This window comes from Paramormyrops kingsleyae, chromosome 13, assembly GCF_048594095.1.
Source record: "Paramormyrops kingsleyae isolate MSU_618 chromosome 13, PKINGS_0.4, whole genome shotgun sequence".
In the NCBI taxonomy this organism is placed as follows: Eukaryota; Metazoa; Chordata; class Actinopteri; order Osteoglossiformes; family Mormyridae; genus Paramormyrops; species Paramormyrops kingsleyae.
In genome coordinates this window covers 22,988,370-23,132,548 of record NC_132809.1, presented here as the reverse complement: position 1 = coordinate 23,132,548, position 144,179 = coordinate 22,988,370, and the positions used below count along the sequence as shown (strand labels likewise).

Genomic DNA, 144,179 nt, shown 5'->3' with positions numbered 1-144,179 from the left:
CTCTGAAGCTGATATATGTGTGGTTCTGGATGCAACTTGGAAATCCTTGTACTGAAATAGCTTTGCTTTCTTCTGTGATGGTGTAGTGGGATCCTTATAAATTAAGGAGATCTTGTTTATCATTATCTCCTTAACATTGTCTCTTTCTCTATCCATGCACCAGTCAAATTTGACCTCCAAATCTTCTAACCTACCCAGCTGTTTTTTTTTCCAAATGATGACTTCATTTTTGTGACAATTTTGCTTAGTCACATGGTTTTCACAGCATAGCCAAGATCTCAAACACATATCACAACCACAGCTTTATCATCCTACATCAATCTCTTCCTTCCTCAAAATGCTCCAGTGTCTCACTGCGTTCTTTGACTAGCTTGATCTCATTTGCTGTGAGTTGAATGGGGACTTGAAACCCTGCAGAACATGTGAGAGTATCCACAGATTCACATTATCACAGTGAAATTATTATCTGTTTTACAAATAACTTAATATTACATGTATAATATTTAGCAAATCAAGGCAACCTCTTTTTTTGTAATTTAGTGGAATTCAGTTATGTGTCCTGTATTTCCATTGCAGTTCCAATTCTGCTTCCCAAGGACAGTGAGCATTACCAATTTTAATTCCAACTCCAGGAAGTGAATTGAAATGCATTCACAACATGCAATGCATGGCTTTTACTTGGGGAACATCTGTCTATGATATGTTTTTATTATACTTATGATTAATAAGAGTAGTAATAATTGTTACTGTCACCTGAACAACCAAACATATGTGGTTAGCAGCCTGTCTGGTCCTAGTCGCAGCCCTTCCCAAGTGCTGATGAATGTTTTGTTTCACTGTGTATGTTTCCCTTGAGCTGGAGCTAAAGCAGCTGAAATGATGAAGGAGCCAGTTATGTTAAGAAAAAATATGTCCCCTTTCATTCCCATCACCACCTCAAATGTTTCTGTTCACCATCTCAACCAGAGAACGTCTTACCAACACTCTTGTTTAAAGGTAAAGTTTAGGCACTGGAGGTGTGCCGCCCACGGACTGCCCACTGCCCCCCTCTCTATTCAGGAAGAACCCCCTGAGATCAATAAACTTCCAATAAACGTTCTCTTATCTCTTACCATAATTAGACTTTTAAAATAATCAATGATCCTGCAACCCTGACAAGGACATAAAAGAAAATGGATGAAAGATGGATGGAAATAATGAATGGATGAAAGTGGCATTCCGTTTCAGCTAACAGGAACCTGGCTATTGTGTTGAGGATATAGCCAGTTAGAAAATACAGCCATAACATTAAAACTACAGGGTTGCCAACTTTGGTCAGCTAGCTGGCGCGAGAATTTCAATTTGAGACGAGTCTGCATGTGCATTTACATGTATGTAACAGTTTTATTACCCTGTAAACTTACCCTGTCTGCAGGGTAAGTAACCCAGTGCTTTTGATGTAGCTAAATCTAGTTTTAAAATGGAATAAGACAGATTTCCTGAATGATTTCTTGTGTGAGCGTGAGAGTCTGAATGCATGAGTGTCACACCAAATGCCTGAGAGCTGGCAACCCTGTTGACAGGTGAAGCGAATAACATTGATTGTCCCGTTACAATGGCACCTTTCAACACTGATGCAGACCAGGTATGGTAACGGTCTTCCCTGATGGCAGTGGCCTCTTTCAGCAGGATAATTGCACAAATTCTCCATAAATGGTTTGAGGGACATGAAAAAGGTGTCGACTTGGCCTCCAAATTACCCAGAGCTCAATCCGGTCGAGCATCTGTGGGATGCACTGGACAAACATGCAGGCCCCACCTCACAATTTACTGGAGTTTAAGGATCTAGATCTCTGCAGACCATGCCTCAATAGGTCGCAGCTGTTCTGGCAGCACGAGGGGGAGCTGCACAGTATTTGGGAGGTGGTTTTAGTATTATGGTTGATCGTGTGCTTTTGTAGGATCGCCACCAGATGGCAGTGCTGTTTAAAATTTGATTGGTGTTGGAAGGCTCTAATGTTTAACGTATCGGCTGACATTACCTGAAGTGGTTACGATAAAGTTAAAATCATTAAGTAAATGTTTTATTCCCCCAATAACTTTAACTGCAGGTTTGCAATTAAATTTCATTCTGTTCCGCTGGAAAAATCTCCACTCAAATGAGGTTGCTTTGCATGTATGTTGCTTTGAACAAAAGCATCTGCCAAATAAATAAATGTAAATGTCAAATATCTTACTAGAGTCATAGCCTTGGTTTAAAATGTTATTCTGTTGTATGTGTCAACAAACACATGAATCTGAATGTTACAGCAGTGAGCAGTGTGTGTGTGTGTGTGTGTGTGTGTGTATATATATACATACACACACACTGACCTCTCACTGTCACTTTATAAGAACAGACAGCAAATATTCAGGCATCTAATTGTTGCTGAGTCTCGCCTTACTCCATGTCTATGGACAAATCTCCCAGCTTTCCCATCACAAATGAAAGTATCTTCTGGCCTTTGAATTCACAAGCCAGTGTATATTCTGTTCTGAAAAGATTCCTATTGTTGCGGGGGCTGTTCCAGAAGATGTTTTGCAGGTGCTGCTTGTGTTTTTGTTTTCCTTTTGCCTTGCGATCACATCAGCGAGGCCTCACGTCATTCAGATTGAATATCGTGCGTAAAACTCGAAAAACCACGCCACGCAGGCTTTGGGACTTACCCAGCAGAACCCCCGAACAGGCCGCGAATTTATGGAGCGAAAAAAGAAAAACAGAATAGCTGCAGTTGCAGGAACCAGCGGCTGGAGCTCTCTCTCGATGGGAGACCTCTGTCTCTCAAGTGGGTTTAAGGCAACAGCCCCTGCTCTGATCCACAGCCAGACCCCACAGCCTTGGCGCCTTGCCAGCCCCCAGTCCCCACTGAGAGCCACATCCCCCACTGCTAGACAAGTGCTTCCCCAGCCCCAATCAATGGAAACCCCTCCCCCTCTTCATTTCAGTGAAGCGGCATTTCACCTTTCTGATTAAGCCGCTGTCACCTTCACTGCCACACTGCTCTTTAGTTAGTACTTTCCTTTGTTGGATTTTACCATTTACTTTTTTTTTTATAGCTGTCGAACAAAAGCTTTTATTGACTCCTGGGCCGAGTGAAATCATTCAGCAGGTTGTTTCTTCTCTGGCCAAATGGGGGCCATCTCTCTCAGTCAGCGAAAGAGTCGTAACAAGCCCAGCTGTCCTGGGGCTGATAACTTCTTTGCAGAAATACAAACAGCAAATAAGCGGTTAAAGCTTTCGAAAGCGGCATCTGCATGGGAAACGTTAGCATTTGCATACAGTGAGTTTCCTCACATTTAGGCATTTTAACAACGTTTGAGATTGAAAGGTTTTTAAAAAAGCAAACGTTACCTCTCAGATGCAAGGCTTGGCATTATACTTGCTGAATTTCAAAGGCTGCAATGGCAATAATTTTTAACCACAATGATTATGAAAAAAGTATATGAGTATAAAAAGTTAAAATCGTTATGTTCTTAAATCAAATGCAGGATAACAGTGCATCAGCAATCAGTGCAATCAGTATTAAACGACTTTTTAAAATGTCGATCATTATACTCAATTGTTCACTGTACTAAAAATCCAGAAACCAGCTATCTTTCTGTTATATGATTGCAAGAATAATGCCTTTTTTATAGGTTATTTGATTGTTAGTTTCTCTGTTTCAGTATTTTGATTTGTCTCCTGGTGATGTTAACTAAAATGGTGGAATCTGGACTTGTAAAAATTCAGAGGCCGATTGCAGATTTAGTTTAATTAAATATTTTGTTTATTGATTGGCACCTTGTTGTACATATGCTAGACTAAATCCAGTTTTACTTTGGACCCGAAGGAACACCTTAATGGCTCTGTTTTCTCCTCCAAACCCCTGCATCCTTAACACTAAATAAATACAGGCTCTGTCTGTACTGTTTGTGCAGCCTAAAGAAAAGGAATTTGTGTGTCTAGAATGTACTATGGCTTTAAGAAGCACACATTTGCACAACTGGCAGCTGGCCACTGAAACAACCTTAATCCTTTTTCCAAGGGTCTTTCAGCACTCATCTTCTTGGCACATTCGCTGGTGAGTCACACACAATGCTGCTGCCAATCTCCCAAGGCTATGCAGAATGACCACCAGGGGGCAGAGTGCCTCATAGAACTTTCTCCAGTGTCCAGCAGGAGATTCTCTTCTATTGTTCGCATATATTTAGTGAGTCGTGCTTTTTTTGTACAGCTGGTAATGCACACCCCAGGTGAAGTGCAACTGGATCCTCTATAGGGTGTATTTATGTATCTAATCGCAAAAGCAAAAAACCGTGTATGCAAATACCTGTGTTAGTTCTTTGCATGCTTAACTAATTAGCTGAACACAAACAGCTCCCAACTCGAGTAAAGGTCAAGTCCCAATCTCACCATTGTTTTTATTTTTCGCCTTACAAACCCCACACTTCACAATTTGCTGTATTAAAAAGAGACAATAAGCTAAGACACAAAGAATTAAGTGCAGCAGTCTCCGCAGACTCACAGTGAAAGAATGAGACTGAGGTCTAACACAACTTGGGGGGAGGGGTAGGGGTCATGTTTCTGTAGCTCTTTGATGGGGGTGGAGGTCGGGTGGGATAATGGGGGGGTAAAGGACACAGAACAATTTGTAATGAAATTTCCAGGAGGAAGAGTTCTGCAGGTGGCTGGGAGGTTGGGCGTAACAAGAGAACAAGGAAGGCAATTAGCTGCCTGAAACCCATGAACAGATCCAGCCTGGCTTCAGTTGGGGCCAAACTGGGCAGATCCAACCTGGCTCTGAACCGGGCAGATCCAACCTGGCTCTTGTGGGGGCTAAACTGCACAGATTGAACCTGGTTCCAGTTGGGCTAAGCTGTGCAGATCCAGCCTGGCTCTAACCTGGACAGATCTGGCCTTGCTCCAGCGGGGGCTAAACCTTTACCGTAATTAACCCAACAAAAGAGAAGACTTTTGCCATTTTTAGTTTTTTGATTGCAGTCACACATTTAAAAAAAATAAAAGTTATAAAAGAACATTGTTATTAGAACTTTAAATTATTTGAAGCAAATTCCCATGAAGCAAGCAAAGAGTTTTTTTTGTTTTTTTGTTTTTTGTTTTTTTATTGTCACATGTTGGTTTCAGCCCAATATTTACTCTAATTCACTCTGAATCTATGTTGTCCATAGCAGTAGCCAGGGATGGGAACAAGTCACAGCTTGGCAAGTCCGAGGCAAGTCTCAAGTCAAAACATTGCAAGTCCGACATCTTTCCAACAAACTATCCCAGAAGAACTTGCATACAGCTAAATGAAAATGCAGACAGCAGAGAATTAATATGCACTGAAATTATAAAATTGACATTATGGTATCCAGAGGGGGGATTATAACCTCAAATCTTCTCGAGTCATAGGGTTCAATTCAGGTCTAAGTCTCGAGTCATCTTCACTCTAGGCCAAGTCAAGTCTAAGTCCTTCAATCAGTTTTGCAAATTTGCGACTTAAATCCAAGTCAAGTTCTGAGTCAGTGACCCGAGTCCTCACCTCTGGCAGTAGCACCATGCTGACTTCATTGGTCAGTACTGTTACGCATTATTCTCTGTGAAATTTGAATTTTTTATCTTTTCTCTGTATTTGTTCAATATGTCACTTTATATTAAGCAATTTAGATTTATGAACTACCAGATCATCCTTGTTAAAAACAATAACATTAACATATTGAAACTGATTAATATTATCTGGAATTAACAGTACAGCTGCCATTGTGGTTTCTTTGTGCTGCCTGCATGCTGCCTTTTTCTCCAGTCACGTCTCTGAGCAGCTGTGCGTTTTCAGATCTCATTTACTTTGTAAGGAGTCCTTATTTCTCAGTCATTGTTTTATTCCAGGAACATGGAAAGAAACACAAACACCCACAATACGGACCTTTCAGCTGCAAGTTATCCAGACCTCTTCTTTCACCTTCTGTTTTCCACCGACATCAAAAGAAGGGACATAAACTGGCTGTTTAGAAACCACTTTTTCTGTTTATCCTCAATAGAAATTCATTTAAAGACAAAAGGACATGTAGGTTGACTAAGGTAATTTTTTTTTAATCTGGCCTCTAATTAATTTCCAATGATTACAATATAATAATAATAATAATGTTTTATTTATATGGCACCTTTCTCACACTCAAAGATGCTCTTCAAAACATACAATCCAACACACACACGTTTTTACCCATATTCATGTGGGGACCGTTCATTCATTTCTATAGGCATAACAATGACAACCCCTACCCAGCCATAATTTTAACCATAAGTAACCAAATGAAATACAAGACTTTTGGCATTTTTAAGTTTTTGATGAGTCACAGATTTTTATAAAATTGAGTTTCCCCTTTTTTCAGTCCCCACAAAGTCAAAATAACAGGTTTTTATCCCCACAATATACAGGTATACACCCCCCCCCCCCCCCCCACACACACACGCACAAAATTAACAGACAAAACAAAAGTCAACCTTACAAACTGGATGATGTAATATAAATTCCTGAAATAGATACGTTTTTACCTGAAGCATAAAACCCGAATTAGCTCAAACACCTTGTAGACACTGTGTTCCTAGTATTTATATACAAGTTCAATTAGAACTGACAGCTTCCCGATTATTAACATTGTTAACTGATTAATAATATTGTAAGTGCCTTTTGATAAGAATATGAATTCACTTAGACTAGCAGGGTTTTTGAATACACTTCTCTGCTAAGGTTTATCTTATTGAAGGTTTAATAGTTAAGGGAATTATGTCAGTCATTCGCTAGGTTGCTTGCACTGTCAAGGCCATTAGAACAGCATGTCTTTGGATTGCGGCATGAAAGCCACATGGACTTTGGGAGAATTCGCAACCTCAGCACTGGGTGAAACTCAAAACTCTCAGCCTGTTGCACCTATATCAAGACAAGTCAAGTAAAGCTTTATTGTCATCCCTGCCATGTACAATACGAAATAACATTCCTCCTGAACCCACAGTGTAACATTTATGACAGGACAGATATTTCAGTCCTAAAGACAATTTACGTAGCACGAAAAAAAAAATCATAATACATTCTTTCGGACAATGCTATCCAGAGACAGCTTATTATCCTCTCAGATTTTCCGAAATCTGCAGGATCTAGGACTCAGTAATGCAATGTGTGACTCATTAGTCTGGAATTACAAGAGCTTTATAAAATGTAGCAAATGAAGCAAAGATATTGCATAATTACCTCACTGTGGCACAATAGCAAAAGACAGTTACATATTTGTGGTTCAAAATGAAAGAAAAACAAAATCTTGATGACAAACAGATGAATAATGTTACGTAGGCCAAACAAGCTTCTGTAAGGTGATTAAATGTAAAAGCGCAGTTTTGGTTCCCATACCAATCTCCTAGATTTCGGTATACATTCAAACAGTATCTCAGATTTCATGTATGTGCCAAGAATTTAGTGACATGCACCTATGAGCTAAGCCTGCACGACGTGCAATGCTAATATCACGTCTGTGCGGTTCAGATCCCATGTTCACCATTGTTAAACGGACTTCCCGCTGCATGTCATGCGTGGCTATTGGAAAACCTGACGCAATCAAGGATCAAGTCTCAGCAACCCCAAGTTTAGCTGAATTAAACATGATGTAATCAAAATATTACCATGGCAATGTTAAGTTTTATAACATAGCTGTTATATGAATCTTTCCCTTCAAAAGAATTCTGTGATGAGTGCTATCTAGGACCAGGGGCACCTGCAGGATTTTATCACAGGGTTTCCCCCCGTATCTTTGCCTCTTATGATATAACTGCATTACGTCGCGTGACCAGAAGATGGGATAGAAAAACAGGTGCTATAATAAAGAGCAGATGAGGTTTCATTTTATGTTTAGCATTTCTTGGGAATATTTTGTTTATTTAAAGCCAGGTGTGCAGGTTCCCTTTCCGTTCTGCACAGTTGGTGTGACAGTCCCATTTCAGTAACTATCATATCGTTAGAGGTGCACTGATGCGTACATTTTGACTGATACTGATGTATTTTAGTATCATATCGGTGAAACTTGGCTTGCTTGGCGGCACAGATTAGCGGAATGACATTCCATCATGGATGTTTTTTATTCTGTGGAAAATGAAACATAAATCTGCGGGCCAGACTTAAATAATGACTTATAAACATGTCGCAGGTCGGTACTTGAGACCTCTTATACGTGGTTTGTGAGCCGATGAAATCCTGTGCTCTCCACTATGGAAAATGACTGATCATCCAATTCTTTCATCTCCATTTTTAAAACGGCAGAATATTTAGCTCCCGTGCTGCTAACTTTGAACACTGGCAACGCACTGCTCATGTCGGTTTGTTAACTGATATATCGTGCATCTCTACATATTGTTTGTTCCACCTTCGTAAAGACAATATATCATGCAAAATAATAAAGATAAATATATTGCTTAAGAATCTTGAGTGATAATTTTGATTCTAAGCAAAAAAATTTTTTTAATTCATGTCTTACCCAGAATCATGCAGATGTAATTGTATATATTTTTTTTACTGTGTAATTAAAGATGGTCGATCGGAATAAAAAGTTTTATTTGGCTCCGAAATATAATGAAGTAAAAGTAAAAGTTGCGACAACAAAGACTTTGGAGGTCAAACGTGCTTGTGCACGATATGGGGCAGCTAGTGTAAGAACACCTTTAAAAGACTCAAGTAAAGTGCAAATATAGAAAAAAAAAATGTGTTTAAGTACATTTACAAAGTATTTGGAGTCCAGGAACACTGAACACTACACCGCACAGGGCTACACTGCCTCATGATGAAGGGCAACTTTAAATCTTCCATTTCTGACTGGAAACCCACTGCCAAACTCCTTAGAAGAATATGTATAAGGTACCTAACAGCAGATATAAGAAGGCAAAAACAAAACATGTAGCGTTACCAATAATTGTAAGTGTATTGTAAATGCCCAGGGTAAGCAGAGTGTCTCTAGGACCATTTTATAGACAGTTAGTGAATGACCTTGTATCATTATTCAGCAGCTACCTACCATTCAAAAAAAATATTGTACCTTTTTATCCATTAGTTTAATTAAATTTTGATTGACTGTTGTGTGGTTGCAGTTGTCATTGGGACCAAATGTGATTAGCCAGAGCTCGACTAGCCACCTGCTATACCTGGCATTTTCCAGGTGGCTCGATGGGTATGTGGGTTGGCAAAATTTATCATGGGGAGCCCCAAAGTCTAGGGCCAAATTTTTATCCCAATCCAGCCCTGTAATCAACTGTCCGTTTGGGTCCCCAGTACAAGAATAAATAACTGCGACTTATGGACCCTCTTGATTCTGGTAGATATATTCCTTGCAATAGCAACCTCTGTCCAGTGTCTGCTCCCAGTTGTGTCCAGCTTGACATGTCCTCGACAAACCCTACTGAGACGGCTGAACATGAATCAATTCACATCCTTGTGAACTCATCTCCTGGGCTCAGCTTTGCAAACAATCAGGCTGCAAGACCTAACTTGATGCAACAGAGGTGCGATGCCTTTTTCTGGAAAAATGCAGTGCCTGTACCTGCAAGTCACATTTTGAGGCCTGTCAGCCGTCTCAGGAGTCACTAGCCAAGGGCAGCTCTGAACCTTTTATTGACATAGACTTTGGTTTGGTTTGCAGCTCTGAACCTTTTATTGACATAGACTTTGGTTTGGTTTGCTCTCATATTCTCCCTGCTCCCTAACAAAATGTCACCTTGTGCCCCTCGCTAGGGTTCCCCCTATAAAGTTCCAGGCCCCCTGAATCTACCAGGGTCTGTTTGTTCCTACTGTGCCCCTGTATATACTGTATTTTAGTGGAAAACTAAGCTTCAGGGAGGTAAAGGGGTCACAGAAAGCAAGAGAATGCTGAATTATAACCTCAGGTTGTGCTTGCTTACTGCATAGTTACAGAATAAGTGACCATCTTGGGTTTAGCATGGTTAGCTACCCAAAACTTCATAACTCATTTATGGATTATTTGGATTTCCTTCTTTTCTAAATCCAAGTCTTAAGAAACTTGCACATTTTGGATCACAGCTACAGCATTTTGAGTATTTCTACATTTTGCGGTTCTGCTTCAGTGCGCAGGTAACTACATTTGCAGAAACACCTGGTAATGTTCTCGGGTTCATTTTGTTTCGGGGGGGGGGGGGGGGTGGGGGGATGGGGGTTGATGTACGGACCTTGATTTCCCCTGTGAGATTAAAGTCAAGAATTCTGTCTCTGTCATTGTGAAAAAGCCTTTTTCGTCCTGTCACAAAGTTCTGTGCAGTGCTTGTTGTAGGCCTTGCTCCTTGTGGCTCCTTCCACTTTTACCATCATGTACAACTGATCTAAGGAACAAGAAGAAGACCTCAAGCATGGCCTAGTAGACTGAGTAAAGTGTTTGCCATTGAGTAGTTTGTGATATTACTGGCCCTGGTGCAGATGTGACAGATGGCTCACATAATGAAAGCACAAGGTCTGTCATTATCAATACTAGTGGGTTTCATTTCAATTCAAGTACTTTGTAAGTTTGTGTATTTAATATGCAGAGAACTAAATCAGGACTACTCGTTAGTCAGTTATAATTCTATTCAGCTGTAAGACTACTCAGCTATACATATTGTGATATCTAATTATGCTATTAATTGGTCTGCTGTTTGTCGGAGTAACAAGTGATTTGCGTCTGCAGCTGTTTTTCTTGGATCAGTTCAGACATGCTTGTTTTTGCTTGTCTCCTATAGTTCGTCTTGCATTTTGTAGCTATTAGCAAGCTGGGAGGGAGCAAAAACATGGACTGTCTGAGGGTCCACGAGAGCCGGGTTGGGGATACAATTACGGAATCCACGTTTGTGCAGGGAGGCCTGGGGCCATTAAAAGGAAAAGGAAAATAGTGCTTAGACTCTGTAAGATTTAGATTTTATGATAAGCATCTGTATGATGCATTAGAGAGGAACCTTGGTATGATATGATGCAATACAATTTTTTCAGAGTTTTCAATGGATGAGCAGATGATTCGGTTGGGTAGGCCACGCCCACCCCAGCCCACCTGTAGCCACGCCCACCCCAGCCCACCTGTAGCCATGCCCCTGACCGCCAACCATGCTGGATGTGAGTAGTTTATTATTCTGCATTACTTCTCACACTCCTCTGGGTGTTGAGATTTCTTCCTTCAGAAGACGTGTGATTATATGTCTCAAAGTTGCCCTTATTATGCAAATGTGTATATGCCCTGAGATGAACTGGCATCCTAGCTGGGGTGTCACCCTGTATTAGACAAGCAATTATGAAAATTTTATAGACACGCCTTAAGCACTGATGCGACCTAGACAATATTCCCCACACTGTTAATGTAAATATTCTCCTCATTGTTTCAGAAAAGCAGCAAACAGCTGAAAATGAGCTGGACTTTGCCAAAAGGAATTTCAGATGGATAAAAGTTTTTTTTTTTTATTGCAATCATGATTATAATTAGACAGTTTGTCAGAATAGGAAATGGTCAAAGTTTCCACTTTATTGTTTGGCAGTGAAGAATGTGGCAGTAAGCAGAGCGTTTGTCTTCGTCTTTGCTGTTCCACAGCCAGCTGTGCCGCTCAGGTGCCCTCAGATAATCTGCCCACTCACAGTCAGAATTCCTCCAGGATCTCTTTGAGCTGCCAGCCGACTCCAGATGAAATCAATTAATTCCAGGCTGCTTTCGCAACGGCAATTCTCGCTTAAAAAATTCATCTGAATATTCTCTACATGCGCATCTTGTGTGGTATTAATCAGGCGTGTTAGAGAAAGGGAGGGTTGTTTGTATTGTAACATCGAGCACCTTTGCCCTAAATTAGGACAAAACTGCTTATTTTAAATATTGTGTGCTGTAAATCACCAAGAAAAGCAGCGTGCAGAATAGTCGTCCTGGCTTTTCCACCTCCTTGCATTTTTCTGTGTTCCATTATAACGTTTTGCCAGAGTTTATTACAAAAACATAAACCTCTGATTCGGAATAAAGCAGCAGTTTTGATGCATGAAAAGTGACATCTGGTAAATATGTATTGGAACTACCTCTGCAGCGATAGAACTCCTCTGATCCAGGCCATGTGACTGTGTTTATATAGGAGATGCGTGTCTACATCCTAAATACACTTTAATGGCTCCATTTAGGCCCTGTCCTCTTTTTCCAGCTTTGTGGGATAGGGCTGTGAGAGTGTATATCATTCTCTTTGAGGGCCAGTTTACAAAAAAAAATGAGAAAGTAAACTATAAAGGCGTAGGTTTATAGATATAGAGAACACTTGAATTAGGTTTTATGACTTACTCTGTCTCTCCTTCTCTCTTTCCAAAGAAAGCAGAACTGTAGAGGTAGGAATTATGATTGTTGGGGGGGGGGGGCAGTCAGATAAATGGATCATGATCAGATGCAGAAGGTCCGCTCCACGCCCTCCAACTCCCAGGGAGGGGTGCCCCAGCTGTGGGACTGGGGCAGCAATTTGTTAGGAAGATGACACCAGAAATGAGAACCACTTGCTGCCGGCCTGCGCCAGTTCCAGCATGGTGGGGGCGGGGGGTGCGGGGTCAGAGCCCTGAGTCGATTCGCTGAAGCGCACGAAAAACATTCTGTGGACGTCAAGTAAGCAGATGCTGACGTCCCAGCTGTGCCAGATGTAGTCCTGTGAAGCTGTGCAGCAAATGTTGCCGAAAAGCGCAGGGGAAAAAAACTTGTTTGTGTTCAGCCGTCGGGTGTCCAGGTCTGACTCAGCACCACGCAGGCATATTAATCTGAGCAGTTAGCAAGGCCTCCTTCAGGTCCTCCTCAGCACACATATACAGGCTGTGTTACTAGATTCTGCCAAGGCTGTCCGCTGACCAATCAGGACAGATTACAGTTTGAGTCCTTCTGATAGTGAACAGAAACCTCTGACAAATGCTTCCAATAGTGTGTTTATCCAAGACAAGTATGTGCATTTAAAAAAAAGGAAAAAAATACAATTGAATAAAAATAATTGAAATAAAATAGAAAAAGAACAGTAGTGCTCATACAATGAGCAAAATTGTATTTTTATTTATATCTGAGGAATTATTACTGGAAGAACTAACAATTGAACAATATTACTTGTTTTCTGTTTTTGATTTTGAACCTCTTGTTTCATTGTTCAGTATCTCTACGTTACTCTGTTATAATATTTTCAGAATTTGTATTAAACATATATTTTGTGAATCCAGTGCATTATCTCTGTTTCCTTTCCCCATGTGGTGACATGCAACTGCAGTTTGAGATTATAGCAAATTTATATAATGGAAAAAATCGCAGAAATACACTCAGCAAGGAAAAGATAATAGAGTTTGCGGGTGTGATAGATTGGCTAGGACTGTGTTCTGATTGGACAGGAGGTCGGGCTGCTCAGCTGCCTGTTGAGTTACTGCCCCTTTGGGAACAAATTGCTCAGCGACTGGACCTTCATCTGGTTTTCAGCCAGCTTTAGACCTGTAGAGGTCTTCAAGTTGGTTTGTTTGTGGAGAGTCACATTTTCATGGCTCAGTGACTGCTGATCAGGGAGCAGATTACACTGGGATAGCACATTTATCTAGTACCATGTCTGTAGCCTATATCAGACCTGTAGAGCTCTTTGGCTTGTGTTGTTTGTCACTGGTCACTTTTTCATGGGTGACTGACTTCTGATCCAAGAACAGATTACTGAGTGGCGGCTCCTTGACCCAGTTCAAACAGTTCCTCACCTCACGTAACACACAGGCAGCCAAGTCGTCTCAGCTGAGGCTGATCCAGCGATGGATGGATGGATCTGTGACCGGTCCCGGGGGACATGTCTGTGTGATGCGTCCCCATTCTGTCAGGGAACTGTCTAGAAAGAGAATTATCTCTGAGTGCCCAGAGCATTTGTAATAGTCCTTTGGGACGTCATCTCCCCCCCCCCCCCCCCCCCAAAAAAAAAGAATCATTGCAGTCTCAAAGTTGTTGTTCCTATTGAAATTTATAAAACACATTCTTACAGAGGTGTGACTTCCTTTGATGGGATGAGTAAAAGTACACAGGGAGATTACAGTGATGTTACACATGCCATCCTTACGCATAAATATTATTACAACAACCAAACGACAGAGACATCCTGGTGTACATCTTGGCTTCCAAGCTGTCCTTAAACTGCAGGCTACCTTCATGCTGAGAGATGAAGGTGAATGAGTTCAATTAGGGACACAATTAATTTAATTTAGAGATGAGTTTATACCATTTTGCCAGAACTAGCACTGTAGACTGTGTTGATATGAACAAGGAGCCTTGGACAATGTGGGCCATTTCAAAAGGAGGTCATGTGATTCATCAGCTGAGACAGTTTGTCAAGAAATTCAAACATGGGCCCAGCCTGCAGAAGGCTACCACAGTGCTGCTGAATTCTTGAATCTGATTGGTCAGAAGGGTGTTAATAAAAATAACAAAGAACACCATTTAATATTTACGCAAACTATAAAAGCAAAGACATTGCTACAGCTCACTTAGACATTGCTTCAGGCTGAGGTCAGTGATTTAATACCAAAATGATTTACAATGTAATGCACCTGTAGATCAGTCAAACTTTATAGTCCTTTATTACCTGTGTAAGTGGGACGGCACGACAGTCTGGTTTTAATAACTGGTAAACAGTAAAAAAAAACTGGGTAACCAGGTTTTACCCATATTGCATCTGAATACCGAGAATTACATAATACTAAATTAATAGAATAATATCTATGCCTCTGCAAAGGTTTTAAAAACCTATAATGCACGAGAACATTAACTTGGCTTCCACATTTATAGCAAAAGACCAGCCTTTGCGATTAGCAAGGGGTAATTTCAAACTAAAGTCTAATTTATGGGGTTAGCGTGGGATGACTTTTTAATTAATGATGGTGGCTATTAATGATAAAGGCAAAATGCTTAATTGCTGCCAAAAGCAAGTTTTACTTTTGGTTCATAAATGTGATGATAATGTCTTTAGGAACAAACGTGTAAGCCAAATGTGCAGTGACCGTAGCTTTAATGGGTTACTGCTATAACATGGTCGTGTATTTAAAAAACGTATGACGCACAGTGTGTCGTAAATTAGACGAGCACTTCTGCTGAGGTGTCTGCTTCGCCCGGCCGGGAGAGCGGCAGTGATACAGGGGACGTTAAAGCTTGTTAATGCTGTCTGCCTGCATTCTGGCACTACTGTCACACACGGGTCCTCTGACCACTCAGGCCGGCCTGCTGGAGTTTAGCTACATGCAGTCACTGTCAGTGTCAAGGAGACTGAGAAGAGGAGATGGACAAAAGGAGAGCAGAGGGTGATGATGAAGGAGGAGCGGGGGGAGTGGTTGGAGGACCGGCTGGAGGTGATGATGGAGAGCAGGGACCTGGGGAGGTTGCATCAGCAACCACTATCGTCTATACACCATTTTCCCTTCAATGACTCACACTCTGAAAAATGGCGATAATTAGCATTTTCTGATGCTGTAAACCAAACAGACAACAATCCTGCTTATATTTTTGTCATTTAGGATTGCCAGTCACCATTTGGGAAATGTAAGGTAAACTTTTGCTCCATCTTGGTGTTCATAGATGTAGGTTATTTGCTGGTAAATCCCTGTTCTATAGGCTCTTCACTAAAGATTTGGGCCTTTATTGCAGTGTTACCTCCCCCCCCCCCCCCCGGCACAGGTTCTGAGCCCATCGGCAGGCCTACCTGCCAGCTCCCTCCTGCCCCCCCCGGTCTCTTACGCACTGCTGTTTATCCAGGACACCTGTCACATTACTCTGAGTTTCGCTGACCCCCGTCAGTGTCCTCAGCTGTTGTCAAACGTGACACCTGCGTTTGAGACGCACGGGGGAGGGCAGAGAGGAAAAGGAGAGCGAAGGACAAAGCTCTGCTGTCACATGCAGCCTCTGCTCACACCCTCCCCCCACGAGCCAATGCGCTTGCTTGGCAGGGCAGCCATCCAATCACGCCACGCAGCGGCCCGTGAGATTAGCTGAGAAGTCTGCTAAGGCCCCGACGCACCCATTGGTCTGCTGGCACTCTAACATCAGATCATTGCGACAGTGTGCCAGATGGGGGCACTGTAGAGCTCTCCCTTCAGGCACTCAGACGTGCTCAATGGGCCCCGCCCCCATACCAGAGACCTCATTTTCTGCCTTAACGAGACAAATTGTTGTCTTCCTGCTAGACTGGGCCGTGGAGTTATGTCAATACTGGCTGGGGCAGCTGGGCCTGAAATTGCTTTGCTTAGACATGTCAGATCTTAGGTAGGATTTGAAAATGGTTTCATCCTGAGGCAGTGAGCGAGCAGATGCCGTCGAAAGAAACACAAACCTCTAGCGGGGCCTGTTTCTAACGCCAGTGGGAAAATCATATTATTTCTCTCTGCCTGCCAATAAATAAATGGTGTTTCTGAACTTTATTTGGGCTTGACAAATTCCCATTTTTTGTTGTACTCATTTTTATTAAGGCATATTCACCTTCTTTTATACCTTTAAAGAAAGATGAAAGTGGTCAACAAAACAATATGAACTTCTTAATGCTTTGGTTTCATAAGACCAGCCCCCACTGTAGAATTTGCATGTTCTCCTGGGAATGTGTGTTTGTTTCTTGTATTCTGGTGTCATCCTGCAAGTCCAGAAACATGCAGTTAGCTTGGCATTGCTGACTTGCCCATAGTGACACTGAGCGTCCTGTGTGACACTGGTGTCCTGTTCAGAGTGTTCCCCTTCCTTCTGGCCGGTCTCCTAGAAAGTGCTGTAGGCCCATCCTGACCCTGCATTGGATATGCAGATGAAAGCTACAGAGATACAGAGTTTCACAACAGTAAGATGAACTGATTCCTGGCCACAGGGTGACATTGTATTTCCTCCAGTAACCATTGCAGTGACGTCGACACCCTGTCCTTCTGTGGACCATCTGAGATCCGAATGGTCTCATTCAGTTGAAGTGCGATATTTACTTTGCTCCACGATTTTGCCCGGTCAGGATGCAGAACCTCATGGCTGTGTCTCTGGCTTAAATTGGTTCTCTGGAAAGCCTTACGCCAGAAACACTCTGGCCCTGGTCTCTCCGCTGGTTTCACTTGAATTCCGAAATTTAGAATGCAAGAATCCTGTCTGCGGCTGGTAATTGTGTATGACTGAAAAGGAATCCATTGTCTATCAGATTCAGATTCACAAGTCCAATAATTATTCCCATCTCGTCTCTTGGAAAGAAAGACTGCCTTTGGAACAAATTTACATTAAGTTCCATCAGACACTAGACTCCTAAAAGATAAACTACTCATAATAATCTGCATCTGGTTTCAATATGCAACTCTAAACAAGCTCCATATTGCTGCATTTTACTTTGACAGGGCGAAATTCACCTTGATGTATGACACCAGAGCCAGCGAGCTTAAAATGTATGGGAATCCATCGCGCCTTGGTTTTCTGCTTTTTGCATGTAATGCAAGTTGTGCGTGTTAGGAAAAAAGAACAGAGACAGAAATCCAGGCAGACGGAGAGGGAGACAGAGCAAAAACCTCCAGAATATGTGAACAGATCCCAGCCAGGTATTCAGCCTGGGGATGTTTTGCAGAGTTTTGATGAGGTTGCTATTGTATAAAGGGCTTCTCTCACGTTCACTTTCCCCGTTTGATGGGGGAGCTGGTTCTCCCTCCCATACCTTTGCACCAGTGGCACCGCCCTGGGATAGAATTTGGGGCTTTCTGTGGGAGCCAGAGTTAGCTTGTGTGATGTGTTTTCACTGTCCTCATGTTCTACCCCAAACACCCAGTTTTGAAGGAGGTTCAACAAAAGTTAAATGAATGTTAATATTGTTTTGTACATGCTTATTTTGACACCAAGGAATACTTGTAAATATTATACAAAAACAATGCAGGAAAAGCTAAATAAGAATGCCTGGTTGCATACTTCCTTTTTTCCACACAATTCTTAGGTAAATATGAAAATCCCCTACTAATGAGGTGACTCTTTCAAAGGGTTCCCCTGCTACACACATCCTAAAAGGAACAGCCCAGACCTCCCCTTCTCATCAGTCCTTGGAATATAAAGCTGGATATTTCTTTTTGACACTGATCGCTGGTCTGGACTTTCCTTCGCCGACCAAAGTGCGACGTCCAGGCCAAAGTGTTCGCGGTGGTGACCGCAATACACCATCAGTCACACCCAGCTCCAGGTAGAACTGTTAAAGACATTTGAAAAGAGAATTAGGACAGCTTATGCTTTCTACTTGCTGTACGTTAATCTTTTATTTTTGCTCGGTTAAACTGACATTTCCTGTGTATACCAGAGCAGAAATACTTGAGGGGTCAAGTAATCCAGATGGATAAATCTGGTTAAAAAGAGCTAGTCACAGCACTCTGTGAGGTAGTCTCCCAGTCCAAGCCCTTAAACCACAAAATTATAGTATCTACACTTGTGGCTAGGGTAATGTCAGTGGCACTGCTTAAATGAGGGCCTTGACTGTATGCATGCTGTGACAGCCACAAAGCCAGCAGAGTCTGCAACCACCAGAGGGCGCTGCAGTCCCTAAAGGATGCTCCAAGGCCACTCCGCTGAGTTGAAAGGTCTGACATAGTCTTATCGTAATTCCTGCTCCTGAAAAATGCTTTATTTAGCTGCTTAAATTTAGCTGTGGTTTCCTCATCAGAAACCTTAGTCTTTTAAGTTTTTCTTTATTGCTGGTCCTAGTTTTTAAGACCAAGATATTGATATAGGTACATGCATTGTTTCCAGAGGTTGAGAATCAGCACGTACCTATTAACATTTTAATTTGCCTAACTGACCATTGATCAATATCAGACGTGATTCTGGTGATTGGACTGGGAGTCACAGCCAGGCTGTAAAAACATTCTAGCGCCCTCCAGAGGCCTTGCTGGGAAATGCCACAGCTGTGCCTGATGTCCTGATAGTTTCCTTGGAGAGAAACTGCCACTAGCTCAAATAAAAGCCAACTGTTTCCTGTGTATATTTCCACTTTTAAATCTCTCTGTGCTACAGACGTTTAATCTGCGGTTGTGTGTAATTTTAGGTTCACTTTGTGCACATATGCGTGTTGCATGATGCAAGCTGCATTGCATGCGTTGCATGTTGTAGCTGAAGTGCATTGCTGCTACAGGCGACGCATTGGGCACCAGTGTTGTTACTGGGCACTGCTTGCAGGCTGTGTGTGTTCCCAGGGAGGTCTCCTTTAAGGCTGAGCGACAGGCAGTCTGAACACTCACATCCACTCGCCATTAAATTATACTCCGTTTATGACATCACCAGCAAGGCGCCCCAGTTTATTAACCCTGGGCCGGGGCGATTCCAAAGGTGAAGAAACAGCCTTGGGTGAGAAGGGATCGTATCGCAGAGGGCAAGGCCAAGCCACACTGGGGATCTTCCTAAACATGCCAGTGTGTCTCTGTCAGTGTGTCTCAAAAGCGACAAAGTCAAGCTGCTGCCTTTCATCATATCTAAGCCGATAGTTTATGTCTGTTACTTTTAATGCCTGAAGGACTAGATTTTGCACAGTTCATAGGCATAACAGTGGAAATGCCACTTATATGCAGAGAAGAACGTTCTCTGTGAAAGGCCCACATATGATTCTTCCATTTTTTTCAATTCACTTGTTCTATCATGGAGTCATACTGCGCTATATCAAGGTAAACCACAAGGGTTTGTGTTTCCCTTACAATCATATATGTAAAGGACAAGAACGGACCACGAAGACCCAGCTCGAAATGCCAGGAGCAGGGATGGTCATTAACACAGCCATTCTGATGGCTCGCTAAGAGGAGCGCCGCCCTGCAGGTCGGGAAGTTTCGCCACCTCTGTATTAGTTTTTCACCACACTATCTAGAAAACGTCTTTGTTGAGCCAGGGGTTTCCACTAAATCTTGTGGCAAGAAAATAATACAGAGTTATTACGTTTAGTCATTTATTTCAGTTTCAACTGAGAGTCCCTAGAGGGAATCTGAGTCATTAATATTCCATACCTTTGTAACTAGGTATATAATTTGCAAATTAAAAACCCAATGCTTTACTGATGGCAGCGAGCCGGGACGAGGCCAATCATGCTGCTTGAAATCTAGCCACTACTTCTAAATTTAGATGTTTGTGCATTTTTTGTAGAAGATTTATTGCTCTTTTTATCTGATAGAAACTAGATATTGTGTTGTGGGATTAGTTGGTGCTACAGAACCTAGCTATTTTATCTAGGCTGTCCGTGTGACCGTGGCTTGTTTTTTACACCGTCAACAGCTTGGACACCCTATCAAATTCAGTCTAATTGCATTAGAGATAGATGCAGCCTCATTCATTGTTGATAGTGCTGAATGGCACATTCATAAGCTATCCACTCAAGACATGATGCGCTGTCTTATAAAACTCTAATAGCGCACCCCTAGCTCCACAGAGCAATCTCTGGTTGTTGAGATAAACATTTATGTGTGGTTTTTGAATGCAAAAAGTGCTTTCAAAACTATAAAGATCTTATGTAAGGCCAAAGCACTGAGTATGTCCGATGTCTATACAGTACTTGCCCCATGTTTCTCTTAAGAAGGTCTTGCAAAGGCTCCAAGTGTGAAGGTTGAAGGTGCTGGTAATGTGTGTTGACCTTGCAGGGAGAAGGTTAAATCAAACATGTATAATTCATGGCTATTACCTTTGAAAAGAAAGGAAATAGCATTCATGACTCGAAAGGTCACACACACTCATCTCAGTTGAATAATCATAAAAATCATTATTATTATTATTATTTTTAAGCACCACCTGCAGCTCAAAGCTGATTTACGCGAGAATCCACTGAAAAACATACAGCCCGGCAGAGTATTGTAATGCTGTCCTTGTAATGCTGCAATTTTCTATTATTTATAGCTCTGGTGACATTCAGCTCCACAGCAATTATTTTCCAGAACATTCTCCATGTAATTACTTAAGTGACACTGCAGCAATAACATCTGGGTTCACAAATTTATAGCATGGGCCAGATCTGGCCAGTGGTTTGCATATTGAGAACCTCGTGTCAGACTGTCTGATCCTTTGTTATAACTGTACTGTGCTGATCCACGTGTCTTTGGAAGGAACAGGAGCATCGGTGAGCGAATAGCCTGTTTTATATATCAGACTGAATTTCTGGCAATTTTACTCCCAACACTGAACACTAACACTCCCAACACTAAAGAAATAATTCTAAATGTCGAGTAAGCGACATATTAAAACATGATATCCTTTTATATGACCATCATATTAGACTTAATACTTAACATTCCAGAGCTTAACATTTAAAGCTGTAGTGTGTTACTGTAGTATTGGTTCATAAAAGGCAAATTTCTGTTCCACAAAATATGAGTACAGGCCACATGTAGGGGCACAGGCACCGAGACCACCCCCCCTCCCTGGGAGACGTCATCAGCTCGGATATCTGTTGTTCGTAATTATCATGGCGATTTATCTCTCCTTTCCGTCACCCCCTTGCATATCTAAAATATATCAATTGTGCCGTTGCACTGACCAGGATGCTGCTAACCCTTCTGGATTCCAGAAGCACTGGGGTTGAACTGGGAGCTTCCAGAGATTTACAGTTTTCCATGGGGACATCAGGCATCAGTCACCATGCATCTCGACTGGATCCAAGTGCATTTTCTGAACGAGCCGTTAGCTGCGTGGAAGGGACTCGCTGGCTGAAGGGAAAAACAGCAGCGGTGCCGTCTAGCGAAATGTGACTGTGGACGGCCGGCTTTAAGATTAGTCAGAAATTTCGGGATCCCTGGTAAATTCAGCCTGGCCATATGTCAGTCTCAGGGGGCCGGAGATAGCTGACAAAACTCTGGGAACCAGAGAACCTGTTGCAGAAATTGCTGGAGGGAAACATTTAGTGTAACATACTCCCTTTTCTGCCCCTTTCATTTTTTTTTTTGTTGCAGTGCGACAGTATAATTTGACACCTGTAACTTCACAATGTGCTGTGTATGTTCAGCGGCACAGTACAGGAATATTCAGGAGGGAAAAAAATATCCTGAAATAAATATGTGCAAATTAATCCTTTTAAAAGCCGTTTGTATTATGTTCCTCTTTAATGTGGGAGGAGTATTTGAAGGAAAAGAACAGGAACTTTCTCACACAAACGAGAAAAAAGGAGTAATGAGCCTCCCAAGCTGGACAATGATCACTTTATAAACAATGACATTTGCGATTAAGCTGTCAGGTCTGGGTCATTCTCCGCTCAGAGTGAAGGGCGGAGCCTTGCACGGGGATGTGTGTTGCACGTTAGTTTGGGCAACTGCTTGAGGGGTGAGGGGGGCAGGGCGGGGGGAAGGGGATCTCCTTATGCTGTGGGTGTCCACCTGAGATACAAGGTAAGAGAATCTCTGGATGCCCCCCCCCTCGCCCACTTACATCTAGAAACCAAGCCTTGATTAAGTAATTGAGGAGGATTATGGGATATTTGTTTTCTGGGGGTCACTTCCACAGATTCCAAATACCAGCCCCAATCCTTTCTTTATATAGAATCATTCCCAAAGAAGGAAAAAATACTCAGGAATGCATTACCTTACTGTAAGGAATTCTTCCACACTGTGTGCACACATGTTGACACATGGATGCATGTTTGAATGCATTTGTGTGTCCAGAACATTCTGTTTTAGAACAGGAACTTTCTCATACAACCGAGAAAAAAGGAGTAACGTGCTTTCCAATCTGGACAACGATCACTTTATAAACAATGACATTTGCGATTAAGCTGTCAGGTCTGGGTCATTCTCCGCTCAGAGTGAAGGGCGGAGCCCTGCACAGGGATATTTTCTAATTACAAATGCATATGTTCCTTAGATGGAGGGGATTGAGTGGCTGTGCTTCTGGCCGGCTGGAAATGTAAGTATAATCCGCCTGGTCCCTCAGTGGGGAGGCGAGTGTGGGGGCTGGGCTCTGAGTAATTTGTTGGCTCTAACAGAAGCTCAGGAGTGGTCTACTTCTTTGCAGATAGCTCAGGGATAATCGTGTTCTTGTCACAAGGGATTTCTCACACATAAATGTGTCAGGATCGGTGCCCGCTTGGCCCTTAGCCATGTGTCTTGTCGCTGTCTGGCCAGCAGGTGTCACTGGCCATCCTGTTCCCTCCTTTGTTTTTGTAGCCCCTTAGTCCCTAGTGTGCTTACCTGCTCCCTGGGTCACCATGTGGCCCTTTTGTTGCGGGTTCAAGGCTAGTTTTTTATTTGTATAATATTTGTTATTTTATGTTCTCTTGGTTTATTTGAATACGTATTGCAGCTTCAGTCCCTGTATTATGGTCTGTTTCCCTTGTTTTGTTTCCTTTGGTGTTTGAACCTACTGTACCATACCTGTTAATTGACCTCCGTTGCTCCTCGTTGCCCCTAGTTCTGTATGGCCACACCTGCCACTTGTTAGTCGTCGTGATCAGTATATTTACAGTAAGTGCCTGTCTTTGTTCGTCTCTTCAGTCAGTCATTGTAGTTGCTATTCTGTGTGTGTAGCTGTGGTTTCTCCTAGGCAAGCTCCTAGTTTTACTCTATGTCCTAGTTGTGTTACTTTGTGCTACTTTTAGTTCTTGTTTTCCACTTTGGTTTTTGACCCTCCGTGGTCCCTTTTCTTCTGTGGTTTCCCCTTTGTGTTCTGTTTTGTCAGTAAAGTCCTGTTTGCTGTGAGCCACTCCGTAGACCTTTCCTCTTTTTCCTCCTTCGCCCTGCCATAACATAAACATTCCTGTGCCCTAAAGGGACACCCCTCTACAAATCCCATACCTGCCTTTATCAGCAAAATACAGGGCCAAATGTAATATTGGTTTATGCTCAACTAGTTGATTGGTAGATAGGTTGGTTTTGGGTCCATTATCGACTGCAGCTGTGTTTCGTATGTAAGATGCATTTCTGCATAGCACACAGAACATCTTCATCCTCATCTACTCATCCATCCTACGCCTATATAATGAGATGTGTATATATAATGATGACAAATATGCAGTATATAATGATGATAAAGAGACATAGGCTTATACTATATGACCAAAAGTATGTGGACGCCACAATTAATCAGAGGAATTTCCTACTTAATCCACACCCACTGCTGACAGCTCAAAGTTATGCAAATCTTCTGCAACAAATATCATCAGCAGAATGGGTGGTTGCTGTACAGGGGAGGTTAGTGACTTTACACTTGGCAACATCATAGGACACCATCTTTCCAACCAGTCAGTTTGCCACATTTCTGCCCTGCTAGAGACGTTTGTCTCAAACACAAATGAAGTGATTGCGAAGGGAAAAACATCTGGGAGAAAGTTCACTAAGTTTTATGCCGCACATTCTCACAGATAGGGACCTGATCACCCAACATCAATAGTCAACATGAATGGGAACAAATCCAACAATGTTCCAACATCAATGGAAAGCTTTGCCAGAAAAGTAGGGCCTAATAAAGCAACAGTGAACTGACCGATTTCATATTAATACCTTTGGTTTCGTAACGAGATGAGTGGAAGCTGGTGTCCACATACTTTTGCCTATATAGTGTAGTAGAGACATAAAGAGTACTGTATTTGTTAATGACCAAATATTTATAAAGACCTTTAGTAGCCCATAATTCCTGTTCTATGGAGGGCCGGTGCAGGTTTTTGGGATGACCTCTCTATCAGCCAATAATAAAACAGTGGCTCTCAATTTCAGTCCTGGGGACCCACTGTGATTGGCTGATTGAGAGGCCATCCCAAAAACTTGCACCCACAGTGGCCCTCCATGGAATAGGTTCCCCACCCCTGCTCAATTCCATCCCTTCATCTTTCAACCACAGGAAGCAGAGGGGAAACAAGGCTGGGCTGGAAGGGATATCAGGCTGTCGTTTGGCACATTTACCCATGATCACACCCTATGAGCAGATTTGAGATGATCATCTGCCAAAGTTCACGCCTTGGGAATGCAGGAAGAAACTGGAGTACCTGTAGAACGTGGTAAGAACATACAGCGGTCTGCTACGTCGGCCTGTCGGTCATATCCAGCATGCGGGACCGGCACCCCCACCCCCAGCCCCCATTCTGAGATCATTGTGTGGATCGGGACCAATCAGGCTCATCTGAACTCCAACGGGATTATCTTGCAGCGTCCAGAGTGAAATATGCCCCATAGTGTGAAACGCGAGCAGCGATGAGCTCGATCTATTTATAGGCAGATAGTTTCCACCTGCTGCCCTCTTGATGGAGCTGAGGACACGTCGTCTGAAAGATGGATCATGCACGATACCAAAGAGGGCATCTTAAATGTACGAATTAGGAAGGCGAACTTTAATATGCCGGTAAATGGCACGAGATCTTTGCTTTGAATGGCCCTGAAGCAGAGCCGGGTAAAAATGAGTACAGCTCAGGCAGCTTCCAGTGTTAGGGTGTCACATTAATTACCTCATCAAATGCCTGCAGTGTAAAATAGACTCATCACTGGGGATTTCATTGACTAAAAACCCTTGTGTGAGACAACCTCTGCTCCTCCTTGAGCTGGGGGATAAAGGGAAATGCCGCCGCATTGGGGCCCGACCCGACCCGCCGCCGTTCTCCTGGCATCGCCTGCTTTCCGGGGATACCGTCAATATCTGTTTAAACTGGGTGCATTCCTTACGTGCGCTGACAGGTCCGGAACGGGGCAGACCTGGTGCCGATCTCGGAAAGGCACAGGCTAGGGGATAGATTACATGCGATGCAATTGCCCCACAGAATGAGCCTTTATTGGTTTCCAACACTTCAGTCACGTTTCTCTATACCGTGCAGAAGCTAGATTTTTTTTTTATTTCCTGGAGAGATGGCTGTTGGAACAATAACAACCCCTCCCTGGAAATGCAGTGCACCTCGCTGAGAACCCCCCACCCCCCGGTGATGCGCACTGATGCTCGAATGGCTGCTGATCCCACCCCCCAGCACCATGGGATCCCTGTCTGGGGTCGCTCGACTTCATCATCTTACACGGTGGAAGAGAGCCAGGTAGCACAAACTGCCTTGCTGAGTTGTGACCCCACCACAGTGGCTCCATATTGATCCAAATTTGCTGCCCGACGCTTAGTCTGGATAAAGCACGTGATTGGCTGATATAAAAGGTGGTTTGTGAAGCAGCGCAGCTGCAGGTAGGACGGCCTGGGCTTCTGGGGGCCTTGGGTCTCACTCCCTTCCTTCACATATGAGATCTCGCTCTGCATTACAGCCGAGTGGAAACGAACAAATTACTTTGCCAGCCCCTAGTTAAAAGGGATTTATCTATGCAATAGAACAAAAATGATCTGATTTCACTGCTATATCTCTGTTAAAGCCGTCTGCCTTCAGATTTTCTGTGATCAGTCTGTACAGGAAAATCTCAGGTCCCGTTTGGTCTTATGAGTCCAGCAGCTCCTCAAAATGCAACCAAATCCCATTTGATTATATGATTGAACAGTTCCAGGAATGTAGATTTCGACTGTGCTGCCATTGATTGGACTAGTTTGGCAGTCCCAATTCTGCCTATCTGCATGATTTACTTTATAAGGTACTACTCCATTAGGATAAAATCAGGCTGGTAATATTTGGTTGTGGTTTTCCAGTGCAATTTCCCTTTAACACTGCAGAGTATTGCAGTCGGATACTCCATATGCGGTTACAGTATCTGTCATTTGCTCGTAGCCTTTCGTCATTCTCGCAGCCCTCAGCGCACAGACGGCTGCTCCCCTTTGGCGTGACGCTAGCGGCAGAAAGCGGAGAGCCTGGCTGCTCCGACCTGCTGCTGGGTGGTCGGGCACGGAGGCGCTGACAGGGGCAGCCGATGCCGGCGGAGACGCCGCTCCTCGGAGACACAAACAATAGCGGCTCCCACGCACGCAGCCTGGAGACGAGCCAGCGGCTTTTCCTTTCTGCAGCGCAGAATAAGAAGCAGTGCTGACCTCTTTTTTTAAAGGTGTAAGGATCGTGCTGTAGGTTTACAGTAATAATTATTTTCTTTAAGTCCGATGATATGACGCTCCCTTTTAGTTTAGCTATTAGCATATGTTCACCCCTTTGCAGTCTCCATCCGCCTTTGGTACCACCTGTCCATTACTGGCCATGCACACATTTTTGTGTTAACTGCGTCAAACAAATTGGTAACACTTTACTTGAGGGCACAAATAATATACTATTTTGTTCTTAATTGATCATGAATCAACTCTTAATGCATGAATTGCTTAATGTATTAATTAACCCCAAAGTAAGTCATAGTTTCAAGCAAATTACTGATTTTGTACTTAGCATCCAGTCGTTGAGCTCAGTGTTAACGTGAAATTTAGTTAACCATCACTATATAGTGTATAAAATAATTATGATTCTAATAAACAAATAAGTAGGTTTGCTCAAGTAAAAAGGAGACATGGCAACATCCCAGTATTTACAGTATCTATCAGTTCTAATAACTAATGTACTTATATATTGATGTCATCATTAATGAATCGTAACGGATGATTTTTTTTCAGACAGTTACTATATTTATTATCTATTAATTCTATAAACCCACAAAATCTATAAAACTACTGAAGGAACAAGTGACGAATAACACAAGTGAAATACTGATGTGATGTTTGTTCATCATTAGTGAATCATCAAATTTTTATAATTTAGAGACTTTACTGCACCTTAGCTCATGTCTGTGAGGGGACCCCAGAGGAAAAGGGGGAGGGGGGAGGTTACGTCATGTCGCCTCCGTGCAAAGCGAGACGTTCAGCCTCATTTCATAGCGATACATACACGCTGCACAGTGGCTTGCAGCGTAATTTTGTTCTCTGCCTTTACACAAAGTTGATGATCCTGCCCAGGTCTGGTTTGTTGTTTGCAGGCTGAAATTTGGCCGCCGGCCCACAGGGCTTCCAGTGGTGCGGGAACCAGTCTGGATTCTGTACGGATACATTTAGGAACTTTTTAGCCAGCTGCGATTATGCTGTGCTGGGGGGTGGGGGGGGGGGCAGCCCTGGTATAGGAACCCCCCCCCCTCCCAGAGCAGTCAGAAGGAGCAAACAAGGCTTGGGAACAGCTCCTCCGGCACCCCAGGAGGACCTATGTGACTCAAAGAAAGAAGGCCAGTGACTCAAAGAAATCGCCAGCTTCAGCTGTCTGGGAAGAGGTCAGGTGACACAGAATCACCAGCTTCAGCTGTTTGGGAATAGGTCAGACGGCACAGAATCACCAGCTTCAGTTTTTTGGGAATGGGTCAGACGGCGCAGAATCAACCGCTTCAGCTTTTTAGGAAGAGGTCAGACGGCGCAGAATCACCAGCTTCAGCTATCTGGGAAGAGGTCAGACGGCGCAGAATCACCAGCTTCAGCTTTTTGGGAATAGGTCAGACGGCGCAGAATCACCAGCTTCAGCTGTCTGGGAAGAGGTCAGACGGCACAGAATCACCAGCTTCAGCTGTCTGGGAAGAGGTCAGACGGCACAGAATCACCAGCTTCAGTTTTTTGGGAATAAGTCAGACGGCGCAGAATCAACCGCTTCAGCTTTTTAGGAATAGGTCAGACGGCGCAGAATCACCAGCTTCAGCTTTTTGGGAATAGGTCAGGCGGCGCAGAATCACCAGCTTCTGCTGTCTGGGAAGAGGTCAGACGGCACAGAATCACCAGCTTCAGCTGTCTGGGAAGAGGTCAGATGGCACAGAATCACCAGCTTCAGCTGTCTGGGAATAGGTCAGACGGCGCAGAATCACCAGCTTCATCTTTCCAGAATCAAATCCTGAATAACATACAGCAAAAATCCACCTTGAGATTTTATGTTAATTAAATGATATAATTAAACAAGACAAAAACTTCAAGATATAGAAAGGCCACCTATTATTCTTTTCATAGTATGTAGGCCTGAAATATAAAAGGCATGTAGAAGGACAGGACACGCGTGCGCGCGCACGCACACACATACTGTAGACACACACGGTACACACATGCCATGCAGAGACACACATCAGTCACACATGTTTAAATGTAAAAATCCACTTCAGTTCCCTGCCACTCATCTATTGCTACACTGTTTTCAAATCTCATTCGGAGATTTAATGTTGGTTGATTTAAATGATCTAGATTGAGTCCCCCTTTGAAAAATTCTCATTTTATGCAGAAAAACATCTTAGTTTTGAGCTGCTCTTCCGTTCAAGCATCTGGCAGAGTGAAACGCAAGTGTGGGTAGTTACATCATGGTGATCAATGTGATTTACTGCATTGCCTTTTTATCTCTTGGCACGCAACTTGTGTTCCCCATGAAATTGGGAGCTGTGCCAGTTTCAGGCACCATAAACCCTTTGCGTATTGAGTGCCTCCTAATGCAGAAACACCCAAGCGGCATTCATACCTCCATGACTTACAGTACATGTTGCACTTTCTCTGAATAAGTGTCTTTAACAAGGCCAGAGCAACATGCGAGTAGCAAAGCATAGTGTATTGTGCCTTAGTATCCTAAAGCTTGATTTGAAGACATCAGGAAATTACTCCATTGGTTCAGGGGACCTGTATCCATGGAAACTGGCTTTCGCACAACAGAGGGCGCTTAAATGAGAAGATTTCTCCATCATAACTGCAACAGCTCTTACCACAGTTTGCAGTGACCCATCTCGTCGTCTGCACCACAAGATTAAGGATTAATTGACTTTATTAGGAGTTATCTGACAGTCAAAATACCATGTACCATACTTGTAGCCATGACCTATTTGAGTATTGGGTGTGATTTGAGGTTTTTCCTCTGAATTCATCCACATTCATCTAATTACCACTAAAGTTTATTGCAAATATGACTTAAACACAAAAAGCCACCCATTAAAACTGAATTTCTGTATGTCTCCTCCAATTTGAACTGTGATTTTCAGTGTAGCTGCAATAAGAAGGAATTAATTTTGCTTCCGTTCAAGAGATGATTAAAAGCCTAAAAGGGTTTGTTGCCATGACACCGGTCCCCATGGACACCAAAGGAGACTGTGCGCATTGAACTGAGCTGAGGACTGACTTGCCTTTAGCACTGATACAACTTTACACCTGACACTGTGAAGCAGGTAAATTACGGTATCACAGTCGAGCGAAGCAAAATGTATTAAAATGGCGTCATGGTGGAAATGGAACAGACTCAGTCTCAGTGACAGAATGCCATAGCTGACAGTATATTTTGAGTATTACCCTCTTTTGTGTTGTACAAACTATTCACTTCCCATGACTGTTATAGTGGAAGCGTCAATAGTTCAGCAGTGGCTGGGTGGTTAGCGGCGTGGCTTGGGCTGCGGGTTTGATCCCTGCCCCCCCCCCCACTCGGTGTGTTTGCAGTTTGCATGTTCTCCCCGTGATTGTGTGGGTTCCCCCCCCACCCCCGCCATCCAGCAACATGCGGTTTAAGTGAAACAGAGTCCCAAAAATGCTGGCAGCGTTGTGAAGGACTGGTATCCCTGCCCTGTGCTTCGTGGGATTGGCTCTGAGCTCACCACCTTCCCCACGAGGACGTATGGTTATGCAGAATGGATATATGGATGTTAGTATACTAGAATAAAAATGCATATTACTTAAAGGTCACATGACAGCTATGTTTGAGTCGTATTTAAACACGGAAGTGTCTTCCGCTCCCGTGGCCACATTAGACAGAGAAGCATGTTTCCTGGCCTTTGCCTTTGCTGTCGTTTCGCCCTGATGCAAGCCGCTGGCTCGCTCGCCGTAAACTGCGATGAACTGAGATCAAAGGAGAGGGTGGCTGTGAGCATAACGTCCTTTGCCACCCGTGTCGGAGTTCGGGTCGCCCCAAAACCGCATCCCACAGCTCTGGTGCGGCAGCGCTTGGCCGAGGGCCCCCTCCAACATGTGTGTTGCATTTAGGACTCCGCTCAGACTAGACGGTGTCTCCTGATTTCCACAGTGTGATTTAGGGACTGTGACAGCGGGTTTTTAAGTTTGTCCAACACTCTTTCTTGTTGTTTCCATAGTTACTCGGCCCTCCTAGTTAAGCTTTGTATGCCAAATGTCCTATCACCCTTCGGCTTTCTAATTGTTCTCCAGCTCAAAATAATACCCTTTCAGAAATTGGGGGGGTCGCCATCTATGAGAAGCAGTTGCATTTTATTGATGGTTTTGTGTTCCAACTTTAATTTACCCCATGGTATTGATAAATTCTTTTTTGATGTGTTGCTGGTATTTACAGCCTGGGCCATCAGTATGGAATAATTATTTTCTCATAAAGCATAAATGCTCAAAATCCAAATAAGCAGTTTTTTTTTTTACTTTTGGCTTCTACTATTTGAAAATAGATGTCAGCATCTTTCCAAACCCCCGAGCGAGGGACCATGGAAACATGCTTTAAATTCGCTTTGCCCTTCTCACCTGGACAGACCGCCTCTCAGCCTGGAAGGAGCCTGTCTTGGTGACAGAGATGTGGCACATCAGAGGATTCAGGTCACTCAGGACGCTGTCGACACAAGTGCTGAACCTGCTAAAAGTGATACATTACAGTTGAAGATGCAATTTAAAAAAAATAGTATATTTACAACTGGAGTGGGGAAACTAAATGGAAAATATCTCAAGCTGTCACCATTATTCGACACTCCCCGTTATATTATTTGTCCAGAAGAATTTCTACTGGTGGTCCAGCAGGACCACATGTGCCGCCAGAATCTGTACTCCGCAGTACAGACTCTTGGCCCAGGCTGAAGAGACTGCAGAGTCCCCCTAGAGTCGAGGTTTCTGTAGGACTCAACTGCTGGAGCACAATTTATAAACACACCATCACAGAAGCCCTTGGGAGGTCATGTTTCTGTACAGGCCTACATGCAGCTCCTCACATCAGACCTTAAGGTACAGCGTGCTCATGCAATGTGTACACAAGCCTGGCAGGAAAACACTGGTGATAAATTGGAGGGCCTCTGTGTCATTTTGAACGTTTTATGTATACACAGATTGTTTGAATAGGGCATGTGTAATGTTCAGTTATATAACATGTTTTTATTACCTTTCATTATGTCCTCTTTCTAAAGACTTTGTGTGCCGTTTGAGTTTTATTGTTTTGATTGCAGATTGCATTGGCCATGAAATTGCAAATTGTACTCTGGTCGGTGTTGAATTCTGCCGCTCAACCTCTATTCATCCTTGGCTTTCAGGAGGGTAACTGATAAAGCTATCTTGATGTCCCCTGGGGCCACAGTGATGCATATCTCCCACTCCCTCCTAATGTATCACAAACATTCGTGCAACACTGTCGTTTTTCAAAGCGACAGTCTAAGGCCTCGGTCACTGCCAACAACTCAAACCATTTATTTTTGGTTATAGTCCCAGACTTGCCAGGAGAAATCGGGCACGGGAACGAAATTGCAAAATAATGTGTGTGTCAGTGTGAAGGTGCCTTTTTCTTCCCAGATTAATATGGTTCTGCTTTTTCTCGGCACTGTGCCCTTCGGTTTTCTTCAAAGTCACCTGCAATAGCGATACCATTGAGTAATAGGTGGGACAGGCCTTTCGCTGGGCCCAGAAGACACGGGTGTCACAAAGCAGCCAGGGAACAGGAAGAAACCACCTGAACTTCCAGTATAAGGGTATATACCATTAAGTGTCTTTGGAAACTGCAAGGAGTTGTAGATTATATAAGGCACAAAACTGTTTTAAAACTGAATGTTTTTTCTTCATATTTCAGTGTAATGACTTGTACACATTGTCCTGAAGAAACTTGTATATTCCATGACTTCAAAGCTAACTGTTTTTTAAATGCGACTAAATGAGCTGGCATTTGTAGATGAAACGAGTGATTATTGTTCTGATTGTAATTAACACAGCGAATACTTAAGAATCCATTAATCTTCCTGGAAAAGATTGGGGGGGGGGGGGTTGGAGAGGATCCCAAGTAGCACAGGGAACAGAGCAGGGATTGTCCTGAAGTCCTCAGGGAGATGCTCGCCCCTCACAGGGCACACGTGCAGAAATTCACACGCTGTGGGTCATTAACAGAAACCAGTTCACCTAACTGCATATCCTCTGTTTGTGGAAGGAAGTCAACACAACACAAGGCGAGCAGGAGAGGGATTCAGCTCCCTCCTAACCCCATGGAAGCCGCTTTCAGGAACCAGGGAGTCTTTCTTAGAAACTGAACAAAAATGACACTAGAAACAAAGGATGATCAAAACAAAGATGGGAACTCTAAATGAGAAATAGCAATAATTAACCTAAACAAAGGCAAGTGCTGAAGGAAACACAAGCAAGAACCACATAAAACAACTACACATTAAGATGACACGTGAGAGACTAGCACACAATGACCGACAGCAACAGGCCACAGACCGGCACATATATACATGGGTAATGAAGACTAAACGAATGACAGGTGTGGACTATGAACAATTAAAAGGCACAAAATATACAAACACTACGAGACAAGGAACAGGACGTAACTACGAAACTAGACATTGGCAAGAATAACTAAGAACAAAGGTGCAAAACTAGAATTGATACAGAAATACAAACACACAACAAATGTGATAAACATAGAATCAAAATATAAAGTGTTGGGGCACAACATCTCAAAATATCCACTACAATGGTACAAACTTCATTACAGGGATGCTCGCTGAGCCCATTCAACGATGTGGCAGCCTGGGGAGCTGGGGAAAATACTACAAATAGTGAAGGTGCTAAACACAGAGGAACGAACGGAATGGCCAGCGACACCTGCTGGCCGCATGGGGAAATGAACAGGATGGGATGAGGCAGGGACAGATCCTGACAATAACAGTGCTACTGACTTAAACACCATGCTGCCCTACTGAAGAAGCCACTCCGTGTACAAAAAATCTTATATATGCAACAGAACAAGGAGAAAGTCAACAAATTTTATAAAAAAGCTCAAGTCTAGCAACACTCAAAAAGAGAAGTAATATGACCCCTTTTCCAAAGTAGGTCGAATTACATCTTTTAAAAGATAAATAATGTGTAGTTCTTTATGTATAATTATGTGTACTAGGTTTGTCAGCGTGGATCAAACCTACACCTGTCCTTCTTAAAGAACTTCTGCGTCTTTTAAATTCAAAACCCAGATGAATATCAATTTAATAATGCATACTGCCAGCAGGCAGGGCAGAAGCTGAGAAGTACAATGAAGTGGTAGCGTTTTATTTTTGGTCATGACCTGACCTTACCCAGCCTGAGGCGCTGAGAAGCTTCCTTCTCCAAAGAGGCTCACCATCTGTGCTCAGTGTGCACTCATGCAGTTGCGGCGGTTGTTTTCGTGCTAAACCCCCTGCCCTTTCGCCTCACCCCCCCCCCCCCCCCCCCACCCACCCCGCCCCACCTCTCTGTCCCTTAAAAGGGGAACAGCAAAAATACGGCTCTGCTCCTCTGAGAATTCCCCGTGTAACGTCGGTCTGTTCCCAGACCAAAAGAGGCTTTTCTCAAACTAACAAAAGTAAGAAACGTACTTGCTTTTACCAATTACTTCCAGCGGACTGTAAACCACGGCATTATAAAACAGATAGCTGTATCAAAATAATGTGATGCTCATATACAGACTTGTGTTTTTTCATATTTTGTTAACCTGTTAGAAGGCTTCATTTTAAAAAGGGGGAGGGGGTTAGAATGGCGGCTCTACAACCTGTGAAAAGATGAAATTATGGTTACCTGCCTATACAATGAGGGTGCTCATTAAATATCTACAGTGTTTAAAATAATTTTCTTTTCCTAAGCAATGGCTTGCATTTCCCTGTTTATATCCATTGTTGTTTTATTAGTGCCCATATATGGGCTCGTCCCTGATACATGAGCGCTCCGAGTGGAAGCCACCTGCTCAAGGTAATAAGAATCTTTGAGAAAATGTCTGAGCGCTAACATGAGAAGAAAGCATACATACATGTTCTTGATTGTTCGTCTATTGTCATGTTCGCTTTTGTGTTTCTGGTATTTTTCACTTTAAGTACCTGCAAGGAAACTAGTTAGTGCTACAGCAAAATAAAGCCGCAGGTGACACAGTAGCTGTGGCTGGGCCTTTGTGTGCCCTGATTCATGCGCTCCCTCACCTGTTAGCGGCCTCACTAATTGCTCAATCAGTAAGATAATTGCCGTTGCCATACTGAGCCGGTTCACGCCTAATGTACAGGCAGCGGGCCAAAGAGATGGTTTTAGAGATACATTTTTGGTAGCTGTTTTACCATAAAAAGCTTCATGACTGGAAAAGCTCTAATGCAGCAAAGCGCAATCAACGTGAAAACATAACATGAAGTAACTTGAAATAAATGACCTGGTCCAGAGATGCCATGATGGACAGGCCTCTCTCTCTCTCTCTCTCTCTCTCTATCGCTGACATTGTTTTAATGGAGAGTTAGGGTCACCTGAGTATGAAGTATTTATAGCAAAATAGTTAAGTACATTTATGCTATGTCCTAGTGAATTATATCACGTTACAGTCAAGAAGCAATATTACACATGCATCCATCCTTTTTCTGAAACCGCTTTTCCTATTCTGGCAACATTGCACATGAAAACAGTAATGAAAAAAAATGACATTATGAATCTGCATAATGTTAATGTTGAGTGTTTAGATTTCAGTTAAGTCTCTTTAAATGGCACTTTCAGTCCAGTGGAATGCATGTGATTAGAGTGAAATGTGCCTGACTTGGCGTGACACACATTTGGCCATGAGTGAATGGCTGGAAATGGCAGGATTCTGGGCCCAAACATACTTCAGTCACTCATAACCTGGCGTTTGCCCTCCTGCCTGTCGCCTGGGGCAAACCCCCCCGGGGGGCAGTGCCTGTGATCCCTGATTAATCACTGGCTCAGAGGAGGCCAGCGAGCCGCTTTCCTTCACAGCCCCAGGCCTGTTTTTCCTCCCTTGATCGACTGGCTGTACCGTATCATTACCTATAATTACTCTGACTTGTTTTGCATTTACATTATAAATACACACATCCCAGTTTTAAGGTCATTGCTTGCTATGTATTACATGACAGGCAAGACAGATAAATAGATAGACAGATGGACAGATGCATTTGCTTTATGTTTATGTTCCATTACATCACATAGCTGGCCGAACGGCCATATTTGCTCATAAAATCTATTCAGGCATAAGTATTTATAGCAAAATGTGTGATAATTTGAAAGATATGACACGTCAAGTCCCTCCAAATTAAACTAAGAAAAGACTAAGATGTTTCTTTTATATTTTAAGCTTTTATCTAGATTAATATTCTTGTTCCTTTTGCGTTTTCTCTTTTAAATTTTTCCATATTCTTAGCTCCATTTTTTAGGCTCTTTAGCCAACTTTTATCGCCCCGACCTACCCTACAAGGCACAGGCGGGCAATGCAGAGCGATATCTCTGAGAACTATACTGTTCTGTCCATACTATACTGTCAGTGGTTATTCTCCCAGGGTTTGTTGGTGTCATACTCCAGGATCTCACTACATCTCCAAGTGTCTCAGATCTTATTGAGGGCTATCTGCCTGTGGGCCGCACTATTCCCAGCCGTCGGAGCCTCTTCACTGACTCTCAGACTCTGAACACCGCTGTGGCAGTCTGATGAAATTAAAGAAAGAAAAATAAAAGAATCTAAAAAATGTTTCACAGATCAAAGATCTTGGAACAAGGCTGTCTCATCGCTCGCCGGTCTGTAGAAATCAATATCTTCTTCAAGATAAGAGGTCATCATGCGGAGGTTTTCAGGTCTTCTGCCAGTCGGTGAGATGCTTCACAGGAACGCGCACAGAAAACTGCCCTGTTGCTGCCATGCACTGTATTGTGGTGCTTCATCCACCAGAGTATCTAGGCGGTAAGGTGTTTAAATGCATTGCCACGGTCCTTTCAGCTGCTGTGTTGCTCTCATTGATTATCTGCTGCACTCAGCTTAAGAAATTGAAGTGAAGAAAGTGATGGTGAAAGAAGCCGTTCATGCATTAGAAAGCCAAACTCACATGCTTCTGCTGGAGAGCTTTTCTTCCATTTGTAAAATGAAACTTAGACATGGAACAGTATGTACAACAGTCAAAGGTTATTATGGGATGCAGGTCAGCACTGACTGTTCTTTGCTCATAAAATGTAACGTTGCCCCTTCTGACGGAAATGAGGAGAGGGAAGTATGCTGCACCTTGGCAGAAAATCAATATCACCACATGGATTGTTGTCAAGATTAAGACATCTTTCAAATGTATTAAATAGATATCTAATAAATATTTTAAGCCTATCTCTTTCAAAGGGGCTCTGCAGACTCTGAAGTTCAAGATCGTGGGTGTATTTGCACGTGTGTGGTGGTGAGTGTGTGTGTGTCTTTCTGTCTGTGAGCATGTGTGTGGGTGGATTAGGTTTATGTTACATTGTGGGGACCAAATGTCCCCCACAATTAAATAAAAACCTGTTTTTGACATTGTGGGGACCATTTTCTGGTCCCCACAAATATCTGTGAATGCAATCAAAGAAGTAAAAATGCCAACAGTCTTGTATTTTGTTTGGATACTTATGGTTAAGGTCGGGGCTGGGTAGGGGTTATGGTCATCATGTTGTTATTGGAGTTTTCCCCATAGAAATGAATGGAGAGTCCCCACAAAGATATAATTACAAACCTGTGTATGTGTGTGTGTATGTGTATGTGTATGTAGTCCAGGTACACATTACATTTACATTGTGGGGACATTTGGTCCATTACCAAGAATTACCATTACCAACATTTAACACATCTGTTTACCATTACCAACAATTACCATTACCAACATTTACCATTACCAACAATTACTATTATCGACATTTACCATTTCCAACGTTTCCCATTACCAACCTTTATCACTACCAGTGTTTACCATTACCAACAATCACCATCACCAGTGCCATATGCAGTCTGACTACAAGCCATGCAGTTACATTTTCTTTTGGTAAGTTATGGAGCATATATATATACATTATTGCAACACCGAGAGGTTACTGAGGGATTTTTTGTTTGGTTAATTACAATAGTGATTCAAAACAGCAATACCATTTGATATTATTTGTATAGAGATCATAAAGGAAACTGGGCGTTCAGGCTGATTTCTGTTGTTCAAGTCTTTTATTATGCAAAGGTAATGGGAAAAGTGGACGACTGAAGGAGTGTGAATCAGTGTAACCCGGAGGATAATCCATGTGGTTTAGTTCCTGTTATGTGCTGCACTTTCTATATATAAATGTGACCTTATACTAAACCCTAACCTCCTGGGACCCAAGGAAAAAAGTGTCCTTCAATTTTAGGTTATTTGACTTTGGAGGAAATAAGACATCTTACAATTTAGATTTTGTCAAATTTATTTTTATTTTTAATTTCACAGCATGTCCTCTTTAGTGCACAACAGGAATAAATATGTTTCCTTACATCAGTGAAAAGATAGATGCAAAAACAAAATGTCCACTACAATGGACATAAATGAATGGGTGGGGTCTCAGGAGGCTATAATCTGTATGCATGCATAAGCCAGCCTGTGTCGTCCTGCATGACTCTCCTTGGGACAGGCTGACAGAGGACAGTAATGAATGTGTTCCCAGAGTCTCCTTGGCACGTCACAGTAATCACTCCCATCGCTGAGAATACTCAGGGAAAATTTCTTGACAGGATTAGACTTACCTCCAAATAGCTGTCAACAAAACAATTAAACAGGAATTTCTTATTGCCGTACTGAAGCATACTGCATTCATTTTCCTTACCGTCATTTGGGACGTGAGACTGTAAGGAGACAGTTAACAGTCATTTAAGGTTGAGGCAGAGTCGTTTTTACAAAGTTAAAAATGTGTCTTTTGTGCGAATCTTATCGAAAGGAGGACTTGCATGCTGCTGAGATCTGAGAGCGGGCATGTAGCCATTAGCCTCTATCAAATCCGGCAATTCCAGCCACACAACAAAAGACAGCTTTTACAGAAGGGGATGCGGATGCTGTGTTGCTGCACCTCAGTGCCACACAAGGCCACACTCGGGATTATTCTGGGCTGTCCAAATCCAGGGAAGCCTGGCAATCTGGATATAAGTGTCCTTTTCCTGCTGGGGACGTCCCCGGTGCTGGTGCAGACCATATGACCGCAAGCGCCTCGCGTCACCCGCTAGCCGACTAGCATGTGCGCAAATGGTCACGCGGGATTCCTCAGTGAAAGGGGAGAAGCAGCCTGAGACCATCCCTCTAGCAGCACCTGGGGATCTGCTCTCTGGAGCACCAACCAGCTCCATCTACAGCAGGTTCTGTATCCTCCCCCCCCCCCATCAACTATGTTCACTATGCACTGGAGGACTGTGTGGGGAGAGGCCTGTCAGGATTTGGAGGAGAAGCAAACTGATTTAGATGCACACAGTATATACTCCCCCCTCCTCCCAACCCCCCCACGCTCCAGTGGAGAATGATGGCCAGGGTGCACAGCTGTGCTACCATCAGCAACGTGGATCTGAGGTCACACACGGCTGTAAGCCTGCCCCTCATCCAGCGTCTCCAAGGATCACAACAGAATTGCCTTCGCCTGAAAATGTTGCCCAAATTTCTTAGGGCAGACGGGAAGGATGCAGAATCTGACACCCATTAGTTTAATCTTGTAATAACTATTTATTGTGCAGGACTGTAAGATCATGTTTCCCCATAAATTGGCCTCTTGGAGATTATTCGACCCTGATACAAATAGAAAGCATTTACTGTCAGTCTCTGTTATGTGCTGTGCAAAAGTGAAATACAATTAACTCTTCTCTGTTTTCATTCTTGTTCTGCTGGGGGGCGGGGAGGGACATGGGAGAGGCATTGAGGAAGCAAGAGCATGGATATTTTTCCTTTTTTAAAATCTAACCATGATTTGGCCAGATTGTAATCTATACCCAGTAACACCTTTACCGACTTCCTGGCGGGATTGTTAGCTGCAGATGCATTTTGGGTAAAATCTACTGTTGTGCACTTATCCAGTTAGTCGCCTTTTCAGATTACGTTTAAACGTAATTATGTATTTTCAATTTACATTTAAGAAACATAGACAGCCAGGCTAGCAATGTGTATTATATATTAGTGTTTGTGATGTCATGCTATAAAAACACTCAAATAAAATTTTAATCTGCAAAGAAACATGAAGATGTTTTTTTTGTCCCCTTTTCCTTTGATTTTTACAACAACAGATGAGCTTATATTAGGCTTTGACATCATTTATTCTTTTCTTTCTTAGTACCATGGTTTTCAAGCTCCATCACTAATTTATCACAGAGTGAAAAAATGTGTGTTGGTGAGGAAGATCGACACGAAGGACATGCAAACAAGCAGCCTTCTTTCAATTGAAGGAGAGGTCTAAGATTCACAAGGACAGTTTGAATTACACATGGGTTTGGGGGCAATTCAATAGGAAGTGGAACAATCTGAGCATTAATTGTTGCACCACATCCTGAGCAGACACCCAATCCAGCCACTGGGACTCTGCTGTAATGGAGCAGAAACACGCATGACGTAAGAGGCTTAACCCTTCTGGGGTCAGTTCACACCTGCTGCTGCTGCACAGCCACAATTAGGGAGTGTGAGTGTGTGTGTGTGTGTGGGGGGGGGGGGGGGGGCAATAAAAATTCAGTTTTACCTTTATGACATGTAAGATATACAATAGTGTTCTGTGTGCCAACAGACCAACCCAATTCAATCAGTTAAACTACGGTCACAATTCACCAGGAAAAATTTTCACTAAAGCCGTGATGTTCTCGTTATTGATCGTCTCCCCAGCATTCACGGATTCAGAAGCTTTACTGCCATTTGTACAAGTACAAAAATTCTTGCCTGTGTATCTTCCTCCACAACGTCAAATTAGTCTTTGGGTCATTCACACTGTTAGATGTTCGTATTGCATGCACACAAAGTTGCTGTCTTTACCAATTAATTCGTGTTCAGGTTCATCTTTTTTTTCTTTTTAGAAGTGCTATTCTGGCTTAAAATGACCTGCCTTAAATAAAATAGCTTAATCAGGTGCCGAAGTCCCGTCTTTGAAGGCTAGAGTTTTACAGTGAAACACCACCCTGATCCGCAGATTGTTTCTGACCGGCTCTGTTCATACTATTAGTAACCGATGCTTCACCTGCAAGTTCCTCCCCCCCCATCTCACAGCACAATTTAAGACAAAACCAGATGATAGCAGAAGCGAGCGGCACAGGGTCCCTGGGGACATTCCCAAGTGACCGTGTCCCTTTCGCCTATTGTTCAGCCTTGTTTCCAGTCGTCCTGTTTACAGGGAGGGGCTGGACTTTGACACCTTCCACACAAAGGCGGACCGCCACACGCGTTCTGCACTTTTCACGCTCAGCATTCTGGATGGTGGTGCTACACACACAGTCAACAATGCTTCTCTGCCAACCGTAATAGCAGATATCTCTCTACTGATCTGATTAACACTGTGGTCATCAATCAATGTCAGAAATAACAGCCCGCCCATTAAATACCATTATTATGCAGGCCATTCAGTCAAATGTTTCTAATAATAATCTTTGTAATATACTGAAGCATAATTTCAACAGCAATTTATCTTATTATGTGATCCATCACTGGTTGAGTCAACTAGTTTAACTTAACTACAGGTGGCAGCATATACAGATTAGACCCGGTATGTCCATGTATGCTTTTCTTATCGACGCTGGTTTCCCGGTACTGATTTCACTATTATCTGGACTAACACTTTCATAGCACCAAGGGTTCATGGGAAAGAGGGACTTTAATGTGGGAATACATATGAAAGGTGTTGGGATAGCCTGCAGTTTCCATGAAATTTAAGCATGGGAACCAAATGGAACATTATTATTATTTAAACAGGAATGTGTGTGTATCTGGGGGGGGGGGGGACAGCCACTGGAATGTAGAGCAAAGTGACTGCCTTTGTCAGTATTCATTGGGTCCCCTGTAACCTGGACTGAAATATGGAGACCCGTCCCAAAACTCGTAAACATGTTCACAGACCTATTTGTATATATATTGGTTTACTTCCTCAATCCAAGACCCGACTGTGATTTCTTTCTGCCCCCCCCCCCCCCCCCCGACCCCCTCTGCCAAAGCCCCTTTATTTTTCTGACATGTACTTTTGTTTTGTGCCGGCCTTGTCCCTGCCTGAAAGGGAGGGGGGGGTCCCTTTGAACGCTGCCAAGTCCCTCTGTCACGTGGTTCCGTCCACCATCCGGACCCAAGGTTCTGTCACGGTCCGATTTTTCAGAAAACAGAGTCGCAGCTTTGAGGGTCAAGGCCCGTGTATTACACATTCAATTTTGTCTGGAGGTAAAAATATAAAAAGCAATTAAGGAAAAAAACAAGACAAAACGGAATCCCTCTTTAATCTAAGCTATGAAGTTTCCCCTTGGATGCGGAAAATGATTTCATCAGGCGCACCTGCTGTTTTCTGCAGGCCTCATTTCACGACCGATTCTTCAGTAAGGCTCTTGAAAGAAATAAATGAAAATTGATTTTGTTAACTAGACAACAGCAAAGTTGATTCTGCATTGCATGTAAAGTATTAGAATCGGCCAGCTTCTGTATTTGGGAAGATCGCATGTTTTAAAAATATTAAATGAAAATTTAAATTTAATCATAGTTATGGGCTTATATTTTATAGACTGTACTGATCTATTCATCATGTGATGAATCTGCTCTTAATATTTCTGAAGCATAATCTTCTGCAGTGTAATTACCTTTTCTGTATATTCCTGGGAATGGGCATCAGTTTCTCCTCTGATTCCATGTTTCCTCCCTATTTGCAGACCTCCTCCCATGGTCCGTGAACATGCTGATAAATGACTGCGTGTCTCCGAATTGCCCATATTGTGTGCGTGAGGTTGTGCGCCTGCGTCGTGAACTCCCTAGGATAGGCTCCAAGCTGGCCATAAACGTGCATGAACCATCTCTGCTGCTGATCTGCTGCAAAACGCTGTAGGTTAAACCCAGTATGTGAAAGCGTCAGCCTCGGAGAAAGCAGAACGAAAGGCCACGGCGTACACATTCTCAGCCTCCCGCGGCCGCCATTCCCAATCGCATCATAAACAAATTTTCATTCCATCTCACATGAAAGAAATGCGTTCTTAGGGTTAAAGGGATCGCGCATGTGTAACTACTTTGCCTTCCAGAATATTTGGCCGAAACTCAATCATTTTCATATGCTCTCGCTTAGCGTGATAGATGTGCTCAACGCATCTGTGTTGAGCAAACAAAGCCTGAGCATTGTTCAGCGGGACTGTTCGTTTCGGCTCTGCACATTTTCTCTGCGCTGTGGGGAGTGGGTGATATTTAGCAACCTGTAATTGCTGCATATTAGAAGTGCTACAGACAAGCTAGCTGGGATAAAAACATGCGCAATGACCGCAGTCTGGTCCTGAACCGTCAGCTCCAATTATCCAATCTGGCTATACGGTCCACAGAGGAACCCGAAATATATTTAAAAAGAGAAAACAGCAGCAGAAGGCACTCGTGCCGAGGGGCTGTATGTAGTGTAATTATGCTTCGTGTCTTCCCCCCCCCTCCCCCTCCCCCGTTCTTGGGCAAAATGACAACTCATTGAGTTACAAACTGAGTACAAGCAACGTATCCTTAGGAAAATTAGCCGATGCTGGTTTTGGAGAAGTTGAAAGAGCAGCATTAAAAGAGCCCTGGTCGGCTAGCAAAAGCGAACGCCAAGCATTTTCATCAGAGTCCTCTCCCGGCTCTGCTGAAAAGAGTGATGAAAGACAGGCTTAAAAACAAAAAGGATCCAGGCTGATTTAGTGTTGTGTTGACACATTGGTCTCCTGCTGGAGAGCGTATCAAAGAAAGGCTGTACCCTCTGGGAGCATTAAAAGAGCGTCCCTGAGCCATCCGGACCTGCTATAAAGGTATATATGGTGTCATTTGTCATTGAGTTTCCAGAAGAGTTCTTCTGGGAAAAAGAAGAAAAACAGATTGGGGTTTGGTTGGTGAGAACATTCAGCTTCAAAGTGATTATCCCCTTCACACATGGTACAGGTCTTAAAGACCACAGGGATAGACTGACAGATACTTATTAAAGATGGTGAACGAATGAGAAGTTCATTAATGTTTGACTAATGTTGTAAAGCATGTTAACTGCCACTGTGTAGATATGACATGTAGACAACCTGCAGCGTCTGAATGACACTTGCTTATAAGTCATTATAAGAAAATATGTACACAGAAAAATATTGTTTTTTTATTGTTTTTTGTTCATGGTTATTAACCTATTGCTGAATTACAATACTGACACTCACTAGCTAGGTGACTGTAATTTTAAGTATCTGGTAAAACAACAAATTTGCTAACTTTTGAATGCAAAATAGAATATATAATGTATAATTTAGTTAGTCTGCTGAAATCACCAATGAGTGTTTCACGATTAATCAGAGTAGTGCTTGTTGTACTACAGAGTTTCATTTCATTATGTTTTTGTTTGGTGATACTTTAAGCCAAAGCAATATTTATCATCACAGTCTAACTTCTCCCATGTGATGATGTAATATTTTGTCACAGCCTGATAATTGTTTACAAATTCGACAAAACAAGTCATAACAGACTGAGTAGTAAAGGCTAGCTCGCGAGCTCTTGGAAAGTAACTAAAAGTCCTCTACCTAAGTGGCTGTCTTCCATGCTAACTGGTCCAAACACACGGTTGCCATCTTGATGGTCGAACAGGCTGCATAAGCATCAGTGCTCCCTAACTGAGAGCTACTCGCTAACACAGAGTTCCCTGCTAACTCAGAGCTACTCGCTAACACAGTGCTCCCAGCTAACTCAGAGCTACTCGCTAACACAGTGCTCCCAGCTAACTCAGAGCTACTCGCTAACACAGTTCCCTGCTAACTCAGTTCCCTGCTAACTCAGTTCCCTGCTAACTCAGAGCTACTCGCTAACACAGAGTTCCCTGCTAACTAAGAGCTACTCGCTAACACAGAGTTCCCTGCTAACTAAGAGCTACTCGCTAAGACAGTGCTCCCAGCTAACTCAGAGCTACTCGCTAACACAGTGCTCCCAGCTAACTCAGAGCTACTCGCTAACACAGAGTTCCCTGCTAACTCAGAGCTACTCGCTAACACAGTGCTCCCAGCTAAATCAGAGCTACTCGATAACACAGAGTTCCCCATTAACTTTAAACTGCCGACTAACTCGGAGCTGCCTGCTAACTCAGAGCTGCCTGTTTAGGCTCCTTGCGGTTATTTGCTCACTCCTTGGGGTGCCTTACATTTTTCACCAATTAAGAAAAGGAGGGGGGGAAATGACCCCGTTGATGTCATATTAACTATCCCTGCATTCCATTTGGCCAGCGAGTAAATGGCCACATGGCCATATGAGGAAAAACACAGGGTCCCTGGTGAAACCTTTGTACTATCGACAGTTAAACAGCCCAGAGCCGTGTATTGTAACATTGTACCCAAGCATACAGGAAATGCCTGCAAAGGCAAATCATTCTCTGTGTCCTAAGTGCAGCGCTTACTGCTCTAACTCGTAGTCTGCCTGCATAGATGTAATTCACTGTGGCTATTCATTCTCTCATTGCTACCCATTAATCTGGAGATAATTCATTTTGCATTAAACCTCTTTAATGTCCTGTTTTCATTCGTCCCCAAGGACAATACTATATCCTAATGGAAAATCACTTTCCAATATGAAAACCTCAGATATTAATAGCTAACCACAAGAACGTCCCAAGATAAATATTAGCTTTCTGCAGTTAATAAATTAATTACTGCTTTGATATTTTATAAACCAACAGAAAATTGGTGGAAATGAACTATAGGCTTTACAATGGGATTGTGGAACCTTTGTAGGGCTTGGGCCAAGTTTTCCCTCTGTGAGCTATTTTTAAAAACCGACTTTAAAATACCTTATAAAATCCTCATGAAACAGAATCTCACTGAAAAGTAAATATTTTTCAATATAAAAAAAAACCTGAAATAAATAAATGTGTGTTAATTTCAAAAGCATGGCATACATGCTTCTATAGCACCCTGTATCTAGTCAAATAACTTTGTTTCTCCTGCCTTGGCATATAAATGAAAAGTAATATTATAAAACATAACGTACTGCAGTTATAATGGTGGTAGCAGTCTTTGTTGTCCTTTTTAATTCAAAGTACTTGCCGAGCCATTTTACGAGTTTTCAAAATTGTAAGAAAAGGTGGAAATTCTGGACATGGTTTTATTGAATAAATATAGCTGTTGAATCAACATAAACCTCGTGTGGTTTTAAAATAAATCAGTGACAACCCACTACAGGAGTAGTGTACCATTGCGTGGAGTACAAATAGACAGTCACAAACACAGTCATGGTGCAGGCCTGAGACGTAGCACGGGAGCCACTGTATAGCTTTTCTGATGAGAGCTTTTAAGCGGTGTTTGTCTAGCTCTTCTCCCCAGCAACTAACCTGCAATAGTTTCTGGCCAAATCACTGAAAGTGCAGGCTAACAGCACTCGTGCCTAATTTGGCTTCATGACCGTATGCTTGTTTTGAATTATCTGATTGCTATTGACAAATGCGTTTGTCAAATAAATAAAGGTAATGTAATTACCCAGAATTCTAAGCTTGCAGTGCCAATGAACATATCATGCCTTCGTAAAGAAAACTAAGTTTCCCTACTAACCGATATTTTGGAATTCCCTGCTGATCATGTTGCAGTTTCATTCTTAAATAATTCAACCTGGATAAATCCACTTCAATGATATACACTGAAGAATTCATCTGTACAGCTCTCTTTGATTCTTTGATTTTTTTTTTAAAAAAAAGGTATTATTTATGTATTGTATTTTTATCACTATGGGTTACTGCGGAAAGGAATGGCTTGCTGACCCTGAAAATTGCCTCCGCTTGGTCTCTGAATATTTTATGACATCTTACATACATCCGTTGCCACAGCTTAGAAAAAAATCAATTACACAAGAAATAATATTTGTTGTGGGCCTGTCTCCCTTTGTAGAGATTTGTTCCACGATGAAATCTCTTCCAGAATCCCTAGTCAGGGCTCCTGGCTGGACATAGTCACTCGTCCAGCAAGTTATTGATACATCTTACACATATTTCACAGACGAAGGCTTCAAAACAACATTCTGTTTCACTTCAGGGGATTAATATCTGACTATCACCCCTACTTTGTGATTAAGCACATATAGCTGGCTTCTTTCAATCACAAAATACATCAAAAATGGCTTTGAATAAAACATCTTCTCAGTATTAAATTGTGCACTTTCCTACTATGATATTGGATCATGTAAAATTAAAGAGGATGAACCAATGTTCTAGAATACAACTGCCAGATGGATGTATAGAGTCTCAAGAATGTTGGAAAGAAGGCAATATAATTGCTGTTTGCCGCTGTTGCATTTTTTTTGTTGGAAACATCTGTACTGCAAAAGAGATTTATGTGGGAGTTGGGGCATTGTCATACTCCAAGTCTTTAAAAGCTTCCACCGCGCTCCCTTTCATTTTCTCAGCAGGTTTGAGTGATTTTAATATTCCATCTGTGAGACAAGACTGGGCGTCGCAGGGTTTTTTTTAGCTTTGTAGAAAGAATGAGGCCATGACCTTGTCCTTAAGGTGTGCTCCTTCCTGTGGTGTGACTTTCAGCTGAAGACCAACAAGCACAATTAGGTTTCAAATGGACTCCCAGAGTCGGGTGTCACACTTATCATGCTTATATTCCTCTACGGCAGTGTTTCCCAACCCCGTCCTCGGGGGTAGTCTATGTTTTTGCTCCCTCCCAACTCCCAGTAGGAGCAAAAACGTGGGCCATCAGCAGGTCCCCAAGGACCAGATAGAGAGCCACTGCCCTACAGAAATGTTGATATACTGTGGGTCTCCCAGCCAACATTTGGGTCCGATGCTTGCAATTAGACAGCTCAACATGTGGGGGTGCTGGTAAGGCCAGTTGGACAGAACTTGTACTGAAAGTCTTAATTTATTTATAAGGGTAACTGGGGGATAGCCCTCTGGGGCAGAGGTCTCGCTTTCAGCAGAGTCAGGGAATCACTTAGTGCTGAAAAGGCCATCCCTGTCCGGCACAGATCCCCAGGGCTTGCTATTGTGCTGCTGAGTGTGTGGGTGTGAAACTGTGTGCATCGAAAAGATTTCAAAGAAACACGGGAAAAATGCACATAAGAACATAAGAACTATACATGAGCTTAGCTACGCTGTTGCGTTTATTTACTGTGCTATTTCTTATTCCGTATACAGCAAGAAAGGCGAAAAATATTTTTTAAAAGGTAGATGAAAATACAGCAAAACAGCATGTAGATCATGTGACAAACGGCATCAGCATCAGTTTTGCAGTTTGTATATTTTTTTATTACCTCATTGCAGGGAGAAGTTCTTCTGTGATTATAAATCATAAGCACAACTGTGACTGTCTTAATAATAATAATTATAATAATAATAATAATAATAATAAACCATTTTAATTAAAAGGCACATTTCTAGCACCCAAGGACACTGTACAATAAAGCATAGTCTTGACTAATTGAAATATAAATGAATAATCAAACAATAAATGATTGGACAGCTCGTATTACAGATGTCATTTAAACCCACGTGTTCATTCAAAACAGCTGATATTTTTGTTTGCTTTTATCTGCCTAATCGGGTTATTGGGTATGATTGAACTGAATCATAATCTGTCCGTCTGAGAAATTGTCACTTATTACCTTGTTACTCTCCAGTAATGGTATATGGTTATTTAATTATGAATGATCATTGATTTGGATGGAGACGACTTGTTTCAATTTTTTTAAAAAAGGCCGAGAGACAAATAAAATGTATCTCAAAGGACATGCATAAAGCAAGATGACAGGTATTTATTGGTCGGGGAAAACACATTTTTTTCCAAATTGCAACTGCGACTATGAATTATAGTCATTTTTAAACTGCTTGGAACACAAAATGAAAGTTGAAGGACAGAAATAATAAAACACCTTCATATGATTTTCAACTGGGTTTCAGATTGAGAACCTTCCTCTTGCATTTTATCTTTCTGTGAAATTATTTTTTCCATTTTCTTATTCAGTTGGTTTTTTCATTTTACATCTCCTTTTCCTTTAACGGTTTGAATTTCATTTCAATAAATTAATAAAAATAATAATTCTGCAATAATACATTATCCCTTTTTATTTTGGCTTAAATATTTAAGATTGTACTGTTCTTCGATGCATGTCGCCAAAACACATACAAAGAAACCTTTACTTCCTTTCTTCCAGAAGGAAAAGATCATTCTGTAAGAGGACATATAGCAGACATTCTCACAATTCATCTCAGGCAACAAGGTACTATTTTCTGGAATTATGGCTCTTTCCCAACAAAGAGAAGATACGTAATGGTCTGAAGGAGACCAGCGCTTTATCTATTTCTACTCATCCAGTGTGATATAGAATACCTCAATGCCTATCGTTACTTTGCTATTGAAAGAGAAATCCCACTTATTCTCCAACCTGCTCTTACCTCCTTCCTTGACATGGTGTATATACACACTTTGGAAATTCAAGCCCCTGGAAATTATGCAAAGCTACTCAGGCACATCCTACATATATTTTACCAGCGATGATCAAAGAGAGCAGCCCAAACGCTGCGGGTCTAGCCCCATGCAGGAGGCTATGGCCTGATCCTTCGCTTTTCGTTCATGATTCATTTCCTTCGGTATGACTGTGTCACCTTGGAAACTGTCTGGGCAGTGTCTGGGTCCCTGTAGCTGCCTTGCTTTAGCGCTGGGCGGGGACTCGCACAGCCAGTAGAGTGTAGGCATATTGCTCATTATTACAAGGCAAATATACTGTGTCTGAGTGTTTCACATGAAATATTCCTTTTGGACAGCATCAAAATGAAGATTATCTTAAATGAGCTGAAGAGTGGAACTTCTGTGCTTAAGCCACAACCTGTCCAGTCAGGAGAAATGAGGCCATTTTAACCTGCAGACAGATCATTACTTATTTTCGAACCATTGAATGTGCTTTGAATATTATATCAGCCTCATAGCTCTGTGCTTGTTACTGCCACACCAGCTGCATAGAGTTTAAAACTCTTTTTTTCCATTTAATTGTGCTTGAACCACTTAAAATGGAATTTTTATTTGAAAATAAATTGTATCACTGCAATCGTTATTTTGTAGTTTAATTATTGAAAGTGGTTCTACAATATTATTGAATTCAATCCAGGCAACTGTTTGGCTTACCAAAAAAATAGCATTTGTATATTTCTTGTAGCTCTTAAGAACATTAGGTGCGAATTAAGATATGAGAACAGTAAAGAAAAATCAGAAAGAATGATGTCCAGTGTACGAATTCAGAGCTGGCACGCATGGTTAATAACAGATGCTATAAAAGATGCAACATTCAAAAAGAACTAGAGAGCAGGATAGAGATTTTAATTAGGGGCTTTGCAAGATGGTCTGTTGCTGCTTTTGGCTGCCAGTAACCCAGTAACTTCAGACGGGACCGTGCATGGTGCACATTTCGATTTGCTCATCCAAGCATTGTGACTTGTAAATAGCGTCACTGAATTTTTATGCTCTTTTTCACAAGAAACCCAGGTTTTTATTAATTTATTAAGTACCAGGAGTTGTGATGCCAGGATTTGGAATATGGAAACATTAAATATTATGTGTGCTTATCTCATCGCAATAAACAAACCCATGGCACACCTGCTCTTGGTATCGAGACATTCCCTGATCCTAGATGCGATTTTGGATCTCACGGGGAGTAAGCGCAAAGCACTCCTTAAATTTAACTCACGTTTTACCTCATAGGTTATGACAGGTGTGGTCATTGTGTTGATAAGAATAATTCAGTTCTGATCCTTTGATTTATGGATGCAGACCAGACTCAGAAGCTCAGAAGTAAGCATAGAGTTTAAGCTCAAAATCCTGGTCGTAGTGCCTCATAATTAGGATTTTAATTAGCATTTGTGACTCATGACTTGGACATCCTATTTAAACCCATTGACTCTAATGAATCAGACTTGAATTGTATTCAAGATTAGCTAGCACAAGTGCAACACTGGTAGTAAAATACAGTAATTTGGCCATGAAAATAGCACCGGGGTTGCATTTACATGCACGTAGCACACATTTATTATCCATGTGTGGTGGATGATCATTATCTGTACTGAGCTGGATGGAGACATGAGGACTGAGAGCCTCATTCTCACCAATAAGCTGCACCTGCCATCCTCCCCTATATGAATGAATATATGAATGTCACGTTTACAAAGCGCTTCTTAAGACACCCAAAGCACTTTACAGAAGCAGAGGGAAGCCACCTCAACCCCCCCCACTGCGCAGCACCTACTGTACATGGAGGATGCAATGGCAGCCATTTTGCAAAAGTACTATATATGTTTTTCCAGTAAGCTGTTCGTAAATCAACTGTTGAATTTCTTTTTCTACCACGATTTTCCTCTGTTTAGTTTTCTCCTAGCCAAAGACCAAACCCAATTTTGGGCCTAAGTAAAGGTTTGAATAAAATTCTCTGACCTCTGTGTGGTTATGTTACCATATGTGAGACATTCTGCCGCAACACACTACTCTGGACTCAAGCTGACACGTACGACGTGACAGCCCATTTGGAATGAGGGCACTATATATATATATTTGCATGTATGTGTGTGTGCATGCGAACAGAGAATTTACAGCTGACCACTGTGTGCAGTGGATTTGCAGTGTGGGAGGGAGACGGCAGTGTGGGGGAAGGAGGCTGTGGCCTCCCAAAAGCCTCATTCCAGGGCTTCTCCAGTTTGTTCTGCTTTCACAGTGATGGAAAGCATGGCATTCTCTCCAGATTGTGTCACAAATGCTCTGTGGAGTTCAGTGATTGGCCTTGCTGTGAGATACGGGCCTTTTCACAGTTACGCTCCTCCAACCCCCTGCAGACAGCGTGTCAGCATTGCGTCTTGCCGTTTCCGTTCCTCCAGATGCTCAGTTGTGAACACATCTCATAGCTTTTCCACCACCGTCTGTCTATGCCATGTTACCGTCCTGATGGGTTCCCGTTCTGATGTCTGGCATGAAAATTTCAGCTGAAAAACAAACTCGGCCATAAAGATCTAACAGCCACCACCAGCCATTGGGCCTAATTCTACTCATTTCTGAGGTGGTGTCACTTTGAATTAGCTAAAGAAACAAACACAGGGGAAAAGTTTGGAAATATATACATATATTTTGGTTATATGTGATTTATCATATTTGACGTTAAGTTTCTTCATTTTCGTTTAAAGTGCACTAGATCTATGGACATCGGAAGACTTTTTGAAGAAAAACTACCATCAAAAGACCGAAACGTTCATGCTGCCATCAACACTAACGCACATGAACACATCCATTTGATGGCAAGAACATGGAGTCCATGAGAGAGTGTTAACCTTGTGAAGTGAAGAGATCAGATGGCGTTATAGCAGATCTGTAAAAAACAAGGCTTCTGTGTAGAATGATAAGCCCTACTGATGCATGTACAATGTCTGTCTCTCCGTTGTTAATTTTGTCTGCACCATGTTAACTAGCTCATTGAGAGTCACAGCCAATGTCCGTGTTAAAATAACTATTTGTCAGTCCTTTTAGACACATTAGACTTGGCATGTAATCTAGCAAGCTTGAAATAGGGATCATATTCTACAGGCTCTGCAGGCTAAACACCTCTAGGATGTAACTGAACAACTAGATTGATGGATGGATGGATGGATGGATGGATAGAGTGAATCTTCACTGAAGCAACCAAGATGTGAACATGCAAATTAGGTGCTGAGCTTGTCCATTCCTTCTAAATAACCAGTCACCCAAATGGGATTGGCTTGTTCCAGGGCCTGTGTTAGAAATCTTTCTCAATTTCATAATGGATAATGCGTAGTACAAACAATCTGTTACATTTGTTAGTCAGCATTTCAAGACGTAATGCGATACATTGACAGAAACAAGAAAATCCCTACTTATAAGACCTCTACTTAGTCAAGCTATTTCGAATTGTGTCGCTACTCTATCATCTACAAAATGTGACAATAACCCTTTCATGCAAGGTGATTAAAAGGAAACAAAAATATATAGCAAGATATAAATACAGTGGTACCTCAGTTCTCGAACTCATTAGAACTCGAATTTCTTAAAAGTCGAACCAACCAGTTCGAAAAAAAAAATACCTAGAGCTCGATCTGAATCTCAGAAGTCAAACCGTGAACACCGACCTAAGATAACTTGCACGCCGGGAAATGAGTCACGGAAAAAAAGGGTAAAGTTTCAGTCTCAGCCTCGCATTCGCTGTGACAGCACCGTGCATGTTTTCACTAGCTGAATACATATATTTAGACAGTAAAAAAACATTAAGACAATGATAGACAGTAACAGTGAATATTATTATATAATAAAATACATTTAAAAATAAAGATTTCTTATTCATTATTTTAATATTAATAATAAACCATTAATACATTTAATTATAATAATATTGTTGTGCGGAGTGGGGACGGAACGGAGACAAAGGTGCAGACGTCATGGTAGCGGGGAATACGGGGTTTAATTACAGGTAAGGCAGGTAAAACGCAGACGGACAATACAATGACCGGACTGGGGAAACAAACTGAAACGCGGACAAAATACAGAGGACTAATGACAACAACCAGAAACAGCTGATCACACGGGAATTCCACACGGGGTTAACGAGGGGGCGTGACACACGGAAGGAGCGGACGATCCGGGCAGGACACATTGTTTTTTTTTACTTTACACATTGTTTGGATACATTTATTTTCTTACTTTACAAATTACTGTTTTGATAAATGTGCTTAGATGTGTTTAGTACAGTATATGCTCTTTTTGTTTTATCCGGTTCATTTTGTGTTTAAATGCTAAAAAAAAACATATTTAGCTGTAATTTTTTTGGGGCCGGGAACCAATTAATTGGTTTTCCATTATTTCTTATGGGGAAAATTTGATCAGATCTCGAACTTTTTAGGATTCGATCCGGAGTTCTGAATGGATTAACTTCGAGTTCACAGGTACCACTGTACTTTAATGCATGTGTTTCTATTTAAGAATGCCAAGTTGCCTACATAAGCAGACAATGAATACAGATTTTGAGAATAAGGCAATAATTACTTATTAATAATTGCATCTAATTTTTTTTATGTTGTATTATTACTGTGGGATGACAGTGCCATTTGCTTGAGGTTTCCAGTTATCGTCTACAACAGGGCTGTTCAAATCACGGACCTCAAGGACCGAGCCCTGCTGATTTTCCAGCCTTCCTTTACCTGGGAACCAAGTGTGAAGCCTCTGGCCAATCAGAATCAATAATTATTAACCTAATTTTCTGGGAGAACTGAAAACAAGGCCTGGATTTGGAATTGAGGGCCAGATTTGAATAGGGGAGGTCTACAGAAACATAAACATGTAATACCCTGCATCTTTAGGCTGAGAACGGTAATGTAGGCCTTATTTATGTTGACAAATCTGATCCTTGATAAGTGAGCACTGCCAAAAATGCGATATAGCCAAGCAAGTGTTCTGACTTGTTTAAATGTTACCTTATAGCGTGTGATGGTTTGGCCTTGATTTTTCAGCTGGCTGAATAATACTGAGCCTGATACATATCTGCTCCCACTGCTTGTACTCATTTTTCATCTGGTTGTTGTTGTTGTGTGCAGACTGAATGAATGAAATCACATTGAGCCCGATGCATTTCCACTCATGTCCAATGGGATTATTTTACCTGTAATGAGGAAAAAAATAGTCCTCCCTAAAAGGAATGAATGACTGAAATTCATCATTGCAAAGAATAAATGATTAGAATGTTGATTTAAAAATTACAAAAATGATAAAGGCATGTTTGCTAATAAAATAATTATTGTCTTGAATATCTGTGAATGAAATACAAAGGCAGAAACAGCATTCAGCTACAGTTTAAATCAGTCATGTTGTCAAAGCGGTGTCTTTATCTGTAAAAGAATAATTTGCGTAGAAAGGCAGAAATGCAACTGGAAATGAGATGTAGTTCTAAACAACTAGACAGAGCAAGTTGGTGTTTATGTGCAGAATGGATGTGCACTGATGCCAGTTAGTGTGTGAAACAGGCAGCCCCCCAAGACCTCACAAACATGGATGTGTGGCTAACCTCGCATCCAATAATCGCAGTCATTCCATCAAAACTGGTCTAAAAATCACATCTGCAGCTGTCCAGAAGCTTTAGACTGAGCACAAGACACAGTACAGAAACATTGCAAATGTTTTCTTAAATTAACACGAAAAAACAATGTTATGAATACAATCAGACAGTGTGCTTGTAATTCTTAAGGTTACAAGCCTGACTGACAACTGTCTTTTAAAATCTAATTTAAGTGCTAGACTAAAGTCAATACAATTGGTATCTGGTATCCCAGGTCTGACCTGGGATACCAGATACCAATTTTGTAGCCTCAAAACAAGCTCACATTTGCCTCAAAAAGCAATGATGTTACATTAAATGCCTTAATTCCATGGTCGAAACACACTGCCAAATTGAGATGTGAGTCCAATAATGAGTGTGATTAGACTTGTATTATGGAAAGATAAAAGTTTTGAAGATGGATATAAAATCTATAGGATGATTATTAAAATCCCCAGTAATTTAATCTTCTGTAATTAAATGAATGATAGAGAGGAAATCCAAAAGCTCATCACTCGCTGAAAGTTAACCTGTTCACTGTGGACTGGGTTATCAGGAACTGGATGTTCTAAGGGGCAGGACAATATTTTAACTTATTATTTTCATATAAAGCTGCATAAACATTTCATGTGGTTTTATTATTACTCTGCAACTCTGAATTTTTAACATGTGCTAATCGCAATAAATACACTGTCAAGCATTGGTTAAAGTCTACAGAGGCTAAAAATCTGAATTACACTTTCTATGAATGCCATGTCTTAAGTATTTATGAATACATTCATAACACATTATAATGCATTCATAAAGCATTATAAACATGGCTATAAATATTTAAAGGCATAACACATTATAGTCATTTTATTATTCCCTATGAATGCTTTATGAAAGTATCTATAATGCATTATAGATGATGGCTTTATTGGAGCTTATGAAATATTATAATCAACACTTTAATGCCTTATGCCTGTCATATTTTTTATTTTTTTGGGGGGCCTGGCCAGTACCTGGATGGGAGACTAACTGGGAAAGCTGGGCTGCAGCTGGAAGAGGTGGCAGTGTGGGTGACAGGTCGGCCCATCCTGTGGTCTGTGTGGATCCCAGTGCCTCAGTGCAGTGAAGGGGACACTGTGCTGTAAAAATGGTGCCACCCTTCGGATGAAGCGTAAAACCGAGGTCCTGACTCTCTGAGGTCATAAAAGGTCCCTGGGCATCCTTTGAAAGAGTAGGTGTGGTAGCCCGATGTCCTGGCTAAAATTGCCCGCTGTGGCCCTTTCAAATCTGGCCTCATAATCATCCCCTATATCTAACTGGTGAATCCTCTCCTGTCCCTTCAGCACCTTAGCTACAGTGTGGTGAACGTACTGGTGCAGAATGGCTTCTGTCACATTATCAAGGGGGGTGTGACACAGTGCTGGCGGTCGAAGTGACTCCCCACTGGTTCTGTAATGCGGTTTTTGTGTCTTGAAATATATATATATATATTGAAGTATATATATATATATATATATATATATATATATATATATATTCATTCAATAGAAGATGCTGTAATGCTTTATTAAATTTTACACCGATCATTATTATGCATTGTGAAGGTATCTATACTACATTATAGATGAGAGCTTTAAGTAAAGTGTTACCAAAATCTCTTCAAGCAAAGTGCCGTTTAAAGACAGCTGAAGATGTTTTGTCCTGTTTTTAAATAAGCGTTCTGCAGAAGGTTAGTCGACTCAGTGGGACATACAACAACATTTCAGAGCATCGTGCTAATTTAGCGCATTTAGTAATTTAGTTCCATGTGACAGAAATGGCGACTTTATGTCCCTCAAACACAATTTGATAAAAAAAATGAAAAAGTAAAGGATTATGGGATGCGCATGTGCACAGCCACCACGGTAAAACTACAACGCTAGCATTCCGTGCATTTCCACGCCGCCTTTCCACAGAAGAGCATGTGTGGAACCAGCTGCTTTGCCCGACCAGAAGACCCTGGATTTACATTTTCATTCAGTCCAATTTCAGAGGATGAAATTGGATTTTCTCGTCTTCCGACAGCTGTCAGTGGTAAGCAAATATCCATGGACTTGCTCCGAGTGGCAATCTACAGAGGAGCCCTTTTTAATTTTAGACGCAGCCTTGTTTTTATTGCTGGCGCGGCGTCCACATGGAGCGCGAGGCGAGAGCCGCCCGCCGACGGGTACGGCCTGTCTCCCATGGCCACGGCCAGCACACAGCTGACTCCGGCATGTTTACCAAAAACAATCGTGAAAATGGGAGACTGGGCGAATGTCTGCTAGTCCGAAAGGCCCACGGCCTGGGGGGCCAATTTGTCACTGCTGGCCCCTCCCCCGGAAAGACAGATGCTGGGAAATGTTACCAGGGCCGTTCTGCTCCCTGGATAAACGGCTCATTGGTTAATAGGCCCCCTGTAATTCATTCGAGCATCATTTACCCTCCCCCTGTGGGTACTACCACCACTGATGAATACAAATTGCCAAATTAAAAGCAGAACTACCCAAACAACAGCAGGAATTATTGAGGACATGAAAAATGCTCCCATTTCACTCGATTTATCTCTAACTGCAGTGGAAAGGAGCCCTATTTTAACCAAAACCTCCAGGCTTGCAACAGCCGGTGAGAAATGCATCTGTTTCTATTGTAGCTGATGGTGTTACAACGTGTCAAAAGCTTATAAAGCCGCTTCACTCGCGTCAGAAGAGCTGCAGCTCGAAGATGAAATTCAGCATCACGCCTTTCTTGGTACCTGATGATTGGTCATTTAACTAATTTGATTATGTAATCATCTGAACAAAGAGGCAGTCATTTATTTTACAGAACACTGCATTGGTATTATGATTCAATTAAAAAGTCATTCAAAAGAAATAATTAAACTCTGGGATTTTGTTTGATTTAAATAAACGGAGGCATCACATTTATTCAAATTTCGCCAAATAAGTACCCACAGAAAAGTATCAAAAATGAATTACTGTGTTTAATTACATTATGAATCAATTATGGAGTATAGTCCCATATATTTCAATATAATTCTGTCTTGAAAGATACTGAATATACCATAGCATCTATGAGTTTAGCTGAAATGAAATATTTGTGTTTCTGCATGTCATTGTGAAATGTGATACTTACCCAAAACACAAAACAATTAACAGCAATAATGATGCTGTTTTGCATATTCAAATGTAGGTCCGGAACGTGGAGCCAGCTAACAGCCAGCAGTTTAATATATTGTTATATTCTGATATGGTCATAAAATATTGATAAAATATGGATTTTTAAAATAGCTAATTATTATAAGATACGTATTTGATAAATTATGTAATTGTTATGCACTTATTACTTTCTAATATATTTGGTGCCTTAGAAAATAATAGCTTGATTTACTCATGCAAAATGCAGATTTTAATGAGGGAAAATCCTTTTTTTTAGTAGATCTGACAGAAAACCACCTTGAATTTTACGCTGTCAGATAAAAAAATAACTAAATGTCTTGAATATAAAAATGAATATGTACCAGAAGGATGCTGTCCTTGTGTATTCTGCAGCGTCCAGGAACGTTTCACGTCACATTTACATCGAGATAAAGAGTCTGATTAAAATATGTATTGTAAAGGCACGCCTGGGATTTGGCTCAAATTGAGCACGACCCATCTGCCTATTTTATTTTTATTATTAAGTAGCGTCCTTCAACATTGCATTCCCATTTTCTCTTTTCAATAAGAGATTAAGATTCATAGTCACATCTAATCTCAGGGTCATATGTAATTTATTCTTTTTTTAAAGAACACTGTCTGGCCGTACGTGAATTTTTTCTCTGGTCACTCGCAGATAAAAAAAAAAACAACTATAAAAACCGCCCTGTCTGTAATGGTGAACATTGTCCTTTTGAATAGTAAATAGAGAAAATGGAGCACATAATGGAGATTAAAAAAAATCAGCATAAAGTCTCTTCACAGCCCAAAAAGATGGTGGGGGGGTAACAGGATGACCTAGTCCACAGATGTTCTGACCCTGTTCCAGAGGTTCTCCGACAGAATTGTAACAATAACAGCTTGGCCCAGGAACCTGAATATGCAGAGTTTCCTGAGGGCTGCTGCCCCTGAACCTGAATGGCGATGACAGTTAGCAGCAGTGCTGAGAATGTAAAGACATTTCAAGGAGGGCGGTGGGGGGTCAAATCATTCGCTGAGGCGTGGGGGGGTCCCGGATGTTAAAATTTGCCGAGCAGATTGCGTACAATAAAATTTTGTCGGGGTGGGTGGGAGTAGGTTGCTTTGTGCGGTCTGGATTAAATTTAGTTTCGGACCACCAGTTGTGTCAATCTGCGCCGGTAGATTTATCTTTATGTGAGTGAGATTACTCAGAACAATTTAGGGGGGTGGGGAGAGGGAGTGGTATATTTTCAAAGGAGATGGTTTTTGTCATTTTTTCCCACGGCATCAACATGCATCCCATTACAGCTGGAGCACTGGTTAGCGGTTCTCTTTGTCCGCGAGCACTCGCATGAGAGTGCTCCAGATGTCTGCTTGGAGAGACATGAAGAATCTGCAGAATCCGGCACTTGGAAGACAGAGCTGCCCGCAGCAGGGGAGCCATCACACATGGGCCACCGCCTGCACTCTGTGCATCTCCAGTGCCTCACGCAGCCTCTGCTGTAAAGCTAATGCACGCTGCTCGTTGCATTTCCCTCAGATTCCTATATAACACTGTAAAATTGCACATCTGGTTTTGGAGGAACAATCGGCAGAGAATTGACTGCTACAGTCATGTGACCCCCATTAATAGGCCCTCGTTGGAAGCGGCGCTCCAGTCACCCTTGTGAAACGGGCATGTTTGGATGGCGGCCAATCAGTCCTCCTGATACAAGGCCACTCACTTCTTAATGTAAATGTCTGAGCACCAATACAAGGAGGCTGATTAAATTGCCCCCGGTTGACGACGGGGTTAATTTCACTGTGGAAATGGAACACGGCTTTGTTTCACATCATTAAACTCATCTCCCTATCGGTACACTACACTGAGCTTTAATTTACATTCATAAGCTTCTCATGAAGAGCGGAGCCAGAATCGCCAGGCTTTTAAGAGGCTTAGCGTTCAATAAGCAAAACCATCCTCTGCCAAAAAATTTTAAATTTTGTTTCTGGAAACTTTGTGACCACATTTTACCCCCCAGTGTTGGTTCGAGGGCATAAATGTCACCCGAACGTAGGCATTCCCAATGGCCCCATGACTGCAGACTGGCATACATTGTTCCAAAATTACCACTGACTGGTAAAATTTGCCACCGGGGGGGCGATCAATCAGCAGGCTAGATTTAATAAGTGTAGCCTTTTTTTTGAGATGCAGTCACAATATGAGAATGTCAGGTGCTGTTGAAAATGATTGGCTTGAAAATAAACAGTTTATTTTTGGAACTTGACCCTCCCCACACCTCAGCGTTCCGCGCCCCAGGAGAGCACTGCCTTGCCCTAGAGCCACAAGTTTCCATGTGGGTCTCAAAAGTTGACACCCAGTCATGGTACAATGACTCAGTGAAGAGTTAGGGCGCTCGCTCCTCAGCGGGACATGCAGTGGTGCCTTCCTGTTGGAGGTGTCCTGCTCCAAAATCTGATGAAGAAAAAAAACCTATATGTTATTTCTGTGTGTGGCCCTGTGGCTTAAAAGGTTGTTGGTACAAATCCCATGGCTCTCAAGATCTAAAAGTGTCTACTAAGTAAACTTATGTAATGATTTTCATTTTATTTTAGAAAGATAAGTTATCACAAGAATTTTTAATATGACGTGCTTTTTACTGGGTTCACTTTTTAAAGAAAGACCTGTTTAGGCTTAAATATGACAGAGCACTGCATTACATTTAAATTATATCACAGACTATGTTTGTGCTGTTTGCAGTATACTCACTGCATTACAGCATTTAAATCTGCATAATTCACAAGAACACTAAACTTAAGTAATTAATAATTCATTATGTCTGTTTTACATTTGATATCTCATCATCTCCGTAACATACTCTGCAAGCAATTATGTTGGTAACTGTAGGCAATTGATTGTAATCACTGTGCTCAGCAATTAAATGAGATTTTAACCAGACATAAAGTCTAATGTTTGTGTGTAATGTTTGATAATAGTGCCTGATCTCTACATTTAATCATAAACTGTTTGATGAAATTGAGTCAGTTTCACATCTGAAGTGATTGCCAAACCTATTGGCTATTCTTAAATTACCAGGTATGTTTTGTATATGTGGTACTTTGTAGAATATTAAAACGCTTCAGTCCATAGCTAAATGAAAACCTTGGCTGTGTTCAAACTGCTGAATTCAGTAGCTGTATTTCATCCTTTGTTCAGCTGATAAAATGAAAAAAGAAAATCATGTCAATTTCTGACATGATTTCTGTTGAAACAAGATTTCATCATAGCGAAAACGCTCCCCTTAATCTCCCGAGCAGCCTGTCACACGCAGCTGACCAGCTGTTTAGCATCGATAAGTCAGCGCTAGTAAACTGGACCCGCTGCCTCTGCTGTGGCTCCACCAATTTCCAGAGGATTCTGGGAGAAAGGCTTCCCTGAGTAATGGATCCCCTTGCCTCAGCCAATTTACACCACTGTATAATCTAACCATAATTTTGCTGGATGTTTTTGCTCATTATTACTACCCTCAAGGAAAATAAAAACTCAAGTGCCCCATTTTAATATTACCCAGAAGTCTCTTTTGTTAGCCGCTGCCCAGCCTGATCTCAGCCGGGTCCCTGAATCATTTTAACCACTGATATAATTGCCAGATAGTAAGATACGTACAGTAATTCAGCCAGGGAAATCTAATGATGACTAACAGGAGATCTCCATTAAGCAATAAAATATCAATACTAAAACTCTCTTTCCTCTTAATGTATTTTATAAGCTTTTCTGCATGAACACAAGGTGGAAAAGGATGACTGACCCCTGCTCACTGCCCTTTATCTCACCAATCATCACACATACACAGCTTGTTCTGTGTCCCTCAAAGGTCACTGGGGTCGATGCTGCCTTCCCTACCAGGCGCGCCCCCTCTCAGTCTGAATTTTGGTTTATGGCAGTGTGTCCCAACCGCGTCCTAGGGGACCCAAGACAGCCCACGTTTTTGCTCCCTTCCAGCTCCCTTAGCTGGATGGGAGCAAAAACATGGGCTGTCTTCAGGTCCCCAAGGACCGGATTGGGAAACACTGGTTTATGGGGTATTTTCTTTTTCAAATGTTTCTCTCTGGTGCTGACCTTGGCGAACCACCAGCAGATTACATATTTAAACAGTAGGCAGCTGGCACCAGTGAGATACTGCAGTCCAGTGCCAACGCATCAAGGACACTGGATTTCTCCTGGGAGTCTATTGTACACTCAGCTCAGGCACTGCCCACATCCCCACATCTCCGTGGCTCTGCCCTTACTCATTTTGATTCATTCATTTGAAGGACACCAATTGTGATCTGAACTCAAGAAGAATGCAAAGTATGTGTACGAAGGCTGTAGATGGGTAATAACCTTCCTGGCCTGTTATATTGGGATCACGTATTATCTAGCTGGAATCAAGTCCTCAAGTGCTCAGGAATTAAGCATTGGGACACACCTAATGAGCTCCACTGCAATTCAGCTATGAGCATAAGCACATGAGAGTTGACTCTGAATAACTATAATCCTCAAACAGTGGTTTAGCTTCATATATAGGGCTGGCATTTAAACGAGTCAGGAAAATGGAACAGTATTTTATGCAGGAAGTATCATATGTAATAGTAACTGCTAAGGGTATGTTGTTTTCAAAAAACCTATAATTTAACACTGACAGCTTCATCCCAAGCGTAGCTGTTTTCAGGTATTTTTCTGTTAGCTTTATCTAGCTGATGCTAATGTGTGGATAAAAGCGCCAAAGTAATACATTGAATTTAGCAATATTAGCTGCTAATATTAGCTGCTGAACGTTTTGTTATTCATTTAAATGATATGTTTTAAAGTCATTAATCTGTGTGTGTGTGTGTATTCATGTTAAGCAGCTCCGCCTTCACAGGATGGTAAATCACGGGCCACATGGCCGAGCCTGAATGCTGTGCTGGGATCGGGTTTCCTTTAGGCATTCATAGCTACCTGAAGGACCGTTACTGTAAAACGCTGTGGTACCGAGTTCCTGTTCATGCCGTTTGGTCTCGTGTTAAAGGCATGGCATGTGGAACCAGATCTTCTTCATTGTTCTGGGGCTGTAGGGAATTGTGATTTTTTTAAAATAACTCTCTAGCTCAGCAGATGATGTGTAAGAGAATTACTGGAAAAGACCAGTAAACTGAGCACATCACTTGAGTGTAGCACTGCCAGTTCCAGCTGATATGCCTTGACTATAGCAACAAAGCCTCCTGGACCTCCCTCCGAAATCCCTGCCCTGCCTCCCTCTCCCTGGACATCCTTCCAAAATCCTTCCCCAGCCTCCCTCTCCCCCGATGCTCTGTCACCTCAGTCACACTGAGCATTAAACATTACATAGGACAAAGGACAGAGAGACACAGCCATAAACGCACCAGATTGAGCATGTAGTGTATAACATACTTTTACAATGACAGGCATATCTGTTTTCAATCTACTTAAGGTTTAATTTTAATTTATGGTTATTAATCTCAAACTGAAAACAGATCTCTGAAACAAGATGTGTTTCTGGTCTCTTACCTCGGCCATTTCTCTCTCATCACCGCAAGAATTCAAAACCGAGACTCATCTTCACACCTATCAGTGGGAGGGACTGGAGTTTGACACTTGTATAATGGAGAAAACACACCTGAAAGTGGGTAGTTGTGGGATGTGCGATGAATGCCACAATGAACGTAGAAGGAAGGGAGGAAACAGCCTACTGTATCAAGGGGACGACACAGGAGTCTATGAATGCAGACATGAGGAAACCATGAAATGCATAGCAAGGTCTTGGTCGTCATTACTAAAATCTGTCCATCCATCCATTTTCCGACATTTGTCGGGGCTTGAAGCCTCTCTCGCGTATCACAAGGCACATGGTAGCTACATCAGAGCAAGATCAGACAAACCAGTCTTAGTTACCTGATAACCACAAACCAGTCTTAGTTACCTGATAACCAATGCAGGACTGACACCTGCCTTGTGCTCCGGGCTGCTTGGAATAAGCTGGCTTGTGCTTGTGGTGGTGAAAGAGAAATGTCGATTTGAAAGGACACAAGAGAGACAGTCCTTCCTGCATCGTGGGTCAGTTATTTCAGTCATTTCGTCTATTCTCAGGCCTAATAAATGGGATTAGCCTTGAACCTCAGACTATGGTCACATAGTCTATATGGGGGGGTGGGGGATTGTTTAGCCCGGAATCGATAGATGTGCTGTATTCCATTCCAAGCTGCACAGTGCTGTTTATACCGATACATGTGATCTGAAATGATAAATGGGAGATGGTATATATCCAGTGTGCCGAACACTGTCACATGCGGCGCAGGGCCCACTGAGCAGTTTGAGGCAGGGGAGGGGTGTCGCTGGGTAAGTCATCGCCTTGCTGTTAGTAGCCCGCGGCCGCGTGGCATAGTAGCTCTGTTAGGACACATTGAGGCCTAGTTTCGCAGGTCAGTGTTGCCACCAACAGAAGATTCATTATTAGGGCCGGTCGCCATGCAGTGCGGTAATTAAAAGAGGTCCGGAGGCTGTCTCCCAGTTATGCCAGCAAAGGCCCTCTCCGCGCTGGTTTGTTCACACCATGGGTAAGCTGGCTGCTTTCATTTTGGCCTGATTTTCACCCCCCTCCCCAATTATCTCTGTGTTGCTGAGGGAGGTTGTGGCTAATTAGTGAGATCGTTGTTTTTTGTAATTAGCTGTTTTAACTGAGGTATAGATCAGTGTTTTAGCCAGAGTGTCATGCTCCGTTTGGGGTGTAGCGATGCTAACGTGCACTCCGTCTTTCGTCATTTACCTCGTTAGCACTGCGAGGCACCGTCACCGCTGGTAGAGAGCAGTAATTAGCAGCTTTTCCTTCTCACCCTACATAAGCTCAGTGAGGAATCAGCATTTTCTTATCCATTTTGACAGTAGCAATAACATAAACATGAAGTAAAAGTATTGTGCAGCCTATTGTCACACCTGTCCTGCACTGGCGATTGGGTGACTGAGACTGGTTTGTGCGATTTTGCGCTTGGCTAGTGACCGTTAGCTGTGATTCTTATTTAATCAATGAGCTCACTTCTCAGTCATCATCATTGCTCATAGAGTGTTGGCCTCAAAGCTCTGACTGCTTCAGAGTGTAGTTTATGGCACAGGATTTAGTTTAGTTTCTGTTATTCCTGGATTTGTGTCAGAACTGCTGGCTTTGGCACCAGCTTTGTGATTTTGTGCACAGGTATCTTGTGTCCATAGGTCTTGTGTTCCTCGATTCATGGTCCTGTTGATAGCTGGTGTGCTTGTCAAATGGTGCCCTCTTATTAGGTTAGTTTTCATTATTCTGTTTTTTTCAGCCCCACTTCCTGTTTCCTGAGTCCTTCTTCCTGTTTCCTGGGTCCTTCTTCCTGTTCCTGGTCCTCCAGTCATCTACATTTGAGTCTGTATTTTGGTACCACGTCCTGGAGCCGGCCATCCATCAGAGGTTCCTTTTGGATGCCTGTTTCCTGCAGTTTAATGTCTTAGGGTCTCAGGGCTCTGTTTTGGGCTCTGGCTGTGAAAACCAAAAGATGTGTTTTTTCCCGGTCCCGGTTATTACGGCAGCCCTAGACCTGTGAGGTAACAGTGCCTCCCACTGAACCTTCATGTGTCCCTAGGAAGCTTCTCACCAGAAAAGACAAAGTTAGATGGATAGATATAACAAAAAGTATTTTAAATTATCCTTCCATCTTCTATACCTGCTTGTCCTATGCAGGGTCACGGGGGTCCAGAACTCATCCCATAATCAATGAGCAGAAGGTTGGGAACAAGCCAGGATGGGGTGCCAACCCATTGCACAGCGCACTCGCACACCATTCACACGCACTTTCACAATTTGGTAACTCCAATTCACTCAAGGAAACCCCACAATGGCACAGGGAGAACATGCAAACTCCACACACATGAAGCCATGGCGGAGGCTCGAACCCTGGTCCTCATCAGGACTTTATACTGGATGGATGGATGTATGGATGGGTGATCAGGCTGCTCTTTCCTCTACCCATCCGCGAGGTTGTGTGCAGCATCTGACGCAGCTGGGATTCCCGCAGGCTGGAATATCTCTCCCCATGGTGGAGAGCCTGAACTGAAGCGAGACAGGGAGGATCTCGCCCCTAGGCCGGCCTTTCCCGGCAGAGTGATGCCCCAGAGCAGCCAGTGACAGGGAGGATCTCGCCCCGAGGCCGGCCTTTCCCGGCAGAGTGATGCCCCAGAGCAGCCAGTGACAGGGAGGATCTCGCCCCGAGGCCGGCCTTTCCCGGCAGAGTGATGCCCCAGAGCAGCCAGTGACAGGGAGGATCTCGCCCCGAGGCCGGCCTTTCCCGGCAGAGTGATGTCCCAGAGCAGCCAGTGACAGGGAGGATCTCGCCCCGAGGCCGGCCTTTCCCGGCAGAGTGATGCCCCAGAGCAGCCTACCCACCTGCCCTCCACAGGCACACGCTTGTGTATTAATAGCAATGAGGCTGCAGTGTGAGTTATGCTAATGTGCCCAGTGGCCTTAATCCCCTGCTTCACCACAGGGGCCCTGCACAAAGCCTCATAACAGGCGAGTTAGAGCCCTGGCCTCTCCCTGGGCAGATTAACCACACTACGGGTCAGAACCAGGAGACGTGCGGCACGGCCCAACTCGATACGAGCCCACCTCCCCCTGAGCAGCGGCCTTGCACGCTAACGAATGCAACTGTGACCCCCCACCAGTGCCAGCCACACATTCATACCCTGAAGAGTACTTAAGTCCTGGCAGTTACCATGGAGACGAGGAGAAAGCAGGCCAGCACTGGATGGACAGTGGAGGGGGGGGGGGGCTCATAGATGCCTGTGTACCTGACTAACATGTGGAACACATATAGAAACATACATGCAGTGGGGCAGAGTATTTCCCATATGAATATACAGTATAACATATACCTTAGTGCCTGCGTGTGTCTGTGTGTGTGTGTGTGTGTGTGTGGGGGGGGGAGGGGGTTTGCATAGATCACATTTGAGGACCAAATTGTCCCCAAAGTGTAGTAAAACCTGAAATTTCCCTACTTTTGGGGACATCTTTTGAGGTCCCTATTTGGATAACCTCAGTTTTATAAAAATCTGTGAATGCAATCAAAAAAGTATAAATGCCAAAAGTCTTGTATTTGGGTTGGTTACTTATGGTTAAGGTTATGGCTGGGTAGGGGTTAAGGGTGTCGTGACTGGGATTAGGGTTTTTCCCATAGAAATGGATGGACTGTCCACATTTACATAGGAAGACCAACTTGTGTGTGTGTGTCTTGTACCACACCACGGTATCAGTGGCTAATACCCTAGCTAACTTGCACCCCCCCCAACCCAGCAGCCAGCATAATCCCGACACGTCGCACAGTGCGACACGTTGCCCCCGGTAAGGATGAGGTGGGGGAGAGACACGCGACCGTGGGGCAGCCCAGAGCGCCGCTCTGCTGTCTCCACAGCAATTATTCTCCTTATGGGGAGCAATGAGATTAAGTGACCTTCTGCTTACAGTTTGGAAGTCGCTGCTCTTAATGGGATTAAGGAATTAAGCAGCGATGTGAACTGAGAGCCCCCCCTGCTGTGTGCTAAACCCGATCGCTGGGTCGCCCTTTCTTCAGAACAGAAACATCCCATAATTACAGTTCCCGGGACGGGGAGCGTGCCAGGCGACCCACACCGGCCTGAATCAGAACCAGAGCAAAGTGCCCTGTCATCAGTTTCCCCGGTACCTGCTAATACAACTTTTGTTTTTTATTTGTAACTCATAAGAAATTTAAGTTCTGTCTTAAACCAAAGTGCACGATCCACCCATCTATAATAAGCATTTTTCCAGCACAGGGGCTCTCTGAGCCTGGAGCTCGTCCCCTTTCCCAGAGGGTACGAGAGACACCCTGTGTCGCATGGCAGCGGAAAGCATGATGTGAACAAAATCTGAGTGGCATAATCACATGAGCAGAGCTTGAAATGTGGCTTCTCAAAATGATTAGGAGCTGATGCTCTGAGGCCACCACCAACAGTGGGTCATGACCTTGTGGTCAAGTAGGCATGTCAGATGACTTAATTGGGGTTAGGGTTCAGGTTGAAATGATAAGATATGAAGAACTCAACATTTATTTGCATTTCTCCCCCAGGATTATTATAGAAAAATGATTCATGTGCCTTTTACATTAATGTAAAAATACAGTTTACTTTCCTTTTAATATGTGTCCGGTGATACAGTGTTGGCTGGCTGGCGATGGATCTGAATGCCGCAACACAGAATTAACTTCTGAAAACTGCGGGTCGGATGAATATCTCTCTGATGCAGAGCATATGGGGTGAGGGAGGGAGCGAAGCCAGGAGTCACACTGACACGGGTTCATGTCCTTGTCATCGGGCTGTGGGGGGAACAAGGAAGCTTCTGCAGATGCCTACACAAGCAAAGGAGGGAACTCCAGCTGTCAGAGGCAGTCAGACTGTAGAGCAGGGGCAGGCAGCCCTGATCCTGGGGATTTTATATCATACCTGATGAGTTACTATCTGCCTGACATCAGGTGTGGTTCATCAGACCAGGTAGGCTGGAAAACCTGCTGGATACCAGCATTCCAGGATCAGGACTGCCTACCCCTGATGTGGAGGCAACAGGGCCATTTATGCATCTGTAAAAAATCATAAACTTTAATTTAGTAAGAATCCATTTCAGTTTTTGACATTGCTTTGATAATTAAGCACAAAGCATCTGGTTCCTGTGACATGGCTGGGGATTTAGTCATTGGAGGATGGATGGATGAATGGATGGATGGATGATGGGAAAAGCAATGTATATTCTGTATAGTCTGACACATTTGTGCATGTGTCCTTCCACAAAACCATTTGTGTCTCCATTTGCTTGCCCCCCTCCCACCGCCACACACTCACACAGTCATGCTTACATGGTCTTACGCACCAGCCCTCAGAGCCGTCCATCACCGTGCCGCTCTTAGGGCCGTGGATGGAGGCCTGTCATCCTGAGTTGCGGAAAGGCGATCGCTGACCGTGGAAAATAATATCTGCTATCGATCAGCCTGTCAGGATCTGACTTCAGTCAGCGAAACCGAAGATGGACAAGCCTGCTATTAACCCTTCTCCTTCTCAGGCGAGCGGGTCATGAGTTCCTGGTCCTGTATGAACCAGAAACAGTCCATATTTTGCCTTTGAAAAAGCTCTTCAGACATGAGACAACTGATATAAATAGAACCTTCTAGTCTAGGTGTTTAATCCACTTAACGATCTTGATGTAACTTCCAGCACTGCAAGCTTACTGCGGTTGTGGCCTGGTTGCCAATGGTGACGGCTCTGCTTTTCTGAGATCATAGGCCACACCCTCAGGCTGCCTCTGGCTCCCGCTTTGGATTATGGGAAAAAATAAATAAATGAGAAGGTGGAGTTCTGCCCCCTTTGGCAATCAGACACCATGAGACTGATATTCCCAACAAGCTCTAGTATTGGGAAGTGATTCCTCAGCCGTGGCACCCCCCAAAGACATGGAATAGAACACCCCGTAATGTGAGCGTCATGACGGGCTGACACCCCCCCACATGCCATACTTAACGAGACAGTCTGCAAACCCCTATCCACCAGGTGATATACGCAGCATGAGTTTCCCGGGATGCGTGTGTCCTGACGGGGCTCAATCAAGGATTTAATTAATAGCTGAGAATCAAATATCGCAAAGCTCTCCCAGAGGGCCGAGGCAGAGGGCAGGAGGCAGGGGGCCGCCCTGTGAGATTACATGCTGAATGCAGCCCTAGCACCCCACTCTGTGTCCGCGCCTGGGGCCTCGTTTGCTGCTCCAGCTGCTTTTATGTTTTCGTGCGTCTCTCTCTCTCTGATGTGACTCTGCTTCAGAGGCATGCAGATGAATTTCTTCTTCCAGACCCCACACCACAGGTCCGACTGGAAACGGCCCCGACACACAGGGGATTGATTTCTGCAAGAACATTAGCGCTTCTCGATCTGGATATTAAACTCTGATCTCTGTACTCTGTTGTTTGCTATGTCCTATTGATTACATCCTCGGTTTCACTGGCAACCATGATAGAGCTCCCCCCCCCCCCCCCAAAGAAGAGGGACACCCGCAAAGATCGCACTTTACCTTCCATGAAGAAATAAATCGCTCAGTCCTTTGGCAGTGCAACAAGCTGATTTCATTGATGCAAAACTCTCGTGTTATTTTCTCGCTGTTATGGCTCCGGGGGTGTTACTGAAGTTTAAGCTTTAATAGAGTGAGTAGTGCCTCATTCTTCATACCCTGTAACCATGTGGTGTTGGTAGGAAGGCTGCAGTTTCAGCAGGCTGCTTATTCATGCACTCTGGGGAGCTGTACAGTCAGGCAGCTCATATCCTACCTGATTTTCTCTTCTGTCGCTTTGATCGAAACAACCTCCAGCTCGGAAAGGAATTCGCTGACGACAGACGGCTTGAGGAAGAGTGAGCTTGTGTGAGGCTGTGCCATGCGGTAACCGGCCCTGTGCCCATCAGGTGGCGGGCAGTGCGCTGCGGAGGCTGTCTGTCCCCATTTAGACGCCCGGAGCGGCCGGTCGATGGTTCAGCAGCTTCCGAATAGACAGATCGCCATCCTGTAAAAGCGAAGATTCCCCAGGGTCTCATAGTCTAGGCTGTCACAGGGGCACGGATACTCTGGCAGATTCCGGGGGGCCAGCACTTAACAGGGGCCCTTCAATACATAAAATTATATGTAAAATTGAGTGGGGAAGGGGGTTTCAAGGTGACATTTTGTGGAGGGGGGGGGGGGGGAATTTCTAGCCACCCCATTATTCAGCAATATCAAACAGGGGTTAATTTGGACATTTCGGTGCTGTCTTCCTGGGAGAAATGACCTTTGATTGTTTATCGATGAATATTACAAAAAGCCATTTAACAAGCAATAAGAAATATGAATCGGGCTGCAGGGCAGACAGCTCAGCTAATGTTCGCGGGCTGGTGTCACGCTCCATCTCTCTCTGCCTGCTTTTAAATCCACAAACTCTCATTCCTCGCTAAATCTAAGGCTTACTCTTCGCAGCGCTTTGATTTCACTCTGGCTTTTGTGCAAATGTGCCGGCGAATTTCCGTGCCACGTTCCTGTGTCGCCGGAGCACTGGCGCCGAGCTGCTGTCACAAATCAGTGCATTTTAATTACAGGCAAATTAAGCGCGGCTGCTGACGAAGACAATATGGGGAACCTCTGGAGGCAGGAGATAAAGTGAGGTGCCAGCTGTCAGATACAGTGATGGCTGCCCATTATTACGGAACGGTCTGCCCATTATTTGTCTGCTGTATTCTTCTGGAATCTTAGACCATACAGGAGGAGAATCCATGCTTTATGCTTCATACTGGGTCTGGGCTTTCTGTTCAGACAGTAAAGTCATGCAGCAGTAGCTGACTGTTTTATTGCTGCCCCATCGATTTATAATATGATATTCTGAAATTTCCAGAGCTTGTCACCCCTACGGTCTGCAGTCTCCTGAATCTAATACAAGCTCAGGGTTGAATCAATCTTAACCCAGTAGGTTTAGCTGTTGGATTGATGTAATAGATGTTGACAGCAGGGAAAAATGGGTTTTGTTGTTTTTTTATTCATTTCATGTTGTATCTTGCTTTTTGACAATAGAGTGATGGCACCATGTAGACTACACGTGCTTTCGGATGCTTAAACAGCACACAGCTTACATAGAGTAAACTTCCTGTAGCTGATCTTGCTCTTGCAATCAGCCTTTCTGAGAGACTAGACCCCTGAGATTGTCCACTTATGGTGTGTTTGTTGAGTGGGAGTGTGTGAAACTGGGCGCTTTGAGGTCTTCTGGACCAGTTCCCTCCACCGCCTCTTTTTTGCAATGCCTTCTTGTTCCTAGTTCTGCATCATTCTCAGCAGCAGAGAGACTCACACCTGCCACTTCAGTTCACCTCTTACTGCCCCACCCTCTCATTTTCCTCAGCCAATCACATCAGTGCGATGCCGATGATCTCAGCACCTGCGGAGGAGAAGGGTGACCTCAGCAAACTTCTATAAAACCCCCAACAATGTCAATCCTGCCGCGTTTCCACCACCAGGGGGCTCTCAGCTTCAAACACTAACCTCAGGACAAGGGCCCAGCAATGCCCCAAACAAACCCCCCTTAAGTGGCCCTATTCCACTGTTTTGATTCAATAGCACGTTTGTCCTGGCAGCCCCCGCTCCCCTGAATGGCGGCAGTGGGGGTTGCTCCGTACTCACCTCTCCCAGTCCCCTGCGTGGATCTTCCAGGGAGCTAATGGGCATGCCATGCCTGTCAGAGTGTGAAGGCGGCCCTCCTTTGTGCCGTGCCCCACCCCCCGCCGTCAATGCAATGCTGCAAATGTCAGAGGCTATTGATTGGGAGCCGGGTGATAAAGACGGAACTCAGAGAGGCCGCCTTTGTACTGTCACGCCGAGGAGCCGGAATTCCAGCGCGGACTGAGTCCGGACCGCAGATACCACACTGCTCCGCTTTGTGCTGGATGCTTTTAATAAACTGTCAGTCAGAGTGGACAGGGAGCACCGTGAATCCTGGCCGTGCGTCATGCAGATACACGTTTCAGGACCATAAGTACAATGTAAAGAAAACAGGACGTCATCTTTTAATATTACAAAATGATATAGCAATTTTAATATCTGAACAGGTATTTCAGATTAAGTTTTTAAATGGAACATCAAACTTAAAATGATTTTAAAAATCTGTGATTAACTAAAGCTGTTGTATGAGTTGAATCTGGAGGTCAGTGTGCATGTGTGGGTCCTTCTCATAAACTCATTAACATCATCACTCTAATTTTAATTAGTCTGAACCTACAGAAGTACAACTTCATTGTCTAAACTGCCGATTTGGCAGGTTAATCAGACGTATTATATACTACCAGCTATATCTGTAAGCAACAAAAGCATTTAATCAAATACAGAGCTACAGAGATAAGGAAAAATTGCAAAACCAACAAAAACTGAGCTCTATATATATACAATATATATATATATAATTCAAATTAATTGTTTATTATGGGTTATATGCAAAAAAGTAGCAAGATTTAAAAATATAATTGGCTTCAGATGCAGGGTGCATCAGCCTCACGCCCTGTGCTGCCTGGGATGGGCTCCAGCCCCCCCCCCCCCACAATCCTGACCAAAATACGAGGTCAGGAGATGGATGAATGGATCAACTTAGACTGTAGAAAACAGCAAACTAAAGCAATAAAAGGAAAAACTGTAGTGCAAAGTGAGGAAAAACTGTGACATGTGCATGCTGGTCACATGTCTTCATCCTGTCATGAGGATTGATGCTGTGATGTTCGGTTATCAGCCAGACATTATTATTCTGGCAAAGTCTCCTTTGTTGCGATTGATTTTCATGACAGATACCTTTAAGTGATATATGGGAATATATAAATGGAATGAAACATTCACGATTACTTGAGCTCGATTGAACTTGAATTTTATTTATAGCCAAATTGTATTTGTCTGACGTCGAAACATCACAAGCACAGATGGTGATGTTTCCTCCAGTAATGATCAAATGCAGAAAACCTGGAAAGAGCTTAGGAAGGGATTTTACATTGTACTATAGGCTATAGACCATTACCACAAAAATGTAACATTTTCATTTCTTTGCCTTGACATCATTGCTTTGATTTCATGCAAAAGTCCTTCATTCTCTCGCTTAATGGAGCTCTCTGTTGTACATCGTGGACCATGTTCTCTCTCCCTCACACTTCTCACTTGGGAATGTCTCTGCCTAAGCATCAAACCTACACACTGAGCTTCTGGATCAAGCCTAGCCTGGACTCAATAATGCAACAAAGTCACCGACCAATCCCTGTTACAGGTCACCGGCCAGCAACGTGGAAAGCCAATCAGAAGCCAACAGTCAGCGCTCCTGCTTTGACACATGAGGTATGCCTGGCTATACTGGATGATCAGCCCCAGAGCAGGACCAAAGAATATTGGAATTATTTGTTTTCTTCCTCTAGTTCCCATGTGGCTCCTTTACCCTTTTAAAAATGTTAAAATCCTGCTTGTTTTTAGCCTGCCAGTAATCTGTTACACTCTCATTAATGTCAGCTGCCACTGTAGCCCATCTGTAACTCTGATGTTGCATCCCGAGTAAAACCACGTTGGAAAGAACCTAAAGGAAACACTGAAATGAACCGAACTGAACTGTAACCTTCAGAAGAGAATACATGGTGCGTCGGTCAATATGGCTGCTGTTTGAAAGAGAGCGGAGTGAAGCGAATGAGCATGACTGGGGGAACAGCGAGGTCCTCTGGGCTGTAGACGGCCATGGCTCTAGGATGGCAGGCATGGAGGTTTCATTAGAGAAAACGGAATATGAAAGACAGCGGAGCGATAAAACCACGCGGCTTTCCATGTGCTTTGCCTGACTGCGATCCAATTAGCTGGCTGTTTGAAACTAGCAGAAAACCCATTAGGAGTCAATTAAGCGGAAACGTGGCACAGAAAATTAATAGGTGGGCCATTGTTACATTTATCGGTTGACCTTTACAAAAAAAGCAATGTTTCTCTTTAATTCCAGCTCTGCTAGCAATCCTCCCTTTAAAGGGACTTTAGCTGCTGTTTTGATGATTTTGGTTTCGAGTTGTAACATTCAGACCCGAGTGACACAATATCATCTTCAAATAGCCACATGGAAAGTCTTTTACAGCAATCTGAGGGGTTTATTACAGAGTGTTTCAGGACCATTGTTCAAATAGGTGGACTCGTTTTATAGCTCTCATCTTAATAGGATTTCCAGAGCTTTTGATATAGAAATGCATGTCCTGTTTTAAATGAATTTTTTGAGCTTTAGTATTAAATGAAATACCACAAGCTTTCAGCATGCAAAAAAATATACAGTCCCTGCTCTGAGTGAATTCTTAGATTTGATGTTGGAGTGAAGACATAAAACACACTAAGACGGAGAAGATGGGTGGAGCAGTTTGAGCTGGAGTCTGGAATGAGCAGAAGAGCAGGAGGACAACACAAGGTGCGGCCAGGCCTGGCCCGGTCTGGGTGTCAGGCCGGCTCTCGTGTCGCGCCATCTGCCGCCAAAGGAGCAGGAGTGGCTGGCTGAGGAAGAGTGTCGATCGCTAAGCCTGCAGAATCTTCTGGATGATTCAGAGAGGCTGGAGAGCATAGGGGTAGGTCTGTGTCCTTGCAAAACTCAGTATTTCATCACAGCATCACGGAAGGCAAACTAACCAGGGGCGGAAATGTAAAAAATGAAACAAAATATGATATAAACAATATTTATATGCAGGATGGTCAGCTCAGCCCGGACACAGAACCACATGGCCCAAGGGAATCTCAAAAAAGGGCCTCTATTTGTGATCTTTCCCCAGCATCCCGCGGATCAAGGAGCTGGGGTTTGATATAAACCTCAGCGCTGCGACTCACGTTGCCGGTCCCGGTGGCGCAGCCTCGAGAAGGACGAGTGCGCGTCTCCGATTAGGGTCTCGCGGCTCTGTTTCCAGCTCACGCCGCCGCCAGCGCCGCTCAGCCAGCAGCCCCAAAGGCTCGGGCGAGCTGAAGCGGGTCATTGTGCACGACAGCTGGCCGCCTTTTCCTGCTGCCAGCTGCCTGTAACGTTAGCTGTACCAGCTGTGTCCCAGCCAGCAATCAGAGCAGCCGTGAGGACCCCATTTGGCTGCCCGCCTCAGTGCCTGCTGCTTATGTTGCAAAAAATATGCATAAATATAATATACTAAATAGATTTTTTTTTTAAATCTATATGTAGCTTTTTTTCCAGGAGCATAACTGTATCTTCTGTGATGAGATTCAGTTGTATGCTTTATGCACTTCTTTTTATTTATTCAAAACTTAAATTCCAGTTTCTTTGGTTTTTAATATGAAGCTATTCACCAGGGGTGAGTCTATCCAGGATTTTACCCTAAGTAGGGGCTCAACCCCCTGAGGAAATATGGGACCAAACAGGGTCCCATTCACTCCAAACAGAATAAAAGTTACCAAACAGAATTAATGTTTTTTTTAATAAATTAGCAAGGCAGACCAGCACCTTAAACTAAGACAGCTTGCCTTCACACAAAGACGGGCACAGTGATCCATATACGAGTACTTTTGAAATAATCTGATGTAAATTCGGTTGGAAGTAATTAGCATAAAATACATTATTTTAACAATTATCATTGTATTAGCATATCATTTAACTGCTGAAATCCATATGACTCCCCTGGGAATGTTACTTTTCAATACTCCTCACCTGAAGCCCGGGCCGTCAACTGCTACGGTAATTTAAATTCCGTTAATGACTGATTTACAAAACACTTTTTTTTTCCCCACAGTAATTTGCTCCTGCCTGAGAAGCACAGAAGATTCTAATCAACATTAAATACGTTAAATGTATCAAGCTGTACTAAAAACACGGGCCGCTTTGTGTCTGTTGAATGAAGAAGCCATTTTCCCGTGCGTGAGTATGGTCTACGCCTCCACGCCGCTCTCCAGCCGCTCATCTCCTTTTCTGCTGTTTGCAGGTTGCCTCTAAGGAGTTTCAAATCAATTTCTGACTACAGATTTGCGGCATATTTAATAATGGATGCTGGGGGGGGGGCGTCTGGACTTGCTTGCAGGGAAGCTGAGACATATCACTGAATTATGTCTGGTTACATCACATTTAAATAGGTCATAAGGTGTCAGGTGGGTTGCCATGGTGTCTTTTGCCTTCAGAATTTTTTTCCCCTCAGTAGCCAATCACAACCCAGCAGGTAATTATTCTTCAGTGCTCGCACCACCAAAAGTAAACATAGACTTGTGACAGGTACAGCGTTGCATGTAAACATTCCCTCCGTGTTACTAAATCGGCATGTTTTTCTCACCGACGCATTATTATAACAAGCATAGCTGTCAGTCCTTTGTGTCACGGTGTGATTGATGGCCAGTGAGAGTTGGGACGATGACCGTCGTCATGGCCGCACGGCCTGCTGGGAAGTGCCAAAGTGGCCATTTGACGGTAATTAGTGGTGAGAAAAAGGGGCGGGGGGGGGGGGGGGGGGGCAGGGGGAGGGGAGTTTGTCTCTACTTCAGCCCCCCTCCCAGGGCAGCTCTGAGAGGACCGTGGGGATCAATAGCCTGATATTCTGCCTACCCCAAAACCCTGCCGGTCTCTGGGGGAGGGGGGGGCACACAGAGACAGCAGCTGTCCATCATTAATCTATTATTCATCCTCAATTCATTTGAAGATCGAAAAAAATGGATTGTATTTTCCTTTTTTACTGTGGGGGGGAGGGCGCTGCAGTGACTCCATGTTTATTCTCGTAAAAAGATGAACCCCCAAAGACTGATGTGATTAATCAAAGGCTTCCCAGCCTCAAAGAAACCTGTCTGAGATATTTTAATACTAGCATGCCAAAGGATAATGCATTCATCAATTCCTTAAGAACTGTATTCCCAAATGATAATAACGTTATTTTTTCTACCTCTGAGACATACACATCCAAAATGTTTTAGACGTTGGAAATTCTAAATGTCGTTTTTTTTTTTTCCGCTGTTACTATGTTTATTAAGTTCCAGACACGTCATGATGAGACTTTGAAATGATCACAAGCCAGTGTAGAGACTTGCCTACTTTAAACAGCTGGTAGAGTGATCTGCAGGTTTTGATGCCATTGGAGTGAAAAGCGCAGCACGTGAGATGAATCATTCGCTGCACAAATATCTTTTTTTCACTCTACTTCTGTTGAGGTCTCAGCTAAGCCTGAGCACTGAGCAAGTGTATGTCTGAGGGAATATCGGAATGTCTTTTTGAAATATTCTTGCCGTGGGAGGCAAGGTGGGGTCACTCAGACTGATCCCAGGCCTGCCGTGGCCGCTCGCCGGACGCCTGAGTGTGTCACACCTGCTGGGGGGTCGGATCAGCGCGGCGTGTCTACCTGGCGGCCCCGCAGAGCGAGCAGGAGCAAAGGAGGCAGACGGACCGGGAGTGACGACGGAATGCTATCGCTGCTAATTGCCAGGATTTACTGGACCTAACGATCAGTCATGGTGCCCCAGAAGCGGAGGCTGATTAATGGACCGTTCACCTCGCCGCCACCTTTCCCAGCATCAGAGCCCAGCAATTTCCTGGAAAAGCGTCAGCCTGTCACACTGCACTTTCTCTGTTCCACCCGCCCACCCAGACACATTCACCCTCACACTGACTGGATGAACCCCCACCTTTGCAATCAACTCTACATTCTGACTAGAGGTAGAATTAACCCCTTCACACAACATCTAAAGGTAATGATACACTGGGCAACACAATGTTGCTGCCAACCAGGTGAGACAAAGGACATCTGGATGACCGCGAAAAGTTGCCCATTGGCCACTTAAAGTTTTTCAAATAGAAATTTGTTGCCCAATATCAATGGGAAAGTGCCTGAGCAACATTAGTCAGCAACGCTGCTCAAAATGTTGCCCTCTGAATCATCACCTTTACTCACAATAACCTTTATCAAGCTGGTGACCTGCATAGAACTAAGAAATAATCACATTTTTTCATGCCACCTGCATTCTGGTATCGCCTGAGACAGAACAACACGGTGAATAAAATGAGCGAATCCGGTGACTCCCCGATGAGCCCCGAGGGATAAGCAGGCACAGGGATTTGCCGGGAATACCGAATGTATTTTGCATGCTGAAATAACACAGGCTGGTCCAACACAGCCTGAACGCTTGGGAACAAATGTGTGCTTGATTTCGACATGTACTGTATTATAGTGGTCAGGTACTAAGCAGAACAGGCAGACAGATATCGCCAGACAGGTCACGTGCCTAGCGGGGGGGGGGGGGGGGGGGGGGCAACAGCAGGCGGTTCTGCATCACACTTCAAGCCCCTTAAGCTCATATGCTCAAATAAAGGAAGCAGTTTTGCTTCATCTGAAGCTACTTTCAAATTCCACGTATTGCACAGCTGGGTATTTTACTTGAGAAATCCTTTCAAACGTATCACTGAATGCTGCGGCAGAACCCATTGTGGGACTTCAACAAGCACACTTCAGGTGATGGGTTCCTTAAAGGCTATAAGAATCTGTTGGCTAACATTTTAGCTATTTTATTAATAATGAGAAATTGATTCAAAGATCATACACATGGATTAGTTAGCATGAGATTAGCATTGATAGCATAACAACATGAGTTCATGCTGCTGTAGTGATTTTACAGTTAGCTGAGGAAACTTCAGTTACATCCAGAATCCATATGTTTATAGCTCAATAACTTTCACGCATGTAACCTTAAAACAGTCACCAGTTTATCTGAACATCTGGGGAAATCGGAGCCCAGAGTAGCCGGTGGAAACTCGCATGAGTGAAGGTAGGGCAGATTCAGACATGTGAGGCAACAGTGATATACCCAGTGAGTCATCGCATTGCCCAAAATGCAGACGTGCTGAGGATTGATTTGGAAATGTAAACAGAATTCAAGCTGGGATAGCGAGGCAGCAGTTATCCCGGCGGAGCGATCGATAACGCGATGACCCACGGCATCAAACGTGAGGATGAGAGGCCATCCAAGATCACCAGAACCTGTTCAACTTCTGAATGAGTGTCAGACGCTAAAATGAATGCTATGTTGGCTACACTTTTACATTCGAGCAGGGGGCGTAGAGACTTGGGGGATGTTTAATTTGGATTCATTCATTCAACCCGCCCAATAAATAGCCCGTTGTACAGTATTTAAATATTAAGTTCTGTCCAGAGATGAAGATTTCTAGCCCAGAAAGTACAAATCCAGACTAAGATTTTGTTTCCACCAGCCAGTTGAGTATAAAGCATCTCAGTACTCAGCTGGTTGGGTGAAAAAAAATCTTGGTCTGGATTTGTACTGTTGGGATCTAATCTTTCCACCTCTGGTTATTTCCTCCTGCCAAAATCAAACTCTCTCCTACGCTGCAGCATTTGGGTACTTCTTGAATTTTATAGGTATTCTATTCACATTATTCAGGAACATTTTTTACATTGGGCAGATACATTTATCCAAAGGGATTTACATTTTTGGGAAAGCAGGGTGCAGATGGTCCCTGGGTTTTGCCCAAGGATGACATCACTCTACCAGCCCAGGACTGGAAATAGCAACCTTCCAATTAGCGGCACAGCATGCAAACAGGTGAGACACCCACTGGCCAAGGAGCACAGCCTCTCATATATTATGTAACACTGTAATTGATTATGAATCAGCTGCCAGTTATTAATTCTACTCATTTGCATATTTTATATTTGCTGTTTTACCAGGCTTTGAATAAAAAGCTGCCTCTCGCTTGGAATGCCCGTGAAGAGCTTGTTTCCTTTTCAGCAGAACCCAACAAAGCGTTCCAGTTCCACGGTGTTTCTATTATCAAACCGTAATATTATCCTCCATAGTGCCTAATTGTTTGAGTAATTGTTGGCTAAATGACATGAAGTCACATAATCCTGCGGCAGGAGCGGGAGCACGGCCAGTGCTGCGAGCCCTGTGTCAGGTAGCACCTCCCCGACCTTATTATGGTGTGCTCACCTGCCCTGTGCTAACGCAGTCGGGACCCTGTACCATCATTCGCAGAAAGCTCTCCTTTTGCAAACCGGATGATGGAAGAGTCCTTTATCCCGACTGTAACTGCCAAACTCTCTCGTCGACCTGCAAAGGCCCCAGCCGGGAAACAAGTGGTACTTTTTCCCACAATCCCCTGCTGTGGGCGCTTCCTCCAGTTGTCCGCTTTCCCCTGGTTACTCTGACAGCCTTTCTGTGCCCAGGGCCGGTGGGTGGGTGGGTGGGGGGGTAGGAGTTCTGCTGTGACTTTGCCTCTTTTTAAACTCCGCCGCCTCTGAGTGACAGGCCTGCACTCTCGCTGAGCCGCAAAGGCAGCCAGAGCTTTGGCTCATGCTGTGCTCCACGCATTAATTAAGCCACACAGCTGTGACACATTCCTTTGAATGCACATTGTTTTGCATTTAGACCCAAAATGAAGGAATCTGCCTTTTTTCCCATAATGGTTACAATACGCATTGCTCAGTAATGCAGCCTTCCATAGCGAGAGAAACGGCAGCTTCAGGAACTGTGTGCATGGTTTAGATTAATTACACCCTTACATGTGACTAGGACTCACATTTTAATAATGACATCATTTATACTTCAGACATGCATCTATCAATCCTCCCCATATCTAGGACAGGATGATTAGGGGCTTGGAGTCTGTTTCAGGTACCACCGGGTAACGAGGCAGGGGACAGCCGGGGTAGGATGCCAGTCCGTCACAGGGCAGACACATGTACTATCGTGTTACGGTTCACTGAACATGTGGGAGGAAACCAGGGGATTCACCGAAAACACACACAGCATGGGGAGGGCAAATACACCCCACAGCACGTGGGGGTGGGCAGTGGTGTGCCTGGACACTCTGGGCCCCCTATCAAAATGTCTCTTCCCCCCTCTCCCCCACCCCATCCAGTTTTATGTATAACTTTACATATTCATGGGTCCCTATCAAGCGCTGGGCCCCCTGAATCTGCCCGGGAATCCACGCCCCTCTGGCGCTGCTGGGGATGGGTATGAACACCCCCCCTCCTCATGTCCTTATGGTGAAGCCGGGGAGTCACACGTACAACCACTGCAGTGTTATAATAATGACAAACTACAGCTTCCATGGAACCGCTGAGGTGCAGTAGGGGCGGGGAGGCTGTCCCACCATGAGGAGCACAGGGCTACATGCAGACCTCCAGCTGAGATCAGGATGAAGAACATAATGATGTGCTGGCAGTGAATAGGAACAGAAATGTTCTTTACAGGTACATGCATTGTTAATGGCAGTGAGATCAAGGCTATGGCAAGTCAATATCTTACCCATGAATTGTGATTAAAAACGGCGGCCCAGCGGCAAGCAGTGCCGCCTCACGCCTAGCTCTCTGTGGGCTGGTCTCTGCCCTGCTGTTTCACTGGAATTTGCATGTAATCCTTCTTGTGCAGGTCTTCTCCAGGTGCCTTGCTTTCCCCACACAGACCAAAGACAAGTTTCTAGGTGATCCCATGTCACTAACTTGCCCATAGGCTGTGAGTGTGCTTTGTGATAGACTGGCATCCCTTCCAGAGTGTCTCCTGCCCTGCGCCCTGTGTTGTGTGGAACAGACTTCAGGTACTGGAAACAGGGCCATGAAATATGAGCAAAGTGGTTTATTCATACATACAGACGCTCCTCTACTTACGAACCTTCGACTTACGAACTTTCAGACATACGAACGAAGAGGACTGAACGTCCAAGATGTGTTCATTGGGTTCCCGTTTCCTGTCCGCAACATCAATTTTTTTTCCTGCGCGCCAATTCCGCCAAGCGGCGCAGCGTGCGTACTCCCAGCATCCTAGTTCTTTGTACTTGCGTATACCCTTAAAATGATGTTGAACTTACGAACATTTCAAATTATGAACGGCCGTTCGGAACATTTCTCGTTCGCAAGTAGAGAAGCGTCTGCATATGCATGGTATTAAGGTATAATCATTACTCCATTTTATAGATGAAAGTATGAGTAAATAGATATATAGACTACCATTTAAAAAGGACATAGCTTTATTACTGTTCTCTTATTTTATCTGCTGCTCTTTTTTCATTCTTATCGTATTCACTTTGCAGCAATGTGAACTGATCGTTGCTAATGCTTGTTGTCTATCATTCTTAGATTAACAACAAAATTTAATGATGCTTCAGCAAGTCCAATGCATCAAGCTGCTACTCACCTAGCTACTCAAATTATCTCCACATGGCACTTTGGATAAAAGTGCTTCAATCCAGACAAAACAAAATGCCCATTTATTCTAAGTACGTAAAGAGAGTCCTGTTACTCCTCTTCAGAGGTTGATAGTTCAGGTGCCGAAGGTAAAAATCCAGACCAAGATTTTGTTTTAACCAACCAATTGAGTATGAGTAGTCATGTTCACCAAGTACTAAACTGGTTGGTTGAAACAAAATCTTGGTCTGGATTTTCTACTTTTTGGACCTGAACCTGCCACTGCTGCTCTTCTTCATAAAGTGTCTGGAGAAGCAAGGGGCCACATCACAATGATCCTAATGATGTGACGGCATCTAGTGGGTCCCAGGACTCAAAACTCCCCCGAAAGACTGAACGTCCAGCCTCCCTTTGAGCATAGAGATCTCATCTCCGGGTACACCGCCGCACGCCCGTCTGTTAATATCCGCAGTTACCCTATAACTGCACCATCCTGCAGGTCCCCAGAGAGCAGATTACCATCTGAAGAGCGTCATGTGCCCAGCGGCGGATGAATCACCCGTCGGCGCTGTCTCGCGGCCAGGGGCGTGCTCAGTGCCGTATTGTCGATTCTCTTTATTGGAAACATTGATACTCAGGCAGCATATATATCACTGTACATATATAGCACTCTGACCTGCCAAACGGGGACATTAGCTAAGCCTATAAGCCAAGCCTTGGGGTGGCAATGAGAGCAGCCATTTCCATCCAACGGCATCACATTGAAAACAAATCAAACAATACAGGAGGGAATTCTGTTTTATTCTGTTTTTCACATTACATGACACCTTCCGATGACATACATTCTGGGACCTTTTGATCCTCGATCAGCTTTCTCCATCATTTATATTCTCTGTCCTTCGTAGCGGAGCTGTAAATAAAAATATTTTATATCCCTGCTGTAACTACAGCGAGGATTTCTGGGCACTGCAAGCTGAGCTAGCAAATGTAATCCTGCATTTTTTTATGAATATAAACTACAAATCTTTCATGGACCTACTCCCCAAAACAGCAATAAAAAGCAGATATTATGCATAAATCTGTGACGAGTGTCAGAATCCAAGAGAATAGAAGTATGTATTGTAATCAAAATAAATTCTTTACATGTCGCTGTTTATACATGCAATGGCAATTTTTAAATATTCTATCTGCAATAATATGTCTGGGAATAGAAACCATTATAATCGTGGGTTGGGTGGGAAAACGGCTTGATATTAAGACTAAAAAGTTTGTTGAGAGGTTCAGACTCCAGTCGTTTTGAGGTAGGGAGATGCTTCACTGAAGCACTTTCTTTTGCCTGGAACCGTGAGAGTGAAGCATAAAATAATTCAGCTGAAGAATCTCCAGCGATGAGGTGGGGCAGGGCAGATAAAGACTGTACCATGTTCCATCTCTGACACATATTAAATGATCCATAAAAGTCCATTTTTGGAACCAGCTGTGCAGTGCAAAGTAATCCTGCACCATCCTGAGCCAGTAAACCAAGAGAGAAAAGGCAGAATAATAATTATTGGGTTTTTAATTGCCAGTAGAATCATCCACCAGTCCGTCTTCCATATTGCACATTCAACACAGCCAGTATGGTGCTTACTGGTGTGCAATGCCCAATATAATTACATCAATTTGCATCTGCTAAGCTGATGGGCAATAACATAATAGTATCACATAAAAACCCAAAATACATCGTTTAAGACCAAAATAAACCATTTCATTAGAGACATTTTCCTCCAGTAGTAGCACTATAATTATCGCTGAACTTCATTGCTCATAAAATGACCGGGGAAGTCGATGTCATATTTCACTGAATAAATGCTCCCTGCATTTCCATGAGCACTTTCGCGGTGCAGGATCGTGGCAGAGGGAATAAGGCGGGGTCCACGGGCTGCACTGGGCTGACACACGTATATTATGGGCAATTTGGGGACTCATTCGGCTAATTGCAACTAATTCAGCTAATTGCATGTTTTTGGATTGTAGGGGGAAAGTGGATTACCCAGAGAAAGCAGACAAACAGCGGGAGGACATGCAGAGTGCACAGACACACAGGTGCGAAGCAGCCCTGCAGTTGTGAGGCCACAGTGCCCCCCCCCCCACACCCAAAAGCCAGCAGTAATACAGCCCTTTGCTCCTGGTTGATGTGCTACTGGTGCAGATCTCCACACTGAGCATGTGCCTCGCCCCCCTGTGCTGGGGAGTTCCGGATCACCTTGGCCCCCGCTCCCCTCGCTTTTGAAAGCCAGGAGAATAGCGGGAATCCCTCTTTTCAACCCAAATGCAGAAGCAGCCAGTGCAAAAGCGCCATTCTCATGGTGGTCCCTCCCCAGTGAAACCAGGGGGGGCTTCACAGCGGTTGGACCAGCTCCTCATTAACCCGGCCCAGACCGAGGACCAAAAGCCTGTTTGACCTTCTTCAGCAAGGCCAGAAAATGCATATTAATGCGGTAATTACCTCTCTCCCCCTCCCCTGCGCCTCCCCCTGACCGTGCCCCGCTTTGTAGAGCTGTGAGGAACCTCCCCCACTCTCTGAAGGTCCTCCTTTTTCAAGTGGGACGCCTCATTGTGCTACGTTTGCGTGTCGCTTTTGTGTGTCGCCAAGAAGGAGCTGCCGGACCCAGAATAATGAGTGGGTAATGAATGCGTCTATGGCCGGCTTTGTGGCTGTTTTCTGCTGTGGGATTAACACTCCCATTCCTCTGGGTCCAGGAAGGCCATGCAATTCCTTTTTTCCTTTTATTTTTTAACATTCTTTCACTGTGCTGTGAGCTATTCCTAATTTGAAAAAAAAAAAACCTTAACCAAAGGCAAAGTGTACAGCTGACCTGCTGAATGTACAAAACCTGTAGCAAACCAACTACATCACACACTGCATTACATTCACAGACATTTAATAATGGTTAGTTTGTTACAAATAAGATATTTGTGCTTGTCATCCAGTCACACTCCATATTGGTTAGTTCTTGTGATTATATCTTTAAAATATTACTTTTTATTCAGTACAATTACCTATCATTTTCTGTGGTAAAAATGAAAATATCTACAAAAACATTTTATAACCTTCAACACTGGAATTGAAAAGCAGCTTATACAAAAATGAATGAATGAATGAATGAATCAAGGTCCTTCTGTGATCATCTACACATTTTTTAGGATTTAATTCCTATAAAATATAAAAGTTTAAATGTTATTAGTACGGTCCCCTCGCACCTCTGGGACCAGGGTTCGAGTCTCCAACATGGCTCCATGTGTGTGGGGTTTGCATGTTCTCCCCGTGTCATTCAGGGGTTTCCTGCAGGTTCTCCAGTCTCCCCCCCCCCTGCCCCCACAGTCCAAAAACATGCTGAGTTGAACTGGAGTTGGCAAATTGCCGGTAGGTGTGAGTGTGCCCTGCGATGGGTTGGTGCCTCATCCTGGGTTATTCCCTGCTTCGCGGCCATAGCTTCCGGAATAGGCTCCGGACCCCCACAACTCTGCATACATCAGGCAGGTATGGAAACAGGGGAATGAATGAATAGTTTGTAATGACGGGTTTTAAGCTTCAGGTTTGCTGAAGGCCGTGAGGAAGGACGGCTTGCAGTGACCGTGTGTTAACATTCGATCAGAAGAGGGCCGCTCACTGTGCACCATTATATAAGCCAATAAGCACAAAACCGTAACTGCGTTTAAAGCCAGAAAGTGCAGGACAGAGCCAGTGTGACACCAACATGACGGACTGGACCATGTTCCTCTGCAGAAATAACTCAAAGATTAACAAATATACAAAAGATGTAAAATATAACTCATCCATGTAACATCCTGTATGGGATACCAGTCAAATGATCATATATGCAAAGATTTCACTCTCATTTCGTGATAGGGAACCAGTTGCAAATCCAGTCTTTTAATGGCTAAGATAACCTACCAGAATACTGGTCTCAATGGTGTCATACTAAAAAAGTTATTGACATTATTAGTTCTAAAGTTAATCCAGAAAAAATGCAAAAATCCAAACTTTTCCCTAAAAATCCCAAACGAAATGAAGCAGCAAAGCTGTTTTTCTCCAGTACACCGACCCCCCCCCCCCGCCATTTCAGCCAGCGATTCATCACGTGCCACGAAAGCAGGTTCTGTAGGTGACCCGCGCTGACCTGCTCTGACCCACGCTCAAGTGACCCCTGCTGACTGTTTGTCCCGCAATTTGTTCTGCAGAGTCTGGAGCTGCTGTGAGGCACTAATGCAGCCCTGAGTGTGTGACTGACACGCAGCCCGAGACCAGTGAAGTGGGACTTCACCCTGGGAATCACTGCTTCACCCCTGATTTTGGTTGTACAGTATTTTACATCTAGCTGTACAATTACACTGCAAATCTTTCCTATCAATCATTAACTGTCTTGTATTTAGCAATTATAAAATCTGGTTAGGAAAGATTAACTTTTCCCGTGTCACTTACATTTCTAAGACTTGTTTACCTGTTTCTGTCACTGTCTTTTCAGATTCTCTAACCCTGCAACCTTGTACGTGTTTCTGTGCCTTTAATGGAACCTCCAAGCACTATTTTATGTACCGTATCTACTTATAAGTCTCGCTTACAGAGGTTAGCATTCAAAATAGCGTGTAACCATAAGTGGCATTCTTATACCCACAGAGGAAGTTCTTAAACTTATAATTAAAAGTCTTTTTAAATTCTTAAATTTCTTCATGTGCAGTAATGTCTGAAAGTGTGTTAAAAAAATAGTTAAAAAGTAATTAAAAATATATTTTAAAATGTATTTTATAAAGATGATACGTTGTATATTACTGAAATTTAGTGTGACATATTATTGTAATATTGAATTTAATGCTGACCTGTTATATTAACTGATGAATGAAAAATGCCCTTTAAAACAGCAAACAGTCCTTTGATTTTTTTAAGGTCACACTAATTAATTGTATTGCTATATTCTCTGAGGATTCTGTGTCGTTCTGATGTGATTAAGCTACACGGATGATAGGAGGGAAATGAACATGCAGTGGTTTGCTGCCTCCACCCAGCTGAACGGCCAGCTTCCCTGTCCATCTCTACACGCGTGTGACCTTGTGTGTGACCTTGTGTGTGACCTTTCACCCGCTCAACACTATAAATGAAGAACAGGGTCATTCCCAGGCCCAGAGCGTTTAACTGGAGGTCACATGACTGGCCGCGGGAAGCTCACAGATGTTGCGAAGTGAACAGAGGCCTGGTTGAACACCCTCCACCCCCCCCCCCCCCCACCACCCACTTCCTGTGAAAGGAGTCCCAGCAGCTGGTGGACAGATACATCTGTGCAGACAGCAGACATCTTCTCCCCTTTAGGGTGAGGTCATGCACGTTGCCATGCTCCAGATTCTTCTTGATTAGGTCCTTATTTTTCATAATCATAATCACAACAGATCGCTATGCAGCTTGGATCAGCGATAGGATTTCCATTGATTTATAGGCGCGCATTTATTTGAAGCTGCAAATTTATCAGTGTGAATGACCTTTTATTATTATAACCAATATTAGCTTTCATCCTCCTTCTGCAATGACCTTCAGCTGGGAGTCTTTTGTCTTCTGGGCCAGTGATTCAGAGCTGTACAGCTTCCAAGGTATCACCGGTTATACGTTCTAGTCCTTCGCATGAGTGAGTAAACAGGAACAGATTCAGCTCACACAAAGGACTCCCTGACCCAGCAATCTCGCAAAACGTGTCTTCCTTTCTCTAGTGCTACAATCATGCTATTTTAACTCACCATGTAAGGACGCTGATCTTATGTACGGGCTTACAGCAGAGGGGGGACTGCCCTGAACAGGAAGGGCACTTAGCAGTGAGCCTCTGAGTGAGCTATTCTTCTCGGGCTGCAGATTAACTCCTGACCAATTGAGCAACCGCAGCCCAGTTCCTTCCAGTGAATATACATAGTTTAAAACACAAGTGAGGAGGGCTGAGATCAAACATGGGGTGAGGAGGGAACAATGGCTGACGGGGAGGTGCTGGGGTTAATTTAGCAGATCTGACAGGTTTTTTCCTGTGCTTGCTTTTGGCGGCGTGAGGTTTGGAGCGGAAGGAGCCGGCCTGCGGGGCCGAGGGTCACACCTGCTCTTTAGGCCACAGTGTTTATCGACCTGCCGGAAACGGACAGAGGGCGGCCTCGTCTATTAGCCACGTGGCCGGCACCAGAACAAACAGGGCAGGTGTGAAGCACAGGCGATGTGGGTTCTGGCCGATTGTATGTGTGTGTGCTGTCTGACAGCCCAGCGTGCCGCTTTATCCGCTTTCCTCACTGCCATTGTTGGGCTCCAGCTAGTGACATCATGCCAGCATGGTCAATACAGGCTGTTGTTCTCTTTCCTAGGGATATCGCTCCCTGGACACCAGCCCCGCCTCCCCCCCCCCCCCCCCTTCATGTGCAGTTTAGAGTTTCAGACCGAAGGTCGAGCGAATCTGACTGTGGCGAGAATGACTTAGTTAATATCCACAGAGGGCCACAGCATGCAGTAAATGTAAACAGAGACTGGCGTGAGGCGTGGAGTAGGGCGACCTGTACTGTGAGTATCACAGCAGAGGTAAACACACCTCTTTCCTTACACTTCTTCTTATTTCATGCGAAGACACCTAAAACCAGGACGTCACCATCTTGGTTTCCTTTTAACCGAATCTGAGGCAAGTTAAATTTCAACCATACTCAGCTACCTGTCTCAGAAGTGACCTTCCAGAATGTTCTTTTCTTTTCTTATCTTCCATAGCAGTGTGCTTATTGCACGGCACGTTTATTAAGCTGAGATGCTCTTCAGAACGCTCACAGAGCTAACCCCGTTACCAGTGTTCAGTTCACTACGTTCAGTGATGCCTTATTTAAGGTCTCAGCTGAAAGGACAATGGCCTCACAGCCAGAGAGGAGTCCCAGGGACGTGGCTGAGAGCCAGTGCCCTGCTCAGTGTGAGCATTCCTGCCTGGCACTGCACACAGTTACAGCGTCACGCAAGAAAATCCCAATGCAGTCATTCTCAAAACAGGGAAACTTCAAAAAGACCACCAACATCTTTTTGCCTTGTTTATCCACAAAATCTCCTCTTTTAAAGAGATATCGTGGCTGCTGAGCTGTTCCTTTCTTCACCGCCACTTCAGTGCAAATCACACTAAAGTATACCAAACATAGTATACCAAAACAGCATGATGTGGTTTGCTCCGCTAACCAAATTTAATAAAGATTACTAAGTTTTGGGTGTTACAAAATGCAACTCGTAAATAATCTGTGGGCGTAAATAAATGTCCGAATAGTACTGAAAAGCTGGCGTCGGGCCAAATGTTTCGCTTGTCATCTGAAGCCCTGGTGATTATTGTGTATGTGTGATATAATGTCAGTATGATATCCAACCCTACCTGTGTTTTGTGTCCAGCCAAACTTTCAGTTAAATATGAAGGGGAAACAGCGATGGAAAATCATGCAAAGCAAATAATCACCAGAAATTTGTATTAAGCAAACAAAAACATCTACCCGTTGCAACTTTTGGTGAAACCAGAACCTCAAGTTAGATAATACTTTAAATGATCATGCTTGGAGACTAAAGCTTTCATTGCGGGACAGCAGGGACTTCTGCAGGCAGCAAAAAGGGATGAAAAATGAGGAAAACAGGTGAGAAATGTCAGTGTTAGGTTGTCCAGATTCATTAAGTTGAAAAGTTGTTTATAGTTTATTGTGATACATCGAATTATGTTTTCATTGCTTTGGAAATAAAGGGATTAGGTTTTATAATAGATTATAATTAGACAGCATATGTTTACCCCGATCTACTGTTGCTGCTATGACCACATATTTTGTATAATATAAATATCATTAAATAATCATTAAAATTGCAAAACCTGCTCAGTTTTTTTTTCCTATATAAAAATGTTTTAGCAAAAATGATATGAGACATTATATATCATTCACCAGTTCCTCTCATGCATATTGACCATGTTGCATGAGGATATTTTCAGAGCTTCTGCACAGATTATGTAATGATCAAAGTCATAAGGCATTAAATGCAACATCCTGCTTTGAGGAAAACAAAGTGCAGTGAAATAAACTGAACTGTTTTAAAACAGCAAGAGAACAAGTTCAAATCGAAGGGCAGGCAGTAACACATTTCTCAGCATCTTGCTGCATCTGGAGGTGGGAGAGAGGGAGAAGATCAGCGATCTGCTGAATGTGAATCCAAATGCCTGTTCATTTGCAGCCAATGTGCTCTCCCATCTGTGCCCCTGACACGCCAACTCAAGGCATTCTGCAAATTCTAATCAGCAACCTCAGCTCATTCCTATCCAAGCCTGTGAACAGGCAGGGTCTGGGTCTTAGCCAGCCCTGAAAACAGGCAGGGTCTAAGCCAGCCATGAAAACAGGCAGGGTCTTAGCCAGCCCTGAAAACAGGCAAGGTTTTAGACCATCCTGAAAACAGGCAGGGTCTTAGCCAGCCCTGAAAACAGCAGGATTTTAGACCGTCCTGAAAACAGGCAGGGTCTTAGCCAGCCCTGAAAACAGCAGGATTTTAGACCGTCCTGAAAACAGGCAGGGTCTTAGCCAGCCCTGAAAACAGGCAAGGTTTTAGACCATCCTGAAAACAGGCAGGGTCTTAGCCAGCCCTGAAAACAGCAGGATTTTAGACCGTCCTGAAAACAGGCAGGGTCTTAGCCAGCCCTGAAAACAGGCAGGGTTTTAGACCGTCCTGAAAACAGCAGGATTTTAGACCGTCCTGAAAACAGGCAGGGTTTTAGACCGTCCTGAAAACAGGCAGGGTCTTAGCCAGCCCTGAAAACAGCAGGATTTTAGACCGTCCTGAAAACAGGCAGGGTCTTAGCCAGCCCTGAAAACAGGCAGGGTTTTAGACCGTCCTGAAAACAGCAGGATTTTAGACCGTCCTGAAAACAGGCAGGGTTTTAGCCAGCCCTGAAAACAGGCAGGGTTTTAGACCGTCCTGAAAACAGGCAGGGTCTTAGCCAGCCCTGAAAACAGGCAGGGTTTTAGACCGTCCTGAAAACAGCAGGATTTTAGACCGTCCTGAAAACAGCAGGGTTTTAGACCGTCCTGAAAACAGGCAGGGTCTTAGCCAGCCCTGAAAACAGGCAGGGTTTTAGACCGTCCTGAAACAGCAGGGTTTAGACCGTCCTGAAAACAGGCAGGGTCTTAGCCAGACCTGAAACAGGCAGGGTTTTAGGGCCAGAGCCAGCTGCCTCATCTTCGCTCGTAGCTGGATCCCATGTATGTGTTGTGTGCACATCAGTGCGCTTTCTCCCAGCAGAGCTCATCCTAACGACGTGATTAATGCAGGTGAGGGAGGCCAGGAGGGCGCTGTCTCACGGGGGAGCTCTAATTTCATTTGTCATTTCATTAGGACGAGTTACACATGAGTCACACCGTTCATTACCGGGCGGTACACAGCTGGCCGCGAGAGACGCCATGACTTGGCCTGTAAGATGAAGAATCTTCAACCCCCCCCCCCACCGCCCCCGCTCCCCCCCACCACAGGCACATGTTCACACGTGCATTTTCGCTCCATCTCCTTTCAAGGTAATTTTGACATTTTGTCAGCTCCAAATGTGAGATTTACCTTTGACCCCATGACAAACTAGAGGGGGGGGGGGGAGTCTTGGGGGCTGGGCTGTGAGGGACCCATTCTTGCCTCTCAGTGAACCCAGGCAGCCATTTACACCTGAGACCCCCCCTCCCGTTTCACCCAGCAGCCCTACCCAGCAAACTGACAGCAGACGGAGTCGACCACCCTCCTTCTGCAGGAGCTTCCAGTGTTCGCTGCCGCTGCCGCTCCTGTCCGCTTAGCTCTTATTGTCTTTGACATTTCAATCTGTATCAGCTCTTTAAGTGTGTGGGACAAATGCAGCAACAGATCAACAAACCCACATTCATTTCTCCGGTGGCGAAGGATAAGGGTGCGTTTCAGAAGAATGGGGGGGGGAGGCATTTGTGAAAGAGGAGTATCTGAGCCACCTGGGGTGTCGCTATGTGAAAAACACAAGAGCTTCCTTACCCTAGGGCTCCTGTGAGCACTCATGTTTCCTACAAAGATCTGCCTTAAACTGCGTGAGCCATTTCCCCAACCTCCAGCTGGGTGCGGCGTTTAAACTTCCTTTTAAGGCTATGATTCGTTTTGCCGTGTTCCAGATTTTTGGAATTAAATTCTGGATTTCATATCTGAGTATATAAATTACATGTATATGTATACATGTCTAGATTGTTCCATTCTTCATAAAAATATGGAAAAAAAAACATTGATATGCTCACCTACAGAATGCAAGATAGGGGAGGCGTAAAGAGAATTTACCCATGAGGATCAATAAAGTATCCATAATAATAATAATAATAATAATAATAATAAAGAAGTTTTCATGATCCTAGGCTGCTGTAAACACTATCTACAGTCCATTCAGAAAATATTATACTCTTTCATTTTTCACATTATGTTGCAGCCTTATGCTGAAATTGTTTAATGGATTGCACCATGGCCTATTGCATGGGGGGGGCATTCCTTCCCTCTTTGGAATAATTACCTTATAACTTCAGATATAAAAGTCACAGACACATGCCTGATATCTAAAATCAAAGCTGACCCCTTTACAATCAATTGTTGGAAGCTCAATAACCAAAATGAATAACTGTGTATAATTTATGGACATGCGAATATAACAAAAGCAGCTGGAAAAATACAATTATATATTTTTCCCTCATCAATCTACTCTCAATACTCCAATTTTTGTAAATTTATTAAAATTAATAACTGAAACATCAAATTGACATAAGTATTCAGATCCTTTGCTGTGACACGTGAAATTTAGTCATCGCATTTCTATTGCTCAAATCTGAGATGTGATAGAACTTTCTTGGAGTCTACATATGGTTAATTTAATTGATCAGGCCTGACTTAGAAAGGCAAACAATTTTCTATACAATGAGTGAATGTCATAGTGTGGCCCGGCCAACAGAGAGACTTGAACCCAATGGAACATCTGCAGCGAGTCCTGAGAGTAGCTATGCATTGACAGTCACCCAACCTGATAGAGCGTGAGAGGGTCTGCAGAGCTGAATGGGAGAAAGTCCCCAAATCCAGGTCTGCCATCATACCCGAGAAGACAGGAGGCTGTAATCGCCGCCACTTCAACTAATTACTGAGCGAAGAGTCTGAATACATGATACTACGTGATATTTTCTATTTATAATATTTTTGCAAAAACAAAAATCGTGTTTTTGCCTCATCATTATGGAGTATTGACTACAGACTGATGAGAGCAAACATAATTTAAACGCTTTTAGCATAAGGCTACAACATAAAGTATGAAAACAGTGAAGGATTCTGAATGCTTCTTGAATGTAGTGTATCGTCTGAGCACGAAGCAGAAAGCAATTGTTGCTCTGTGGGCCTGTCAGGAAGGTCAGGGGTTTGAATTCTATGGCTGGCACAGTAATCATATCTACACTGTATGCTGGCTTACATGGCTCTCTGAGTTGTACATGAGTTGTATCTGAGTTACTAATTTGCTTGTGTCCCCTCAAGTAAAGTGTTACCAGCATGTCTTTTATTCAAGTAACTGTTGAGATATTGCTTACAACCAAGTGTTGTACATGCCATAATGCTTTATTCCAGCTGTCACCAGTTTTAATGATTAGCCTTGGTTGATTGTAATAAGTGACCAAGCACTGAACTTTATTACCGACTTGTAACAAAAAGATGGCTTAGTTACATAATAATGATAGCTGGTTATTATGGAACTGCAGTATTAATTATACCAATGTACAAAAAAGAGTGAACGTCTTGTGTGTTAACCCACATATACATAGAGAACAACAAATGACATCATACCATGGCGCTGCCAAATTATCAAATTGATTGGTCACAAGAGTGTTGATTAATTTTCTGTAACCACACATGTGTCAGCTAGGTGAAACAGTAAATCAATGTGAGGTTATAACCTGTAATTCTAACTATTCTATCACACGATATAAAATAACAGAAATTATAAAAACAAAGAAATCGCTACAAATCACTTAGAAAGTAAGTGTGTCAGATGTCAGTGATTTAATACCGAAATGATTTACCAGCGTAAAACACCTGTAGCCCAATCATACAGTCCTGTAGTACCTGCCGAAATGGGATGGCGTGCAAGTCCTGTTTTAAAAACTGGTAAACCTTAAAAAAATTCAGGTTTTACCCATAATGTAGCTGAATACCAAGAGGTACTCATAGCCAAATTAATAAAAGAAATATATTACATATTTGCACAGTTTTACTTCCACAGACTGCTTTTAAAAATGTATAATGCATGACTTGGAGTGCATTTCCCCTTAGATAAATAACAACAGCACGGTGGCCGATGGACAGTAAAAGGACAATCTGACAGCATGCGCATTAAAACATGAGGGGGAGATAAAATGGGGAGTGACTGCAGCAGTAGGTGGATTATGCGACTCTGACAGAGTAGTAGTATTAGTGTTAAAGTGCAGTGTAAATGAGAGCCAGCTGAGCAGCCTTATGACCTCCTTATGCCAGAGGGAGGAGAGCATGCAGGCCGCATGGCTGGAGTCCTTCAGGGTGCGACATACCTGTCAGAGGCAGCATGTCCCATAGATGTTATGGGCAGCTTAGCTCCTCATTACTGTCACCTGCTTTAGCTCACAGTTGTTGAGTTAGATTACAGTAATGAATAAGATGGCATGGGGGCTTCTTTTGGGAATCGACCCTGGAACCATCAGGTGCCCAGGCTGGGCTCTGGCCTGTTCTGCTGCCTACAGCTCTGCTGGGAAGCTGAGCTGCTGTTTTGTGAGCAGGCCGGGGGGGGGAGGGGGGGTCGACGGGGGAGTTGCTGCCTCTGAGAGCACAATGGAAAGGCCGCCGCCATCTTGGGCCCCGCCCCCCGGGGCCTTCCGCTCCCTTTGTGCTCTGTGTCGCTGGCTGCCCAGCGGCCGCATATTCCTGGCGTCCATTACAGCGCGTTCCCCTCGCCTCTGCTTCCTTTCATTATCCGTGAGAGGATGGGGGTCCTTTCATCTGAGCCCCAGTCGTTCCAGAGGCCTCCCCCGAAGGTGCAGGTGCTCCCACTCCAGAGGCCTCTCCCCGGGCCCCCACATCAAAGTCCCCCCCTCTTCGTTCCACGCGCTCTCTCTGGCACGTATCTCATCCTTAGATTGCGCATGACTAAGCGCATCCACGCAGACGTCAGCAGGTGATGCGCAGACTGACTGCATAAACACCACCTTCTCTGCTGGCTTTACCTAGAAGCAGGAGACGCAGACTGCGTCCTCCAAACAAAGGCGTGAATGATGTCATCTTTAACCCCCCCCCCCGCCATACAAAAAAGTACAATTTGAAATAGAAACAGGGAAAGGGACCCTGAGAAAGGGCCCAGAGAGAGAACAAGACCTGAAAAGGGGGTCGCACAGACACAGGGAGGGGGGGGCTTCAAAGGAGGGGGGGGGGGGGGTCCTGACCTTTCGCCCCCCCCACCCCCACCCAGGAGAGCTGTTGAAGTGATGAACAGCGATGTGCCTGACAAAGGCCTTTCAGCAGAATGCCGCCCCCACATTGCTGCTGCTGCAGCTTGGACCATTAACCTCACACAAAACCGCTCAAGAACCATCTCCAACTGCCATTTTCCCGGGTAAAATCCCAAAGTGTGGGTGCTTTTTTGATTAATCGCCATCCGTTTCGCATAAATATGTGATGCGCATGCCGATTAAATCCAGCCGTGGGTATAATTACCCTCCGCGCCGCTGCTGTGTATTCCTGCGGCCCTCGTCTGATGGATGCCGGTGCTCCCTGAAGCTTAATGACCGTGATTTTGCCGTTATTCACACTTATCTAACAATAACTGTTTTTATTAACCTCAGAAATATACAGGAGAAGTGTGACATTTAGCCAGGCAATGGCAGAACAATAGAGCAGCGAAAGCTATTAAAGTACATCTGTATTCATCATCCTGCGAAATGGAATTGTGTGTTTGAGCCTCAGGAAGCTGATAACATATGGTATTTATTTAGTGAAAGCACTGGGAGTTCTGTGCATATATTACTGGGAAGGCAGATTACATCTCAGTACCACACTGGTGGCTTTTCAGACGCCTGTGAGGCTGTGTGCTGATCGTCATTCTGGATAATGGTAGATAAAAATTAACAATATTGAAACCATCTTGACAGTAGGAGTTTCTCCTGGATGTATTTATTATTACATTCACTTGTCCGTTGGCTGGCTCAGCCGTGCTTTTGTTGGCTGCTTTTTGCCTGGGTTAAGATAAACTCATGGTCTGTGTCCTGGGTTAAGATAAACTCGCGGACTGTGTCCTGGGTTAAGATAAACTCGCGGTCTGTGTACTGGGTTAAGATAAACTCACGGTCTGTGTCCTGGGTTAAGATAAACTCGCGGTCTGTGTCCTGGGTTAAGATAAACTCACGGTCTGTGTCCTGGGTGTCGCTTTCAAACCATCAGGTTTAAGTTTGTAAAAATCATCCCGGTAGCTTGAGCTGAATCTGGGTATGAAAATGAACTGACACAAACACGCCTGTGCACTTAGGTACAGAAACGATCAGGCAACAGTCACACTTATCATGTATTTACCACCTCAAATCTCTAAAAACACTCTTTTTAATGTATAAGGAATGTTGAAGTAAAACTTTTCAGGCTTCACCTGGTGCTGGCACAGTGACGTAGTTTCAGGGTGTGAAAATGCTCACTCTCAAACCGTGATATTTATAGACAACAAAGCCAAGTCGTTTGCAGATGAAGGGAGGGGTGTTTCAGCCAAACACAGTGTGACTGCACGCTGCCTATTCGGCTCTTATCAGTGCACAGGGCTAATTAGTTATCAGCGTTTCAGGTGCATACAGGCCGCTAGTCCGTGATGGGCTTCTGAGACGCTGGAGTCGAAGCTCACCTTCCAATCGTGTCCCAGCATCTTGGTGGGTTCCGGGGCGGGGGGGGCACTCTCAGACTGGTCCTCGTGGCTGGTTCTTCCTGAATCGGTAAGGCCAATTCACAATCAGTGCCATTTTGAGATTTGTGGTGCCTCTGTTTATCCTTCTTGGCACGCCTGATGGGTTTCCGCCGTGCCAAACGTCACGCCTCATGATGCCTTTATCCTGATATGCTGAAGAATAACGGGAGCAGGGAGGGCGGGTGGGGCGCGATAAGCACTAGCGTGGCCAAACGCTGCCTCTGTTTTCTACGCACTGGTGCGTCTACGGGATTGATAAGCATCTGGCAAGGCGTTTCTGCAAAGCGCAGCTCAGCTTCAACTGTTATCCCTCTGCTCCATTTCAGACGCAGAAAGGGGCCGCGGCGGGCCGGGGGGGCGATGCGGGCGGCCCACCTCGAGCATGGGGGTGGTGCAGCATCATGAGCCTGCTAACGGCTAAGGTGTATCTCTGTTCAATGTCCCCCCCTGCCCCCAATACAGCCCATGAGGAGCTGGTACCCCAAAAGGGGGATTTCTTTGACCTGGAAGCAGGTCAACAGTTGAATGCCCCCCCCCTCCCACTCTGCCGAATGACAAACTTTGTTTTTGGCCAATCATGACCAAGATCCTCACCCCCAGGCTGCCAGTAGCCGCACCCCTTTCTTTCCCCGTCTTGAGACTTGCATTCCCCCCACTTTCGCCCCCTGTGCCATCCGGCCCCCCCACCCTCCTAGCCATGGAGCTGTCCAGAGCCAGGAAGTGACCGCAGGGAGGACCAGCAGTGGGAGGCGGGGGGGGGGGGGGGGGCAGATGTTTTTCTCCATGGCAGTGTGGCTGCTTAGCTACGGGGGTTTGGAAGCAAGGCTGGCAAATGCCACTTGCACAATAAGCAGCTCCATTTGGTCACATGACCCTATCCACCAATGACCTGAGATATAGACTGGAAAAGGGACAGAGAAAAAGAGACACCTGTATAAAGACTGTGTGATAATGAGCATTGCCTTGGGGCTCAGTGGGTTAGGACCCTGTGTCTGCGATTGGAACCTTGCCAGTTTAAATACCGAGGAAAGAAGAGTGGTTTTATCGTTGGGTCCTTGACCGAGGCCCTTCACCCCCAACGCTTCAGGGACTGACCGCCCGGCCTTCTCCCTTTGGATAAGAACATCTGCTAAAATGAATAATTTACATTTTCAAATTTTATCCAAGAAGAAATCCAAGAGGAATTCTCAGCCGTTGGCACTGTAGTTCCGTTGCATCTAGTACTGGGGGCTGCAATCCCTCCCCTGCTGTCTATGTCTGGTGTTCGCATGTTCTCCCTGTGTTGGCTGCCGTTCCTTCAGGGGTGTCCTCTCCTCTGTGCTTCCACCATGGCCCTGAATCGGTGTTTATGGGAGGCAGATGATTGTCTAGCACAGGGCTCTTCAAATCCAGGCCTTGTTTTCAGTCTCCCAAGTAGTTAGTTTAATAATTATTGATTCTGATTGGCCACAGCGGCTTCACACATGGTTCACAGGTAAATGAAGGCTTGGAAATCAGCAGGACTCAGACCTTGAGGGCCGTGATTTGAATAGTCCTGCTCTAACAGATGCTTTTTTCCAAATTGACAAGTGTAGAAATACAAAGTACATACTGTATACCAGGAAATGTGGCAGCAATGTGTTGCCTGTTCAGGAAGACATGCCACCATTCAGGAAGTAACGAGGTGTGTCATATTCACCTTTCCGCAGTGTAAACAATATACTGTCAGAGCAATTCCTCAGCTTCCCACTTCGGTATCTGCGGTTGGGCTGCGTCCGTCACCATGGCAATGTCCAAACAGAGATGGTTCTCGAGTCCTGATAGAAGTGCTAATGGAAAACCAAAGGTGACGTGGCACCTGAAATACGATGCAGGACGGAGGCCATCAAACATGAAGTCATGCCTGTAATTAAGAGTCCATCGGCGGAGCAAATGAGTCCTTTGATAAAACAGGAGAGAACATGAGGCTGGGTTTTATGACACGAAGGTACACTTTATGGCGTTGAAAACGGCCCTCGGTTACGGGGCTGCCCTCAGCCAGCTCTCCCAGGTTTACGACATCCGTCCCCTGGCTATCAAATATCTCCTGTTTATTTCCAGCGTTCCGCCTTGGTGTGCCGGTAAATCAGTACGCGTGAGGGTGCTGATGTATTAATGACAAGATGAGGGGGGGGCATTTTTAATAGGCTCAAGGAATTCACCTGGGCTGCTGGTGATTCCGTGAGGTGGGGGGTGTCCAGCCATTGCAAATGAGACAATAAATAGGAAGCTGACCGCCGCCCACCCCCTCCCCCGCCAAGTTGGGATGGGAAGCCAAAATCAGACGCCTCTTTCATCTCATCAGAAATGTGAAGAGCGTCACTGCCGGGCCGAGACAACCCCGGGTATAAATCACAGGAGATAAAGGATCTGCCCGTCTCCAAGCAGCTTCCAGCAGAGTGCCACCCTGTGATCACAAATTTAATTAATCAAGATGCCAGCTCTGAATATCTTCCCGATTTTCTCTCAGATACCTTACAGGCAGGATCAAGAAACAGGCTGTAAGAGACCAAAGCAGACACATCAAGTGTAATGTGAAGAGACTCTGCACCAGGCACTACTGTCGCTGTCTGTGGTTGAAATAGGTCACTGATGATTAGTAGCAAGGTGGCGACGTTTTCCTCCCTCATCTTACAGGTTTGCTGATTGGCTGTTGATCTCCAGAGCCAGGCCACCTTCTCCAGCCCATTCTGGAGTTCAGGTCCACCAAAAGAGGAGTAGCGCAAGCCGTAAGGGTCGGTAAGAGCCATACGCCCGTCTGTTACAGTCTAATTGCTGACTTGAGTGATGCACGCACACCTGGCTGGTACTCCATAAAGGTCATGCACTCCCAATATGCCCCCCCCCAGCACTTCCCAGTACAGCCTGTGGGGGGAGCAGTACGGTGCTGCTGGGATCAGCGATTACTGAAACAGATGCATGGGCAAACGCAGCTGCTGCAGATTTGCAGCATACTTAAGCGTAAGATTAAGTGGGAAATGAATTCACAGGGTAAATGCATCACATGGAGATTTAAACAGCCCTAGGGTTGCGTATTCGGAACGGCGTCTCTCTGAGGACAAAAGGAGTATTTTATTACATCGATCAATCAGTTTTTGCTATAATTTGAATTGATGCAATCAGTGTACTGTAACTGATATTTTGCCATAATGACAACATTATGAGTATTACAGTATCAGGACATACATTTTTATATGAATCCAATCTCGTTAAAATAGTTATTTCCTATTTTTATTCGTTTACGGATAGCTGAATGGATTTACTCAATTTGTTTCTGTCTGACAGTCAGGCCTATATATAGAATGAAAAAACTTAAATTCATATTTTAACATGTTTGATCTCAACTCTCCTACCAGAAAAACTAAAGATCAATGTATTTTTCTTAAGGCAACCAGAAAGCCAACTCGACCAGCATAAACCAGGAGCTTTGCTCTTCCAAACATCTGCTCGCTTTTTGACTTTTAATATTATTCGGCAATTTGGCTGCTAGCAGGAAGTGACACGGTAAATCCAGGAGTGCCGGCCAAGGTGCAGAATAAGGGCAGCTGTGCACCGCCACGGCCTCTCTGGCAGCATCTGGCCACCCGCTGCAGGCCAGCGCGCATAGCTAGGCGAGCCAAATAAGCCGGACTCATCCCAGATCGGTGCTCACACCTGATACCGCACGTCTGGGTGGTTGCCATGGCAATGGAGCACTTCAACACAGAGCCTCAAACTGGGTCTGCAGCCCAACATGGAGATAAACACACATCAGGGGTTCCTGCAGCTCCTCCGTTACACTGAGTTCCCCGTAACTGACCATGAAAAGCATTCTTTGGCAAACCCTTGATGGGAATGAACAAAACGTGACAGGAAGTGAACAAAAAACTTCAGCCTACAGCTAGAGCCACACCTAAATTTACTTTGTTAGGAAATGCTGTTTTCAGTGGGAGAACAGGACCTGTATCAGGGTTTGACCTGTAGCAGTAATTTGGTGGGACGCTGCACAGTGGAAGGAAGGTTCTGGAAAGGCTACAGAGGGCCACAGCTCGTAGCGGATCTGGTGTGAGTTGTTATTTGCTGCCTGTGGCGTAATGAATATTCCTCCTTTCGGCTGGGGGGGTTTGCATCAGCCAGGCTGCTCCTCCGCAGGGCTACTGGGCTCTCGCCAGCTGCTGGCCGTCAGCCTTCTGCCTCTCCGTCGGCCGGACGGCGGTCCCTCGCACGGAGCCGCGTGATTCCCAGCGTGCGTCCGGAAAGCGGCCTGCTAGGCCGTGAAATAGAGGAGCTGACTGCGTCTCTTCCTGGAGGACGTTAATTCAATTACGGAATTAGTACTTGCAATAATTGCAGAGCAAATGTAAAGGTAACCAGCAGTGAGAAAGGCCCTCGTGGCCAATGGAGTGTGACATAGTAATATGTTGGCACCTCCCATGGCTGGCGGGGAAATCTGCTGTGTCGCTCTGGATCTTCGGAATTGTCCTTATCGTGACGATGCTGACGAACAGGGATACTATGGAACCCATACTAATATAATCCCTTATGGTTGGAACTAGATGTTCAAGTCGATCGACAGCCAATTAATTAGTCCCATCTCGAATACCGATTGTGTGGATGATGTACAATATGTGCGTCAATGGCTTAACATGTGTGCGCAGAGCTTCAAACACAGCAGAGAAACTATGTCATCTCCGGTCTGCCAGGTTTACCAGATATTTATTAGAGATGAAAGATTTGCAATTTGCACCATATGGTCAAAAGAAGTTGCTCATGGACAATCATCTGCTAATGCATTCAATACCACGAACCTCATCAGACATATGAGCACCCGAGTTTATGTTTGTACAAGAGTAGAGAGTGAGCTGTTATTTAGTACAGCTGCGCAAATTTTGGATGACCTTTTTTCTTTACTGGGAAATGCATAGGCCAGTCAGCAAGAGCCCAATTCTGACCCTTTTCTGTGGTAGTATGTGGGTAACTGTCTTTTTGTTAAATATTGAAAACATTTATTTTAACCGATTTAGGATCCATTTTTAAAGCACGCCTCTTAATTTCATAATTTTATTTTTTGGCGATTAATAATCAGCATCATATCGGCTAATTCTGATTCTGTTGATTTGCCCCAAACACAATAGTTGGAACCATTATCACCCCATAAAGGCAATTCATATAACATGCATGTACATTTATTGTCAAGACCTCTGTAATGACTCCAAATTAAGACCAGAAACACAAAATGTCTACGCACATAATGTCCATTACATGGTTATGTTATAGCATTTCTCTAAGCAGATCATACTCTTCATGTTTAAAACACTACATGACTACAAGACATCATTTTTAAAGTATAGAAATAAATAAAGGTGACTTTAAATGCTGGCCTGGAAAAATGGGCTTTGACAATAACCCTAACTGCAGAAATTTATATGCATGGGACACACTCGTGTAATGAGACACTTTGGTGAAGAGTTTAATGAAATGAGACAAAGCTCTTTGGTGGAGTAAGAGAATAGTACTTTCGTTGTACTTACAGGTTTTTCCATAAATCGCAATCACACAGCCACATGCAGCTGACAATCGAGAGCTACCAATTTACTTGGAGAGCATGTTTTTGGAACATGGGATAAGGGACAAAGGTAATAGAGAATGAGCACGAGGAGAATGCAAATGCTCAGGCACTGGAACGGGCAAACATTGAGCCACTGCCAAAATCAAACTTGACATTCCAAAATGAAGCACTTACAAGGACCAGTGGAAGCTACTATAAGAGTCAACCGAAGTGCATAGCTTAGCCACGCCCCTTTTCTAAGGTGGCAGGACCCGTGCCTGTCTTTGCGGCCGCCATCCAATATAGATGATCTCTAGCCAAACCAAATTACTAGCTGGACTGCAACAAACTAGTTGTTTAAAGGTTTGAACTGGTGCGTAGCATGGTCGGTCATGAAGAGTTATGGGATTTTCCAAGTTCTCCGTGAATATTTACATCAAAATCCCAAGAAAAGTTGGAGATATTTGTTGGAGTTGGAGACGACTCCAAGGACCCCTGAGTGACAGGGGCCCTAATAAATTTGGAAAATGACTGGATTGGTCTGGACTGTGTGGCCCAAAATCTTCAGCAACGCCCCTGTAGACAAGGAAGCGTGACCCTTTAATCCCAGAAGAGGCTCTATACTTTGTTCTTCATCTGTGTTACTTCAGTAAAAACCGCATAAATGTGCTTCACACTTTTTTTTTTGCTACTTTTGCTTTTCATGCAGAGACTGATAATCCTAGGGAAGTAGCAGAGTTATGGTCATGTTTATCCCTGTGTAAAGGATGTGTATCAGTAGCGCATGCACTCAGTAACCCTCCTGAGGACTCACAGAGACACACACACACATTCGCTGTCTCTTTGCCGATGAATGATGTCTCCCCTGGCATTCTCATTCCATCACCATCAGAGCTGAGGTTTGCAGAACACCCGCAGGTGTGAGCATGTCAGCACACACTTCCTGCAGCCAGGGGCGGGTGGGGGGTTGGGGGGGCTAGGGTTTTTTTTTTTTTGCAACATAAAGGGAAGTTCATTCTGATGAGTGATGTCCTCTTTTCACAAGAGCGTGTGATTCCTGCCCCCCTCCCCCCAGCCTTAGCGGTGCTCACACACCCTTGTTTGCACGCACACACCAAGAGCAAACGCGCCCTCACACAATTGCACACATTGACCGGGGTAAAACCTGGAGGGGTAGAGATAGTAAATGAGCTCTGGGCCACACTTTCCCATCTCCCATCTCCCCTGCCGGTGGTCGACCTTCTCCTCCGAGCTCGACACTCGCTGTGGCGTCACCACACTGGGGCCCGAAGCCACGTCACAGGTCTCTGTGGCCAAGCAGCTCTGACGACTAAAACCTCCAGTCAATAAGGTTTATTTTACTCTTATGATGGTGTATGTATTTACAAAAGTCCAAAAGGATTACACATAGAATGTACTACTGTGCCCAGAATATGTAGAATAAGACCTTTCCCTCCTTTGCAGTAATATATAAGGGGGGGGGGGGGGGGCACCAGCATCCCGCTCAGAGTGTGAACTTGAAACTGAACATTGAATAACTGTGCAGAGATGTGCTGATAAGATACTGCTCTTCACGTCCCCCCCCACCGCCAAAGCACCTGTACCACCATGTTTTCACAGACGTCTTGGGTTTAATACCGGCCCCCTGCTTCCCCAGTCAGCCCCCTCACGCCTAGCGGCCGTTGGGCAGGCCACAGCTCGTCTCGCGGCAGGGGGAGGAGGCTCTCATCGGCGGGGGGGGGTTTCAGTGCGGTGTCCCCTGCAGTGGACAGTACCTCCTTACCTTGGGGCTGGGGATAACCGCCACATTAAGTCACGCATTGGAGGTGACTGACGCCGCCGTGCTCCTTGTCCATGTGGACTGGATGTCCTGTTTCAGCAGCAGGAATCCCTCCTTTTACAGTGACATCATCATTGCTAATGTTGCTTATTTCAGTTTTGCTATGAAACCTGTCTGCTATGACGCTGAGGACACCCTGCATGGGATTCAGTATTATTGTAATTTTGTCAGTTTGTAAACTTCTTCTTTTACATTTTGCAGCCAGATAAACACCTGCAAAGGCTTCTCACTTAATCATGAACCTAACAAGTGTAGTTGTTCATATCAGTAATTATTTTATAGTTCATAGGCAGATAATCGGGAATTTCAATCCTATGTGTTGTGTTTACTAAATGTTATTGTAACTCTGCTTTGGATTAAAGAGGTATGTACTTAAGATCTCTGCGAGTCGAAACAGGCTTCGCACGTTAAGAAGGATGTCATATCGAGGTATTAACACACGCAGGAGAAAGTCCTTTCACCCGCAACATTGTTTTTCATTGTAAAAAGAAGCATTATTCCCAAAATTCAAATCTGCCACTTCACAGTGTAATTGATATATGGACGTGCGTGAGTGTGGAATGCAAGACGGCTTGTGTGGTGCATCTGCAGTCCAGACCTATGGCATCCATGATGTTCACTACATGCATGCGTGAGTGTTGTAAGTTTGCACGGGAATCCACCTGATTACAGTATGGGGTCACTAGCCCAGAAAGTACAGTGCAGAAAGGGGAACACCTTGGATGGGATCCCAGTCCATTTGGAGACACACACAGACATACTAGGGAGGGGGTGGCAATAGTCAAATACCCTTCAGTTGATATATTCACTTCTAATAAAAAAAAATGCCCATTGCATCACTTCATGTCTCACTGAATGTAATGAAAATTATTAGGGGAGGTACCAACTCTTGGAGGGGGGGGGGGCTTCCCCTCAGTAGGTTTTGTCTACTGAGGTTGGGGGACGGGGGTGGTCTGATTGTTACTACGAAGTGGAAGATCAACCTGTGAAATGCAATCAACTGGTTGGCAACGAGAGAGACCTTGTGTTAAGTGTGAAAATTTTGTTCCTCATAAATTTTGTTCCTCATAAATAGAAATTGTCCGTCTATCCTATGTATCTGTGTGTGTCGGCAATAGAAAAACAACAGACACCAATATGTCACCGAATGATGTTTCTCTCGTTAAGACTTCGCGCCATGGAGCTGCTAATTGCTTTATGGTACCTTTATGATGTCTTCCTGGACAGCAGCCTAACAGCTGGGGAAATTCACTAATTGCCTTCAGAATGACGTCTGCCAAATGAAACAGCGGCAGGGCGCTATATCGGGTTATGGCAAGCAGGAGCCCGGCCAGCGAGACTTCCTGCTCTCCTTCGCCAGTCCAGCTGCTGAGGGATACAAAATTACACATTCGATTGCCAAGAGGCGTCCCACCGTCACGACCCTCTGCCTGGTGATTTTGGACGAAAGAGTGAAAAAGTGCAGAAAAAGCCATGAACCAGAATGGGGAAAGTATGAGCCTGGTGGCTCATTTGTTGGCCCTGGAGCGTCACACCTGTAGCGTTCATGTGGGTCACCTCCTGCAGACAGAAGGCCTGCAGTTTGGGGAAATTGGCGCCTTTAACTTATCCAAAATTCAGCAGGTATGTGAGTACTGTGTCAGACTGGCGTCCCAAGGACCTCACTTGTACGTTGCTTTGGATAAAAGCATATGTTTAATGTAAAGTAAATGTCTTCTACTTCGTGGAAAGGACTCTAAGCTGACCGTGACCCTGTAGAAAATACTCCTCTGGTTTACCAGACGCCGGGATAAATGTGGGTCTTCGCTTTCTGTGGCTCTGGGAAGGACTTAAATTGTCAGGAGTGTCGCTCTCGGGCTTCCCTGGGGCATGTCGGCATGAGTCACTTCCCACGTCCACCGCACGAGACTTTCAATCATTCCTCGGGGGGGCGTTGCCGCGTGCTGGGGCGCACAGTAAAGCCATTAAAAATGACGGCCATTTCCGTCACTTTTAGTGAGGGAAAGAGTTACTCAACAGCGTGTCAGCATCCGTCAGAAATGCGCTGACATAACGACCCATTTTCAGTTACTTAACTGCAACAGACCAATGGAGGTTTGATTCCAAAGCTACCCGCCGGTTCTGAAAGCTGTACCCTCACTGAGGTAGCTAGAGATTTCAAAGCAAAGGGAATCCTATAAGCATGGGGTTTAATTCTCATATGCAGATGCATGAATGGTTCCATTAGCATTCAGGGTAAATTCAAAACATATAAATATCACAAAAAACCATCGTCCCCCTACCAAAAGTTTTCCTTAAAACCTGGGGTAAACTTTCTCTTAATGACCCAGTTTGCAATTAGCCGCCTCATTTACGATGCTGAGCCCGGCATTAATAAACGAGCTGGCCGCTTAATGCAGTCCCTTTGGGTTTAATCACGGAAAAGGCATACTTTTAGGAGAGAGAAAGGTGAGGGGGGCTTGCTGGAGGTTGCTGAATGCCTGCCTGTCCCACTGCTGAATGTGGCCCATTTTTCCAGGCTGAGAGAAAAGCGCTAAAATCCGTTGCTTTGTTTACTGACGCTAACTGGGAAAGTAAAACAGAAGAGGTCCTTTGTGATAATCAACAGCCCCCCTCTGATCTAACGCCCCCCCCCCCCCCATACTTTCTATTGGCCTGGCCGTCTGTTCTCAGGGTTTCTCCCCGATCCAAGGGAGGTGTTCTGCTCCCGTTCCGATTGGCCGCACACAACGGGCCGGTTCGGGCCGCATTGTCTGGAAGGATTTGCAGGTGCAGAAGGAGGACTTTGAAAATGAATGGAGATGTGGGTGGTGGAATGAGAGAAAGGGTGGGTGTGTGAGGGGGAGCAAGGGGGGGGGGGAGAGAGCGAGTGAAAGGGAGAGCGACAGGGCTATGCGGGAGAGCGAGCTGCCTTTTTATAAACAGGCGGGCTCTCCAAAATAGCGGCACTTCTGGGAACGAGCGGAGCGTGATCTCCGTATAAAGCAGAGCAAGTCTGAGCAGGAAAGCTGGAAATATCCTGCTGCTTAACGCAACAGTAAAAGGTCATCCGGCAAACTTTAGGCAGACACCGGGAAAGGGCCGCTGCAGGAAGCGACATGTGCAGGCTGCCGTGTTGGGAGCGTGTTGGGTGCTACGGAGGAGCTGGATGCCCTTGTCGGCTAACCTGGCATGTCTCAGCCCAGCCTTCATCGGCAGCCAGTGTTTTCAGCTCTGCGGATGCCCCCCCCCCTCCACCGCAGCTCTCGCTTTTGGGTTCCTTCCACATGGAGGCGGACCGCTTCTTCGGCAACCATATCTAGGCCCACCGGGCGATTCTAAATCTCCCCGGAACGGCAGCTGCACTGAAACATCTCAACATTTTATTTTCTGAGACCCCAAGTCGAGTGGCGCTGGCAGCAATGTGTCCTAATCGCTGACATGCACACGTGAACATGCAGACAGGAACGCACAGTCCCAAACATGCAGACATGAACACGCCCACATGAACACAAACACGCAGACATGTACATGAACACGTTGGCAGTGCAGCAGTCTGTCCGCATGTCTCTCTCTCTCTCTCTCTCTCTCCCCCCATCCTTCCATTTATCCCTTCCTCTTTCGGCCTCGCCCCCTCTTGCCATCTCCTCAAGAGAAGGCCGCCATCCCGGGAGATTCAGTGGTGACTCAGAGAATTCCTTCATGCATGGGTGGCGTGGGAGGCCCCGGCAGTGCTAGCCAAATGGGCTAAAGGTGGACCCCAGCGGGAGAGGCGAGGGCGGGGCCTGAACACGGGACGTGCGGCGTCGGCGTGAAGGCGAGGGCGGGGCCTGAACACGGGACGTGCGGCATCGGCGTGAAGGCGAGGGCGGGGCCTGAACACGGGACGTGCGGCGTCGGCGTGAAGGCGAGGGCGGGGCCTGAACACGGGACGTGCGGCATCGGCGTGAAGGCGAGGGCGGGGCCTGAACACGGGACGTGCGGCGTCGGCGTGAAGGCGAGGGCGGGGCCTGAACACGGGACGTGCGGCGTCGGCGTGAAGGCGAGGGCGGGGCCTGAACACGGGACGTGCGGCGTCGGCGTGAAGGCGAGGGCGGGGCCTGAACACGGGACGTGCGGCGTCGGCGTGAAGGCGAGGGCGGGGCCTGAACACGGGACGTGCGGCGTCGGCGTGAAGGCGAGGGCGGGGCCTGAACACGGGACGTGCGGCGTCGGCGTGAAGGCGAGGGCGGGGCCTGAACACGGGACGTGCGGCGTCGGCGTGAAGGCGAGGGCGGGGCCTGAACACGGGACATGCGGCGTCAGCTTGAAGGCGAGGGCGGGGCCTGAACACGGGACGTGCGGCGTCGGCTTGAAGGCGAGGGCGGGGCCTGAACACGGGACATGCGGCGTCGGCATGCAGGCGAGGGCGGGGCCAGAACACGGGACATGCGGCGTCGGCATGCAGGCGAGGGCGGGGCCAGAACACGGGACATGCGGCGTCGGCATGCAGGCGAGGGCGGGGCCAGAACACGGGACATGCGGCGTCGGCATGCAGGCGAGGGCGGGGCCAGAACACGGGACATGCGGCATTGGCCAGACACCGATTCAGCCTGAACGTTCCGTTTTAATGAAGGGGAACTGGGATAAGCCCAAGCTGCCCGGCCAACTTTCTAACAATCTAGGCAGCAAAGCAACCCCCCATCTAGCCTTAACGTCTCAATGTTCACTGACCACCAAGAGGCGCTCCGCTGCATGTCTCCCATCCCAACTTGCACTTGTCGCCAGACATTTCCGCCCAAAGTTGCGTCAAAGCCCCAGAGAGCCAGATAGTCCAGCACTCGGCTACAAAGAGAAGTGCTGACTGGACCGGCTGTGTTTCGTTTGGCCCCACAGAGCCGTGTAGAAGCGGCTTGGTGCCTCTCACCCGGCACGCCATTAGTCTTGGCTGCGTTTCTGTCTCTGCCCCCCTTTGTTTTAATCCGGTGATGAAGTGATATTTAAAGCGATACAAAGGATCCTGTTTCAGATCGCAGAGAGGCGCTGGAACGCTGCCTCGCCAACTTCTCGTGGAGCCTTTTTGTTTCAGCTTGTCTCTCCCTTGCAAAACCTGAATTTGCAAACGGACCACACTCTCCCTGTCTCTCCCCCGCTCGCGTCGGGCAGTGTGGCGGACACGGCCGCAGAAATCATTTCCACATGATACCTTCGCAGCACTGGCGAGCTGTGATTAAAGCACGGATGAGATGCTGGCGTAGAAAACAGGAGCTCTAACCTTCACTGTCTCCCAGATGGGGATGAGAGACAGGAGGAGTTTAGGAATTTGTGGAGCTAAATGTGGGCAGGTTGAGACATGGAGCAGGATGGCATTAGGTCTGAATGAGTGTTGTTAATCACTGATATTATTAGTACTGTGTCGCCGGCTAATGCAATGCATGTAGCCAGAGTCAGTCAATCCTGTAGGTGCCATAGGCGGCTGCCTAGGGCACCATCTTCTCAGGGGGGTGCAGACTTAGCAAACCACCAGGAAATCGGACAGTGGCTAGGGGGAGGGGGTATTAAATGGGCTTCCATCTAATGCTGGTGTTTGCCTTTGTTTACATTTGTGCAACATGCAAAGTGTGCTAGCCCAGATGCACGATGCTTCATTCATTAGCAGGAGGCTCATCCCTATCCAGAAAGGTAGGCTTCCAGGAGTGTGTCCCCACCAGGCACACAGTGTCACCCAGATGACCTGCAGAGACAGGTCACCTTAACAAGGCGATAGTTACTGTTACAGGTCTGGCTCAGATGCACATGGAAGGCAGCACAAACATGGACTAGACTCAACTAATAACATTTATAAGAAAATGAAGTACATTTCAACATAAGACCCAGCGGAAGGTTAAAGGAATAGTGTTGGAAAATCAGTATGTGACAAACCATCCAAAAGATGCTGGTCAGGAGGGGAGGAGCCCCATGAGGTGAGGGCAGAGGCCCTTAATAGCCCCCTGGGGGGGCACCTGGGCAATAAAGCATAACCACCAACACCTGCTGGAGATCTGCAGCCTGCAAGAGAAACACGAAACACAGGGAGGAGCAGACAGGGCTGTGACACAAATCAATCATCAGTCATATTTAGAGTTGGAAATGCTTTGTAGTGGAAGAATAAGATTCACTCTCAGAATGGGGAATTTAGAGACACAGATCAGCCAAATCACAGCAGGAATCAAACCCACACAGAACTGGGGGGCAGGAATCAACCACACACAGAACTGGGGGGCAGGAATCAACCACACACAGAACTGGGGGGACAGGAATCAACCACACACAGAACTGGGGGGCAGGAATCAACCACACACAGAACTGGGGGGACAGGAATCAAACCCACACAGAACTGAGGGACAGGAATCAAACCCACACAGAACTGGGGGGACAGGAATCAAACCCACACAGAACTGGGGGGCAGGAATCAAACCCACAACCCTGAAGGTGTGAGACCACTGCCTACCTCTGTAGGATGAAATAACCATTTTAATGTCATTTATCCATGTACTCCTATTAGCTCAATTACTTTATTAAATCTTAAGCCGAAATGTATTCCATAATATGCTGTGAGCCTGCAGAAGAAACATGGAACAAGGAATGATGGGTAATCTCCTGCGTCATAACAAGTGGCGTGACTGTGAGCTTATAAGGGACAAGACCATGCAACCTCCGTGTAATGGTGAGACATATTATGTTGAACATTACCTGCTGCAGGTTTGCAGTGAATTTACTGCTTTGGCTCGTATTTCTGCAGGAAATGTCTGTGTGAAAACAGTACAGAAGCTGGGGAGAAATGCTTCATTGCTGCATGGTCTGGAAGCCTGACCTCTCCACTCCAGGTACTTAAGATCTTGAAATCAGTCATGCAATATAACAATCACTTCCTATCCGGTACTCACTACATGCATCATTCCAAAACATTAATTCTTCTCATGTGATTGATATTTCATCTGTTACCGATATCTTGGGTTTGAGCCTCTTTTTAAACAATGTGTATTTCGCCAGCTGTTGATTTTAGCAGGAATCATTCGAAAGACAGTTTACTGAGTTTCAAAGGAAAGCCAAGTTTGGTCACAAGAAAAAAGAAAAGCTAACCACTAAAATATTCCTGAGGCGCTTGCAGCTGAGATGCTGAGATCGCCTGAACCCGCCGCCTGCCTGTCCGCTCGGACCCGGAGCCAAATCGAGAGGAGACAATACGAGGACTCCCCTAGTCCTCGGGCCTGTTAGTCATTTTCTTGTTATCAACAGTCTGGAGGCATGTTAATTAATCCCGGCTCGTGCTTGACATTTTCACGGTTCATTAACAAGCGCCAACTCGTTTTATAGCAATCGGGCAGGACGATGCTTCTCTTCTTCTTATAAACGGTTACATTATACTTTGGTTTTTTAAATGATCCTGCCTTCATAATAACAAAAAAATGTTCCAAACGTTTGTAAATGATCTACGAGCAATGTCCTTATCCGTTTATAGTTGCAAAAGTGTTTTACCAAAAACCTTCATCAGTTTCAAGTTAATATAAACGCTGGTAAAAAACAGTCTTCCTTGCTCTACCGTATTTGAGATCAGGTTTATATTACATCAAGGAATTCGCGCATTTATGAAAAAGTATTTCCCAGTACCCAAGGCTGACAGACACCTGTAAGCATTCGGCACCTGTGCTCAACACTTTTACTTTCACAAATTTAGTGTTAAAACGATTATACATCACTGTTTGCAGTCAGATAAATAGCTGCAAAGTGCCGTAATTAAATTCATCCGACCTTAAGCATGCAATTAGCACATAAATGGGACATTAATTCATTTGTTAAAAGCGCTTGTTAGACATGGTTTCACAATGTGCAAAATAACTCAGGTGTAAACGGCACACAGTGCAGTGGACGTGTACTTAAAATAGAGAGTCATTCCTCTGATGAAAAGTTACATATACGAGACTAATTAGAAAACAAATCCACCCGACTTAAGTGTCTTGAATTACAAATAGCATAAAACTCTAGGTTCCAGTTATATGCATTTAGACGTAACTCTAAGCTATAAAATCAATTCCAAAAGGAATTCAAATTCAAAACCTCATATCACCTTAGGCTACTTTTGCCTCCGTTCCAACGGCACAACAAACTTTTTGGAATGAAAGATGTGAATTTACTGTTGGCCGCTGTGGTTGGTATGTTCAGCATTTTTTCCATCCATCCATTTTCTGGTACAGGGAGGCAGAGAGCATGGAGCCTCTCACTGGAAGTACACGACTAGCCGGATGGGATCACAGCCCATCACAGGGTACATGTTTATACCCCTAATCATATGCTAACAGCAGTTCAGTGACAGTGATTCACCTAAAGCAAGTGTTGTTGGACTGGGAAGAAACCAGAGTGAATATACGCACTCCACAGACGTGGAGCCGGAATCAAACCAGCAAGCTTGAAGGCATGAGACCGATGTGGCACTCCCCAGCGCACAGAGCCCCCCCTCCATCCTACTTATGCAGTGTGATTATAATGAACCAGCTGCTGCAGAAAGTTACAGTATATCCGAATGGTAGGACACCTTCCCGTTAGCTCATGATAGCTCTTCGAATGCTGGCATCCAACCGAGTCTAATGACGACTGAGCAGGCAAGTGGAATCAGCTAAGACAGACGCTTGGTTAAAGTTGCAAGCAAAAAAAAAAAAAGAAACCTAGCTACTAAGATGTTCTAAGTCGATTTAAAAGAGTTGTCACACCTGCAGACAAGTATCTATATGCTACTTTATATCATCAGCAAGTTAGTTTACAGCGGGTTATCTGTGACTGATTTTCTACATCCTGGTTGGAGATGTTAGGGGCCACTTTTGTGGAAATTAGAGGTTAGAATCTCCTTTTTTTCACAGGTATTGTGATGATTTTGGCCAGCTTTGAACTGTGCCGGAGGCGTTGTGGCCATCGACAGATATGACGGATCCTTCCGTGGTCACCTTTCCGAACCTGAGAGAAGACAACCTGTCAGTTTGAAAATGTCACCCACCACGGTGGTGAATTTCAGCGTGTCAGGAGCAGCGCAGCACAGAGGGCAAATTCCTGCCGATGTTATGAGCTCATGCCCGTGGTATTTGCTGTTGTTGCTGGGCACGCTGCCTACCACAATGGGCGAAACATCTCAGAAAAAAAATTCTGAAAACCCAGACGCCAATCTTTCAGCTGCTTTGAGTTTAGCCAATCAGAGTCAGCTGCGAACAGAGCATGTGCGAGGCAGGCAGACTCACCACCAGTTTGGGGGCTGAGTGTCTCTCCCCTAATGCTTGTACTTATTCGACAAAGACGCAAGAATGCGACTGCAGCTCCCCCGGACGGAGCGCTGGCTGGTCGCATGGGCTGCTTCGGGCTTTGGAGATCTTGTAGGGGTCAGGCACGCCTCGATCAGCAAATCAGTACTTATGCCCGTCATTTTTAATGGGCTGAGGGTGGGAAAATTCATCGTGGGATGCGAGAGCGGCGGGGAAGCGCAGAGGAGCGTGGCAGCGTGTGACTGACGGCCCATTAGGAGGCTGGCTGCGTTTTCGGCCCTGCGGATTTTAGGGAGCCTGCATGATTACAGAGCAGCTGCTTGTGGGTGATCCGCAGAGGCCAGAGGCTGCCAGGCGTCCCGCCAGAAAGCCCTCAGCTTTCGGCAGATCTACCCCCCCCCACCTAAGCCGTGGCATGCCGGCTATGCAGCGGGCTTGTGGTTGGCATGTTGATAGGGTGCTGCTGTTGGGAGGGGGGGGGGGGCTTAAAATTCAACCGCGAAAGGTTTAATTAAACCAGTGAATATTTTAACATATTGACTTTGGAGTTGAGGTTTGCTCTAGTGGTGCTGCGCGCTGACTGAGCCTGAGCTGTGACCCCCACGCTCCGCCTTAACTGTATATGTGTCTGTGTGTCTCATGGAGAGCAACATGGGGTAGGTGACAACTGCCCAAATGCCCCAGAAGGATGAATAAAGCATCGCTACTGTATTTACTACAGACAGTCCGAGGGTTAAGAACATTTGACTTACGGACAAACCGTACTTACATACAGACATAATAAGGAATGTTCACACTACTTTGTGAAGTTGATAAAAACATTGCACAGCTTCAGCAGTTTATCAGCTTGTGGTACAGTACAGCACCGTATGTAGTTTTATTATTAGTAGTAGTAGTACTATTAGTATTACTATTACTATTATTATTATTATTAGTAGTAGTAGTAGTAGTAGTAGTAGTATTTACTGTATTATTATTATTCTGACTTACTCACAAATTCAACTGAAAGACACACTTAGAGAACGGATCTCGTTCATAACCTGGGAACTGCCTGTATTCTATTCAAATCTTGTTCCTGATCCACTTGGGTGAAATGTCGCCTCAAACACCATTTATAATGTCTGTTCATACTGTGTGTGATTGCGTATGTGAGTGTGTGTCCTGGACTTTCTGAGATAGCCCACAAGTTCACCACAACCCTGCACTGGATAAGCCTCTGTGGATGGATTGATGTAACATTTGATAACATGAAAGACAAAGGGAAGGTTTCACTACTGAAGCTTTTGCAAGATATGAGGAATCATTGTAGCCCTTGAGAGCAAGCGGGAGCAATCCTAGATAAAGCTGCCTTCTCCATATCGGTATAATATTTGATATCTGTCTCTTCTGGTGACATTGAACTTAAACAGGCTGGAGTTAAAATGACAGTGTATCCCATTCAGCTCCATATTCGTTCCTCAGATCAAATTGATGTTTTATCTCAGTTCTGTTAGTCGGGAGGCTGCGGATGAATGGAGGTGCATGGAAACATGTCTGGAGAGGAAACCGCAAAGCACCAGGCAGTTTTGTACCCTTTGTCGGTGCCTCTTGACGTAGTGCGGGACATTTTGTCAAGCAAACTCACCCTGTCAGCAGAGTCACTACTGTTGCCAAGCAGTTTAATGCTTTTATAATCCTTTAAAGATTTTTCTCTCTTTACTGAATAGAGTCATGTTAATTACAGCAGTGTTATGGATTATTGTGATGCTTTGAAGTGACGGTTACCGTCTGTCTCTGCTCCCATAATGCACCTGAAAGCAGCTTGTTTAGCGTTTCATGTGGAGGGTAAAGTAGGCTTTGTGGCCTGCTCCTCTTTATGTGAAAAAAACACGCTTACATGTGTGAGAAAACATGTCCTCAGTCCAAAATGAAATGCTCATCGTTTAGGGAATTCATTAAAAACTGCTCACTGAGCTCCTACACACCTGCATTTACCCAAACATCTCTCCATATAAAGAGTTTCATTTGTTACAGATAATTTTGCCTCCCACACATTAAAATGTTAAGCAGTTATACAGGAAAGAGTGTAATTCATTGGAGATTAGTGGCATTGCTAACGCTGCAATTTGACTAATGGAGTTCTGAGCCCCGTACAGGTGGAGCTATAAGCCACAACACATGACAGAGACATGGTGTCATCTGGGTTAAACTAACTGGCACATCAGACAGGTGTCAAGACCTGGTTCATCTGGAGTGTAATTATTAATAGCATGCTCTTGATGTGCCATTCTTTATTGTTGAGGTTATAAATATAGCCTGTTTGAACACAATGTAGTCATTAGTTATTTGTATAGTTGTTTAAATTTACTTATTTCATTGGTATTGTACCCCGAAAGGGACATTGGTGATTTATATATATTTTTTACTGTATCTGGTGCGCACCAGTTAGTATCTGGTAAGCACCAGATACGATAAAATCTTTTTTTAAATCACCTATGTCCCTTTAGGGGCTCCGTAGTATTGCTTATTTAATTGATATTACCTTTTTAAATATTATTCTGAGATGATATTTTATCATTAAAAATTGGTGCTGTAAATATTTGTATTTCATGGCCTGCCGTTTTCCCTATTCCCACTGAAATTCCACCTCACATTATGTCATATTTTCTTCTCTTTCCTCCCAGTTGCCTTTCCAAGAGATTAACATGATGTAAGCGCTTAATTGCAGATATGTTGTGTCCCATGATGCACCCTGTCCGGCTTTTACTGCCTGTGAAGTGTGAGGAGCGCACAGCAGTGAGTGCAATGAGAGAAATGGAAATGGGTCTATCCTGTGGTGAATCCAGACCGAGGCAAACATGACACATGTGACTGGGCTGTCGTAAGGTAAAATAAACATCCTTAAAGCATAAGCACTTAATGCCCCTCATGTACTACTAAGCAGGAAATTTAACAGCTATTTTGAGTTGTTACATATTTTAACTCTTTATAGCTCAATAGTTTTCAATATGAAGATTTGAAATGAAAACCCTAATGTAAAATCAGCTGTTTGCGAGGCAGGCGGTTACTATGGCAACAGAACTGAATTTAGGCTTCCTGTCTATCTTACCCTCTTTATTTGTTTATCTAGGCCAAGTTGCCTCATTGACATGTATTCTCTCACAGAGATAATTGTTCAATAACTTATTGGCACACTTTTAAAGATCTCCTCAGGCCCTTCTTTCCCCACCTAGCAGGGTAACACTCTTGTTATTAAGATCCAAACTGACTTTTAAAATTACCCAGAAACATCGGGGCTTGACATTTGGCTGTGTGAAAGCACTTCTGGCATGGAACAACACTCGCTTTTGGAGAGGGCTGCTAATCTTTGTAGAGCTGTGTATGTGAAGATCTGTCAGCCTGTGATGTATGTCTTCTAGAGGGAAGGTTATAAACATATCAAACAAGTACAGCCTGTGACATCATCTCTCGTGTCCTTTTTGAGCATATACATTGTTATTAGTGACAATGCACTACTGTGAACTGCATTCACCATATGACCTTCTTAGCCTTCTTAAGTTCAAGCTGTGACAGGCATCTTGCTTAAATTTTGGTTCAAGTGTGCAGTCCCACAGATCAACATCGTGCTGCACATAGCATTTATCTGACCTTAACGCAATATCAGTTTGCAAGTGAACACATTTACATTTGTCCAGCTGAATATTTAACTAAACATGCAAAGGAGCGTTATTTGCTTAGTAGCGTTAATGCACCCTTCAAGCTGAATGACATTTAGACCCGCCGTAATATCTGGCTAATAGAGAGTAATCTGAACGTTGCTTTTGGAGTCTGTAAATTGTGATTGTTCGGTGTAGAAGCACATTTTGTGGGCAGAGGGTAACAACAGACACTTCTGCTATTTTTCTCTTTCAGAATATCATAGCAGCAAGTTCAGCTGTTATATTTGAATGATATTAATAATATTGTGAATGCTCAGTCTGAGTAGCACCCATTCCTGAATAAATAACCCATCCTGAGCTTCAGGGCAACGTGTGTGATGTCATGACGGCCGCCTGTCGGTCCAACACGTGAAGTACTGGAGACCTTGCATTTCCTGTTTTGCTGCGAACATCTTATGAAGCAGCCAGACATGCCTCAGCTGCTAGCATAATTAAAATGCTGTGTCTCTCTGTCTCAGGTTTATTAATGCCTTGGTACCATCCCTAACCCTCAGTTCATGGCACCAAGATAAGCAGGAATGGGATAGTTTGGCAGGTCATTAGTTTTAGCTCTATTTCCCGATTTCATCACTCAGGAGATGTGCAGGAGATTAACCCACTTTGCTGGACTGTCACCCACTCTTAGTTAGATAATAAATATACCATTCCTTGATGTTAAATTGTCCCCCTCAAATTAAATTGTCCTTTTACCACAGACAGTTAATAAGCTCTGGCAAGTGAATCTTTATGAAATCTGTATGATTTCATTTTATATTTTCCGTTATACTTGTCTTTTTATTTTTTATAGTGGTGTTGGGCAGAGGGTTTGACAAGTTATGCTGTAGCCATGACCTTGGTTTTGAAGTAAATACTAATATCAAACTTTATCATACATGTGATATTACTGCTCCAATTTAGGCTATGAGCCTTTGGTATCTTGGTGATACACAGCACCCCTTGTACACCATAATGGCAAATCTAACCCAAATCCCAGTTAAGACTCTAACCCTAATCCTAGGCATAGCCTGAATGTTGACCCTTACCCTAGGCATAACCTTAATGCTAAACCTAATGTGAAACCTTAATATCAACCCTATTCTTAAGCCTAATCCTCAACCTAAGCCTAACCCAAATCCAAACCGTACACCAAATACTAATTTTAGGAGTAAACCTAATGCTGACTCTCAGCCTAGGCCTAAGCCTAAATGTTAAACCTAATATTAATCCCAGGACTAACCTTAATATCAACCCTATCCCTAACCCTAATCCTCAACCTAAGCCTAACTCTAATTCCAACTTTAAACCTAACCCTAACCCTAACCGTAATGCTGACTGTCAGCCTCGGCCTAACCCTAATGCTAAATCTAATGTCAATCCTAGGTCTAACCTTAATATTAACCCTTTCCCTAACCCTAGTCCTCAACCTAAGCCTAACACTAATGCCAACCATTAATCCTAGGACTAACCCTGAGGCCAACACTAACCATAGGCCAAATCCTAATGGCAACCATAATGCTAGGCCTAACCCTAATGCCAGCCCAATCCTAAATCAAGGATAAACCATAATTCCAGCCCAACCCTATCCCATTTGATCACTGTATGACCCCTCTATGAGGCATCTAGCCCTGCCCTCACTTGTAATACCATTATATATCCACGATGGTACTAATTTGCAGAATTTTATCATGAATGATCAAAAAAGCTTGAACGTGTGCTATAAGGATTTTTGTCTTTAAGGTTTGAGCAGTTTCACACCTCCTTTACATCTGAATGAACTAGTTGGGTTGGTTGAAGTTCTTATCTATTACCTTGAAAGTGCAGTTTGTTCGTTTGAAGATTCAGTGGTATCTCAGAACTCAAACCTAATCCGTTCAGAACTCTGGATCGAATCCTAAAAAATTCGAGATCTGATCAAATTTCCCCCATTAGAAATAATGGAAAACAATTAATTGGTTCCCAGCTCCAAAAAATTACACCTAAATATGTTTTTTTTTAGCATTTAAACACAAAATGAATCGGATAAAACAAGAAGAGCATATACTGTACTAGACACATCTAAGCACATTTATCAAAACAGTAATTTGTAAAGTAAGAAAATAAATGTATCCAAACAATGTGTAAAGTTAAAAAAAACAATATGTCCTGCCCGGATCGTCCGCTCCTTCCGTGCGCCACGCCCCTTCGTTAACCCGTGTGGAATCCCCGTGTGATCAGCTGTTTCTGGTTGTTGTCATTAGTCCTCTGTATTTAGTCCGCGTTTCAGTTTGTTTCCCCAGTCCGGTCATTGTATTGTCCGTCTGCGTTTTGCCTGCCTTGCCTGTAATTAAACCCCATATTCCCCGATACCCTGACGTCTGCGCCTTTGTCTCCATTCCGTCCCCGCTCGGCACGACAGTAATATAATGTATTAATGGTTTATTATTAATATTACAATAATGAATAAGAAATCTTTATTTTTAAATGTATTTTATTATATAATAATATTTACTGTTACTGTCTATCATTGTCTAAATGTATTTTTACTGTCTAAATATATGTATTCAGTTAGTGTAAACATGCAAGATGATATCACAGCGAATGCAAGGCTGAGACTGAAGCTTTATCCTTTGTTTCCGCTGACAAACGTGCCGCGTGACTCATTTACCCACACATATAAGTCATTTTAGGTCGACGTTCATGGTTTGACTTCTGAGATTCAGATCAAGCTCTAGATAATTTTTTTTTCGAACTGGTTGGTTCGACTTTTAAGAAATTTGTATTCTAATGAGTTTGAGAACTGAGGTACCACTGTATGTTGAAGGCTTGTCCAAAGCGCCAGGTCTGATGTTTCCCAATGACTCCTGACTGTTAATGCTCCTGCAGTCACATCAGGGTTGTTTTCATGTTGTCTTTTTACAGGTTATCTAGTAGGAATGAGGAGGTCCTGCCCATATCTCCTTCTTTCAATTTGCATTAGGTATTTGAATTCGATTTGTGATGTGGGTTTTAATTGGGTAGGGGATTTCTGCTCTTCACGCTGACTAACGGGTAACAAACGCACCGTGAAATGACTCCCGGGGGATGTTTCTTTTTCATGTCAGTCATCCATTAAGGGATGCCATTTTAATGAAGCGTCCATTTTTGCAGTGCTGACTGGTTGCAAGACTGTTCTGTTCAAGGGAGCCTCGTGCATTCACACAACATCCCTTGTCAAAGGCAGTGTTTTTAGAAGGATTAAAAAAGCCAAACATGCTTTTTATTTGAAGCAAACATTGATTTGCTGTTTCCTAATATTTCCTTTGCTTAAAAACCTGTAACTGGCATACATGAATACATCAATATAAAATTCTAGTGTAAATGCACCATTAAGCGTTAAACTATGATCACTGTGTATATACTTTTTACTGGCAAATCACTAACGAATCACATTACCCATTAAAGTTCAGTAAGCTTTGAATTCCACTCTCTTCAGACTCGAGTGTGTGATGAAAAGTGTGCAGAGTGAAACTGAGAAGGTCTGCATTGATTTAGCTGGTGGAGGGTGTGAGGTTCTAGGGCTGCTCTCGGGAACACCGTGCCGGAGATGCTGGAACTCACAGCCATGTCAGGTTAGGTTAGTCCTACCCCAGAGCCTGGGCTGTTCCGCCTGAGCTATAACCACATTTATAGACTCCTATGCAGAGCCACCCCGCCTTATGGCACAGCCCCATGATCACATGAAAGATTCCAAAGGAGGTGAATACATTCCCAAGTGTCATTCTGGGTCTGATTCCATGTTCGGCTCTGATACAATCATAACACCCAGACTTCCCAAATAATACGGCCCAAAATGTATCGATGTAATTTTAATCAGCACCAACTGTTGTGCCAGAGTGACTTATGTATTATTTATAGGATTTGCAGGAGGGGGATGATCCCATCTCAGGCTGGGGGTAAGCGAGATGGATGAGCATCCAAGGCGACATGCACCTCCGGAAAGGGCTTGTTCTCTTCACCAGGTGTCCTCTGCTTCTTCCAGGACAAGGTCAGTTATGGTGGAAGCACTGCTTAGATTGAACTCTTATTACCTTTGGATGGCAAGTAGTTTAGAGATCAGGAATGATCTCAAAACTACTAGAGGAGACCAAAGAAAAGAACCTATATTGCATCAGTTAAAAATGACCATCTATGTTAATATGTGAAATGTATTTGTATTTATATATTCAGTTATTATTTGTGTTCTGCTTTCCATTCATTTCTTGTTTGGTATGTTCTAAGTGGGTGGAATAGTGGAGAACCGTACAGGAGACCTTTCTGGCCATCTACCTGCTGTCATTCACGCATTGGCTTCTACTGGAGCTATGCATGGCTAAGGATTACATCACAGTCCTGAGTCTCCTTTGGTCCCCATGCCTCAGTCCTCAGCATGAGATGGCAGGTATTACCGCTCTGGTGCTTGTCGCATACACGCCCTACACGCCTCCCAACATATTTTCCCATTTATGATTTATATCTCGTTTGCCCCACGCTATTGGCTGGTGAGAATCACATGGTACACCAGTTTACATTTAATCTCTGCAGTCAGCGGTGTGTTTAAAGTCATTATTTGGATAAGAAGTCACCTCTACAGCTTTTCCGGGTGATAAACTAAAAGGTGACTCTCAAAGTGGGGGTGCTGCTGTATTTTGCTGTATTGCTGCCATGGTTCCTTCTTGCTGTAAGGTAAGAACCATCACTCCGCATGCACCTTTGACTAGCACACTGATCAGGGATCCCTTGTCAGCATGCAGGGAACTCTTAGGTGCAACATTTTTAGGCTTGATGGTACATGACTGCCCAACAAAAACAGGAGTAATTCCCTGAAATCATTGCAGCAGTGCTCTATGGTAATACCTTAAAAGCAATCCTCTAAAATTACATGCATCCATACACTGTGGCTAATGGAGTTTGTATGACCGCAACTAACATGACAATAAATGTAAACATAAGACTGGGTTTATGGGAGTTTGGGCTTAATCTTGGAATAATGATCCCCAGATGAATGCAGTACTGCGCATATATCAGACCTTATTTGTTTTTACAGAATTTATTTTTACGCAAAAGCAGTTATTCATGGCCAATTAAGGTTGATGGAGACAGTCATTATTGAGAATGAGGAATGGAGATCACATGACGCTAAGGAGGAATTCTGTCATTAAACAAACACACTCCTCTTATCACTTATCACTCTCTCTGATAGACAGGCCTTATTCACTGTAGCCACCAGTAATATTCCGTTTCTATTGACCTTTTGAAAAGGTGTTAAAAACACTTAACATTCTGGGGGAGGGGGGGCAGCTGTTTGGCTAGTAATGGCCTTGGATTGTATGTCTTATTTTAGTTTTTGCCTATTCGGTCCCAGAGGACCTCCAGACAGCCCACGTTTTTGCTCCCTCCCAGCTCCCTGCCAGACAGTCCACGTTTTTGCTCCCTCCCAGCTCCCTGCCAGACAGTCCACGTTTTTGCTGCGAGGGAGCAAAATCATGGACTCTCTTGGGGTCCCCGAGGACCAGGTTCGGAAACACAGTGGGTTCGGAAACTGCTGGTTTGCCCACTATGTACTCTCTGCCCAATCCACCAACAGCTGCCAATCCATTAAGCTTGTCAGATTCGCTGTTGTTTTTCTTAGCCGTAGCCAGGGCGATACCGAAGAGTAAATATAGGTTTCCTTTATCCACGAATGCTGTTTGATGTAGCTGTAATGAACTTGCATAATACAGCAAAGATAACGTGGAGACAAGCTTTTTAAAAGACCTATTGAATATTAATTCAAGTTTGGATTAAGGTGTTGATAATACCCAAGAATCCTGGAACAGTAAAGTCTGAATTGACCATTGTTAGGGCTTATCAGCCTAATTACATTTAACAGAGGGACAATTAGATAAAAGTGTCTTTGAACATCAGCAGCTCGGAGGTGTGTTGCCGTCAGTAGGTTTCCGGTGTTAGCGTGAGAAAAAACAGTCGTGCTGTACGGTCAATATTTCAGCTATCAAGGTTTCCTGCTCTCTTGGACTCAAGGAATAAACATTGGCTGAAGCTGAAGTCAGACATAACTGAGTATTTCAAACCACAGCCTCTACAGAACATGTTCAAAAAATAAACAAGCCATGGAGATGAGGAACTTATTATCCCCCCCTAATTGTTTATGAAGACTAGGGACTCGCGGTCTGTCCAACCCTCCTCATCACTGTTAGCGGTGTCCTGGAGAGAGTCGGTTGTCACCTGTGTCCACAGCACCAGCTGGGGCTGAAAATGCCCCCAGGACCCTGAGGACAAGATGGATTCAGTGGAGCGTAATGAGATTCTTCTCCTCAGTATTCATGAGTAAAGGCAAATTAAAGGGGATATGGGGAAAATGGCAAAGCATGCAAAAGCCATCATTGATTTCATTTCCTCTGGTGGTGGTAATGATTGTTACATAGCAGATTAGTAGATTTCCGAAACAATAATCGCAAGAATGCCACCTCCGTGAAGCCTTCATCTTCAGCCACTGAGCATACCGAGCATTGTGCCTTTTTAGCTTTCGAGCTGGAGCAGTCAATGTAAATAAGACCATTTATTTAACATGTTTAGAGATCTGTATTTACAGCATAGTCTCAGCTATTACTTTGGCTGACTTCGTATATGGGGAGCTGGTTACGGCTTGTAAACACACGATTCCCTCTCAGAACACCTAGTGTGTGGTCATTTTCGGCTGTTTAGACACAGAGTGATTCAAGGCTTCCATGTTGATGAGAGCTCACGGATGCTGCCCTCGTGTCGAGCGTGACAAATCGTGCTAATTTCTGTCACATGGCCGCACATCTCGCACTGTTTGCTTCAGACATTATCACAGTTTCCTTTCACTTACAAATATAAATGATTTAATTGTGAAATGTTGCCAGAAAGTGAACGCGTGATATTGATTGCCATTGTTCTACCTGCGTGAAAGAGGGCCGCACCAACACAGGACAATCATCTCTCCACTTAGCTGATCCATGAAGCTTATCTGCCAGTCCCAATCACAGTTCAGGGTTAAGGTAACATATCTGAAGATCCACAAGAGAATGATGAAGGCCTGCATGTTATCTCTTCTGAAATAACAGGTAATCAAAGAGACTTTTCTTATCATGCATGCTAAATGTGTGCTTAGCGCTCAGACCCTGAGTAATGACCATTGTTTAGCTGAGCACATTGTTTCCCAAGCAGAGACCTCTGTATACAATCTACAGCGCAGATCAGCTCATTAGCCAGCCATTATGTGACTCTTTAATGACCTTTCTGCTCCCAAACCCCTTGCCCTCTCATGTATCTATATCAGAGGTGGATAGTTCAATCACATAGTACTCAACTGGTTGGTTGTAACAAAATCTTGGTCTGGATTTTTGCGTTCTGGACCTGAACTATCCACCTCTGGTCTATATGCTGCAGGCCCAGCACAACACAGTCTTACCTTCTGCACCTGCTATGTCAACTGACCCTACTGGAGGACCTGCCAGTGACCCCCTCCCCCCTCTGTCCCCTGACCTCTGAACTCCAACACACGCCCCCCACTCCCCCAGAGCTCCCTCATCCAGCTGTGTTTGTTTCCGAAAGTCTTGCATCTCTGTGGGACACTGGACACGCTTCTCCTCACAGCGCTTTCTGCTTCTGAGGTTCTCAGCACCACCATCCCCAGTGAAAAAGCCCTGTTCAGGTGACAGAGGGCACATTGGGATGGGTCCAAGTAAACATGCAGTCCTGGGCCTCCGGAACATAAACACTGCATCCCCGCCCACCCCCAACGGGGTCTGAGCAGTGGGGGCTTGTGGGGACGGATTGGTCTGAAAGGGAGTCTGACACCGAACCACAGGTGTGGAAACATCTCCCCTGGCTTTTTTCTGCTGTCTTCATTGCGGTTGTCATTGCTGAGAGCCCCTCACGGACTGCTGTGAGCATGAGGGCATTAGCATAGCATAGAGCCATCTCTCCTCATTACTGTTTAACGTGTGGGACCTATGAAAACTCCGTACGCACCCATGTGGATCGGGCGTGATTCCAGCTGAGGCAGATCCATTCCCATAGAAATTAAAATATTTAGTACAAAACTGGATTGCATGTCTTTTTTTTCCAGAGTGTAAATGAGTACTGTGCTTGTAATATGTTTCGTTGTTTCTGTATGTATGATAATTGTGACAAAAAAAGCTCGTCTCTTCCAACCTTTCAGCAATTAAATTGCACAGTGTTCATTAGGTTGATTTAATGCAAAGACACACAGATCAAACATAACATTAGTAAAAGATCCTTTATTAAGAGCGCTGTGCAGGTTTTATTTTCAAGTAAATAAAACACCAGACATACTGAAGGAAATTATTCATAAAGTTGCTTTTATATAACTTAAATATTTTATCATAATTTATTGCTTACTTGTCTGAATTTATGTAATGTACAAATATTAATTGGTACAAATACAATCAATGCGCAATAATAGTATACCGCTATACTAGCCATAGACCCTAGACCGTATTTATCAAGGTGATTATTACGTTGCTTCGCGTGACATATAAACGTAGTAAGCCTTGTTTTAAGATACAAGTGAAAATATGTCCGTTGTCCATTCCACCACATGAAAACAGGGAAGTTATTGAGCAATATTTCCCCGATGTTTATTTTAGCATGGCGATTCTGTATATCCAGAACCATTTGCTGTTAGACCACCATCTGCGTGTGACTGTTTTTATCCCTGGGAATGACGGGAAAGCCGTTGTTTTCACGGGCAGTCTTTTGTCATTTTTGGAGATCACCGTCTTTGACTGTGGCCTGCTTTGTAGTCCTTATAATCCAAATTGTCTTTTTATTTATTCCGCCAGCCACGCTGACCAACAAAATGCCGGGTAAATAAGTTTCTTTCAGTCTGACAGCTTCCTCAGTGTTCAGTTTCGGGTCATGTGACGCGTTCTGTCATCAGAAATAAGCTTTTTTTTACCCTTTGCTTAAAGGCATAAACGTTTATTTCTAGTCAGGAATACTCTATGATTAGGTACGGGATATTGTTTGAATTGATCTGCAGTAGTTTATGAGTGTGAATCATTAGTCGGTCATTTTGCTTGACATTATCATAATGCATAATATGCGTGCGTAACTGACCGGGGTAAAGTTAGTTTGACATTTATAATACGAACCTATTGCGCGCTTCAGCTTGATATACATCGATATGTCATTTTTAATCCTAAAAAATTACCATTAGGAATGTTTCATGAAGCAAAGTAATCTCTATGTTGCACAGCAGGTTTGACATCATGAGGTCACATGGTTAGGGAGCATAATAGCTTTAGTATAGGTACAGTACGTGTCATTTTTAATTCTAAAAATATGTATAAGAGGAATATTTCAAAAATAAGCCTTGTGGTACATGAAGGACATTTGTATGCTGCACAGTTGGTCTGACATCATCCACTAAACTGGTTGAAGCACGTAATAGGTTTGTATTTTGAATGATAATGAATGTTGAATATTAAACTAACTTTACCCCGGTGCAAAACTGGAATAAAGTTATGTATATAATATTATTTTGGCTTAATATTATGACCCTATTATTACTGTTATTGTACATATTAGTAGTAATATAAGAACGGTGACAATTTTGTCTTTTGTTCTGTTGTTTTCAGTCAGATCTATAAACTCTCAGTGTCCTCTGCTGTCGCAGGACCAGCTCCTGATCCGCGATAGACTCCCGGTGACAACACGCCGTGTCTCACATTTCCTAACTAACCATTTGACAGCCCAGATGCGAGCAATCGGACAAGCAGTCCAGCAGGAGCCCGTCGCCATTCCCCGAGGGTCCCCCGTAAAAGCAGTGCACATTAACGGGATACACAAACGGCGACTGGAAAATCAACGCCGACGTGACCTAAAACTTTTTGTTCTCCGAAACGCGCGTCTTCATTTAAATGACCTCAGTTAATTGATATACAAGTCAGCGACGCGAACGAAACGCCACAAGAGGAAACGGAATCGATTTATGAAATTACCGTCTACAATTCCTCTTCATTGCGACTGTCGACGTCAGGTCGTGTGAAAAAATCACTCTCATTTCACACCTTTTTATCTAGGATCCTTGGTGCCTGGCGGCGGTCACAATGCAAGATATACGGCACTACTTTCCACCTAGTTGAACAACAGAAAACGTTTATTATTATTATTATTATTATTATTATTATTATTATTATTATTGTGGATTACAACAAAACCCTGCATCGTTTTCGCTTTGCGCCTGATTTGGACTCCTTCCCCTTTCTCCGTGATCGTCCGCCCCGCTTCTTTGGCTGAGCTCCGTCCCAAACCGTGCTGGAAAACCTCATGCAGCCGCCAAGGTAAGCTGCACAGAAAGTGTCATGCACCTCGGTTTCTTGCATTATTTCACTCAAATAATTATAGATACATAAATATATAGTAAAAATCATTTGATGTCGATATGGCTCCGCTTACACGTCTAGCTCAATTCGTCTTCCATTTTAAGTTTTAAGTTTAATTTAGTTGCAATTTGAACGCACAGTCTGTCAGTGGTTACTGTCTGTTTCAGAATGCATTTTTTCCCTGTCGGCTTTTGCATTTGTTTTGGAAACCAGTACGAATAACTCTACTGGCTACATATTTACACGCATTGTGCCGTTTGCAGGACTGTAGAGCAGGATTGTGTGAGAGAATCAGACGTTAAACTAGTTCTATCACCTTGGCTTTTCCTAAATGAAAGGAATTCATTTACCTAGAGAACAAACACGACGTGTTAGGTTTTACATTAAGCGTTGAACTGAAAAAACAAAAACACAATCGCTTGTTTTATGAATATATGTTGCAGTACCTTTTTGTTCTGAGATTGAGTTTGCTAAATGTAGCCTATGTGGTTCCAAAATATTTAAAAATGAACTTTGTTGCACGAAATGTTAGTGATGATTTATGCATATATGTCATTCTGTTAGATATTGGGTAAAAAGTACAAATAAAATAATTTATTTCATTAAAATTCTGTGCAATTAAATGGTATTAAAGGAAAACACGAAATGTCGCTTGTTGATATATGAAAGTTACAAAGTGTTAGAAAGCGGCAGTGATCTCTGCCTGTTGGTGTAATTGGCTCAAAGTGCTCAGAGGGGGGATCAATATGACAAAATTGAGATTTTAATGGTCTGCCGGCTTGTTCTGACTTAACCCATGTGGATCGGGCGTGATACCGCGGCACCTAAACATCCATCCGTCAGACGCTCATGCTCTGGAGACAGATGTGGGGGCTGGAGCCCATCCTGTGAAGAATAGAACACAATGCAGGGGTACACCCTGGATGGGACAGCAGTCATCACTGGGCTGAGAGAGAGAGAGAGAGAGAGAGAGAGTTTCTAGGTATCTATAACATTATGGGGACTCCCCATTAATTTCTATGGGCATAACCATAAAGGCAAATATGACAACTTCAACCCCGACCCAGCCCTAACCTTAACCATAAGTAACCAAACAAAATACAAGACTTTTTGTATTTTTACTTTTTTGATTGTAGTCACAGATTTTTATAAAATTGAGTTTTTAATTGTGGGGACCTGAAAAATGTCTTCACAAGCTAAAAAAAAGTAACTGGTTGAACCACATTATGGGATGTACAAACCCACACACACTCGCGTACATCTGCGCGGCACCGGGAGAACATGGAAACGTCACAAACACGGCAGAGATGGGATTCAAACCCTCAGCCCTGGAGGCACCAGCCCTAGAAACTGAGGGCACCCCTCCACCTATTCTCTTACGTAGCAGATAGAGCAAGCGCCATCTATTGGGGAATTATTAAAATTCCATTGCACAGTCATGCAATTATATCCAACACATTGTCTGTATTATATGTTTGAACAACTATTTCCGTAAAAGTCAAGTTAAACTGAATTTTGTTTTATCGTCTTGAAACAGATGTATTGAAATTGCGTAGGATCGAGAACAATGTCTGAACTTTTTTTGATACATTCAGCTTGTCAAAGACCTACAGGTACCGATGTTTAAAATATAAAAGAAATTAGAAGTTGTAGTGATCTGTGTTTGTGACCTTACTGTGTTCTAAGTCGTTTAAAATGCCTGCAACATCTATAAAATAGTAAAACCTGAAAGTATACAACAGCTGTTGGGTTTAAAATGAATGGTAATCGGTAAAAGATGTGTATCATAATGATGGATCACAGAGCAGACACTAAGCGTATGTTTGTTTTGGTCTAATTTTCGTTCACGCAAACATTAAAGAATCAATCTTCGCATCACACTTTGCGGAGGGAATGGGGGAAAAATCAATTGCATAGCGATCGCTGTCGGAGTGAGGAGGCACAGTGGTTTGGCGGTGAGTGTCCGCTCATCACGCCTTTACACCCACTACCGAAATGTCGGGCTCGTTTATGTTCCTTCAGCGAGGCAGAGACGTGCTGCTCAGGCACACGCCTGAGAAATGGTGCTCTTTGGTAAGGCTGAATGCAGCACGTTACTGGCCCTTATACAGTTTAGCTTGTGCCGTGCCTCATGCTTCCCGGGACAGTGTCCAGTTAACCTCAAACTTAATTGAATAAGTGGTTATATAGAGTGGATGAATGAATATTCTTATGCCTACACTGTAAAATAAAAGAACATTTAAACACCTAGTTTAAAACTGGTTGAAACCATTTGTATTGTAATAAAACATCAAACCAAAGCATTATTCTAATTGGTTAAAATGTAACTGTGTGCATAAAAATACCCATGTACTGGCAGTTTGAGGAAATCTGAATAATTGTGGTTTTACTCTCAGGCTTTCATTATGTCGCTTAGGCAATACTTTTACTCTAAGCAAACCATTTTTACCAGTTGCTCCAGCCGAGTACCAGTTCAGGACCAGTGCCCTACTCAAGAGTGTAGGATGCTGGTCTTGAGCATGTATTATACCAGATTAAAAGTCAACACTCTCACCGAGACCCTCCACATACGCTTCCTATGTGAATCATCGGTCACTGTTTTTTTGTTGTTAGCAACTTTTTTACTGGACACCTGTCAGTTCTTTCTGTGTTACATGTGGATCTTACAAATAACTGTGCCAGACTGATGGCTCAAAGGTAAGGGGGTGTGATACGGTCTCCCTGCCGGGCAGTCTTACCTCTTCGCTACACGTCGCATGATGCCGTTCTACTGGACTGGTTCTAATAGACTGGAGCACCTGTCACAGGCCTGCCTGTAGGTACTGGCGGTACCTATGAGCAAGATAGACCTTTTATTTTAATCGCCGTTACTGAGCTTTTGAGATATTTGATAGATTCATGATGTACTGCCATATCTGTTTTTATAATCAATCAATAATAAGGATTAGATTAATGAACGGGGAACTGTAGTCTGTCTATGAAAATCATCAATGAAAGCTGTTCTTTTTAAAATTTTTCTATTGCTGTCATAGAATTAAAGTGTAATAAACTGTAGCAAAGTTTAATAATAAACTTTTTAGATTCGATACTACCAGAGGTAAACAAAATGTTCGCTAGCTAACAGGACATAATTCAAACAACAAATGATGTTCTTTCTAGACTTTAAAGGGCGCGGTATCATTTCTGTGACTATCCTGTGAGTACAATAATACACATATGAGCACATATGATACCTTTTGGCACAAATGATGACAAATTCCGCAAGTAACAGCGCTTTAAGCCTTATAAAATATTGAAATGTTTTAAAACCAGTTTAATTCCCAGTCAAGCAACTAATACAGTTACTTTTTGTAGCCTATATCTAGGCATACTTGCTGAAAGTATAGATTAGATTTGTACCTATACATATTTTGTCGGAATTAACTGGCATTACGTTAGGATATGCCGCTGATTGTTTGAAATCCATTAAGTATCGTTTCGTGTTATAAATAGTTCATTAGTGGATGGCGTCGTTCTGCTTATTTGATTTATTTTAATAGCTTACACGACTCTTTAAGTGCTTAAAATGCTTTAGTCGGGCAAAAGCAAACACAAGTTCCACCTGTTGTGTCCGGAGAGCGGCTCTCTAGGCGGGTTACAGTGTGACACAGTGGATTCAGCGTGACTTGCAGTCCGGTGAGCCTCAGCATCCCTGCAAGGTCAGCCTGTAATCCGAAACTGAAAGGGGGTGAGGGCGGAAAGGCTCCGTATTGGCTTAGCCCAGATGTAGGCTGCACCTTTCCGCACTCCCCCCACCCCGAAACGGGAGATCGATTGCCAATCTTTTCTCCTTTTTTGTTTGAGGATTTCAACTCGGTGCCGAACATGCGAGGCAACCTTAGGCGTATATAGCGCCCAGCTAGTCCCTAAAGTACGCGCCATATGCTGTGAGTCGGTCCTTGCGGTGATAAACTTTATGCGTTTGCCCGTACGAAGGGATGTTTTCAGCCGCGGCACAGCGCGCTTTTACCCCCCTGCGCCCTTTTGCGTGGATTTACCGCCCCAAACAATGATACAATTCATCTGCTAATTCACTTTTTCCCGTCACCACTTCTGTTGGCTGTATCAGGGAGAGGAGAGAGGTGCGATCCTGTGCTGGATGGATGGTTATGGGGAAAGGAGCAGCAACTTCGGCGCTAGACGTCTGCAAGATCTTCGCCTTGTTTATCTACATGTTCCCTACAGGTAAGACGAAAAAAACCTTCAGATTCGACCACGTTTGGTTTGGGGTGTCGTATGTTGGGTCAAAGCTACAAAAACGTGACAAATTACTGGTTATACAGCTTTTGATCTTAAAATCGTCTTAATAACATGGCATACCTTACGCTTAAACTAAGAAAATGCTCACTACCCACCTTTATATACCTTAGGATATTACATTTTAAAAATTTCTGGCGTACTGTATTTGTTTATAGGTAGATATGTATCCATAAAGTTGTACTCTGTATGGGCATTTCACTTCACCATGCGTTTACATACTGCTGTAGGCTATATGTAGGTGCGAAACTGCGAAATCAAAGTAACAAAGGATTTCTTCGAAATTAGTTTTACCAAACAACTAAATCCTAACAGATTATTTTTCCCATATGGGGAAAATGTTTGAGTTGCAGGAAATATCCTGCGAACAAGTTGTGTGCAATACATCATGTCAAGTAAGTTTTTGGCAAAAAAAATAAACACGCAAGACTGATATATTTCATATTGGTGGAGACATGAGAAATGGTGTTTTGTTTAATTGAAAAATGTGCAGTTTTGTACTAATCTGAACTTATCTGAGAAAGCAGTCGGCACGTTTTTGCTGTGTAGGTAGCTGGCTTTTGGAGAAACTTTTCCACAATGGCTTTGGCGCAGTGGTGCCGGAGCATTCCTCCGGAGCCCCTCTTCGAGGTGGGGGGAGGGGAGCCAAGCGCCGCCAGGGCTCATTCTCAGCTCTGCATTTCCCCGTTTTAGTAAAACCTGCCGAGATCTGCCTCCGAATACGCAGATCGAAATATTTCGTTATTCTGAGATAGACGCAGAGATCTGTTTACGTGTTACACGTGTTTACAGGTTGTTTGGGTTTCCTAAAAAACAATCTGACTTCCACGCTTGAAGTTGTTTACATTTGAACATTGTAGGGTTTTTATTAATATGGGAATGTTTCCATGTAGATCTTTTTATTTACTACTAAGAACAGTAAAATAATAATAAAAAGTGTAGGCTATACACCCCCTTGAAATGTATCAACAATTTTCACACTCTCTCTTATCGCTTCTCTCATGGTACTTAACGTCAAACAAAGAAGAGATAAGTGTTTGTCGTTGACGTTTATTCAAGATTAGTTTATTGCGCTTTATCAGATGTGGGTGATAAATGCCTTTTGTTGCTGTCAGGCGTGGGAGTGAGTCTTTAACTATTTAAACTGTAAGTGTTAATTTTAGGGTTTAAATAATAGCTATAGCAGTCCAGGGACCATTTTGTTTGTTTGGTACAACTGAGATTTGCGTTAATTTGTCAGAAACTGCAACATACTAAGTGTTCCCTTTGCCCAAAGATGCATGGATAGCTGCAACAGCAGTGTGTATCAAAACAGTGCTCTTTCCCCCGTGTTTCTCGCTGCATTGTATAAAGTTATTTGTACTGTTTTCCCACCTCAGACTACAGGCTATCCTTATTCGCGTTTTTAATGTGACGGCTTACTTGGTCGGTACCCGCATTTAATTCCTCCCCATCACGAGCATAAACCTGTGTATTTGTTTATACCACGATTCATGTCAAACCTGTTTTATATGGAATGAGTTGTTTGCCTCACTCTGAGGCGATTTGGAATTTTCAGTATCTGTGTTTTTAATTTTTGGGAAGGATTTTTTTTCTGTTTGAGAATTTCTGACCATGAATTATTTTGCTTTCTGTCCTCTCTTTTCCACATTAACTGTAAAAATAGATACATAGGAGTTAATGTCCTTTCTGAACTACACTGTTGGCTGCAGATTCTCCGCCAAGTGCTTTGGGGTGTCTCTGCTGAGGCAGGCCTTTCTCGCAGTGACTGTCCGTGAAGCCTGTCCAGGTGCCCCAGCCAACTCCTGTTAAAGATTAGTGATGTGAAATGCAGTAACCCCCCCCCCCCCCATCTCTTCGAGTTACGGGAACTATGGGCCCGATTAAATGAAGTCTTACACATTAATTAATGAATACCAGGTGATAATTAAGGGTATATTTAAATTTTTTTTTTTTTTAAGTTTTATTGTTTTAATTGGAAATGCCTTTGTTGTGAGATTTCTAAGCATTTTAATAATCCTCCTGAGAAATAATGAGGTTGATGCCATACAGCTCTATTAAAACATACAGGAGGCCAGGCTTGGCTGATGTGGAGAGTCAGCCGGGAATCGGCAGACTTACATGTTCTTTTCAGTTGTTCGATTCCCCCTAAAATGACCCATTTTGGCAAAGCCGTTAAGTCAGTTAAAAGCAATGGTGCTTTTTAATTCCATCCGTTGTGGGGGTGCATGTTTCACATTTACGGCCCTGCCTGACCCATGGCTGGGGCGACCCCTCCTATCCACCTTCCCATGTGGAGGTTGGGCTTAAGATCCGGCAGCCGAGAAAAGGCGACCCTGTCTCTTTAAGAGGGACTTCAACAATCTGTAAGACCCAACCCCCCAGCCCCAAAGTGCGGCCTGTGAAACTCGACCTAATCCCTTTACACAGGGGTAATTTATTGCTCTGTTGGTCTCCTCTCAATGGCAAATTACATTGTCTTCATTCAGAGCCGAAAGACCCCCCCCCCCCCACACACACACACACACACACACACACACACTCACACACTTTTTCATACTGACACACACTCCTTCCACTCCATTCTAGTTGTGTGGAATTCTTTCAAAAGTGTTTTTTGTCTCTGTGGAAGGTGTGTGTGTGTGTGTGTGTGTGTGTGTGTGTGTGTGTGTGTGGGGGGGGGTTCTCCCTCATCTCCCGGGGGGGGTTATTCAAAGCCTGTCCTACTGCACGCCTACCCATTTCTTTCAGAAGGTGGCGTTACTTGATTATAAGGCTTAAGCAGGACCTACACCAACTGCTGTCGAAGTCATGTGATCGCACCCCCTCCCTCCCCAAAAAACACAGGACCTGTGCATTGTCCCCCTAATATTTATTAGCCAATACAGCGCATCAGTTTGCATTACACTGCATGGCGAGATGCTTGCGCTTGTCATCCTGTCCCGTTCCACTGTTCCACCCCTTTTGGGGATGCTGGTATTCCAGTAAGGTGGTTAGGAGAACCAGGCTATCCAAATGGTAATTGCAGTTTAATGATGGCTGTTCAGGTTTTTATTATGTTAGCTTGATGGGTTTTAAAAATAGGCTGCGTGTATTACATTTAGTGGTTATTTTGTAGTTTAACGCTGTTCGGTCTTGAACCTTTTGCTTGCATACCACCTTATTCAGGTTTCCAAAAAAATGCTGAATTTGGTGCATTTGCAGCCTGTTCTCTTCTGCCGGTTATTCATTCTGAAATGCAGTGAAGACTGCAAACCTCCTGTGCTTTTTGGGGTCTTTCAGATTGTAGCTGTCACTGTAGGTCCAGGCTGACGGTGTTTTCTGAGTCACTGAGTGTGCAGTCTGCAAATAATTACAAAATCACGGCACGCTGAATTTTATGTGTGTGTATGTGTTTTGCATTTCTTTAATAGAAATGTCAATAACGGTGCACAGAGTGTTAATGTAGCGCTTCAGTTTTCATATTTCAGACATCTTAAAGATCAGGTTAAATTCAGGCTGTGTTTGTTCAGTAAATGACGCATTGACAGCTCCCGCCTTGGACTCTCTGTGGACTGGTTGATAAGGATGAAATGATGCAGGGAAGCTCCGCAGAAGGTCAGCTGAGATTGAGACATGTCCGTCTCGCAGCTAAAGCCCATGGGTTCCCTGATAAATAATGGGGAGGAGTTTTGATTAAAGTGTTGGGCTCCTCATGCTCACGTTTAGGACTTGAAGAGACTGTTTCATTAGCAGGCTGGCTGAACGTCCTGGTGAGCAGTCATGGGCGGCCGGACCTCCCGGCTGCTGGTAACTCGTGTTTTTCTTTCCCCCACAGCGAGTCTGCAGTGCCGGATCCTGAAGTGTAACTCAGAGTTCTGGGCCTCCACGTCCAGCCTGGGCCCCGAGGAGGAGTTCTGCACGGCGCTGAGGGCCTATCACGCCTGCGTGCGGCGCACGGCGCGTACCTGTCGTGGCGACCTGGCCTACCACTCTGCCCAGCACGGCATCGAGGACCTGATGGGCCAGCACAACTGCTCGAGGGAGGGTCCCACCACGCAGCCGCGCACTCGCAGCCGCACGCCGCCGCCCCCACCGCCGCCCCCCGACAGCCAGGAGCGCTCCGACGCGCCCGAGGTCTGCCACTATGAGCGTGGCCTTCCGCGGAACGCCGCCCCTCCCAACTACACACACTGCGGCTTCTTTGGGGACCCGCACCTGCGCACCTTCGGCGATGACTTCCACACTTGCATCGTGGAGGGGGCGTGGCCTCTCATCCACAACAAGTACCTGTCCGTCCAGGTGACCAACACCCCAGTGCTACCTGGCTCTTCAGCCACGGCAACCAGCAAGGTGGGACACTTCTCTGCTTGTGCTCTTATCCATCCATCTTCTGTAACTACTTACCCCATATAGCAGGGTTCTTCAGATCTGGACCTCGATTCCAAATCCAGGCCTTGTTTTCAGTTCTCCCAGGTAGTTAGTTTTAATAATTACTGATTCTGATTGGTCAGAGGCTTCACACCTGGCTCACAGGTAAAGGAAGGCTGGAAAACCAGCAGTGCTTGGACCTCGAGGACTGTGATTTGAATAACCCTGCTGTATAGGGTCCCAGTGAACCTGGAATCTATCCCAGGATGCACAGGGCAGAGAGCAAGCTGGGTGAGATGCCAGGAATGCTATCATGCACATCACACCTTATTGCTATCTAGTGACCCTGGTTCACATACCAGTGTGATTCTGGACTGTTCAGCAAAACTGCAGTACCTGGATTATTTCGGTAAATTTAAGACTTTCATTTAAAATAACTCAATTAAGCTGGTGGGCCAGAAAGGTACTTCTGGGGCTCAAACCAAGTACCTTCCGATTGTCCACCAAGCCACCTTTTGTGCTGCTCTCCCATCTCTCCGGGTATTGGTGAAGATCTTGTCCGGTGTTTGGCATTTTTGTGACTGGGGGAACCACTGTCATGCAAGCAGAGGGTAAATGTGGGGAATGGGGGAGTAAAGCAAGGCGATGTAACCTGAAACAGTCGGTGTGGAACGAGACTTAAACACATGAGTCACCGGTGCTGACGTGGGTAACCTGAATCCCAGCCTCACACATGCAAAGGCAGCAGACGGCGTTCAGCATGACGGCAGCGATGTGTGTGGGAAGCGGTACCCAGATGCGGATCAGTGACTGGCCCCTTACTCTGTGCTGCCCCCTGTCTTCCGCACCCGCACATGCACTTGGGCACTCTGAGCCAAGGTGCAGCACTCTCCCGGGGTCACCCGTTTGCTAATGAAATTAGGGGGAGGGGGGGCTCATTAAACAGACCCTCACTCTGCTGAAAGGGCCACCTTTGTGTTTGCTGACTGGGATTTGACCCCATCCCACTCCTGTGTTTGTCTGGCTCCCTCCTTTATGAATTTAATTGCAGTAGACGGATGTGTATAGCGGCTTAGCCCTGGCAGACCCCCTCCCTCGCTTTGCCACAATCAGCACTTTTCTGCGTGGGGAGGGATTCTGCGCAACAGAACATTTAGGAATGAAATGCGTTGTGCGCTGCATGAAATGCGCAGGGATGCCAGAATTAATCCTGAAAGTGGTTCTTGTGTTTTGCACCATTTTAAATGGGTGTATTCCATTAGATTTAAGGGTAGATCTCTGTGTGATTCTGATAATGGATAATTTATGCCCTATGATGCACTGGCAGGCTCTTCAGGATGTTCTCAGCCATGCATCCCACACCGAACAGAAGATGGATGGATATATATTTTAGCACCTGACTGATTGATTATAGTTTGATAGTATGAAACATTGTTCTTATGTGACATCATCTGGGGCAGTAAATTCAGTTGATTTCTGGTTGTTTGTATGAAGTAGTAAATCTAAAGTGCTCTTTAAGATTTTTCCGGAACGTTTCAAACTCGCAGGCATGGTGCCGGTGTGACGCTTATGGCTCCTCTCTTCTCCTCCAAACAGCTGACCATCATCTTTAAGAACTTCCAGGAGTGCGTGGATCAGAAGACGTACCACGCGGAGACCAACGAGCTGCCGGCCGCCTTCGCCGACGGCTCGCGCAACGGCGGCGAGCGCCATGGGGGGGCAGCGCTGCGCGTGCTGGAGAAGGTCCCGGGCCAGCATGTGGAGATCCAGGCGCGCTACATCGGCACCACCATGGTGGTGCGGCAGGTGGGCCGCTACCTGACGTTTGCGGTGCGCATGCCGGAGGAGGTGGCGCGCGCGGCCGAGGACGGCGACAACCACGACCTGTACCTCTGCCTGCACGGCTGCCCCCTCAGCCAGCGCATCGACTTCCGGACGTTCCGGCAGCGTGCCGCGGGAGGACGTGCCCCCGCGGGGAGACCCGGCTCCGGAGACCAGTTAGGCTCACCGCCCCATACCTTCACTTACCAGTCAGCCGTGGCCAAGTGCAAAGAGCGCCTCCTGGTGGAGGACTTGTACTTCCAGTCGTGCGTCTTCGACCTGCTGACGTCTGGTGACGTCAGCTTCAGCCTGGCCGCCTACTATGCCTTCGAAGACGTCAAGATGCTGCACTCGAACAAGGACAAGTACCATCTATTTGAGAAGGCGGTAGGGCTGGGGGGTGCCCCGTCCAGGAGCCCCCACCTGAGGCTGCTGCCTCTCCTTAGTGCCCTCGCACTGCTCTGGCTCCAGTGGATTCCTGTGTGTCTCTGATCACGCCTGTGGCTCCAGCTGTAGCAGTGAGACATCCCCATCATCACGCCATACCTCACCCTGCACTACCCCATGTCCGCTCACCTGCTTGGGTGGGGGGGGGGTGGTTGAGTGTTTCCATGCCAGAGTCTCCCATTCCAGCCATCCATCCTGTCTTCCATGTTCCCGCCAACGCGCAGATGGAATGCCGCGATCGCTGCCCTCTCTGGGCATGCTGAGGGACAGCTCTGGGTGATGAGCAGCGGCGCCCCCTGGGGATGGGGCAGAGTAGCTCCGGGATCTTAGGGGCTGAGCTGGGAGGTGAGAGCTTCCCCCAGCACAGGGCAGAGCCAGCAGGCGTCTGTGAGCCGCCGATGGGGAGGGCTTTGTTTATGTGACACCCGCCATAGGCCTGGGAGACAGGAGAGGCCTGAGCGTGCAGCAGAGCGCCCTCTGCAGGCCGGTAGAGATTTATGGTCACCCGTCTGGCTGCCTGTGTGCGTGCGTGTGTCTGCCGTGTCCTGGAGAGGGACGGTCGTATGGTGTCCTCTCACGAGGGCTTGCTGTCTGTAGACGGAAGCCGCACCCGCCGGTCATTTCCAGTTGGGCTGTTTGAAGCTGGAGTGACGGCGAATCCCAGGTGTCTAAAGGATGAACAGTATTTGACTGATCCGATTGGCCGGGCGTCAGAGTCGAGCTGGAACTGGATCTGGGATGCGGCAGTGAGGACAGTAGAATATCCATTGCAATGTTTACATGCTGAATGTCGTTTTTAAGTTGAATTTGCATATCTCCGGATGTGCTTATAGAGAGTGTGTGTGTGTATGTATGTGTGTGTGTGTGTGGACTGAAATGTTCACACGGCGACCACAAGATTTGTCTTTTATTGTTAAATTAGCCCCTCTTGGGTTCTCTCTCTCTCTCTCTCTCTCTCTCTCTCCCTCCATATACTTTTCACAGTTTAGCAGTCCAATGCCACATTCACTTCAGCTAGATGTATGAACAAAGCAGTGAAACGATCTTCCACCGCGGATGGAAGCCAAGGAGCTGGGGGGGGGGGGGGGGTGATCTTGGCAGGCGGGGGCCTCTCTGGCGCGAGGGGCCCAGGCCCCGCTCTGTCACACTGACATTAAAAGGCCGCCCCCCATGCTTACCGGCTGCCGTACTGGCCTCGCTGTAGGGCTTGTTTGAGTCGCCTCTCTCAATAGACCTGTTAATTTATGGCTGAAACCCTTTGCCAAAGAACAGAACCTTGTGCCAACAGTTTAAAAAATGGCCAATCCCACCCTCCCCTGCCCCCACGTCCCTAACCCTCCCGTTTCTGGGGAGCTCGGTAGTTGAAGGTATTTGGGTTGCACTGAGGTCTAGGCTGTGTGTGGTGCTGATGAAAGTGAGGGCAGATTGTGGGGGTAACTGGGGGGGGCTGCTATTTCCCCGCCGCCCAGTGGCGTCCTGCTGCTGTGGGACCAGTTTGAGGCGCCGGCGTCATTCCATCGCGTGGCATCGATTCCATCGCTCCCATTACATCCGCATGGACGGTCTTGTTGCTGTGTTCCCATGCCGTCTCTGCCAACACGCGAGTGCAGCCCAGGTGCGGCCGCCTCACCTTCCAGACGCCGTTTCCATGCAGACTTTCTCCATGTCAGCTGATCCATTGCCGTGCTTTTCACACCCGCAGGGCTAATGTGCACATTTTAGATGTTTATTTGTTTTTTTCTTTTAATACTGAAGGTTAGCAGCTGCTACAAGATCAATATTAAACCTCCACTCTGCTGTAACAGAATAGTCAGCATTGCAGAGTTTTGGTCCCCCCAACCTGCACCTGAGATGCACTCGTCAGTTTCACTAACTACACATAGCTTAGCCAGAGAGACAGCGTGGGAGGTGGCCTCTCTCTGTTCCTTCCTGGGGGGGGGGGGGGGTGCACACCATGTCACAGCACCCAAAAGGAAATAGATGATTGTAACGTTTTAGGTTTGTGTTCCTGGATGTGATTCGTGAGTCATTAAATCGCCACATTGACTGTGCCGTCGTAGATGACAGTGTGTCTGACTAAGCTGGTCAGTAGTTCCTTGTTTACCAGATTTTTCTAGAAGTTTTTTTTTTTTTTTTTTTACTTTACAAAAACTCATGAGGGAAGTTAGATTTAATGTGACCCTTGGCTTAAAAAATTGATTGTGAAATCATGAACGCCGCAGCACTGCACACCTACTAGTTAGCCTTTTATAATGTGCATATTGATTGACCTTCTGATTTGCTGGGCAGGAGAATAGATGCAGAAACTTTTAGATGTTTTTATTCCCCTCCATGCATGTGAAAACAATCAGTGGACTAAATGTGAGTCGACCTTTTTTAAGGTATTATTTAATCCAGCAATCAGGTCTAAATAGGGCAGAATGGTGTTTGTGGTGTTCATGTTTGGTTTTGATACACATTTAAAGAAGCACTTTATGTTTTTAATTCTCTCTCCTTAGCTCTTACTCAGTTGTAAGTTGATTGTGAATATTAGTACTCAGATTGTTACTCAATGGGCCTGGAAGATGTACAGCAGTAACATGCCAATTCCTGGAGTCTGTATGTAGGATAAATGACAGCACAGCACCACCTGTATATACTGTAAATTATTTATTGACCAAGTAAAGTCTTGTCCATTTGTTTTTTTTTTTGAATACTTGTCCTTTGTCTTATTTGTCTGTACACTTTCTATACCACCAAAGGTGTGCACAAAATACTTAAAAGATATGAGTATTAGTAATATGAAGAGTGGTATAGAAGCCAGTGACATCTTAGTGCCTGTCTGGGAAGAATTAAGCAGGAATGTAGTAATAATAATATTTATTAAGTCAAGTGGGACTTAATAAACAGCCATACACAAGTATACAGTGGTACAAGATGTCGTTCCCCCCGGTACAACATGGGGGGGCTGTATGTACACAATTATAGGGGTAAAGTGCAGATTAACACATGGTGCACATGACATGATAGGAGCGCAGACACAGTATATTATAATAATAATAATAATAATAAATTGTTATATAGTGTCTTCAGAGTCCAAGGTCACATTACAAAAAACAGAAAATTTTAAACAAAAGTTGAATCTGAACCATTGTATGCACTCAGCAACTACATGAATTCTAGCAGAAGAACAGTGGTTCTGGAGATCAACCCACTTTGAAATGTGTTAAACATAAACATGAGATTCCATCTCACCTTCTAACAGGGGTGGGGATCCTGATCCATGGAGGGCCGGTGCCGGTTTTTGGGATGACCTCATAATCAGGCAATAAAAAAAAAATAGTTTCTTGACTCCAGTCCCGGGAAATGTTATTGGGTAATTGAGAGGCCATCCCAAAAACCTGCACTGGCCCTCCATGGATCAGGTCCCCCCCCCCCCTTCCTTCTAAGATAGCACAAACTGGTTTTCTAAAGAATTAAATGACCATATGATAAGTCAGTGTTTCCCAACTCAGTCTTCGGAGACCAGTCTGTCAGTTGGGAAACACTGTGACAGGTGCGTTTCGATGGTATGATGTAATCCTATTCTTAACCAGTTTATTATAGTCTAAATCTGTCCACCTAGTGAACTCACATTTTCCTGTTGATGTCTTGACGCACTAGTTGGTGTTGGTGTTTGAGTTCACACTGCCCTGTAACGGAACTCCAGCAATGAGCCGATTCTTGCCAGCGGCAGCCTGCCACCTGCACACACCTGACTGGTCAGTAGGGGGCCACACTTGTGGAGCATTTTGCAATCGCTATTGATGCCTTTAAAAACCAGATTCCATGGCTCAGTATCAGAGCCTTAGTCCTTTCCTTTACTCTCATAACTGTTGCTATTACCTTATAAACAAGCTTGTAATTAAGCTTATATCCATTTTAGGAGTTCAGTTAACCACTATTACTCCTGATATATTATAGACTACCTGGTTACTATATTGTCAAATTCAACTTTATAGTCATTCAGTATAAATGTTTAGCAAACCCCATCTCACCACTTTCAGACATTATTTGATGTCTTTGCATTGACCTCAGCGGCTTTTCAAACGAATACAGGGATTCTAAACCTACTTTAACATACAGAATGAATATTTCGACCAAGACATAAAAAAGTTTAGTCTTAACAAGAAGAACAATCAAAAAAGTCCAATGTTAAGCTCTATCTAAGGTCAGGAGTCGGGACAGTTTAAACTTGACTTGATAATGTCTGCTGATCCACATTTTCTTTACTATTTAAATAAACCGCATTATTCCTAATCATATTAAAGTAATAATTAAGATTTACCACTCGAAAGCAGCGCCCAACCCACTGATCCCATTTCCCAAGTCCTCTCTGGACATGTAAGGAAAACAGGATGGTAGGGTTGGGTCAGAGTGCCACCTGGTGGAGCAGAAATGCAAGGTCATCCCTAGTGAGAACAAAACAGCTGGGCTGGTGCCATTTTCATTTACCATAGCAAATCTACTGATTCACTAATTTACCTCGTCATGTTTCATATGCATATTTATTCATGTAACTACATGAATGCTTTAAAATAACTTCCAGATAACCTACATTTTTAAAAATATGAAATCATGGAATTATACATACTGTATGTAATGTGATACAAAGACGACTTATATGGAGTCCATGGATTGTTATGCTTAAGGGTGCTGTGCAGGTATCA

The 144,179-nt window shown here is 44.2% G+C and overlaps 1 protein-coding gene and 4 long non-coding RNA genes across 7 annotated transcripts; 3 read left to right on the top strand and 2 right to left on the bottom strand.

The window, feature by feature from the left end:
- The first annotated feature begins 22,829 nt into the window (after nucleotides 1–22,829).
- LOC140578208 (uncharacterized) lies at nucleotides 22,830–72,240 on the top strand. Its single transcript, XR_011982297.1, has 3 exons — nucleotides 22,830–22,869; nucleotides 24,799–24,955; nucleotides 72,164–72,240. It is a non-coding gene; the product is annotated as an uncharacterized lncRNA (long non-coding RNA).
- On the bottom strand, nucleotides 27,972–34,201 carry LOC140578207 (uncharacterized). Its single transcript, XR_011982296.1, has 3 exons — nucleotides 34,119–34,201; nucleotides 31,321–31,429; nucleotides 27,972–28,711 (listed from the first exon to the last, which is right to left on the bottom strand). It is a non-coding gene; the product is annotated as an uncharacterized lncRNA (long non-coding RNA).
- A 1,413-nt stretch (nucleotides 72,241–73,653) lies between the features above and the next one.
- Nucleotides 73,654–75,757, bottom strand: LOC111845748 (uncharacterized). Its single transcript, XR_002838713.2, has 2 exons — nucleotides 75,628–75,757; nucleotides 73,654–75,427 (listed from the first exon to the last, which is right to left on the bottom strand). It is a non-coding gene; the product is annotated as an uncharacterized lncRNA (long non-coding RNA).
- Nucleotides 75,758–81,003: 5,246 nt separating this feature from the next.
- On the top strand, nucleotides 81,004–87,643 carry LOC111845749 (uncharacterized). The gene is made up of 3 exons (XR_002838714.2): nucleotides 81,004–84,998; nucleotides 85,231–85,393; nucleotides 87,138–87,643. It is a non-coding gene; the product is annotated as an uncharacterized lncRNA (long non-coding RNA).
- A 39,227-nt stretch (nucleotides 87,644–126,870) lies between these two features.
- Nucleotides 126,871–142,184, top strand: rgma (repulsive guidance molecule BMP co-receptor a). Of its 3 annotated transcripts, none has more exons than XM_023815370.2 (5): nucleotides 126,871–127,056; nucleotides 127,831–128,535; nucleotides 132,686–132,801; nucleotides 136,691–137,205; nucleotides 138,820–142,184. In XM_023815370.2, exons 2-5 carry the CDS (start codon nucleotides 128,522–128,524, stop codon nucleotides 139,534–139,536), a joined length of 1,362 nt encoding a protein of 453 aa, XP_023671138.1. In that variant the 5' UTR covers nucleotides 126,871–127,056; nucleotides 127,831–128,521; the 3' UTR covers nucleotides 139,537–142,184. The 3 variants fall into 3 exon arrangements, with proteins under 3 accessions (XP_023671138.1, XP_023671137.1, XP_023671139.1); XM_023815369.2 differs by lacking the exon at nucleotides 126,871–127,056 and adding an exon at nucleotides 127,452–127,643; XM_023815371.2 differs by lacking the exons at nucleotides 126,871–127,056; nucleotides 127,831–128,535 and adding an exon at nucleotides 128,579–132,503.
- Nucleotides 142,185–144,179: the final 1,995 nt, after the last annotated feature.

What these genes read in the sequence shown, in the direction of transcription:
- rgma (XM_023815370.2), top strand. An exon ending in TATCTACATGTTCCCTACAG is followed by an intron (nt 132,802 to 136,690) that starts GTAAGACGAAAA and finishes TTTCCCCCACAG; the next exon opens with CGAGTCTGCAGTGCCGGATC. An exon ending in CAGCCACGGCAACCAGCAAG is followed by an intron (nt 137,206 to 138,819) that starts GTGGGACACTTC and finishes TCCTCCAAACAG; the next exon opens with CTGACCATCATCTTTAAGAA.